Raw genomic sequence first — 144179 nt, 5'->3', positions numbered from 1 at the left:
ATTTTTGTCATGCCTTGTACTAGATCACAACATGTCACAGTAGATTTGGTTACACATTTACTGTGCACATTCTGAGTGGATAGTGCACTGATATAAATTATATTATACATTACCTCTCTGACATGCTGGAAATAATGTTTCTTTCATTTCTGTCCTCCAAAGAGCATCAGTTTGGCTTGAATAGGCACATTTGTAAAGGTTAATGGTTTAATGTTAAACTGGTGTGTCTGTATTTGTCAAGTCCTATGATGGCTTTGTGTGACAAAAGTTGTTGCAGTCGAAGTGTAACATCATTCTAAGTTCATTTTCTTGCTGTGCCAACTGAGAGTTCTACAAACCTCAAGTATTATGTGCAAATTCCAGTCTTATCACTCCAGCATAATTTTTCTCACTGCTTGACAGGCTCTCCCAACAGAAATTATGACCAATGTAAACAGTCTGCACTGTGGGTCAAACAAAAATGTGCTTACATTTGCCCTTACTGCAGACACAGGCATGCAGACAGACAGCATAGTTCATGTCACAAGCCTTTCATCTGTGCCCTCTCTCGCTCTGTGGAGGGAACCATGGACTTCTGACAAAAATCTTAAAGTCATCATGAAATCAAAATTGACCCTATTTACTTTGTTAGTGCATATTACTAGTCTTGCATTGAACAATTAATCCGTGCAAGTTTATACACAGAAAAAAATAGTTTGACGTGGTAATCTTTCATCAAAATCTGAAAAGTTACTTCCAGTCTGGAATGGCGTTCCTTCTCTGATGACGTCAGTTTGACAGCTTGGGTTGAAAATGCATAAACCACTCCCCTGCAACCGTTAGTCTGCTATGAGCGAGAGATGGAGAGGAGGAGCGCTAAAGTAAAACCCTGCACTCTATTCAATATTCTGTTTCAATTGGAAATAAGTCGTTTGCAACTTCACGGGGACTTTAAAGAGTGTGTATGTGTGTGTGCAGGTCCGTAGGTGGGGTATCCAGGGCCCCTGTGCAGGTTGTTGCTGTGGGCCCCCTTGGATGAAATCGGGGTCCTCCTCGGTTGAAATCACGTTCATCCCCCTCAGTTGAAATCGTGGGGCCTAAGGCAGAAGAATCGCCCCTAGAATCGTCACCACATATCACCCCGCTATAGCGACGGCCCTGTGTGTGTACAATATAATGAACATGTGGAATCATCTGTGAAGATTTTATACAGTTATTTATACTGGTATTCCAAAGATACAGTCAAGCAAGTCTGTTTATTAACATGTCTGTGTTTGCTGTGATACGTGTACTGTGTTCTTCCTCAGGTCAGTGAGCACTGAAGATTTTTCTTCCCAGTTCTGCTGAGGAAGACAAAGACAAATGACTTGCCTCAGTAGTCAGTACATTGCTTAATTTTTCATTTTCTTCATGCTAATGCTAAAAAAATTATGGTGTTTTGAAATAGTGTATAAATAGTCCATTTTTGTAAGATTTCAATTAGAGTCCATGATCGAATGTTGCATTCTGAGTCATTTTCTTACTGCCTAAATAGGTAAATTGGTAATTACAAAATAAGGCCAATCCTCCTTTCCAGTAATTTCTCTTCTCACATTTCCATCACACATCTACCATCTAGTGGACAAACAATTGATAAGCCAGAGATATCCAGAGATTGTAGCCCACCATATCTGAGTTGTGTTCAAAATTAGTAGCAATGAGCAATGTTTGTATGATACCCTAATTAAACCTGACATTAATGATTATCATATGTATATATGTAAAAGACAAATTTTCGATTTGATACCATGCCACTCTCCTCCATGAAGGTGTTACATTGTTTAAGTTTTTTGGGTCTTGGAGACCCCAGCTATACAATGTAATCAAATGCAATGAAGTTTAACAACCAGTCTCTGTACAAAGATACACTGTTTAATTGAACGTATTTTTGCTGGGGTCAATTTGAAAGGCTGGGTTTTGATAAACACTATGTACCTACTATGAACGGCAGGTGACGCTATATACCAACAATAACATTAGCCACAATGTAACTTCAGTTTTACTGAAATTAGGCTATGAGATAATGCTCGTTCGAAAAAAGATTTTGGCCAGATGAAATACCAATAAAAGCTAATCACTCTGAAGAGTTAGAAGGCTGAGATATAATGACTCAAATTTGATGTGGAAATATTAGTATTTTATTTAAATGATTTCAGGGGAATGTTGAAATACGTGTCTAAAATGTAAATTTGTTTCCTAACGTGTTTTTGGACAAATCAGTACTTTGTTGACGCACATTGTTTTCTTTACGAATGCCACACATCTTCCATGAAAACTAGAAATAACCTGTGCACAGACTGCTGAGGAAGGTTGTGTGGAAAACCATTTTAACATTTATTCCTTTAACTAACTAGAAGTTAACTATTTTTGTTACTATAACTTACTTAAATTTTATTACTATAATGGCCAGTTTACTCACTTCAAAATAAAGGTTCTTTATTGGCATCAATGGTTCCATGAAGAACCTTTAACATAAACGGAACCTATCGCAAAAAATGTTCTTTATAATGGAAAAAAGGTTCTTTAGATTATTAAAATGTTTTTCACAATAAGAAGAATATGGTTCTTTTAAGAACTTTTTACTAAAAGGTTTTTTGGGGAACCCAAAATTGTTCTGCCATGGCATTGCTGTGGGAAATTTTACTTTTACTTTTAAAGCTGCAGTCCCTAACTTTTGCCTCTTTGTTGCCATCTCTGTTTGAAACCTGAAATTGCAGTTATCTTCTTTACGGGGTTGTGCGTCGGCACGGCTCCTCAGCGCACATGAAACTAATGTTTTGTGCCGAATGTGTGGGTTGTCATATCAACGCACCAGTGTGGATCTTCAGGACGACAGGAATAAATTCACTTTACCGATCTTATTCAGCTCCAATACTTGACAATAGAGGTGGAGGCGGATATGCTTTTCTTGGAATAGAGGTGAATTGCTCTCTCATAGGTAGCACAAAATAACTGAAATTTACCATAATGACCAATAGCAAAGCGAGAGAAGAAGCACAACAAAGGAAACGCCATATGGATTAAGTGAACAAGTGTGCTACTGTTACCTAATTACTCACTAAATAATTGAAATATCTTACCTGTCCAATAATAAAAAAAAAAAGCCATCTCTGCGTTTGTTTTAAACCCGTTCAAAACATGAAGGTCACGCCACCCTTCAAAAGCCCTGCCTAAATTTATTCTTGTTTTCGCACGGGCCCGGTTGTTTTTCCTTTTTTGCTGTAGTCTCTCCACAGTCCGAAGTCTTTTACTTTTTACTAGTGGTGATTCCCCAGTTGTCAACGATGATTGTTGTTTTGAACTTTCTTTATTACAAGCCGCCATCAAAATTACAATTTTAATTACATTCCAGCTGAAAAATCCGCCACCTAGAGCATCCACACACGTGAGCCTACTAGCCGGGACTCCTTCTTTATTGTATACAGACGTGACATAATGATGCAAAGATGAACTCGTATTTCCCACAGAAACAGACACGAACCACTCAAATTAGAAAACATTATTATAAGCTTGAATTGGGCTAAGGTAAGGAAATAGTTTTGAATACTGATTGGTTATGTACTTGCTCAATAATTGATTTTGGATAATTTTTAACCAAAATAAAGTTACGGACAGCAGCCGTAGGCCTATTTTCGAAAACACTAACTATTATTCATTCAATATAGCCTACTTAATTAATAATTAATAAGGGGCCGTTGAATTATTGAAAAATAATGTACACTCTGGGTGTGCATTATTTTTCAATAATTCAATGACCCCTTTCTCAGTTATTCGTAGTTATTTAAGCACAAATGTTTTTTAAGCACAACATGACAAAATACATTTGCAGATAGGTAACATTACACATTTTAATATAATAGCTAATAATAATAATAATAATAAAGCAAAAATTAGGCTTACTTTATGTAGACTCAAATTGTCCATATAATGTGTTTTACTGTTAAAAAAAAAAAAAAAAAAAAACGAAATTATTATATAATCATTAAATACGAATACTATGTAATAGTGAAAAAGATAGTCATTCTTGGACTACTTACAAGTGTTTAAAAAAGTGCCCGTAACATAAAAACGTATACTAGCTAGTTTTAAGGAATAAATGGCTTGCCATAAGAGGGGTTTGTTTTTCAGTTTTCACATGAAATGCGGGCGGAGTTTCTCCAGCGTGAGGAGCAGCTGCTGCAGGGCCACTGCTGGCTTCCATTCATTATCATACATTCGCTTGTGTCCATCACCGTGTGAGTAGACGTGTTCGTGTTACGTCCAAAACAGATTTCTGATCACATTCATTCATCGCTAATGTGGACGACTGCCGGGAGAGACTGACCACCGAGCCATCAGGAGGAATTTTAAGCAGTTTGTGGTGGGAATGTTGATGTGAGCTGTTATTGCGGAGGCTCTCCGCACATAGAGGAGTGTTTACCGAGCACGAGCTGATCTCACGCGCACTGCAATGATCACTCCATCACATCCAGTCTGAATTTGGTCTAATCGCTGGTGCCGAGGGGTCTGCTTTGGTTTTTACCCCTGCTAACGAGGAGATCAAAATGGGGAACAGTTTCTCCAATATATCCGCGTTTCAGTCCCTCCATATAGTGATGCTTGGCTTGGATTCAGCAGGGAAAACCACGGTCCTTTACAGACTGAAATTCAACGAGTTTGTCAATACTGTGCCCACAATAGGATTCAACACGGAAAAGATCAAGCTTAGTAATGGCACTGCCAAAGGCATAAGCTGTCATTTTTGGGACGTGGGTGGGCAGGAGAAACTCCGGCCCTTGTGGAAATCTTACAGTAGGTGCACGGATGGCATTATTTATGTGGTGGACTCTGTAGACGTGGATCGACTGGAGGAGGCCAAGACGGAGCTCCATAAAGTGACCAAATTTGCTGAAAACCAAGGAACACCACTTTTAGTCATAGCTAATAAACAGGACCTGCCGAAATCTCTGTCTGTGGCTGACATAGAGAAGCAGCTCGCGCTCCAAGAACTCACGCCTGCCACTACATACCACATTCAACCGGCCTGTGCTATCATTGGTGAGGGGCTTCACGAAGGCATGGACAAACTGTATGAAATGATAGTCAAGCGACGAAAAAGCCTCAAACAGAAAAAGAAGCGATAACTCTCTAAGCCTGAACCTGCCTTTTTTTCCATTGCTGATGGCCTGAGTCATTGGGTTTGCCATTTCAACATTGCACTGTTGACCATTATCTGAATGGTTGTTTGTTCTCGAGCTGGATTTATGTTGCATGTAATCGTGATGGCGCAGGTGAACCAAAAAAATTGGAAATGATTTGTTTAATATAAAAGGGCTGGTCCCAATTAAGCTGCCATTTATTTGCATAGCCTGGTCATCAGTTTGAAGGAGCCTCTACTGAAGCACTGTGAAAAACGCTGTAACATTTCATGGAATGCTTGATATCTTATTTTGACTATTATGGAACAGAGTGAACTTCTAAGAACATTATCAAGAACTGTAGCTTCAAAATCCCAGAAAGAATTTGGGGTTTGAGGACCTTGTTATTCACAAATTTACAGTAACTTCACAGGGCCTGAGTGAGTATGAGGCCTCGTGAAGATACAGGAACTCTGAAGAACACAAGTGATGGACAGGGCATTGCCTGCAACACGGTCCACCTACAAGCACTTTTTTCTTACCAAGATAGTAGTGTACAACACTGTAGATCAGATATTAGACTGTCAGTGTATTACAGAGTCAAAAATGAAACCTGAAGTATTTTTCAATTAAAATGTGTGTTAAAGCAAACATCTTCTCTCATGTTTTTTATCATGGTGATCTGAGGGTAAAAGGTGAGGTCAGCTTCATGGATGAATCTCTCACCTCAGATTTTATGTTTTTCAAAGAAATAGTGATAACATTGTCTTCTGATATACGTTCTTTGAAAGTTTCACAAGTAAGAAACAATCATTTGGGCTTTTTTTTTCAGTCTTTTAAAGTAAAGGTATATGAGCTAAGCTTTAGAAATATTGAAAGAAGCCACACTGATAACTTTGAGACTAACTCAATAACTCACGACTCTCAGCTTTGAAAATCTTTACCTTCAGCACACTTCAATTGAACAAATGGGCATGAATTGAGTTGATTTTGTTATTGAAATGATAGGTGAATTGTTATCCTGCAATATCAACACATATTTTACAGTTGTCTACAAACACACACACATTTAATTTAATGTTTTTCACAAATAGTGTGTATTTGGATACCCATGCTCTTTGTTATATTAGCTCAAGAGAATAAGCCCCCTTTCCAGCCATTCCATGCTGACAATAGTGTCTTTCTATCCCATATAACTCTAAGGTTTCATCCCAAGAGGGAAGAGTTGGTCAGTCTATACAGAAACCCCCATTTAAGAAAACTGGCTGGTCACGTACAGCCACAATTATACCTAACCAAAATTTCACGGTCTTACCTGAAACTCAGAATTTGACTAAATTTGAAATATTCTTCAGCAAGTAATTATAAAATAATGTGTTTTTGTTTTTTGAGTGTGGTCTTCACTCATCAAATTTCCCATAAAGTTACACTGAATAAACATAAAAGTATAATAATGCATTTCTGTGGTTATAAACTGTAGCTGGTAAGAGTCATTTGTCTTGATTTGATAGGCGGGCTGATAAGAGACTCACTATACATGAAACTTTGAAGAAGATCAGGTTTCACATGAGGCTTTTATGGAGACAGAAGGCAATTCCCTGTGTACCTCCAAATGGACGGCAGAAGATGATGCCATAATGAGGTCATGAAGGCAATCTTTACATTTTGTCACCTTGGAATTATAAGGTTCTATCTGACATTTTTGTCAAAATTGAGTTATTCACACATTTATATTCTGTGACAACTTATTTACATTATGTGATGGGTTTTTTTTTTTTTTTAAGTTGTGTACATTTTGGGACTTTTTTTTAGAAAACTAAAAGGTTCTATCTTCGAAGAAGTATAGAATGCAAAAACTTTGAAGCTCAATATCTCAAAACTGCTCAGAATGCAGATAGAAGCTTATAATTCCAAGGTGACGATGTCTTGTCTTATGTTTTCAGGTTAAGTTTAGGTTATATAGTTGTTTTAGTTGAGGAATATTGCCTCGAAAATGTAAAATATAACATTTTGAATTTATAATTGTTTGCATTAAAGTCAATTATTCAACAAGCCTTCATAAAGATGGACAAAGGTCAGCACCTTTGAGGTCAGCAAAAACTGGAAATTTCAATCTTCTGTCGGAAACTGTTTCGGACAAGATTTATATTTAACAGATTCTTTCTTGGTCTTGCATGATTAAACTGTAGAGGAATTTCCTCTAACAAAGGTAGAAATGGTGACAAAATAAGCAACTGCTGAGTCAGGAAAACCTTTTTAAAAATTGCAACAGAGCATTTTAATGTTTCCACACTGCAGTCCTCGCATTCTTGCATTGCTATATTCTGCATGTGTTGGAACTAAAACTGTTGACAGAAAAGTCAATTGTTCTGGTTATGATTTGAAGCAAAATATATATATATATATATATATATATATATATATGAATTTCAAACTCTGTCCAAATCAGAAGAGACCTAAATTTTTGTTCACCTGTGGAACATGCTGATGATCTGTTTTCTCAGCTGCGTTTTGGGCTTCTGTTGGCTTTTATTGTTTAAAGTTGGACTTTATACATAGGTTAGTATGTGTACATAAATTCATGAAGCTATTAGGCGGGCCCATCTTAGCTCTGTGTGAAAACCAAATGTTGCCCTCCTGTCAATCAAATGCAAAACCTCTGGCCTTGTATGTGTAAATTGTGCAAGAGACTGAAGGTGCCTGAAAGAAAGAAAAGTGTGAGATGTGAGTGAGAAATCTACGGAGGAGGGGAAAGCTGTTTACATTTCCCTCGAGAGGGGGATGGGGACAGAGACACATAATGGGTGAGTGTCTGTGTCGGGGGCAAGGGTGGGTGGATATCTCCAGGTTCCTTGAGGGAATAGCACAACAGAAAGAAGAAACCTTCAGTAAATGGCTGCAAATCAATGCCTGTGTCCTCCCTCTCACAGGAGAGAGAAGTACAGCATGAGACCCACAACCCCCTTCCATGACCATCAGGCCAGTTCTACCACAAAACAAGTATCAAGAAGCACTTAGTGTTTACATTCCCAATGTGTTAATAAACTTGCATTTATGTTCAAATACACTTCATTTGGTCTCATAATGGCATGTTTTACCAATGGTTTTTACCTAATGTCAGTGCCAATGTCATATATCAAAAAGTCTGAACAAGCAACAACAATCCAAGTAAAACAACAACAGATTTCAAACCTCTTATTTTGCCCATTACCTTATCCAGCCCTGTGGATTGGACTCTCCTATTAGATCTAGGGTCAGGTCAACCTCCTTTCCCAGCATGCTTGGCTGCACATGCAGACTTTGCTTGAGGCAGTTGTGCTTATTTATGATCAGACCGCTTGATAGAGACATTTATCAGAATATCTGAAGTAAACTCTGCTTTGACTAGTCTCAACTGATTAGTGTTCCAAATGGCAGCAGAGAAAAAATAATGGATACTATTTTAAAAGAATACAAGACGGCGCCTTTAAAATGTCTTTAAATCACATATGTCATTTGACATATAAGTAAACTATTACTACCGTTCAAAAGTTTAGGTCCAGTAAGATTCATTTTTTAAAGAAATTATAATACTTTTATTCAGCAAGAATGCATTAAATTGGTCAAAAGTGAGAGTAAAGACATTTATAATGTTACAAAAGATTTCTGTTTCAACTAAATGCTGTTCTTTTTCATCCAAGAAACCTGAAAAAATGTATTGTTTTCTACAAAAATATTAAGTGGGACAACTGTTTTCAGCATTGATAATAAGAAATGTTTCTTGATCAGCAAATCAGCATATTAGATGAGACTTCTATCAATCTTGTAAATTGCTTACTGTAGGCTTCAGAGAAAGAGCACCCCTCCCCCACACCACAAAATACAGTATAATTAATCTATGAGAAACAACGTGTGAAAACAATGTAAATCGCATTGCACAAGCAGTCATGTAGAGACAAATTAATTAGGTCTTTAATCTAATGACAAAGGGCATCTGTCAGACTCAGAATAAACAAACAGGCATTTGAAATCACTAGACCACTGGAACTCATGAGCAAGAACTGAACTGCTGAAGATCCACACGGCCTTCAGGAAAATAGAGCAATGAAGAAAAGATCCATGATACATGACTTTATTCTTTATTCAGAAAGCTGGATATGAAATATTAGCTTACGTACATCCTTCAGGCATAAAAGGCTTTTGAAAGGCTTCCCTCTCTTATGCCTTGACTTTGTATCATTATAACAGAAACCACAAATGGATGTTTGATAAGTGTGAAACAGCAGCTACACCCAACAGACTTTTTGTTCTGGGGAGAAAACTGGGTCACATCCTACACCCACCTCTTCTACTGTTTTATGTTTTTAGGTCATTATATAATAATTTAATTGTTTGTGCTTAGTAGTATGAGCCTGAACTATAACTTTGGGACATTAGAGAATCAGATTAAGCTGAAATTATATGTTCATTAGATAACATTGCATGTAATACTCTAAGCACTCTAAAAAAATGCTGGGTTAAAAACTACCCAAGTTGGGTTAAAAATGGACAAACCCAGCAATTGGGTTGTTTTAACCCAGCGGTACCCAATGTACCCAATGTGCTGGGCAGTTTTATTTAATCCAACTATTGTTTAAAAATGACTATATGGCTGGCTTAAAATGAACCCAAAATAGGTTGGAAATTAAAAATCAGACACATAGAGGCAACAATAATATTCAAAAGGTGAACATTTATTAATAAGCAATTTAATAAATGTTTATTATTTAATTATTATTTATTAAACTTATTAATAAATGTTCATTTCCAACCTATTTGGGTTCATTTTAAGCAAGCAGTACAGTCATTTTTAAACAATAGTTGAGTTAAATAAAACTACCCAGTAGGTTGGGCAAACATTTAACCCAACCGCTGGGTTTGTCCATTTTGAACCTAATTCGGGTTGTTTTTAACCCAGCATTTTTTAGAGTGTGATAACATTGGAAATTGTTAAAGCTTCAAGCTAAATCAGCATTACTTTTGGCATAATGTTGATTACAGCAAAAATTATTTTTGATATGTTTCCCCTTTTCTTTAAAAGAAAAATAGCAAAAATCTAGGTTACAGTAAGGTACTTACAATAGAAGTCAATGGGGCCAATCAGCAAACATTAAAACAATCTCTGTTTCAGTATAGCCACAAGATACAGACAATATACTGTACTTGTTAATATGATAGAGTGTGAAAAATACACTTACTAACCGTTTCTATGTACAGCTTTACCCAATTATACAATTTTGATGCTATGATTTTGCCATGACGTAATATACGGAGCCATTAAAGTGACATGGTGGTGGGGGAAAAAAATATGAGATGGGAGGAAAAATAATAAGCGAGCGAACGCAAAAGTTTTTGCGAGGGAACGCAAATTTCTCACGGGAATGCAAACATTTCGCGAGAGAATGCAAAGTTTCTCAGGAGAACGCAAAAGCATTGACTTATTATTTTTCCTCCCATCTCATATTTTTTTCCCCCACCACCATGTCACTTTAATGGCTCCGTATATTACCTCATGGCAAAATCATAGCATCGAAATTGTATAATTGGGTAAAGCTGTACATAGAAACAGTTAGTAAGTGTATTTTTTACACTCATATCATATTAACAAGTACACTATATCTTGTTTCTTGGGGGAATGCAAAACTATTGCAAGAGAATGCAAAAGCATTGCCAAATAATTTTTCCTCTCATTTCATTTTTTTTCTTGTTCACCATGTCCCTTTAGGGGCTCCATACAAATAATACACAAGTCTTAATAGAAGCATTAATGTAAGCGCTTTTATAAAATTATAAGTGTCACATTTCTGTTTTTAGATCCTCAGAAAATTGGTCCCATTTACTTCCATTGTAAGCGCCTCACTGTAACCTCGATTTTTTGCTTTGAGGGACTAGTCGAAATTATTGTTTGTGGTAATCAAAATTTTGCAATAAATTCTGTTGATTGAATTTATTTATTTAAGGTGAAGCTGAATCTCAATCTTATCTAAATCTCATCTCAATCTTAACTGATCACCAGTAGATTTACATTGCAGATATGCAACAGACACATTTATGATTTATATGTTCTGTACTGCTTATACAGACATTTCAATTCCACCTCTACTTTCCTTGAGAACGTGAGACGGCCGCTGAAGTGAAAATGATTTCCGCCTTCAATTCTCAGCGGCCCAAGCTGGGGAACTCCTTTCAAATGGAAATGGAGCGACTTTCTGTTGCCCTGCTCTCTATTGTTCCCTCTCTCTCTCTTTCTCTGTCCCACCCTATCTGATTCTTGTTCCTCATGTGCCCCTGTTTTACTGAATCAACCTCAGCAACACAGTATTTTGCATTGCTTTGCAGAGTAGTGTGGGTTCATATTTTGAAGCACACTTGCTGAATATTTCCTACATTGAGACTAAAATAGATGTCTGTATTTCTCAGTATTTCTGAACTCATAGGCTATACAAATGTGTATATAATGTCCTTAAAAGTTCCTGAATTGAATTTTCATTGTGTAACAAGAACTTCCTGATTTTTACCTCTCTTTCATTCAATGATATGAACTTGGAAAGCCACAGACACATAGGACTCCAGCTAGAGGTTTTGATGGTCTTGCTTTTCATTAGATGTTTACCCTGTTGTATGGTCCAATATTGACTGTTTAAGTGATCAAATACCTTGTATATAAATAAAATGTCCTTAATCACTAACTTTCACTTATGTGATATATTGTGTATTTCAAGATCTTTAACAGCATAATAAGGTACACTACCATTCAAAGGTTTGGTGTCAAAAATGTTGTAATGTTTTTTTTTTAAAAGAAGCCTTTTATGCTCACAAAAAATGCATTTATTTGATAAAAATACAGTAAAAACAGTAATATTGTGAAATATTATTACAATTTAAACAACTGTTTTCTATTCGAATATATTTTAAATTGTAATCTATTCCTGTGATGGCAAAGCTGAATTTTTAGCATCATTACTCCAGTCTTCAGTGTCAGAAATCAGAAATCCTTCAGAAATCATTCTAAAATGCTGATTTGCTGCTCAAGAAACATTTTCTATAATTATCAATGTTGAAAACAGTTGTGCTGCTTGTTATTTTTTCAGGATTCTTTGATGAATGGAAAGTTAAAATAAAAGCATTTATTAGAACTTGATTTTCTTAACAATGTAAAAATCTTTACTGTCACTTTTGATCAATTTAATGCGTTCTTGCAGAATAAAAGTATTTGTTTCTTAAAAAAAAAAAAAAACCTTACCCCAAACTTCTGAACTGTAGTGTATATTTGAATTGCTTGCTTAAAATATGCTAAATGTTATATAGTCACAAATCATTCAAAATCTCAGGTATAGTGTTGCTAATTCATTCATTCTGTCCGAGAAATTATGTTTCTTTACAGTTTTTGAAGTGCAAAGGATTGCAAAATTGGGAAACTTCTCAATGATGACACGGATGCAATGTTGCAACCAAATTCTCTGTACATAATTGTGTTTGAAATAAGGAAACTGACTTGACCTAACATACACCATCTGACAGACTTGATGCGAGAACATTATAAAGTTATTTTAGAGGTTATGTCTCAAGAAGTGTGGCTATTGTAACATCTCTCTAATACGTCAGCACTTTTTGCATTGGAAAATCTCTCAAATGAAGGTATATTCTAGAAGTTCAACTAAGCCAATGTATTCTGGCTCACCTCCAGTATGACAGGCAGTCAAAGGCCCTACTGTGAGGTCCATGTAGCTTTGCAAACACCACTGTGTTACATTTTTCACTTAAACCCTTGTTTAGGTGGGGTGATGCACACCTGTTTGCCTGCCTGTTAAATCTCTTTGACGTGTACAGGATTCTTTCAGATATTTGAAAAAGAGGGGAAAAAAACACAGAAAACCTGTCTTTCTTCTCTGGTTTATAGCTGAGACTGTATATGGTATTGTATTTTGAGTAGACCAGTATAACATGTTATGTTATGTAACATAATGAATATAATGAATAGCATAACTTCCTATCATTAACAGGCTCTCTGGTTGTCTTGCCCTGAGCTCACTGCAGTCATTCAGAGCAACATGCCTAATGTTGTACAAAATGTTCAGTGCCCTTTTTCAGCATCTTGTAGGAACTATAAAATCTGGATTTGGGTTGGGAAGGGGGATGGTCAGAGATCTGCACAAAAATGCCACTTACTTGGGGGTTGTAGGCCAAGCAGCACTGTTTGACTTTTTGTGAGAAGTGTCACAGGTCAAAGGTTAAAGTTCTACGACTCCATGCATGGTTGAGTAAACAAACTGGTTTTGGGTGCAGCAGTCACACTAATGCATGAGAGAAAGACAGAGCCATGCCAGAGGCATTCTGGAAAAAAATAATGATTTGTTAAGCTTAACGAGCCTCTGCTTTAAAGAAATACAAAAACGAAAGACAATTTAGAAACATCAGGGAAAATATACATTTAATAAGGTTTGAAATTAAAGGGGTAGTTCACCCAAAAATTACATTTCTGTCATTAATTACTCAGCAGTAAGACCTTCATTCATCTTCGGAACACAAATTAAGGTATTTTGATTAAATCCGAGAGGGTTTTTTTTATCCTCCATTGAAAGCAACGAAATTACCACATTCAATGTCCAGAAAAGTAGTAAAAACTTCGTTAAAATAGTCAACGTGACTGCAGTGGTTCAACCTTAATGTTATGAAGCAACGAGAATACTTTTTGTGCACAAAAAATAACAATAAAATAACGACTTTATTCAACAAATTCATGTCTCCACAGTTGATAATTACAGACAGGTGTGTTGGATCAGGTTTGGATCTGAACTCTGGGTGCGTCTCAATCAGCTCCCTAGCTTCCGAGGTCGTGAATCAGTATATCATGTACATGAATTCAGGCACTGGTAAGGACAATAATGACCCTTGGGACACTGACGACTCTATTTCCGGTGACATTACAACGTCCTCATTGTACAACATCACTACTGGTACTTAGTGATGTATTTACATCAGAACTGATATCTTTCTGACGTTATTTTTTTAAATAATTTTATTATTTAAAGTACATTATGATAAATACTTTGCTTGTTACATATACATGCAAAATTTCAGCCTTAAACAAATGATAAATGTTTGTTAGATTGTTAGATGCTAGATTGTTCATTACTGTCTAGCGATGTATGTTTATGCTGAAATATAATTAAATAATGGTTTGTATTTTTAAAAACATCGCGTGGCGTTATGTGTAGTGAGTTGGCTCACGTGATTTATGTTTGGTGCTTCAGAACTTCCGTTAATGGAACATAGTGAGCATCGATGCTTCCTGGTTTTCATGGTGCATTGTGAGACTTTTTAGGGAGGGAACGTTTCAGTGCATTGGAAGTTTTTTGCGATTGAGACAGCCCTTAAAATGGCCGACTCCCTGAACAGTGCCCTGACTACTGAACTAGGGAGCTGATTAAGACACACCCTCTGTAGTTAGGTAGATCTCCAAAAACAGGATTGGGCACCCCGGCCTATACAGTACTTCACAGAAGACTGCTGTACGACTTTGCTCTTTATCGCCATCTGTGGCTGAAACATAAAATTGCAGGTTACTGCAACAGGCTACTGATTTTTTTTTTTGACTAGCTAAACTAAGATCACTGATAGTATGATGAAAAAAATACAAGACATATACAAAAAATGTATTCTGAAAAAAGTAAGTATAACTGGGGAGTTCATTTCTTCATTTACGGACATGATGTGAACACACAATAATGAATGACAGAAGCTGAAATTTGAGCTGAAATTTTCCTGCAAAAACAAACTCAACAACTATGAATATAAATAATTGCTGCAGCTTTACCATAGTGACTCAGGGTAAGGCAAGAACATGGTTTTAAACACAACTGGCTCAATGTTTCATTTCTAAAAATTATCGGCCCTTACTAAGCAGAAATCACTATAGATGGGATCAGAGAGGGACTATTTATTAGAAAACAATACTGCGATGTCATAAATGACTATAAGCATTATAGTCATTGCTTTTTCTCCTGCAAAAGTGCTGACTCCATGTTATGCTTGCATGCTTGATAGTAATAGTGTGTGGGCTGAACAGCTGAGCAGTGTTCTTCTGAGAAGAGCTTGTGGTAGACTAACACTATCTGCTCACAGTTCTGTCTCCCTTTTCTTAACAGACATGATGCAAAAGATTGTAAAACCTGTTCACTATCACGCCTAATAAATATATAAATCCCAGCTAACAGGGAATGTTCTCAGAACTTTGACTAATGTTCTGGCAAGGTTGTCTCAAAGTTATAAACCAACATTCTTCCAGTAACTTTAACAGAACATTTGTTCAAAGTTATCTGTTCTTTAATAATGTTGGCATAAAAACTTTGGCTTAAATTTTATTTATACATATTTCATGGAAGATTTTTATTTTATTTTATTTTTTGCTGAAACGTTTTAGGATGTTCAATTAACATTTTTTAAAATGTTTTTAATGTTTGCAAAATTATAAAATTGAATGTTTCTCTAATGCAAGAAAAAACATTTTTAAAACATTTAAAAAAAAAAACTGGATGTTTTGAATGTTCAGTGTACATTCAGAAATAACATTTTCATAACTTAATATGAACATTAGCAAAATGTTCTCTGAACATATTTTTGTTAGCTGGGATAGCAGTACAGGACCGTAAAACGTCAGGAGGTTTTCAAATTTTGCATTAGCAGACTGATGATTGTTATACTATGATCCACAATATACCATAAATGGTGGAACATGACTCTGTGAACTAAATGTTGGGTGACCAGTCCTAGACTGGCACTGAGCCATAAAGCATCACATCTCCATGAACTGCATGATTAATGACTGCGCTGGATCAGTCTGTCTCATTATCTCCGTCTAAACTCTTCCACATGACCCCACAGCATGTTGCAAATTGAGTGAAAAGCAGTGCAAGTCTGCAAGACAAGGCACTTTGATACTGAAGCCTTTGATTGTTTTAAAGGGGGTGAGAGATGTTCTAAGTAATAAAGATGATCTGATGATTTCTTCATCCACTGCATAAAATATTTAAAATTGCTCAGGCTAAGAACCCTATGTGTGGAGATTGGATCTTCCACATAACTCTCACCTCTTTCTTTTAAACACCACCTAAAAATAACTGATCAGCTTATTGCAGCTACAGGACGTGCTAACATTTCTCAATATGAGCGTCTCTGTGTGAAGGTGTAAAGTCAGCTCTCACACTTTTAAAAGCTGCTCCTGGCTAAGAATTTACTAAGAATCTATAAGCTGAAACATTCTCGGTTTACATTCACAAGTTCAAATAAAATTAGCATATAAAATTTATTTTTATATGCTCACCTTTTATCTACATTTATCTCATTGAAATACAGTAATATCATGAATTATTACAATTTAAAATAACCTTTTTTATTTTAATATATTTTTAAAATAATTTATTCCTGTGATTTTCGGCATCATTACTCCAGTCTTCAGTGTCACATGATCTTTCAGAAATCATTCTAATATGCTGATTTGCTGCTTAAGAAACATTTATTATTATTATCAATGTTACAAACAGTTGTGTTGGTCAACATTTTGTGGAAGCTGTGTGATCAATTTTTTTCAGGATTCTTTGATGAACAAAAAGTTTAAAAGAACTGCATTGATTTGAAATGGAAAACTTTTGTAATATAAATGTCTTTACTGTCAGTTTTGATCAATTTAATGCATCCTTGCTAAATAAAAGTATTAATTTCAGTCTTACTGACCCCAAACTTTTGAACGGTGTAGTGTATATAAATGATTATTAAAAAATCAGTTTTCAAATATATGGCCCATGCAGGTGATTGATCCATGAGTGGCATTCATTCATAATGACTAGCATGATTCCCGTCAGCTGAAATGTGAGAGAGATGCAGAAGGATCTCGTAATGACATACAGCTTTGTTTATGATCAGCCCACTTTCACAAGAGTGAGAGGGAATCAAGAGGTTGACATGGCAACCGGTCCATCTGGTCACACTCCAGCTGTCTTGAGAGAATCGTAGGGTTTCAGTGGGGGAAACTATTCACAAGAACGCTTTGAATGCGAAACTCTGTACTTCCTCTGAAGCCACAGATAACACTTTGTCCATGTACAACACAAATAATTTAAACAAGACAAGCATCTTGTAAGAAAATAATCTATCTTGTTCCGAAAATGACTTTGTACTATAAAATAAATAAATTGGGTTGGACAGGCTTTAAACAAAAATTACATTTCCATTGTCTTTCATGTGACTGAATGGCTTCTTTGGACATCTTTGTGTGATGTCAACATTGAATTCCTATTTGAATCTTTCAGGCTTGATGAAGCCCCTTAATACAGAACTTTTTTGTATAATATGACACCATATGTTTACAGTGAATAAACTCCTTTCCACTTTTCTACTCCAAAAAACATTGCTACAGTAGTCTGCCATGCTTCTAGTGAATGTCCTGCCAGGAAAGGTCTTCTGTGGTCAACATCTGTCATGCCATCTTGCTTCCATGAGCACAGACATATCTTTACAGGGATCTATTGGCTCTCTTGTGGTTTTCCCTGTTTTTGCTGGTCACGGTCTGCAGTTGGTCCTTCTGCTCCAAGCTGGACAGATTGCTTTTTTTTCTCTGTAAAGATTAACAATGTATCGTTATGCATCAAAGATTATGTTTCAAACCAATAAAGACACACTGTTTATACTACATCACATCCATATGGCAGAGTGACATCTTACAGTGCGTTAAGATATAAACATACAAACAATTTTTTTATATTTTGTGCCTTGACATTGAAAGAACAATTTTGTTGTTGGTGACATTTCATTTAAATAATTGGCTCAAAAATAATGATTTCTAAAAGGTTTTCCAACATTTTTTTTCATTGGCTTTTGCGCTGAGCATCATTGGTTATATTTAGCTGTGACAGAATTGTGAGTGGGAATGTGATTCATTTGCCATCTTAGTCAAATGCTGACCATTTATCCACACTTTTTGATGACTCTGAAATTTATTTAGCAAATTCTGTGGAAAATAGTGAGAGCGCTAGGCTGCTAGCATTGCTAAATCAATAGCATGAATCACTGGTTCATCACTGGTGCAAGTATTGTGACTTTAAATATTTGGAAATTATGCCATTTAATTGTTTAACAGTGATTTTACACATATTCAGACAGATAATATACACACATTCCAATCAAACCACAAATATTGTTTGATGAATAGGCCTATTACAGAAAACCATTTCATTTTTGATTTTTCTTAAACATGGCGATGTCACTTTGCGTCACTTTTCGTGTGTGTGGTTTCACTTTCGGTAACTTAGAGCAAGGGAGAGATAAGCTGTGTGTCATCTGAATGTTTTAGATCCAGTCACTGTTCTCCACCCGAGCCGCTCCCATCAGTTTTGTATTGCACGCGCGACTACAAAGGATGTGAGACGCGAGTGCAACGGTTATAGGTGTCCGGCTAGCGCATGTTTTGAAGCTGCTGTCGGTTAATGAAGATTTGATGGATGAACTCGCGGCTCAGCTGGACTCTGTCCTGTCAAAAGTGATAAAACTTTTAAGTTTTATGGACGTCGCCATCTTTGAAATGACTTTGGTCGTTGTTGCTATGGTTACTAGTAAGAGAATAGGGGCTTGACTCTCGTTGCACGTTCATACAGACAGTATTCGAGGCACTACTGTATGTTGCTGTTTGAACGAGACATTTCAAGACTCACACCTGTACGTAAATGCGGTTGTCAATCCCAAAAACTGACAGTGTGAACGTGGCCAAAAGAAAGACCAAGCATCTGTGCACATACACACTCAAACGCGCATACCTATAAGCTAAATACGTAAATGAATGACAAGAACACATTAAAAGTCTTCTGTTTTCAGTTAAAAAGGTGTCATTTAAGCGGCCCAAGGTTAATAATGAATGACTTTTACAACGGAAGTAATTCAAGTAAATCAAAAACTTTCTTTAGCTCGATAACTTTTTCCTAGAGCTGCTGTAAAGCCAAAAAAAAACTCTGTCCATTAATTTTCCTATTATTACCATGAAGCTGCTTTGAAACAATCTGTGTTGTAAAAAGTGATATACAAAATGAAGATGACTTGATTTGACATGCTCACATTTACTGAAAAATTAATATTCCCATTCCTACACAGTTGGATATATTAGTGAGTCAAGCAGAACATTTAAATTCAATGCATGATCAAACGCTGAAAAACATTTCTCCAGCATCATACAAATAAAAATCTAAAGCTGCTAGACTAAGCACTGGAGCCCTAAATTCAAGTTACCTTTACTGGCCTTGCGGGTAAACATTCCTCATGGAGGAAGGGACCAAATAATTCATTGTTCCTTCTAAAGCAGGTAGAATAGCTTTTCTTTGCACTACAAAAACAACAAGAGTGAAAAGTAGACAGAGAGAGAGAGGCTCCTTGTACAAAGGCTGATTCATGGCTGAGACACTATTAGTCAGTAATAGAAGAACAACTTCACACTGATGAAAGCTGGGAGGTGGTGGGGGTGGAAGCGATGAGGTAGGTGGGACATTCTGCCAGGTAATGCCACAGGAACTCAAACTCAAACTTTTTTAAAGTCTCACAAATGTATTATAGTAGAAAGCTTGCATGAACAGTTCTTGAAGACTGAAGAGTTATGCAATATTTCTGTCCTTATTATAATGATAGGGTACACTTGTAATAATGACTAAGCTTGGAAAAGTCAGGAAACACTCATCCTAAACTAAAATCTACACCATTATTCCTAAAAGAAAAAAAAACCCCAAAAAAACACACATTAGACATTGGAGAAACATCATCTTGCTACATTAGATTAAATGATGGGTGGTTTAGGGAATTGCAACAAAGAGTTCTTTGTTCTTCTCTTTGTTCTTCTTTTTTCAACCACTCCCTCTAAGGAAGCAATTCCCACACATGGACAGCCTCACTGAGACTACAGCCCCGGTCTTTGTGGGACAGGAGGGTCAGAGGTGGTCGTAAGGGGTCCCCAGCTGGAGAACGTAAATCCAGACAAGCTTTGACTGCCTGTCTTCTGGTCTGCTCGGTTAATTAGCTTTTCTCTGTTTTGGTTTGCACTGGGCTACATTTTCTCAATCAAACAGCACTAAATATGCCTTAAATTTCAGGCTATATAGAGCACATACTTTGACCATGTAAAATATTATTTGTGGAGAATCATGGCCTCAGTATACAGAGGGAGAGCAGTCAGACATGTCTTTGCTTGCTCATGAAGTGTTTGTGTTCTGAGTCAAACATTATCCTGTCTGAACAAGCGGGTGTTTCTCAATAACAGGGTGTAGCAATAATAAGAGCTTGACTTTCACGAACACATGTGTTGTTTACATTTGACAAACAAACCAGCAAGGCAAACACACCTGCAGTTGGCATTTCATTTAAGGCAGAAAACAGTAACTAAGTGCATTATCTGTATTTATGATGTCCAGTATTGTGCCGGTATGATCTCTGAAAAGATTTGCCAAATCAGATAACAGCTTATTCTAACAAGAATGTTTGGTTTACAGTTATTTTTAATGTAATTTTAAGTTACTGAGTTGAGGTTTGCAAGCTAACAAGTAAAAGAGACAATATAAATATCTGATTGTTACACAGAAGATGGACAGAAAAATTAAGATTTTTGTTTGTAGAGAACATGTTACAAAGGATTCACAGATTGAGGGTAAAACTGAACAATTAACAGGAAAGTGTCACAAACCATACATTTGAACTGTTGAACATTTGAACTTAGCTCTTTCAACTGTAATATGCAATGTGAAGTTAAAATACTACTGATACAGTGAAATCCGATGACTCAGTGAGGCCTGCATTGACAGCAAGATAATTAACACTTTCAATGCCCAGAAAGGTATCTAAAGACGTATTTAAAACAGTTCATGTGACTACAGTGGTTCAACCTTAATGTTATGAAGCAAGAAGAATACTTTTTGTGCGCCAAAAAACAAAATAACGACTTCATTCAACGATATCTAGTGATGGACGATTTCAAAAAAAAATTTCAAAAAGCTTTACAAATCTTTTGTTTCGAATCAGTGGTTCGGAGCGTGTATCAAACTGCCAAAGTCATGCCCCCCAGTGGTGAACCTTTGAAATTTCGAAACACTTATGACGTAACAAAGCCTCATTTACTGCAATCACAAGACTTTCACGCTACGAATTACTGAATCGAAACAAAAGATTCATAAAGCTTTGAAGCTTCATGAAGCAGTGTTTTGAAGTAGCCCATCACTAGATATTGTTGAATAAAGTTGTTATTTTGTTTTTTTTGGCACACAAAAAGTATTCTTGTTGCTTCATAACATTAAGGGTTGAACCACTGTAGTCACATGAATTGTTTTAAATATATCTTTAGTCCCTTTCTAGGCATTTGAAAGTGTTAATTATCTTGCTGTCAATGCAGTCCTCACTGAGCCATCGGATTTTATTAAAATTATCAAAATTAGAAAAATAATTATTTAGAGACTCGAAATTTTATCAATAATTAGCAATTCCATCAGCTTTATCAGTAAACATTTGATGCACTTATTTTTTAGCAAAAAAAAAATCCTTGGAAACTTGGATATTGTAGTATTGCACTGCTTCCGCGTGTCTTTAGAAATATTTGTGTATATTTACTATAAATCACAATGCCTTTTGTTAAAAAATATGTATTCCGTATATGGCTTTATGATTTACATGAAAGATAAGTATAGGGATTTGTTAATCACGTGTTTAGGAGAATGTGGTTTATGAGATCATGTTGCAGCAGGAGATCCCACCACAATCACATCAAACCCCGCAGCTCCTCTTTTACTGCAAACCGCTCTAAAGCAAAGGCTGAATGACAATGTCTGATTTTCCACAACCTGCTGACTATCCAAAAATAGCAGGTATATTTACAGATCAGCATATCTGATAAACCCGAAAAGCCCAGAATGGCATGTTAAAGTCAACAATGATTTGAAGGAGATGGAAAAGACTACAGACAAACTTTCAAGTTAATCTAAGTCATACTAACTGATATATCCACAAGCTGTTCTACAAATCCCCAACAGAGCAGGTAAACTATTTTTTGACCTCTTTGTATTTCTCCATTCCAAATATGTTCTTGCTAGCTTGAACTCACAGTTACATAAATTCTCATGAGTGAACTGAACAGAAAACATGATGTTTCTATGGTAGGATGGTGCCAATGGTTGGTCTTATATAAATATGAATAAGTTTGCACACCTAATCCTTAGTCAATTATTTTTTCACCCTTGACGCAGTAATTTCAATGGCATGTCGTAACACACAGAAGTATGTTGCATATCCTATTTATTACGTATAATCTATCTAGGCACAAATCCAGACCTACCACGCCTGTTCTCTGTTCATTCATTATGTTCAAGGAATTATATCTGTTGAGGTCAGACTGGAATCTTTAGGTGTTTGACACAGATTTAAAGGCTCGGATCTCAACGTCCTCACTCCATTTTCTTTTGTTTGTAAACAGTGCTTTGGAAACCAATACACTCTAAGGTCCGTTCACACGGAATGCGTTTTTGTATTCCACAGCACTGCTTTCCCATTGTTTTTTTATGTAAACATGCTAGAATGCCTTGTGTTTGACCATCGCCCTCGAGGGCATCTTCTGTTCTTTTCTTTTCTTTTATGGAATAAGAAAGAAATAGGCTATTAACATCCCCAGAGGTGATATATGTATGTACGGCGAGGTCTGTAGACCTATGATCTTGCCCACACCACCTCTCGTGCCTTTATTCCCGCGACAAATGGAACATTTTATGGCACTGGTGCATTTGCTAATTCGGTCAATTCAATTAGTTATTTAATTTAATGATGTTGGAAATTTAATATAAAACATGGAAACATAGAACAACTTATATTTCAGAAGTAGTAGCCTACAATTAACCATATACACGACAAGGGCAATATCAGCCGTGCTGATAATCAGAACGATTACGAGTTTGATAGCCTATTGCTTTTATACAGCAGTTCAATAAACAAGAAGTTAATAGTGAGCAACTTACATTTAGACACAATGTTGCCAGTTACTTAATCTATTTTTGTTCCGTTCCAAAGGAAGCCACGCGGCGTCTCCACACGACAACACACAAACAGTAGTGGTGTTTCGTTCAGGAATGAAACAGTGTTCTTGAACGAATCGGTTGAGTGAATGATTCAATGAATCATTCCTTGTTGCCACCTACTGGCGGAACGATATAACTTGCAGAATGAGTCATTGAAAAATCCCTACCATTGGAACTAACTGTTGAATAATAGAATATCAACCTTATTTTGAAAAGCAAAAATAAGCTATTTTCTGTGAATGTGCAAGACTTACGATTCATTAGCCGCTATAGGTAAATAACTAGAAGAATAACAAAGTGCAGTAAAGGTAAAACTATTTGCGCTACAAACCAGTGTGTTTATAATAATGACAATATATTAAGATAATATGGTAAGAAATTCCAGTTTGCAATATCAAGCAGCAAAACAAGCTGTTTTGTACAGGTAAAAATAACCAGAAGCAGATGACAGGTAGCAGGAACATTGATGAAAAGGGCTCTGAGTAGGTACTTCTATTGAAAAAGTAATTGCTTCACAAAAACTATGTTTTACATATCATGAATGTGTTTGTGACAGTATCTTTTGCATCATTTCACTGCCATTCACAACTCCTCTCCCGTGGCTCATCCTCTCTCATGGGATAGTAAAGTGTCTGTTAGATGCACACTCCAGAATCTTCTCAGATGTACTAGGTCATCCTTTTTGGCAACTGTTTAATAAATACTGTGACTTAAGACATACTCTTTTTACATACTGTATAGAAAGTATGCATATTTGGATGTTTTGACATCATCTGTGGTTTCCCTTGCTTTCAGGTTAATTTATTTGACTGTAAAGTTCAACAGAAATCTCCAAAAACAATTCTGATAATTCCCAAAAAAGCTTTTAATATCTAACAGTTAAATAATTTCACAAGTTTATATATGTGAATGTTCCCTATGGTAAACTGAGTCCATCTGCCAACATGTTGCAGACGTCTCCATCCACCACTCATTGGCATTTATAGATGCCTGTTTTCCCCCTCCCCCTCCATATGTCAAGCTTATGGCTATTGTCATGGCAACAACTGCTCCCCCCCCCCCCCCCTCTCCTGCTCCCATTGGCTGATACAGACATTGCATAAGCAGCAAATCCCGATGTCTCAATCAGTCAGTGTCAGTGTGTGTGCTGATGGGTATGTTAGTAGCATTTGTGTATTTGTTCATGTGTTTGAACCACTGCGTATTAATATGTATCTAGTACAGTGCAACACCACTTTCCATTAGTGCTGATCCTCTGGGCCTTTGAATCAATACAGTGCTGTCTTTTGTCTGGGGTCTAGCCCCATGATACCTGACTTTCATCAAGGAAACTGCATCGTTTGATTGTTTTGTGGAAGATGGATGACTTGACCTAATTCTGACAAAGTACACAACACCTCATAACAGAGCACGTGGCTGCAAAGACTCTAAGCATGTCACTATGGTAAAACAGAAACAAGAATATTAACAAGAAGCTGTGAAGACCTGCAAAATGTATTGTACAATTATACTGACAAGTTAAATATTATTTATTAACTCTATATTAATTATAATCACTGTTACATCAACTGACAAGCTTCAGAAATGTGCACACAGTAATGTTTTGTCTATGTTGCTGGCAGTCTTGGACTTTATACTGACACCTAGTGGTGTGGATGCAGCACCACATGAACATTGTGAGGTTCAGTTTGCAGAAATACCCTTATCACACTCAGCCATGATTAAAGACCCTGATATGCTTCAAGTGAAATCGAAGAACAAATTGGTGTGGTCATTTCAAACTAAATCAGACCAAAACAAAGTTTAAAGTTTAAAAAGCCAACAAAAATCCTTAGAAAAGTCTACCCCCTGAAAGTCATTTGAATAATTCACTACACCATATCAATGTAAAACATTAAGAATAAATACATTTGAGAATTAAACAGAGTTGTAATTCATAAAAGACCCTGTATTTCGAAGTTAACAGATCTCTGGCCATGGAGGCCAAACCGAGGTCAGAGAAGATGAAGATCTGCAGCTGTGAGCTGTAGCTCACATGATCGTGTGTTGTGGTATGCTCACATCACCTCTGGAATGCTGTTCCATTCAGTGAACAAAGCTTCACCCCTGCTTTCAGGTTCATCCACCTCAGAGGGGAGGAGAGTATCGAACATGTTCTAAGTTACTGGAGCAGCCTGACCAGCCTGGGAACATGTTGGAATGAGAAATGTGAACTGCCTTCACATTAGTCAGATCCTAAGGCATGTACTGTAAAAATGATTTCACGCACCCACCCTAGACTTACGTAGGTCATCTTACATTTTATACAGTTGATTGGTGACAAACATGATGCAGGGCAACAACTCTGCATGATGTAACCTATAGAAATGTCCCCTGTGTGAGATTTTGTCTCATATTTATATTATAGGATATAGTTAAAGGATTAGTTCACCCAAAAATTTAATTTCTGTCATTAATTACTCACCCTCATGTCATACAATTACTCACACAAATTAAGATATTTCTGATGAAATCCAATGGCTCAGTGAGACCTCTATTGCCAGCAATGTCACTGAACCTCTCAAGATCATGAAAGGTAAGACATATTTAAAAAAGTTCATGTGAGTACAGTGGTTCTATCTTAATATTATAAAACGACGAGAATACTTTTTGTGCGCCAAAAAAACAAAATAACGACTTTTCACCAATATCTAGTGATGGGCGATTTCAAAACACTGCTTCATGAAGCTTCAAAGCTTTAAGAATCTTTTGTTTCGAATCAGTGGTTCGGATCGCGTAAACGAAACCTCGTTTACTGATATCACGTGACTTTGGCGCTCCAAACCACTGATTCGAAACAAAAGATTCGTAAAGCTTCGAAGCATTATTTTGGGGTTTTGGCACACAAAAAGTATTCTCGTCGCTTTATAATATTAAGGTAGAACCACTGTACTCACATGAACTGTTTTCAATATGCTTTTAGTACCTTTCTGAATCTTGAGGTTCAGTGACTGCTGGCAATAGAGGCCTCTATTGGATTTAATCAAAAATATCTTAATTTGTGTTCCAAAGATGAACGAAGGTCTTATGGGTGTGGAATGACATGAGGATGAGTAATAAATGACGTTATTTTCATTTTTGGGTGAACTGACCCTTTAATAGCTAAACATAATAATAATTTCGTATTTTGGGGATGAAAAAAATCTAATATATATATATATATAATGTATGATGTAAGAATAAGTAAGTGTCTTTGACATGTGAGAGTAATGGAATCTGGATAAGTCAAACTCCATTTTGCATATAGACCCAGAGTCCAAAAACAACACTGAACAGCTGTAACTGTCATTTCAAACATGTCAGTCTAGGATTTACACTTGAGGTGGGTCTTGCGGGGGTGGAATGGATCAGGAGATTCCAACCATTCCCTCTGGCTTTGGGGCAACATTTGAAAGCTCGACTCCTCTCTGAACACCACTTCCAACTGCCCAAGAGAATTCGTCTGTTGTGGTCTGTCTGTCACCATGGCTCCAAGCTTGAGTTTGACTCTATGCCTGCATCCAGTGTGAAATCTGTTCATTCAGCACAGCCAGACTTCAGTGTCTCACAGTCAGAGTTTCTCGCGGAAGTACTCTGAAATCCAAGTGCTGTCAGCTGAAAAGGCATATGGTAGTTTCCACAAGTGCTGACTATTAGATAAAGCTGAAATTACACAGATTCTCTAATAAAAAGAATGACTAAGAACTGCTTATGGGCTTACATGTGACTGACATAACAACAGAACTATCTGTTAAGCATCTGTTAAGCATACCATGGTATTACCATTGTTTTCCTGCAGAGGTCACATGTGAGAAACAAATCTGTCATATTCTTTTCTGCCTCCTACTGGTTGTATAAAGTATTACACACATTCACTTCACCAACACGTATGGTAAAACTTGTGTTTTATCAAATGTTATATGAAATGTTATGTTGTAGAAGATGTATGTATACTAAACATCAAATCGCCACAAACAAGTCCTTAATTACAAAACCGACAATGTGTAGGTACTTGTATTACTTCATACAATGAACAGAGTAGGCTAGCCTACAATAACCAATTGGTAACTAAATATGGCTACATGTAAACTGTATAGCTTTTGTTTAAGCGAAAGAACAAAGTTTTTTTTTTTTTTTTTTTAAGATACGCTTGTTTGTCTAAAATTCGGTCAGAAAAACGGACACAAACAAGAGTTGTGTTGTGTCCTGTTGAATTGTCATGTGTGTAACTACGTGTTTACATCTCCCCATCTAGTGGTCATAAATGAAAAGTACAGAACACTCACTGAAATAAAACAAGACTGCAAGAAAGAGAAACAATCATTTTAGCGTTGCTTGCGTTGTTGTAATAGGGAAGGCAGGGGCTAGTTGTCACACTTTTTTTTACTCCAGTGAATGTTTCTTAGGGTAGATTTATTATTATTATTTTATCAGTTTTTGTACACTAACGGTCAAAAGTTTGGAATAATTAATATTTTTAATGTTTTTGAAAGGAGCATCTTATAAGCTGCATTTTATGTGATAAAAAAATACAGTAAAACAGTAATATTGTGAAATATTATTACAAATTAAATGAACCGTTTTCTATTTAAATATATTTTAAAATGTAATTATTCTTGTGATGTCAAAGCTGAATTTTCAGCAGTCACATAATTCTTCAGAAATCATTCTAATATGTTGATTTCAAAAGTTTGGGCTAAGTAAGAATACTTCACATGAAAGCCATCACAGCCATACAATATGTTAAAACAGAAAAGAGTTCTTTTAAATTGTAATAACATTTCACAACATTAGGCCTACTATAAACAAATCTGGTCAACAAACGCAGCTTGGTGAACATAAGAGACTTTCAAAAACATTAAAAAAAATCTTTTGACTGGTATATATTTTATGCACATACTGTAACTAAGCATGACTTTGCTCCATCATGCATGTCTAACAGATTGAATTCATGAAGATTTCCCAGACATTCATGTTTTACTGAAATTTATACTTTTTTTCCTTTTTTAGTTAATTTGTCATATACAGTATATCTGTTGTGACATCAGTCAAAATTAATTACACACAATCAGGTAGGTTTTCTTAAGAGTTTTTATTTTTGTACAACCTTTAGGTCAAGCTATTTCACATGTTCTACAGAAATATAGATCAGTATTACTATTGAAATAAATGTACATTCAGAACCTCTCGTCTATGTGCCCAGACTGTGTTGTGTGTGCATTGTGCATGCGTGTGCTTGTGTGTCAGTGTGTGTTTGTGCAGAATTTTGTGGGTACATTGTGTGTTTTCATGCAAAGCGTAGCAGTATTAACTGAGCAGTGAGTATTGCTTAAGACTAAACTACAGCATTAGTACAAACAAGGCCTGAGCCAACTAAAACAGGGTCTAGCTGTCGGTTTGTCTTTGGAATATAGACTGATTTATGACAACCATCACGACCTATACTAAGCAAATGTAATAATTTATCCCATTGTGTGACCCTGATGATCTTTATAGTTGGCCTAATGCACAAGCGACTACAGCCACTGAAGTATATGAACAGACAGCACTGTTCTCCTACCTACGTGTCAGCTGATGGTACGTTTCAGCCTAACACATGCTTAGATTTACAAACTAGCACAATATGCCTGATGAGAATGAATAATAAAGCAAATGACTCATAATAATCAACCTGCCTATATTCTGGCAGTTGTGACCTGACATCTGATTATTATAAGTACTCAATACCAAATTTTGTAAACATAATACAGCATTATTCGGCACATTGAAATATCAGTTACCATGGGCAGTCTATACACATAGCTATACAGTCTAGTCAGTACAGTTTATATAGGATTGGAACACTGAATTTGAAGGAAAAAAAATTCAAGTTATAACACAAGGACGTCTATTGATACATATATGGAATGAGCATGACGCTATTCCATTACGGCACAAACACGCCACTTGAGTAAAAATCAATAATAAATAAAAACAACAACTTTGCCATGATGATAAAAAGAACAAAAAATATGAAATGTTTCCCTCTTCAGATGAGATCACATAGAGCAGTACACAAAAGGCTTTGGGAGTCTGTGCTGCAGTTATTGGTCGACTCGTGATTGTCTGGTAATATTGGTAAGATACATCAGTAGGTGTGCTGTAGCTGAGCTGTGAACCGAACTGATCACAGTCATTTACATTCAGTTACATTTATGTCCCAATTATATGAGACAAAAAACACAAAAGCAACAATAAGGTATGTATAAAAAAGTTAGAAAATATGATTTCTGATCAATAATAATTACGTAAAAGATGAACCAGGAACCCTGCGTGTGAAAAACAAAACAAAAAACAGTAAAAACATCTCCCACAGAAGCTTATTTGCTTAAAAACATCAAATACCTTGGTTGTCTGCAACTGAAATGCGAGTTAATGTACTAAGCTTTAGATTTAAAAAACATTTCTGTGCTTACGAAGTAGGTCATGTCAAATGTGTGAATGAAAAATTGATGTTAATTCAAATCAATGGGCATTTTTATATTTGCTGATATGTTTTTATTCAAATGAAAAGATTTTAAAATACACTAACATTCAAATATTTGGGGGTTTGGTAATTTTTTTTATGTTTTTGAAAGTCTCTTATGCTCACCAAGGCTGCATTTGTTTGATCAAAAATACAATAAAAACAGTAATATTGTGAAATGTTATTGCAATTTAAAATAATTATTCCTGTGATGGCAAAACTGAATTTTCAGCATCATTACTCCAGTCTTCAGTGTCACATGATATTTCAGAAATTATTCTCATATGCTGATTTGCTGCTCCAGAAACATTTCTAATCAATGTTGTATTGTTTTTTTTTTTTTGTTTTTTTTTTTGAGAATTGATGAATAGAATGTTCAAAACGATAGCATTTATTTGAAACAGAAATCTTTTGTAATATTATAGAAGTCTTTACTGTCACTTCTGACCAATTTAATGCATTCTTGCTGAATAAAAATCTTACAGAGCCCAAACTTTTGAATGGTAGTGTAGATTTGTAGGTCACAAATGACAAACATTTGTATTTATGCTTCTCTGTGGAGAAAAAAAAAAAAAAAAAAAGGTGAAAACCCATTATATTATACATTAGTATTGTCAAACAGTGTAGTAAAAAACATAAATGTGCTTTGTTTTTCCAATGATTTGCTCTCCATTGTAGAATAAGCTGCCCTCTCTTCACAAACAACAATCATTCATTCTGTCTGCCAGAGTTCAAATCAATCATTTCCACATCAGACGATACTTCAGGCCATTCTAATCTCATTCTGTCTTGGCACGAAAGGAATATCTGATGAATTCAATTGTAAGTGGCAAAAAGACACAGCAGTGCAAGCCAAGAAAATCACTGGTTAAACTTAGTGAATAATCACACAGCACTCAGATTAATTGATTTAAAATAAGACAAATAGTGCTGCTAAACACATGAACGAAGATATTTTGCATTGAATTGCACAGCACGAAATACAAGCGAAATAATTACAGTAAGACGAGTAGATAGATTTAGGAATATTTTTGTAATTTAGTTGTTGTCTTTTTTATTGTTTGTAGTGCTATAAATGGTACAACGGTCAGGATGTTCAAGCTGCTACACTCTTTTAAAAAACTTTACAGGTCTTTTTTGAGGGGGTTTGTGCTGGTTAGTCAATTTGACTATTGACTCATAAGGATTCAATGTGTGTGACAGATCACTGATGTATTGTGGACTTTTCCTGTTAACATTAAAGCTATTTTCCAATATCAATATTTCATATTATTTTCTTGCTGACCCTGAACTTTGTTTCTGAGAGGTTTTAGCCTACAGTATATTTGTGCCTACCTCTGGAAATTCCTGTGTGCTTTCTTCACTGAAATGTGTATTACCTCTACACTGGAAATGTGGCTGATCTGTAGCCAGAGAGGTTATTTACAATATTGTACAGTAAAATATAAACACACCTTACATAGTGATAGCTATAATTACCTCTAAAACTGAGCTAAAATGCATTATTAGAGTTGTGTGGTTATAAATACACATTCACATGATTTTTCATTAAACAAAGAATATAATATAGTATAAATTAATGTTTTTCTTCCATAATTTAAAAGCTAAATAGTGATACAAAGAAACAAAGAACATAGAATATAACAGAAATGAATTTCATGGATGTGACCAAAGCATGATGATAAATGTTTGAGTGCCTGGAGTGACACCGATCCGTTGAGCAGCTCATTCCCCTTCCTCCTTCCTTCTTAAATGTTGTGCTGAGTGAAAGAGGACATCAGGACCTGGTCGGAGTGATGATTCTACAAGTACGTGATGCTGAATTGGCTGCCAGCAGATTTTATTCCTGGATGTATTTGGGTATTGTGTGTGTTGAGAGAGCAGCAGGAGCAGAAAGGAGTGGATGGATCCAGACAATGCCTTTTTCTCTCTAAACCAGCATTACTCAAAGCGCTCATAGTTTCGAGTTTGTCTTACTCGTGGTACCATGTCAATTAATAGCCTGCAGGAGAAAGGAACAATGGAAATATCCACATTAGAGACATTATAGTGCGGATGACTAATGTCTTGAAGTTATGGAGAAAACAGAAACTATCGGTATGTTTTGTATATAAATAGTAGGGTTGAGACAATACATCGATGCATCGTAAATCGAGAAATGATTCTGGATTGATTCTGATATTTTTCGTATGTATCGCAATTCTCTCTCCAATCGATTCTGAGCTTAGTTTTCAACAGCAGATGGCACTGCGTGCTGTAGATACAGACATACTCTGCTTCCTTTCTTTACAAACACCACTTGAACCTTCTATAAATAATTCATTCATAAAGTTTGAAAAGGTTGAAGTGAATTACAAGGGTGTTTGCAGTGGGCTGCTACGTTAATCTCGCATCATAAAAGCATTCTGAGGTGCAAATACATTGTCAGACTCAGCCGAACGCACGAGCTCTCTTCTTCATGAGAATTTGAGCATGCGGTTTAAAAATAGCCTAGAGCTCCATCTGCTGTTAAAAACTAATCGATTTGCGATAATATCAGAATCGATCGACGAATCACAATGCATCAATAGTATTGTCCCAGACCTAATAAATAGATAATCGCAATAAATACACTTACTTGACCCCATAAGCTAGAATGATGAGTCCAATCAGGACTCCAGTGGTTCCATCAAGGTACCAAATGGTGGGATAATGTCTAAACACCTCAGCACTAATAAGGATGGAAAAGCCCATGACGCCTCCAACCATAGAATTGAAGCCTTCAGAAAAAAATTGAAAGAAGAAACAATTTTATCTTTATGACAACTTCATATAAAATAAAAATATTAGATGAAAAACATTAACTTAGTCACCTTTATTTATATAGCGCTTTTTAAAACTAGAATGTAAATTAGAAATGTTACCTTGCCAACTAACCAAAATAAATAAGTTTAAAGGATTAGTTCACTTCAAAATCACCCCAAGCTTTACTCACCCTTCAAGTCATCCCAGGTGTATATGACTTTCTTCTTTCTGATGAGCACAATCGGAGGTATATTAATAAATATCCTGACGCATCCAAGCTTTACAATGGCAGTAAACGGGAAACAAGGAGTATGAAGCTCAAGAAAGTGCATCTGTCCACATCCATCCATCATAAACATACTCCGCACGGCTCCGGGGGGGTTAATAAAGGCCTTCTGAAGCGGAGCGATGCGTTTATGTAAGAAAAATATCCATACTTAACAAGTTATAAAGTAAAATATCTAGCTTCCGCCAGACTTCCGTATTCTACTTAATAAGAAAGTGTAAAACTCTCGCAGTTCAAAACACAAAACACTGACGCGACGTTACGCTTTCTTCCTAAGTTGAATACAGAAGGCAGTCTGGCGGAAGCTAGGTATTTCACTTTATAACTTGTTAAATATGGATATTTTTCTTACACAAATGCATCACTTTGCTTCAGAAGGCCACGGAGCCACGTGGAATACATTTTGCTTTGGATGGATGCATTTTCTTGAGCTTCATACTCATTTCCCACTGACTGCCATTATAAAGCTTGGATGCGTCAGGATATTTATTAATATATCTCCGATTGTGTTCATCAGAAAGAAGAAATACACCTAGGATGGCTTGAGGGTGAGTAAAGCTTGGGGTAATTTTCATTTTAAAGTGGACTAATCCTGTAAGTAATAAAATTAGTAATACTAAAATTGAAATAAAAATAAATGAAAGGTAAATAGAAACATAAAAAACTATAAATGACAAAAGGACATAACAAAATGACTTAAACCAAAATTAAAATAAGAACTGAAAATATAAAAATAAAAGCTAATCAATTCAAAATGGTATAACTGTATATCAATAACACTGATAAAAAGTCACTGGGCTTTTTAATATGTTCATAGACACAGAGACAAGAGGCACCATGAGCTAATAACCTAAACTGAAAGGCAAACATGATGTGTCTGTGTCTGTGTGTGTGTGTGTGTGTGTGTGTGTGTGTGTGTGTGTGTGTGTGTGTGTGTGTGTGTGTCATACCATCAGTGATTAGGGCTCTGCTGGTCAAAACCCTTCCCAGCATGAACTTGGCAACAGCAAGAATGACACACATGAGGCCACTGACGATGGAAACGCTGAACAGGAAGTCATCCTGGCAGAGAGACAGACAGTAACAGAGACAGAAAGAAAAAAAAATTCACAGTAGAAATGATGCAAGGTCCATATGGATGAATCATAAACTGGGAGTGAAGGCACAGGCAATACCAATATGGTGATGTTAAAACCAGAACTCTTAAAGGCCAAAGGAAGTAAAGGAGGGATAAAAGTATAACAATATAAATAGGTCTTTCAGTTGTGCATCTGTAACATGGGGCTCTTGAGGCGATGTAGAGATGAAGTGAAGTTCATTTTAAGCACAAGTGAAAAGTAGCCAACTTAATATTTAATAAGGAATCGACAAGGCATGACATGACAAGGATTAGACTGGACTATATACCAGGAAGGCTCACAAAAACTGACTTAAACATAAAGGCTATAAATACACAAAAACTAACAAGTTAAGAGAACTATTCCAATGGCTGTGAAAAATGAACATGTTTGTATCAGAATAAAGACTAAAACTGACATATGATATATAAATGATATATATGTAGATTGAAAACATTAGGTGAAGATCTCCAAACCCATTAAAGCATCAAGAAAAAGGAAAACAAAAGGTAAAAATAGCACAAATGTCTCTTATCAGTCCTTAGGATATTTTCAGGTGCATCAAATATGAACTAAAGCTGTTTTTGTTTCTCTTGTTTCTCTCTTTTCTCTCCAAACTGAGAGTGTCTGCTTTCCACCCACACAACATCCAGAAGCACTTCTACATTTCTAATAAGACAGTTTGTTCAGAGACCTTCATCTCTGAGTAACAGCTGGGAGACAATGAATGTGTTTAAATTCAGACTTTCATCTTTTAAGCTGTAGACCGGCTAGTTAAGACTGGCAATTTGGATGAACTGGACCACACAGCTTTCAAAAAGGCCACCTTAGAGATTCAGTGTGATGGCTATTTGCCAGTGAAGGGTGCTGACATGGAGAGGCCAGGTCTAATGAATGTGAGAAAGGAGCTGCAGGCTGACAGAATGAAAAAAAAAGGACAGCACATTAAAGAAGTTGGAAGCCCATTTCCGAATCATCCATCCTAATGCAACAAGAGAGGACCAAAAGAATAGATGGCTTACGGCCAGCACAAATCCATCACTAAAGCTGCAGCGGTGATGTTTCATTAGCACTTATGGGGCAAAACAAGGCTTGAATGAAAATGAGGTAATCAAACTGTGTCCGTGATGGCAGTTAATGTTTACATCAGCTCAGCTTTTCAGGGAAGAGGTGACATTTATACATTCAGTAGTGACTGATTTATAATATAACAGTTTTAGCATGTTATTGAAAATGGAAATGACTAGATCTGCTACACAGAGCGAGCATGGACTTGCTACTGCTAAGAAACACATGCTGTGAGCATGTAAGATATGCTGCTGCTGCATGAATAGACATACATAAATCCCGTAGCAGATTTAGGCAGGTGGAGCTGGTACATTTCAGAGGAACTCTGACAGCACGCTGCAGGACAAGCCTACAGCAAACACTGAATCAGACTATTTAAATGTTGAGTAAGCAATCTCATTGGGTCAGCAGAGGCCAATCAGCTTGTGCCATGCGGTAAAGATGTGATTGTTTGCAGATTGCATGTAAAAGACCTATCAGCCTGCGCCCTCTAGAGTTTAATGACTGAACTGTTGTGTTGAACACAACACTTCAATATAAATCATCTACCATTATTATACGTAACTACATTCTAAAAAATGCTGGGTTAAAAACAACCCAAGTTGGGTTGAAAATGGACAAACCCAGCGATTGGGTTAGGCAAACATTTAACCCAACCTCTGGGTTAAAACAACCCATTCCGCTGGGTTTGTTTTTTAGTGTACACATTCTTACATTACTAATGTCTACAGCTTAATCAAACTACTATAATATGACATTGATATAGCCATTTAAATTAATATTTTAATAATTAAATAATGGCAATGACAAATTATTTATTTTTTTTTTTTACTAGACATAATGCAAATAGTCTGTTAGTAAGTTATTTACATCCAGTGCAAGCACTGTTATTTCATTTATTTGTTAGCTTTCATTTATTTTATTTCAGTTTTATTTTTTGTAGTTTTAGAACCTACACTTATTTTAAACCTAAACATTTACTGCTGTAATTATGCTGTTCTTTTGAACTTTCTATTTATCAAAGAATCGAAACTGATTTAGCAAAAATGATTTAGTTAACAATAGCAACCCTGGGTGTAAGTCAGTCAGTAAGTCCACTCCAGATTTTAATAACTACCAATCAGGATCTTGGCAACATTTTTCCTCTAAAAACAGACATACTGTATTTAATATGATTTTTTTGCACATTACAGTTTCATCAAGTAAACAGCAGAGGACAGTGATATAAACTTAATTTTGACCCTCATGCTGTGCTGCTGGAGTGAAACATAACAGATCCCTGACACCTATTATTCCTGTTGTCTGACTCCAAATTACTGCCGTTTCCTCAAGCTCATTAGCATTTCATAGTCTGGGAAGATGAAAAGGGTGGGAGCTGCTATTTTCCAGCCAGAGAAACAAAACACTGAGTGAAAACACTCATTTGCATTTAGATTTTCTTTGATTAGAGAGGTGATGGACAACAATGGAAAAAAAATATAGTGTTTAGATTGTCATTGAAAATGAATAGCTTTTAGCTTCAAGCAGTATAGCCATTTTCTCATTCTCTTCATCTTTTCATCATTTTTCTCCCTCCCTTACATGTTTCCTCATTCAACATAAAAAGAGACAGTATTTTGTGATGCAGAGATAACTGGAAGTCTCTAGACCTGGACATTAATTAACATTTTGTTCGTAGAAGATCATGAAAATATTGTTCAGTAATGTCACATTAGGGTATGTATCAGTCCTCAGAGATTTATCAGTGGTGTAAAAGAGATGAAAATAGAGAGAGAGATTAACTCGCAATACCATTAATCACCACCTCTGAAATTATTATCCCGCAGCTCTTTGGAATGGTGCCAGTCTTTGATTAATTAACGGATAAAGACTGAACACATTGCTGTTAGCTGTGACTGCTGGGAAAATCCACATCTGACCTTTGAGATGAAATACTGCAGTTTACAAAGTGTTTGTCAGTTAACCTAAAATCGTCATAAGTCAAGGGTCAGAAGAGGTAGCAAGTGGCATTAAAGAGTGGTTCACCCAAAAATGAAAATTCTGTCATGATTTACTCACCTTCAAATTGTTCCAAACCTGAACGAATTTCTTTCTTCCTTTGAACACAAAAGAAGATATTTTGAAGAATGTCAGTAACCAAACAGTTGATGGGCCCCACTGACTTCCATGGTATTTCTTTTTTTTCCAAGTCAATGGGCCCCATCAACTGTTTGGTTACCCATATTCTTCAAAATATCTTCTGTTGAGCAGAAGAAAGAAATTCATACAGGTTTGGAACAACATGAGGGTGAGTTGAGGAAGTGTGTGAAGAGGACTGTATTCCATCTATTTGTCTCAGCTATTATATTCACTGTAGGAAAGCTAACCATAAAATTATAAATATGACACACTGGCACTGAACTCACCACTTCAGGAAGAAGTTTGGTGGCCAGATCATGGATGGCCTTCCCCAAAATACACAAAGACGACAAGATGAAAATCACTCCCAGGATCACACATGCTCTGTGGATGGAGAAAAGCAGAAAATTTATATTGATAAAATGATTCAATTAATCAAATCCCAGACAGATTTATTATTTTATATGTTTTGAGTATCTGATAAGATGCATAAAATGTCTAAATTTAGAATTATATGTAGAATCTCACCGTGCACCAGCCAGTAAGATTTTTTTAAGAGAAATTATTACTTTAATTCAGCAAAGATGCAACTGATCAAAAGTGACAGTATAGAAACAAGGTTACAAAATAATCTGTTTCAAATAAATGCTGTTCTTTTGAACTTTCTATTTATCAAAGAATCCTGCAAAAAAATTGCATCACAGTTTCCACAATAATATTAAGCAGCACATCTATTTCACATTGATAATAATAAGAAATGTTAATTGAGTGCCAAATCAGCATATTAGAATGATTTCTGAAGGGTCATGTGACACTGAAGACTGGAGTAATGATGCTGAAAATTCAGCTTTGCCATCATAGATAACAGTTAGATATTAATATATAACAGTTCTTTTAAATTGTAATCATATTTCACAATGCGGCCTTGCTGAGCATAAGAGACTTCTTTTAGAAACATTATGATATCTTAATGACCCCAAATGTTTGAACGGTAGTATATATTAAACCTATTCTTTTATATATGTGTAGCTGATGTTGGTTCAAGGTTGAAGCAAAAACACTGACAATGCTTTGATTTTTATAGCACACCTACAGAGACCTGATCCATTCTGAAATATATGAAAACTGTCCACAATACATGTTCATATTCCCTGCATGACAAGCGGCCACTGGTACACCTACAGAGACCTGCAATTCTTCTCTAGTATTGCGATATAAATCTCCCACTCTGACACATCGACCGGAAAAATGAGATTCACAAGCTCCCACAGACCTAGGATGAAACCAGCAGCACAGACCTTTATCAACGTAATACGTCTCGAATTGAGACAGTCAAGGTGAAAGCCAGAAACAAGGCAGATCACTCAACAGACTTGATAAAGCAACCATGTTCAGACTTGAAAAATGTTGCACTGAATGTTAGTAGAATTTAGTCGAAAGAGACAGGACTTTGTGTTCTAAGATGTTCTACCACAATCCCAAATGTACTAGCTTTACAAAGAACAGCCCTGCCAGTAAATTGTTGACTTATATTGTAATATGTTTGGAATGTATTATATGAATGTTGGTCACAGAGGAAGCATTATTCATTCCTTTTAGTGATTTGCTGCAGGTTTTCTGTACCATGCAGTGCCCTACATACCACAGACAGCTCATCTTTTGTTTACTTACATGTATTCTCTATGGGCAGAGTGCACTGCTGCAGCGTTGCTATAGCGCCACAGCACTATAATGGAGGAAAGAACATCTAACGTCGCATCAAACTGAAAAACAACAGTGATTCTTCAGTGCTACAGAAATGATGCTCAAAGCATCTCACTATGTCACAAACTGAAATCCAGTGATATATTTACTCTAATAAAACATTCCCAGAAGCTGCCTTTAGCACAAGCATGGTAACACCATTTAATAATATGTACACATAGAATGGTAACTGAAGATTATATACAGCAGCACAATAACACACAGTTCCAGACATCTTTGCCTAAAGAATAAAATGTAATTCATTCCTGCATTGACATTAATGTAACTCTAATATGATCCCTGAGATGTAGCGAAAATTATTTTTCATGACAAATATATGCATATATGCAATAAAACTGAAAATTATACTTACAGCAAATCCAAAAGCTGATGCACTGTGTCTCATGAAGGATACGGCTATGGGAAAAGCAAAAGAACAGAGAAGAAGAAGAGAGTAAGATACATCTGTAAGTCAAAGTATAAAGATTACACAGAACATTTTAACTATTGTTAAGCAGCTTCTGAACTTTAGCTTATATGTTTATTATTCTGAACTAATTTTTAGTAACGCCACATTAAAATACTTTTTGTAGCATGGTTTTTTTGGAGATGTTACCATGGAAATAACATGTGTTTTTCCAGAGTAGCATATTTTCATGTAAATTTCATCTATATTACATCATATGTTTTATATTATATTTAATTCTATTCAGTTCAGTTCTATTCTGTACCATGGTGCCGCCACAGTACTTTTTTGTATGAGTCACACAAAAAGCATATCACTCAAATAAATAAATAAATTAATAATAGTAACACTTTATTTTACAGTGTCCTTGTTACACGTAACATGTATTTAATATAGTAATAACTATAAATTATGCAGAAACAACATGAAAATAACCCTAAACCAAATCCGGTAGCACTTTATTTTACAGTCCTGTTCCCCATGTACATACTATGTACTTATTATCGTAATTGCAATAACTGGGTAATAACTAGGTACTAACCCTGATCCTACCCCTAAACTAGAGGTCTGCGTGGGACGGTTTTTTTCGTCCCGCTCCCGCAATGGTTCTATTCCGCACGCACCCGCTCCCGCCTAAAATTCACTCTGTGTTCACCCGCTATCCGCATATAGTGATTTTCTTCCCGACCCGACGGGTCCCGCTAAAGATCGTTTCCAGAATCTCGCCTTTAAACTTCCCCTAAAGAAAGAGAGTGATTGGGGATAACAAATATAAAATGTTGCATATACAAGATTTGTATTTGTTATTTGTCTATGATGCTGTCAACAACCTAAAAAATGTCAGAGAAAAAATGTCACATAGAATAATAGGCTAAATATCACAGAGAAAAATAGGCTAAATTACATAGCCTACAACATGTCCCTCAAAATTATAGGCTATGCCAAAATTACATAAACGAAAACTGTTGGCTTACCAGCTAGCCTAAACTGCAAAATTAAATCTTTTTTAACATCCATGACGCTGACTGACGACCGTTTCAGAACATCTCTCCTCCAAAATCTGATCACAAAGGTTGAATGTTCTCTGAAGGTGTACTCGCACAGACCTCTAATGCAAATAACATATCTTGCCAGGTTTCTCAGGACAGGGAACTGGAAACTGTGTGAACGCCACCAATGCAGTAAGTTTTGTTAACTTCAAGTTCAAGCACAGATGCGCTGATGTCAAAGCATCTCGGGAGCGACCGGGTTATTGTCAGACCGCCCGCTCCCGCCTAAAGTACACCAAAGTTACCGACCGCAATCCGCCTTTCATTCAAAAGTTAATCCCGCGCAGCAAGAAATCTTATTGGGTCCCGTGGTTCCCGCGGGAGAGCCGCGGGAATGCAGACCTCTACCCTAAACCTAACCTTAACCCATGTAGTTACCTTATAATACCCAGTACTTTCTTAGGTAAGTACACGGTAAGTACATGTAAGTGCACGTACTGTAAAATAAAGTGCAACCCCAAATCCTAACCCTATAGTAAGTACAAGTAGTTAATTAATATTACTACGTATTTAAATTTATAACTACACTGTAACAAGGACACCTTAAAATAAAATGTTACCTAAATAATAAAAAAATTAGTAATATAACATAACATGATTGCTTTAGGAAAGGCTGTTGAGGGGATTGTTACTTTTGTGAAACATCAGAGAGTTTCACAAAGAGAGAAGATGCCTTCTGTACATGTTCAGCTCTGAGCCCAAACTGACGGGTCATTCACAGTACAGGTCCATTTATAATGTTTTCACAGTACGGGAACATTCACAGCACAGTGTCTGTATGCTGTTGTTATCAGTTGAAAGTGTAACTGTCACATCCCTTGTTACATGTATCAGTATCAGAATGCAGAGCCAACTCGCCCCTCTCTTTGCATCTATTAAAATGTGAATTGAAAAAGGCTGCCCACTGTGTTTTGACTTTTTTGACAAAGCACTCTGACTGCAGAGATGTGAGGCTCTCCATTTTATCAGCCGTGAGCTTGCATTTGAGAGGCTCTATTTGCTGCCCCCCTCTTGAGTGGAGAACTCTCACTGTTCTATTGATCTCTAACTTTAAAGACAGACTCGACCACCACGTGTCATAGCAACAGAGGGGCTGCACACCGCATGATATCTTACACTGCCCTTGAAACAAAACAACAATTCTGCTCCGGATCTGTTGCTATGTATGGAAAACATGTAGAGATTTTTGGTTCATTAAAACAACTGATAAAAACAACAGAGCCCATTACGGATGTTTTAGTCAATGTATTATAATATATAATATCCAACAGCAACAACATCAGAGTGGTGGCATTGTGGTCAGTACCAGACCCGGCAGGGTTTTACCACTCAATATTATTTGGCCCAGATATGCTTCCATCCCATTCTTTCTCTTCCTTCCTAACTCTTGATCAATAAAAATGTGAAAAAAACAAAACAAAAAAAAAAACAAGAAAAAAAAAACACTACTACACTCTTAAAAATAAAGGTTCTCTATTGGCATCTACTATATGGTTCCATGAAGAACCTTAAAGGTCCCATGGCATGAAAATTTCACTTTATGAGGTTTTTTAACATTAATATGAGTTCCCCTAGCCTGCCTATGGTCCCCCAGTGGCTAGAAAAGGCGATAGGTGTAAACCGAGCCCTGGGTATCCTGCTTCGCCTTTGAGAAAATGAAAGCTCAGATGGCCCAATCCGGAATCTTCCCTATATGTCGTCATACGGGGAAAGGTTACCTCCTCTTTCTCTGCTTTGCCCGCCCATGAGAAAATGAGCTACTACCGTGCGAGGCGAACGCAATATTTTTTTTTCCTCGAGAGACATCATGGCTTGCAAACGAGCGAAGCATGGCAGTTGCTCAGTGTTTGGATGTACAAATGAACACCGAAGTATTTTTTTAGTTCCTTCATCCGAGCCTATGAAGAAACAGTGGGTTAATTTTATTTTCTCTGGTAATGCGCCGACACAACTTCCCAAAGTTTTGTATGTCTGCACCAAACATTTCACCGACGACTGTTTCCTCAACTTGGGCCAATACAGTGCTGGCCTTGCTGAACGTCTGAAAATAAAGTCTGGATCAGTACCAACTCTCCTTGGCGCTGGTTAGTGTCTATAGCTGATAATTTATATATATACATATATATATATATATATATATATATATATACACGATAGCAAATCAGAGCAACATGAAAAGCCAACAACGTAGGCTAGCATTAGCTACATGATAATAACTGTAACAGCATACATAAACAAACCAACTAAAGTAACGTATCCAGACACAATATTTTAAACTAACCATTCGGAGACGTCCTGCTGTAGCCGCTGAGTTGCAACTTCTTCATCCGGTGCTTCTCCATCCGGATCAGATTCTGGGTCAAACTGAAAAGCTTGAACAACTGCGTGTCTACGAGCCATTGCGATACATCCACTGTCAACATTAGCGCATGGTACCGTGGCCGCAAGCTGGTTAAGGCCACACACCCACCATCCACCTTGCCCCACCTCTCTCCTCCTCATTAACCCCCTTTCCCCCGTCCCCTCGTAAAAACTACATTTTTATGAATGTAGTTGCACAGCAAAAGTAGTAGCTCTAGATTCCTTGAATTTTTGCATTTAGCAGATCAACAAAGGGCCCAAAACTATGGCTGAAGGCTCATAATACTAGAAAGAACAACAAGCTTACAAGCTTAATTCTAAACATGTGTTTGCTGTTGACATCTGTGAAATTGCTAATATGAGCAGACAAAAAAGTGCAGGGTCTGGAAAAGATAACATTCACATTCTTACTGGCCTATATGCATATGAAATATTCCCCCAAAACTGAGCACATAGACAGGAATGTGATGATCAAAGAACCCAGTGAGTGTAGTTGCAGCAGAAGAAACATGCTTGAGGAAGTAGGTCAAAATAAGTGTGAATGTCTTGACTCTCAGGTCCTGCATTATACCCATAATAATATTAAAAAGAAAAAAATAATAAGAAAAAAATCACAGCATTATTGTCTTTTTTTGCTGATGAAAAATGATTTTGAAATTACAAGTTCAACAAGCACATATGGCTGTGGTGTTCAGGTGTTATTAAGTCCAAAATATACTTCGTTTTTTACGCATATGCTAGCATATGCATACAGTCGAACACCTAGTCTTTTAAAGTGTACTCCATTTGATAGCGTGCACAAACGCAGGCGGTCGACACATGCACTCAAGAAAGTTTCAACTTGGTCCAATGTCTGCACTATTTCTCTCCAGAAGTTAATATCTTTGTATTCTTTTAAATTAAAGTTGTGTCTATCTCATAACCCCCTCACACAAGCACTTGTCAATGCGGTTGTCTGTTGTTTTTGCATTCTTCGGTATTTTGTTGTTGTTTTTGTTCAGTCTCTTCAGTTTCGATTTCTTCTGTGAAACAACCGCCTGGCCCAGTGTTGTCACTGTGGGGAACTGATTAGTGCAAAACAATTTCAATGCGCATATGCGTTACAAAAATTATGCGACGCGTACTATTCTGGTGATGCAATTACGCATAAAAACCGAAGTATACTTTGGCCTTTATACTTCAGGTGTCAATAATTTGTTTAGCGTATCTTATAAAGGCTCTGATTGAAAATAGAGGTGGGAAGTGTAGGTTTGTCCACATCTTTGACAAACGCAGGTTTGACTTGGGAAAATTTCTGCATACTTAAGATTCTAAGTCAGAACACCTAAAAAAAACCTCCCTTTTAGGGGGTTTGCTAACAAGATACAAGACATCTATTAGCAGGAGAAAAGCTGTAGAGGCTGACAGAGGAGAGAGAGGGAGATGGCTGGCACATCTCTGATTTGCACTTAGTCACTTTTTCACTTTCAATCTCTACCAGTCTCAGGTGTATATGCTCCAAAGTCCCTTTCAAGGAAACTCAGTTCACTCAGTGGTCACATTTACAATGCCTCCGGGCAGCTATTTCAGCCATGCAAGACCAGATCCAATTTACTTGAATGGAGAATAGAGAAATCTCCAAAAATGCTTGCCAAACTCACATTTAAACAACATCCATCCATTCAAATCAGCAAAGACTTCCCCATAGATTTCACAACAAAGTTGGTCACACAGATTTGCTGTGTTGGCCATCATAAAGATGCTTGGTTTGAAAGTGACTTCTGTGTGAGTTGTGCTTCATACATCAATACACTATTGACAATATACGATGAACTTTTTTGACTGAGAAAATGTCACCGAAATTGTAGCCAACTTGCACTAGAGCTGGCACATTACGTGTTGCCATTTCTCCAATTTATAGCAATACAACTGCACTGTCTTCATATATATACAGTCTTTGATATTGTCTGTCTGCTTTAGTTAGTGAGCATGAATAAGCTTAAAGGGATAGTTCAGCTAAAAATTAAAATTCTCTCATCACATATTCGCCTTCATGTAATAAAAAACCTGTATGACTTCTTTCTACTATGTAACGCAAACGGTGAATTTTTGTAAAATATCCTGGCCACTCTTTTCAAAAGTGGTCCAAACTACTTAATGTTATGTCTTCTGTGGTCATATGATAGCTTTGTGTGAAAAAAAGTCATCATTCATTCAGTCAGTCACATCATTCTTTTGAATGAATCATTCTTTTGATTCTTTTCAATGAAAAGGTTGATCCAAGTCTGAATTATTTGTTCAGAATTGGATCGATTTGGTTTTTGACTTTTCTTCAAAATTTGTTCTTTTGTGTTCCACAGAAGAATGGTCAAACGAAGGCATGATGATGAGTAAACCATCACGGCAGGCTCGGGCTCTGAGTCTGCGGTGGGCTCAGGCTTTTTTCGTCTGTGCAGGGTGTGGGAAGCGCCTGGCTGGGCTATGGTTGTGGAGTGGGGCTGGCAGGGTTTTCTTTTGCTGGGCAGACAGTGAAGGGCGACCCACAATTCACCAGCACCCACTCCACTGGCAAAATTTCCCCGAGAACTGTCCACAGGCAGGCGTGCCTTGGACCACTCATTAAGGCTGTAATATGTGTCTATCTGGAGCAGTCCACTTTAATGAATAAAAAATAAATAAATAAAAAAATAAAAAATAAAACATAACACACAGGAGATCACTTGAAAAACAGAACAGCACAACCACTTCAACATAGACGAGACTGAACCATGAACAGAGGAAACTAAGAGCTTGAATACACATAAAGTAATTAACAGAACTAAGAACAGGTGTGGAACTAATGATTAACCATGGAAACGAACTAGCATCATTAACATACACACGTTTAACTATCAAATCTGATGTTTACGAAGCGTTTGTGAATACGGAGGAACTCTGGGAGGTCCGTTTTATGCACAAATTACTCCAAATTTACTCATATATTTACAAAAGTTTCATGAATGAGGCCCATTAAACATACTCCTGACAACAGAATGACACTGAGATTTTAAATTTCCTTCTGTAATGAATGAGGAATGGTGGGAGAACCCCTCTCTCAGTGCTTTAGACTGATAATGGCCACCTCTCCTGCTTTTCATTACACTAATCCCCATCTCAGAGGACCGGAGCTCACTGAGGATGTTGTTCCTCTTGTTAGACTGTGTGTGCTATGAATTTCAAAAGAAGGAAAGACGTCAATGAAATAGAAAGCAGAATTTGCTGCTTTTCTGATCAGATTTCCAAAGGCAGAACTGTTTAAAAGCTTCGAACTGTCACAGGTAATCCTGTGATTCCCTTTTTTAATGACTTATTTGTGGTGCAGTGCAGCTAATTTGTTATGATAGGAATTTTCTGAGTGGAAATCCAGTATTTTACTAACAGACTGGGTAAATCAATAGTCAGTGTCTCACTAATTCTACTGTAATCTATTTGAAATCAATTTTAGGAGTGCCTGAGAAAGCGACACTTTGAAAGAATCAATGGACTTAAAGGAATCTCAATATATAACATGCTCTTAATATATTTCAGTCAGGATAGTGACTGAGCCCTTCCACACAGGCCTACGTGAATAATCAACATTTACCTCATAAGAGAGTCTGTGTATATCTGCAAAGGACATAATTAACAATTTCAATGCAAATTAATGCAAAATCCTCGACCTCATATAACAGCCACGTTAGGGGACACTGGCTATCACAACAATGCTCTTCCTCAGCTCTGCTGCAATATGTTGTCTTTAATAATTCACAGCCTACAGTGCTGGGCCATTTGCCACATGCAGAGTGGAGTTTACTGCACTCCCACCCCTCAGTGCGACTCACCAGCGCTGCCATCAAATTAAGGGAATTTGATTTGAGAAACGGTGGAGTTTAGGCTTCATATGAAATATGATCATCATATGGTGCAGGCCTTAAAAGGGAGTTAAAGTCATGTGCTCTGTGGGTGAGGCTAGCATTAAATAAAGAAGCTTAAATGTGTACCTGGAGAGTTTAACAACTTGCTGTTATTTGAAATGTATTTCATATAACCTGATTTCTTGAAACTCACTCACCACAAACAAAAATATCCAAACAACCACAGGTCTTATTAGAAAGAAAAAAAGTACTAATTGAATCAGAGGGGGAAAACAGCATTTGCAAACACATCTGCAGTATTAGCAATATTATTCCAGAAGGATTAAGACACTTTGCACATTCATAAAGTAAGCTGTAATTCACAGAATCATTGTACTTCAATGGAATAGTTGTACTGCTAAGACCTTAAGTCAAAGGACAAATAAACACACCAAACATAGTGAAGCAGTATATCAGTGACTTATTGCCCCAGTGACTTGACTGTGTATATTTATATTAGTGTTCAGCTGGGAGCTGGAGGAAAAGTATGACTTTAAAATTGATGTGTTTATCCACAACAAGAATTTACACACTGCATTACACACATTCATTTAGCCTAGGCTTAGCAAACATGAAAAAAGTTGCAAGTGTATCTGTCTGCATTTCACAAACCACTACACTTTAGCTTGCTTATAATGCCAAATTTGAATTTTACATAACACTTCAGATTTATTTTAAGTCATTAAACTATGCAAATAATTATGAACTGATATATATTAATCTCAATATAATATAATCTCAATTAATAATAATTAATAATAATGTTATTAAATTAAAAAAGCCTATTTAGCTACCTTTTTAGTCACTGCATGTACTGAATAAAACTCTTGACAATTATTATTATTATTATTGTAATTATCATTATTATGAATTGAGATTATATTATACTGAGATTTATATCAGTTCAAAATATAATGCATTTAAATAATTTTATGTAATAGTATAAAACGTGACATTTCAATCAAAATGCAACTTTTTTCTGCGATTACTGATAATTAGTTTTTTGAACAAGCTTGATAAATCCCTTTTATACCCTATATCAAGAAAGAATTCCACTTATTCCCAGCATTATTCACAGATTCCAGGTATTCCCTCTTGTGGGACCCGCCACACGTCCGACACGCCTCCTCTGTGGTACGGCATCCAGGTTCCAGAGCCCTAATCTAGGTTGATTTATTGAGGTCACACTCGCAGCACATGCAGCTCACGTCTGAGCTCGGCTTCCAGGAGCCCCTTGAGACCAGAGACTCTCAGCCAATATGGCCGGTCGAGCAGATTTGCTTGGCTGCCGTTTGTTAACAGGAAGAGCGTCGCACCTGCTTTCTGCTGCAGAAGGCTAAGAAATTTATATTGATGTAGGCTTCAGGACATGCCGGACGGAGAGTGTTTTTAAGGCAATTTTATGGTTTGTATGTGTTTCAAGGCCTTTAGATTTAATGCCATGCGTGTGAAGCATGTGACAGGATTGGCATGCCCACAGACATATCTGATCCCCAGTCAGTGCTCACGCTCACGTAAAAACCCCAATGGTGTTCGGCTGACTGCACAACTGAATGAATTCTGCAGGACTGAAAAGAATAATCAATGTCACTTAGATGTAAAATATTTTTTTGGGGAAAAAATGAAAATATTATTGTGTTTAATTGCTAAATACTTGTGATTTTTATCGCATGTCTAAAATAAGAATGAACAAATTAATTTAATGGTCACTACTAACTGAGAGATAGTGGACAAAACATCTACAAAAACAAGTTTAGTTTACCAACCCTGTTTAAATAGATAGGACCTGCTTGTTGGTATAATGTTTCATATTACTCAAAAGCCTCTATGGTGTATTTTAGAGTGGCCTATTAGACTGTGGCACTGTGGAAACTATAATTACATCTCTAGATAAATATTTAATCACTTTAAAATACATTTTAAAATTAATATTTTTTATTATTTAAAATAGTGAAACATTTTGACATGTAATTCTTTATGGTGAATTTGAAGGGCTTTAGGACTCTAGTAATTTCTGAACTAAATAACATCATCAAACAGGTCAACCAAGCACATAGTTCTGCCCAAAACTCATGTCATTGGTTGAGTCAAGCTGGAAGGAATGCTAAAACAAGTAGGTAATGCTGACAACACCACAGAGTTACAGTACAGTTTTCTAGGGAATCATATAATTAGCTTATCTATAGCTGGCTATATATTAAAGACAGAAGAAAATATTGTTTAACATTGAAAATCTAACTTCCTCTCAGGTTGAAAGCTGACCTGATGAGCTGACATGCTTTAGGAACACCTGCTCAGTGCGTGTTTGTGTGCTGTAGGCTTCGTGAACACATGTCTGAGGCCATGACAACAAGCTTTCAGAGGAGCAGCTGTTCCTGTCCATATTTTAACATCAGCAGTACAGGAGTTCAGGTGAAACAGACTGTAATGTCCTTGTGTTAAATATTGTGTCCTTTCATGCATTCCTAAATCATATATTTAGTTGTATTTAACCAGCATTTGTTAAGGGTAACAGTACTAATGCTTTTTTTTTTTTTTCATGGGCAACTATAATTTAAAACGTATAGCAGTGCAGCTACTTAATGTGCAGCATTACTTGAAACAAAATTATTCCACCTCAGTCTAGGCTTACTAAACTGCACTAGCCAGGGGGAATTCAGGACCATGGACAGCAGAAGTCCACTAGGTGATATTTACTACCTTTGAGCTAGACAATGTACACATAGACCAGAAGAAGATACAGGAGGAATATATGCACCGACTGATGACACTGAATTCTGACAATATCAGTAATACTCAGTGGGTAAAGAGCTATTCTCTCAACTGCAGGGCAATGATTTACCATTCTGTTCAGATGATTAAATAAATAAATAAAAATAATAAAAAAAACACAAATACATAAATAAATTAACAATCAAACAAACACATATGTATAGCAATTAGTGTTGTCTAAAGTACTGGTACTTCGGTATCAATTCTGTACTGAAATTTTGAAAATGTGACGATACCAGCATTTCTGTCGTACCGGAAGTACCGAGTACCGGGTATATTCGGTACCCACTGATAGGGCTGTGCCAGTATTTACATGAATATGACATGAGTGAAGCACAAAGCTTTGTTTACAAAAGGAATAATAGGTTAGCAATTAAATGTGACATCGCAGCCATGGAAACATTTGGATTCATGCCGAATGAGGTACGTGAGTCCATAAATTTAAGCTTTGTCAGCTTTGTATTCTGTTTTGCGAATCGCGATCTGGTCACCCGATTATCAGCAAATTTAACAATATTCTATTAGTTATTCCACTGGACATGGAATCTCTTGTTTCTTTTCCCAAATCTTCACTCACGTCTCACCCATTTTCGCAGAGGATTATAAATGTTTCTTCCTTTGGTTCGCTTTTAATTAGGCCTATAATATTTGCATTCTTTACTGTGGTAAAGTAGGACAGAAACCTTTTTGCTTGCACATCAAATTCTATTTAACACAGTTTGTGCTTGTTATTAGACTTGATAAGGCGCGTCAAGTTTATCTGTACAGCGCGTTTCACGCACGCCGGTAATTTTAAAGGGTGTGTTCACGCTTGCACACTTGTAGTTCGGTTCGTTTGGTTTGGTTTGGTTAAACATTTAGTCCTGGTCTGATTAGCGTTCAGATTGGCAATTTTATCACTGAACCAAAAGATACCAAACCTAAAGGCATAGGGATACGTTCACAACCTGATCGGTCAGATTTTATAACGTATTGCCTATTTTGAGACGGAACTTACCGAACATCCAAAACAATGCTGCATATCATGGTATTTTGGCCAGCTGGGAACTCGTGAAGAGCTTATAAAATGTGTAAAAGAGTCAAAACAGCAGCGGGAATCCCTCCGTCACAATTGCTAAAATAAACATGCATGTCTGTTTCAAAATGGATGTTTGAGCATTTGTTTATTTATTTATTTTTTTATATTTCAAAATGTATTACTTGATTAAAATCATGAATAATAAACTCATTAAATTTAATATATTTTTTAAAATATTTAAATAAAATAATAAAATAGTTCCAACAGATTTTCCTGTGGTACTGAAATTGGTACCGAGAACCGTAAAATTTTAATGGTATTGGTACCAACTACTGGAATTTTGGTACCGTGATAACACTAATAGCAATTTTTGTAAATAAATTCAGTAGACATTATATTTGTGAGAAAGAAAGAAAGAAAGCGCTTCCCGAGTCATTCAGGTATAGTTTCACAGTGACTGATGATGTGTCCCATAAACCCTAGCAGCAGGACACTAGTTCCATTATCAGAAAACAATTTTGTGATGCCGGTAAATGGACTCTAAGGATAACTCAACACCGAGACTTAATGTGTTTAGACAGGTTCCTAATGGGGCAGAACGGCAGACGTCTGCAGTGCCCTGCTCAGGTTACAGGGCCAGTACAATACATGCAACTCATTTAGCCAACCCTTTCTTGATGCTTTAAGCAGGTCTTGCAAAGGGACAATAGTTTTATATACTCAGTTTACAACAGCGTGGATGACAAAACTAGGACAAAACAATAAATGATCATCATCATCTTATAACAACATGGTAAAAACAGTCTCATGCCTGTTTCACACTGGATGCGCAAGCAGTGCGAAGGCAGCGCAGAAGATGTGCGTATGAGAGCGGGAGCAGCACTCGCCCATTGTGCTTTCACACTGGCAGCATTTGTCGCACGCAGCAGAACCGCAGCTTGTGTACTGCAAATACATACAAGTATCGTCCATTCTGCAACATTTTCCGTTGTTCTCCTCCAACCACTGTCTGCCATGTGCTTTGATTTATGGGCAGCACACTCTGCTGCGATGTGACCGTGTTTCCTTCTGTCCCACACACATATGCATCTGACATGCTGTAGATGTAGGTAGTTTACATGATAAAAGTAATCTTAAAATTAAGATATGCCTCTAGTTTTAATAATTTATACAGGCCTTTTGTGTATTTTATTTATTTTTTCACTTTCTCTGAATGTCATATGTTGACTGTGAAACACAAAACACCTCACTTACATGATTTTATGGTGAAATTTGTTATTTTTCATGTTAGTCAGGTAAATTTTGATCAAGAACATTGCACTGTGGCTTTAATTCAGCGTAAGCGGCTAATCTGTTCACATGGGTACCAAAAAAAAATATGCACTGCTTACGCTCTGTTTACGCTCCTCAGGCAGCACAACGTGTTGATAAGGTGAGAAGAACATTCAGTACGTGCAGAAAATGGGGTGTGACTTTAGGTGAAATATGTTGCTGCACTGAAAATGTCACCAACCACGGTCCTTTAAAAGGTGATGTCGTGATGTCACATCTCAGTGATGATTCACAAGTGAAAGAGAGTGCCTAATGATTTACGAAGAGCTGGGCTTATATGTGAGGAACTAAAGAGAGCAACATGGACAGCATTAGTTAAAGGGTCATGACCCCCCCCCCCCTGTTTTAGCCTGGTCGTTCACACCTCAAAGCTCAAAAACTCTGTGAAAATGGGCGTGTAAAGCTCTGGAAAAGTGGGAGTGTAGAGGGGGGGAAGAAGGGAGAGAACAAACAATGAAACACAGACCTACAACTCACTCATTATACAGAATAATGAATATTAATATATGAGCACAGAGAAAAATGACAACAAACTCCCAAGCACTAGGGAGAAATGCAAAAGAACATTTAAAAGGGCTAATAATACTTTCATTACGTTTACGAGCACTGCAGTCTCATGATAAACGACGCATAGTTTAACACAGAAAGAATAAAGACATAGTTTATTTTTTTCCATTTTTCTTTGAATTTTCTATCTAAATCAGTCTTTTGTCTATTAGAATAATCGTGTCATCACGTTCACACCACTGTATTGGTGTCCAGTTTGCACATATATTTCATTTGTAGAAGGCTTGATGAAATATGTGTGCATACACCGTACTGGTTCATGTTTGGTGCAGGAGAATGTGTGAAATATGTTTATAAAAACTTTAAACACTGAAACAGCTGAAACTGATCATATGCACGCTCCGTGTGTAACAATTGTATTTTTCATGTGTTCGTATTCAAACTCCAGTTCTGACCGCATCGCGGGCAAAAAACAAACAACACTCATTTGCTGCTGTGCTGAGGGAAACATACACACGGGCTCACGTGTCCGAATGCATAGGTGAATGAACAGCACTTTTGTGACATTTGAATTCTCCGCTGTAATGTGATTTCATGCGAAAATATTTTCCATTTGTGCTGGTAGATTACAGCAAAACAAACCACATGCACCCAAACTTCTGCTCTGGTCACGTTGCAGGAAAACACATTTTTGTGTTGTAGCACTGAGGAAACAAGCACCTACGACCCATGTCTCTGAATGACAGAGACAGAGACCGAAGCAAGAGAACTGATACTTCCTCATGCATAATACCGCAATTATAATCTTATGCATACTACAGCACAGTGATTGGATTGAATGAGCTTTATGTCATGAATAAATGCAGAAACTGTTGACATCAGCATGTTTGACCAGCCCATACTGGAGCCAATCAGCACTCCTGATCTTGCCGGTAGTACACGATGATGTCAGATTTTGTGACGTTGCTCCGAATTTCAACTTTTAAATAAATTAATGAGTACCTTTAGTGTTTTCAATGATGTGCAGCCTATACATATCTGTTCACAGCTCAAAAAATGTGTTCTGGGGTTTCATGACCCTTTAAAGTATTCGCAATGCATCTGAAGTGAGAATGTTCTCCTGAATGCTTGGTTGAACTTGATATAAGATGCCTGTCAGCAGGACAGGAATAAAGACAGACAGCTGGGAATAAAGTTCACCTGCAGTGAATAAATCTTCTCTGTCTTTTGGCACTGCGTGCATGGATATAATCCATTACACTGTGAAACTAATAGCTGTAGTGCATGTCAGCACAAGGCTGATGAAGACAGTCCCAGTGTAAAGATACAGCACTCAAACAAGACCCAACAACCTCTCATTGAAGCTGCTCTAATGAGGGAATTATATTTCACACACACTATTTTCATAACCCCTAATTAACTCTGACCAGCGCTGTATGTATCTGGAGAACTTGGCCTCAGTTGGCTAAATGACAGTTCAATTAAACAATGTTAAATATGGATCTGATGTTGCCTACAATCCCATTAGAAATGTGAAGTCATCATAAGATATTTGATATTTGTAAGTAACAAAATTGAAATGGAATAAGACACTAATGAGGTTGAAAGTACGGTGACTGCTGCAGCGATACAGCACAACACGTTAGTTCACTAAAAAGGCTGAAATGACAAGCTAATGACTCACCATTATCTTTTCTCACATTCAGTATTATTTTGGTAACAAGCAACATGGGTCCACATTGGAAGGGCTTAATTAAAATGAAAACTCAGGGATCTAGTTATTATTCCACATATTATGACTTACACTAGAATACTGAATTTCCATGAGTGCCACATTCCTCCTGTGACACCAATGTTGTATCATTTTTTTTTTTTTACTATAAACCCAGTTCTTCATGTAAAATCATTCAAAACTCATTTGCACACCTAACTACACATTGAAGACCACTGACTCATTTTCTATTTTAATTCAGATATGATATTATGGTGCATTTATGGTGTTTTTTTTTTTTTTAAACTTTTTATAGTATCTTCCCTTGTGGAATGATGCTTTAAAAATGTTTACTTCTTTAGAAACAAAATACTAGTTTGTAACAACTTAGATTTTGAGTGATCTATTCCTTTTTACAGCTAAAGTAATGTGCGAATGTAGTGAATGTAGCTACTGCAATATGAGAAAGGTGACACTGAAGGAACAAGAGAGATGATAATTTGCATAAATGGCAAATATTCTCTGAGCTCATTTGGCATTTAGCCAGTGCAAAAAATTCAGATTTAAATTGGGCAGTGTTGCTGCGCTTCTTCTGAAACCAAATGCAAGATACTACTAGCCTTTATTTGTTGCTATGCCCTTAACTACATGCTACAAGTTGGTTAAAAAAGTAAGTAATAATTGATGACGGGCCGTTGAATTATTAGAAAAATAATGCACACCCGAGGTGGTAATTATTTTTCAATAATTCAACGGCCCGGAGTCAGTTATTCCGCTTATACAATGGTTAGCACACCTCACAACATTGTTCAGATTATGTATTTCAAGACATTTGTCGGTTTTTTGACCTTAAAACGCTCGTGTGTAGGACTGATTTCTTATGCATCTAATCCCAAGCCTCTGTTGCTAAACTACAGTGGTTCAATCTTAAAGGGATAGTTCACCCAAAAATTAAAATAATGTAATTTATTACTCACCCTCATGTCGTTCCACACCCGTAAGACCTTCGTTCATCTTCGGAACACAAATTAAGATATTTTTGATGAAATCCTATGGCTCAGTGAGGCCTCTATTGAGAGCAATGCCACCGAACTTCTCAAGATTCAGAAAGGTAGTCAAAACTTATTTAAAACAGTTCATGTGAGTACAGTGGTTCTACCTTAAGGTCAGTTCATTGACCCAATGATCCACAACGATCAATACAGCTCACTAGACTAGAAGATTATTAGTGAATAACAACTTCGAAATTTCAGTCTGTTTGTCACACCAGTGTTCATTTCGTTGACGAATAATTTTCGTCATAATTTTCGAAAACGAGATGATGACTAAATAAAAATGCATTTTGAATGACTAAAACTATGACTAAAATCTACTCTAATTTTCGTCAATGAATAAAAACGAGACGAAAATGAAAGACAGGGACGATTTGGGAAGATATCCAGTCAGGACTGCTGTCCTGTGTGGAAGATGCGCACATTTGAAGTGTAACGTGCTGATCGCAATTAATGAATATCGCACATTTATGCCAAGCGATTGCTTATAAGCTAATGTTGAATTATGACAATGTTTACTACACGATGTTTATATGGTAGTATGTTTTAAACGGTTGTAAGAATGCATATTTTATCACCCTCATGAGCAGCCTACTACAGTGCAGACTGCAGACGTTTCAGAATAAGAGTCACGGTGTATTTCATTATTATTTTTTCCTGGTCATTATTGTTATTTTGTTTACACAATAAACTGTATTTAATTTAATTTCTATTTAATTCATAGTAAACTACTGTATCTTCTGTCACAGGAAGGAAAGACTAAGAACATTATTTGACACATTATTCAATATATTTTACAAGTATAAGGGTTATTATAGTTAACTAAACCTAAAACCAAAGAAATCTTCTTTACTTGAAATAAACCTTAACTGAAATAAAAAATATATAAAAAAATGTAAACTTATTTTATTTCATCTAGTTTCTAAGCTTTAGCTTAACCAGTACAGTTGGGTGAACATAAACAGTTTGGGGAATATCAGATGTACCTATATCAGTGTATAGGATCTGTGTATTGTTAGAGAAATGCTTAATGCATTACAATTTAACTAAATTAGATTTTAGTCTAAAATAGACTAAAATCCTATGATATTTAGTCGACTAAAACTAGACTAAAACTAAAACAATTTCCAATGACTAAAATATGACTAAAACTAAATGGTATTTTAGTCAAAAAACTATGACAAAAACTAAATCAAAATTTGCTGTCGAAATTAACACTGTGTCACACAAAGCTGTTGTTGTAACATGTATGATCTGTTCTGGTTGAGTTTCATGGTGTTTTGGTTCTGTTTTCCCTGTTCCTGTTTGCCAGCGTGACCTAGGCTGTGTCTGAAATTGCCCCCTATACCCTTAAATAGGGCACTATTTGAGTGGACAGCCATTTGTAGTGGTGTCTGAAACCATAGTGGACATTATCAAGTGCAATCATTCAATCCCACAATGCACCGCAATAACGAGTGTACAACTGATATATATGCTCAACGACTAAAGAATAGCCACAATGCACTGTGACAGACGCGCTGAATGAATTTCCGTGTCTCGCCAGAAGATGGCACCCACAGCTGAACCATCCATCTATCCATCCATTTTCCAAACCACTGGTCCAATGTGGGTATCATACAGGTATAAATTCTTTTTAATTGATTATTGTTTAATTAAGGTTTATACATGCTAGCTTCCATGACAGAGTTCAAGATAAATTTTTTCATTACTACTAGAGCTGCCAGTTTGCTAAGTTTCAAATTATTATTAATCAGCAAGCACAAACTATGCAAAAGCGGCTGCCCTTCCGGTGCACTCAGTGTCCAAATTCACTCACTTGTTTTCATTCACTCCTTCAAGTGTACTTTATTAGTGGAGTAGTGTAGGGAATAGTAAATGAGTGTATAGGGCGCGATTTCAAACACAGCCCTAGTTTCCTATTGTGTGCCAGTGTGTTTTGAAATAGCCCATGTTGAATAAAGATGTTATTTTTTGGTGCACAAAAAGTATTCTCATTGCTTCATAACATTAAGGTTGAACCACTGTAGTCACATGAACTGTTTTAAATATATCTTTAGTCCTTTCCTGGCATTTGAAAGTGTAAATTAACTTGCTGTCAATCCAGGACTCACTAAGCCATCGGATTTTATAAAAAAAAAATCTTAATTTGTGTTCCAAAGATGAACGAAGGTCTTACGGGTGTGGAACGACATGAGGGTGAGTAATTAATGACAGAATTTTCATTTTTGGGTGAACTAACCCTTTAACATTTGCTAAAATGTTCCACTAGAGCAGGGATCTCCAAACTCTGTCCTGGAGGGCCACTGTCCTGCAGAGTTTAGCTCTAACTTGCCTCAACACACCTGTCTGGAAGTTTCTAATATGCCTAATTAGACTTTAATTAGCTGGTTCAGGCGTGTTTAATTGGGGTTGGAGCTAAACTTTGCAGGACAGTGGCCCTCCAGGACCGAGTTTGGAGACCGCTGCACTAGAGAATATCTTGACTAGCAATGAATGTAAAGTTAGTAGAGTGAGCAAACAGTTCCTGCTGTAAGCCTCAATAAATCTCTGAACTTTCAAATAAGATGCATTGCCTGAACATAGTTTTTATTTTATATTTCCCCCTGAGTTACTGTAAGGATGTTTTCATATTCAGCAGCGTATCATATGATTTCCCAATTCACTTGCATGAAATATCTGGAAAAATTGAAGTATTCAGGCCAAACCACAAAACAAAGCTGGGTGTTCTTCTTCTATGAATCCAAAGACGGTCACAAGCCTCACACCACTGGCATCACAAGAGTCATGATGTCTGTTCAGTGAAGAAGGATTATTTACAGTGAGAGTGTGACTGTGCGATAAGAGTGACAGTGTAGTGACTGCTGCCACATGCCACATTATTATGTCTTACAAAACACAGAAAAGTTAAACAAGCTCTTTCAGCAGGAGACAATCAGAATTTCAGACTGCTCATGGACAGATGAGCCATGGGTTTTACACAAATGTAGGCTACGGAGGCAGAGAAAATTGACTGATATAAACTGAAGACACAGTCGATATTGAAATTAAAACAGGTTTTGTAGCTTTTGGAAAGTTCACGGTCTCCAACAACACAGTTACTATTGTCATGTTAAATGTCCAACAACCATAGGCTTTATTGCTGAGGACAACTCGTGATAAACAGACTGTCTGCTTCGTATGGGCCAAATGCCAACTTCTTCTTCTCCATTAAACATCATATTACGAAATAAAGATTATAAATAGACAGGGATGACATAATGATGTGCATGTGTAAGTAGGGTGTCGTGTGTCTGTTTGTAAGGTGTAGGTGAATGATGACAGCATTATAAAGCGTAAAAGCTATGGGGATGAGAAATTGCTCTTCTCCTTCATTTCAGGGCCATACCATAAATCTTCATTTCTCTGAACTCACGTCTTTAGCTCACAATTCTTCCTTTTAAAATTTTTTTGCCTGCGCATATTGACATATTGTTCCAAAGCAGCTTTACATAGAAAAATACCTTACAACCTTTAGCAATTGAGACAACGGCAAAAATTGCAAGAAAGAATTAACAAAGATGGTTAGAATGAGGAAGAGACCTTGGCAGAAATCAAGACTGGCAAACAAATCCTGAAACATCCTGTCAACCTTTTACATTTCACTTCTCCTTCGCTTCCTCTTTGTGAATGTGCAAAAATAGGGCCCTATTAAATCTGTTTTATTTTTTCCCAAATTCTGTTTTATTTTTTTCCAAATTCTGTTTGTTTCGTTTTAATTTTTCTGGATTTCTTTTTAATTTTTTTGGACTCTATTTTAATGGTTAAATTACATTTTAGTAATCAAAAAGCATGTCTAATTAATTAAAATAATGAAACTTATCCAATATACCAACAATTTATTAGAAGTTTAACAAAAAAATTACATTTTTTAGGGCCCTATAATAAATGTTTTATTTTTTCCCTCAAATTCTGTTTTATTTGTAGCAAATTCTGTTTTCTGGATTCCATTCTAATGGTTTAATTACATTTTAATAATCAAAGAGAATGTCTAATTAATTGAATTCTTAAAAACAAAATGTATTAATTAAAAAATGTATTTTTATGAAATGTTTTGTTTTTTTCAGAAATTCTGTATTTTAATTTATCTTTTAATCATGAAATTAAACTTTGTCAAACAAAGTGCTGCACAACAGAGCTTTACTGTTAAAATTTAAACATGGAAGAAAAACTGAGATTGTTCCTTAAAAATATAGTTTTAATAATTTATTATTATTATTAGGTCTATTAGTGTTAGTATTATTATTACATTGAAACGTATCTAAATTCTACTGTACAACAGTAATATGTTTCTGTCAAGTTGAATCAAACTTTTATTTTGACTGGTTGCCATGAGCTTTGAGTTTCTGTGTGTTTATGGTGTATGATGATAGATTTTCAAAGTGGTAAAATGCTGATAAAGTGACTCAGAGTGACTCTAAAGATGGAATTTGGTCGTTCATGTCCACATATAGTGAAAACACCGCAAGCGTCACATGTGCTTCAATGTGTGTGTGTGTGTGTGTGTGTGTGTGTGTGTGTGTGCTTTTTATTCATTCATCAAAAATTTGACAATTCCGTGACATTCCGAGTTATGCAGTAAATTCCCTTTTTATGACTGGATTCCGCGATTCCGTCCGCGTTTTCTGCATCGCGGAAATCATAGGGCCCTACAAGGCTTTATCTACATACACTCTATATTGTGTTTCTAAAAGCACTGCATAAATATGATATATAAAGCACATTCATTCTAATGATAAAATGCATTGAAAAGACCTCTCCATCCTAATGCTCTCTAAATCAACGGTGTGAAGACAGAAAAAGCATCGAAGAAACAAAATCTTTAGATCAACTGTAGGTGTCAAAGAGCTTCAACATTTTGAATGAGTATCTGCAGCACACGTTACACCTTTAAAATGAGCAACATTCCTGGACTGCATGTTGCCTCCATCTTATGACCAGTTAAGAGGCTAATGTCAAGAAATGCCAAGGAGCCCCAAATATGTTGAACCCACTGAGAGGGACCCACCTACTAAATTACAAAGGCAGCTAATGTGTGTGAAAATAGTTAACAGCATGTTTTTTCTGCCTAATATCAGAATACGAGAAACCTTCTCAATATCACAAATTTATATATATTTTTAATTTTTCATAATAATTAGTTTCATAGCAGCTTTACAGAGTATATAGAGTCATACAAACTAAAGGCAATCTATCTAAAAGCAACAGAGGCAAGAAAAAACATTAGAAAGAAACTATTATTACAAAAAAAGGAGAGATGAATACTAAGGGCCCTATTTTAACAATCTAAGCACATAGTCTAAAGTGCACGGTGCAAGTGCACTTAGGACATGTCCGAATCCACTTTTGCTAGTTTAACGACAGGAAAAATGGACGCCGCACCGGCGCATGGTCTAAAAGGGTTGTCCCTATTCTCTTAATGAGTAATGGGTGTGTTTTGGGCATAACATGCAATAAACCAATCAGAGTCTCATCTCCCATTCCCTTTAAAAGCCTGTTACACTCGCGCCATGGCGGAATTTGCAAGTGGAAAAACTGAACATTTCTCTAGCGAGGAAACGGATGCGCGAGGTTAAAGCGTGCGAGCAGACCATCTACAGGACAAGCCGGATTCCACCAAAGCATTTTTATCTTTATGCACACAATAATAATATCCTATGTTGTACTCCTTTTATTTGTAATATTTGGCATGTTTGTGTGCTGCTGCATGTCCCTGTGTGTGTAATAAGCAGAGTGTACGCACGTTGTGCACCCGCATATAGGCACATATTACTAACGCGCTCTTTAAATAACAAAAAAAACACTGCGCCATTGACTTTAGACCAGGTTACAGTTGATCAATGACAAAGTCGTTTTCAGTTGCCTCAAAACAGCAACACGCCAACAATGCACCTGAACACACCTCGTTTTCAGACCAGCACGCCCATGGATGCACAAATGGGCACAAATGCATTTGCTATTTAAACAATGTGGAGTGTAAAAATGATAACTGCGTCGGACTGAAACTAGCAAAAAACACTTGCGTCTCGCCTTGCGTCGCATTGTGCCAGGTGTATGATAGGGTCCTAAGAAATAAAGAGTGAAAAAATTACAAAACTATGTGCATATTGGGTTTTTATATATTATTTTTACAACACAAAGTGTAATTTCTTAATGAGAAAGCCAAGCAATGTTGTGCCACAGCACGGGAAATTGAATCTATGAATGGTTTACTAGATGTCTCTATGAGACATCGGATCAATTACACACATCAGCTTTAAATAGCAGCAGAGGTGCTGCTGTCTTCATTTAAAGTTTTCACCTGACAAAACTGTCTTCTGCAACACTGCTAAACATAAGCATGCAAAACAGATAGATATATATATACTGGCAAAATAAAATTTGTTCATAAATTTGATACAGTTCTGAATAATTTATGGTAAATCTAGTTTTTGAATGTTTGCCCACTATGAGGTAGGTTTAACAGAAACTTTGTATGTTATATCATTACAATTTACTTTATTGTTTTTTTTTTTTTTTTACTATTTTATTTTATTTGTTTGTTTGTTTGTATACTTAAATAACTGTGGCTGTTTTCTACCTGACCAAAAAAATACAAAAATGTGTTTAGCTCTACTATGGCAGCAAACACCTACACTACACTAAATCTTTATCATGAAAACATTTATCTTCAGTGTCTCAAGAGGAGAGTTTTCATTCATTGCTTGTTACAACAATGACCTACACAGATCATAAACTACTTCACATGCGACCACTAAAATTATCATTATAATGGAATACAAGTTTCCTGTAATTATCAAAACATATCCCAACCACTAGGAAAACCTAAAACATTTAAGAACTATTCCTCAGCTGTGCCAACAATTCTTAATGCCTATTCTGGCCACAGTGGTCAGTTCTATACTATACTTGAATTTAATGAAGACTGGCTCTGCCAGTTCTAGTCTCAACTAGCTGCCCATCCTGATGGATATCTCACATAGCCAGGGCTTTGACTCAACAGCATAAGGTCCGGTCCACATTGCAGCTTATTTTGGCCAAAAACGGCCCACTTAGACAGGAAGAGATTCATGTACAGTGTCGTTTAGGGACAGGTTTATCTGAAATTTATTACACCACAATTGAGTGGCATGGATTTTTTTTAAAAAATAGTAATTTTGGAACATCACTGCGAACAGTTGTACAGAAAATGTATAATAAGAGTGATCATAATTTAGTCAATCAGACTGGAGCTTGCCAGACTGAGAAAGTAGTATTTTCCAGTCTTGTGTGCAATATGCATCAGACAGTTGGTGAACAGACTGTGGGCGGTCTGTAGGTGATTGATACTAGTTCTAACTGAAACTAGCTGAATATCCTGAAGGCTGCCTGCCACAGACAGGAAAAGCATCACCATGAACTTACTGAAAGCTGCCACAGCCAGGATGAGCGTCACCACAATGGAGATCCAGGACACCCACAGAGCTTTCTTCCTGTAACTCTGAGCCTCATGAGGCTTCAGGCGCATACTGCTCTCCAAGAGACCTGTCAAAAAAGTAAATAATGCACTGGTTAAAGGCCATTATACAATTAAATTAAGTGCACTATAGGGGAACAAACAACAGGGGCTGATTATTTACTCACTGGACCATGACAGGCATTGAGCCTGGAGAGAGAGATATTAAAGAGCAGAAATGAATCTGCACTGTCACAGGGGCAATGACTCTGTGTTTAATTAGCAGAGCAAAATGGTTTCAACAAGATTTAGATGGCACTAATAAATTCAGTTTATTGTGTATCAAGTCACAAATGATATGACTTTAAATGCTGTTTGCTAAGAGCCCTGTGAGATCTTTAGCTGCTGGAGGATGAGACAGTAATGAAAGCCTGTTTCCAACTCAGAGTAAAATAACCATATTAAAAGGTATTTATGACTTCATATTATACAATGTACACTAGTGTTCAAAAGTATTTTATTTGATCAAAAATACAGTAAAAACAGTAATATTATGAAATATATTACCATTTAAAAAGAGAGTTTTCTATTTTAATATATTTTAAAATGTAATTTATTGCTGTGATAGCAAAGCTGAATTTTCAGCATCATTACTCCAGTCTTCAGTCACATGATCCTTCAGAAATCATTGCTGATTTGCTGCTCAAGAAACATTTCTTCTTTTAATGATGAAAACAGTTGTGCTGCTTAAAAATTTTGTGAATATAGGAAGTTCAAAAGAACAACAGATATTTTAAATAGAAATCTTTTGTTATATAATGTTTTTACTCTCACTTTTGATCAATTTAATGCATCTTGGCTGAATTAAAGTATTAATATATATATATATTTTTTTTAAATCTTACTAAACCAAAACTTCTGAACGGTAATATAATTTTATATCTCTCACTTTGACTTTATGAGATAAAGTCACACTCTGACATATAAAGTTGCAATTAAGAGAAAGATTTTTTTGCTCTGAGGCAGAAACAGACTTCTACAAACACCAGCATAACTTACAAGCTGATAGTTAAATGTTTAGTTGAGGTCTCCATCTCATCCAGGACATGCAGATTCCAAATGACGGTATGTGCAAACAATACATCTGTGTCCCTCAGCAGTCTTTATCAGGGCATTATTAGTGAATAATACTACACCACAGGTCACAAATTTAATCCGTGAGTGTAATTATGAATAAGAATAAGAGAAGCCACAGAACCTGTTGACTGTCTATTGTTAAGCGTCCAAGTAATGTTTATATTGTGCTGTGTTTGCCAAAGAGGTAAAACTCAAATATGCCTTTGTCATCTGTTCAAAATGAATGGCAGCTATGTCATCGTGACAGTGGGAGGCTGTGTATATCTTCCCCCATGTTCACCAAACTGATCTGTCAGCCCATGGAAGTCACATGCTGAGGGTTATGAGCGCAGAGTCAATAGGTGGTCAGTCAGTGTGATTGTAAGAGCTGAAAAACAGAGCTGGGGAATGTGGCCACTCACATGATTTATTTCATCAGTAAGGATCGGGAGCATGTGTTGCACTCGCACAAATGTAACCCATAAGTTCAAAACTATTTCATTTCCAAACCAAAAACACACTCCAGTCAAGCTGAACTTTGTTTGTCCAGATCTATTACCAAACAAACCTTTACACACAGTAAATCTGCTCAGTTTGTACTTTCCCATCATGAAAACTCTAGACTATAGGCACATAAAAATGAGGCGAAACTCAATGTAAAGGGCCTGCCCCCACTCCATCCGTCTGCTAATCATGTGGAAGCAGGACATCCACATGACCTAACATTTCTTCCATGCTTAATAGGGTTTGCATGAAAGAGATAGAAACATTCCTCTTAATGGCTTAAAGGACATCGGCTAAAAGATTTGCTTTTTATTCAACTTGTAAGAAAAGCTGTAAGTGGAATTAAGCCATTTCAGAATTAATTATGTTACTTAGAAAAACAGGATATGCTTCCCTTTAAGAACATATGCATCATTTCTGACAACAGGGCTGTGTTCAAATTCAATAAACAAATATGAAGAAACATGTATTATTTTAGTTTAATAAGCAACTGTGACCCCCTTTTATATAACTGCAGTTAAGTAGCAAAAAAAACTGAACATTTTCATAAAAAGTAGGCCTATAAGACAGTAGTGCCAACAATTCTGACTGCCAACTGGCCATGGTGGCTTAAATTCTATACTTGCTTTATGTGTGCGAAGAATTTACTTAAGGCTGCCAATGCGAGCTCTAAACTAGCTGTCCATCCTGATGGCTGCCACTGCCAGTTCAAGTTACTCCAAGTCTTGAGCAAACAGATCTCTGACTAAATGATAAAGTTTGGTCAGCATTGCAGCTTAGACAGGAAGAGACTGTTTGAGTGACATGTAAAGTGAACAACCACAGGTTGTATTATTATCTGAAATAGATTTTATCACAGTAGTAGACCAGATATATATATAGAGAGAGAGAGAAAGAGAAAGATAGAGAAAGAGAAAGAGCTGAACAACAACAGACTGCTACTTTTAACTAAAATTCCTGTTTCTGCTCTTTCGTTAATTTGTCTCTTTCTTAGACTTCTTAGTCACATTCTAATGCCCTCACAATTTCACCGGTGGAGAATTGAAGGGTCTTATGAATAATTCAGCGGCTCAAACTCATTGCACAGGGGGGTGCTACAGCATACAGCAACACTCAGATCCTGCAGGTGCAGAGACTAATGCTTTTTCTAAGAGTGGAAGTGCTGATATGAGATATGATGCACCTCTGAAGAGCTCCACTTGAGGTGAGTATAGCAGAAACAAAGTCTATAGCAGAACCGTAACAAACATAGATGGCCAGATCCTAAAATATAACGTTAGTTCCTCCCAAATCTTGAAAAAGTGCTTTGAGTCTGTTGCAATAACATGCAGGTTAGCAAAAGCACTTCATAATTCGACTGAAATAAAACTTTTTGTACAAAATTAGAAGTCATGGAGATTTAATAAAAAATACAAATAGCCTACAATTAATTCATTAATTTGAATCACCTTTTGATTTTTATTCTTTGTCACAAACAACCATTAAAATTATATAACCACTTCACTGTCAAAACACACAATAAAAAAGGGTATGAAGCAGGTGTGAGGACATCAAATATAAAATTAAGTGATAATGCTTTGCTGTAGCTACTGTTCTTCATTCAGCCCATTTGCTTGTGTATATGTATTATATATACAGTCAAACCAAAATTTATTCAGACACCTTGAACATTTCATTCATTAAGACAGTTTATTCACTATAGTTTAAAAAATGGTAATAAAATATGACAAGATCTCAGAGTTAAACTGTGTCAGAAAAAAATAATCTTAATTATGTCAGATAACACTTAAGCAAAACATAGTCAGGTTAAAGTGTCTGAATAATTTTTGGTTCCAAATTTTTATCAATTTTACTGGTAGCCCACTGTATGAAGAATTTTTGGGTATAATATGTCACAGTTTACTATATTTTGCTATCCTCACTTACATAAATGAACTATAGTGTCTTGCACCCACTAGTAAAAAAATATCAAAAACGTCTGAGTAATTTTTGGTTTGACTGCATATATATATATATATATATATATATATATATATAACACACATATACATATATAATACATATATACACATACACACACACACACACACACACACACATATATATATATATATATTTATATATATAAAATACATAATACACAAGCAAATGGGCTGAATGAAGAACAGTAGCTACAACAAAGCATTATCACTTTATTTTTATTTGATGTCCTCACACCTGCTTCGTAACCCTTCTTTACTGTATGTTTTGACAGTGAAGTGGTTATATACACATATATACACACACGCGCGTATATATATATATATATATATATATATATATAGAAATTAATAAATTGCATATTCTGTTGGATCTTTCGAACTGCAAGAACTGAGAAAATCGCATCGTGACGTAATATGCATGCCGAGCCACGTCACTGCTGACAATCCTGACAACAACGTTGAGTTAAGAAAGTTTATGATAATAACAAAATGAACGAAATAGATGCGATACCTGCAAATGTTCAAACATTACATTTAGGCAGCCGCTTTGTGCAGTATCACACAGACTCAATGCGACATACAGAGCGCGACATGACAAAATGAATTGAAGGAAAAAAAAGAAGTTTATCCATTGAAATAGACAGAACATGTCCATCTATTCACTTAAAAGCTATTTAGTTTAAATATATTTTGTTAAACAATAGTCTACTCTTGATCGCGCAAACCCAGAAAGGATGTTTAATCTCGGGTCTGTTTCTTAACTTAAACTGTGATTGTTTGTGCTCACCTGAATTATTAATAGGTTCAAGAGCGCCTGCGTGCCTCTTTGGACCGCAACCTTTGCGAGCCTCCTTAGTCTTATTCACATCACATCCCAAATAAATTCTACTTTAAAGAATGTCATTGTCTTATAAATGCATTTCTGAAACAACTCTAGAAAAGTACAGCTTGTTCTACTGTATGTTAAAGAGATGATATGCGTTTACCTTGGCCCTCAACGCTATCTGTGATTTTCATCTCCTGGTCCCGGTCCATATTGAAAGGATCGCCCTGGCTCCCTCTTTTGGGTAGGTTCGGATCCTGGGCAGCGGCGCATTGTCCGTTTCGCACAGCCGACGGGTCCACAATAGTCGGATTGGGAACAGAGCATGGATCAGAAGTCGTACTGTCTGTCATGTTTGTTTGCTTTTTCTCTTTTTTTGAAATCAGATGAAGCCCTCAATAAATAATCTCACGTCGAACACAGACGCGCAGCCATCCAGTGGCAGCATTAAGGGTAACGGAGCAGAGATGCGGAGATAAACGCAATCTGCCCAGCATCAGCAACGGACCCCCACCCCACCCTCCCACCGAGAACAACTCCAATCCGAGCGCAAGAACTGAAGCCACCCAACTGTAATTTGACATGGAGATAGTTTGGATAAGATGCTGCCTCGCTCTCTAGTTTCAACATATCTTGTCTTTGTTTTGCACATCATCTGATCTTAGAGGCGATGCAGCTCAGTTGTAGTTCCTCCTTCAGATTTGAGAAACGGTTTTATTAGTTTCATAGCCTATGACAAAGTCAGTAGCTGTCACCATTTCCACCTTAATTTAGATAATGTTTGTATTAGTAATAGTTGTGTTTGTAAGCAATCACACCAGAACTTGTTAGTCTATTTAGTAGCCTAATGTGATAGGCTATCGCTATATGTCTACATAAGTGACCATTTTAATCTTAATAACTTAAGTTTCGGACAAAAAATGGCAGGTTACAGTGCGTCACATCACATTTACCGTTGTTCGTCACATTTTTGCGGACAATGGAGTGTGGATGAACAATTTTCCACATGTCGATTTTGCAACGGGTTCGAGTTGGTCAGGCACTTGCCGCGGTGACCAACAGAAATCTGGTTTGAAAGTGACTTCTGTGTGAGCTGTGCTTCATACATCTCTACACTGTTTACAATGGACTTTTTAGTGTTGCCAAGTTCGCGGTTTTCCCGCGGAATTGGGCTACTTTTACACCATTGCCGCGGGTCGTTTTTTTCATGTCCGCGGGTTGAAGCGACCCCACATAACATATTTAGCCTTCTTTGGAATGCGAATTTTACTAGGGGAACCGCGCCAAAAACGTGGATTATTCCTCCCGGGACGCGATTTTTATCGGGGGAGCCCCGAAACCTAATTGGGCGGGTAAATTTCGCTCCAAAAGAAAACCAAAAAGAATCTCAAGCGCCGGGCTGTGCACGTAACCAAGCAGGAAGTGGAGCTGAGCGACAGTAACTTTCCCTCCCTGTCGTTTTTTTTTTTTTTTTTTTTTACAGTCTATGGCCCAAACCTTTCAGCAGGACGTCCTCGACGCAGCAGCTTGTAGACCGATGACATACTGGATTAAATCCAATAAGTAGTGAATGCGTGATTGTCCTAAAACCGGTAAAGGTAGGGTAAGAGCCGTTAAATGTTTTTCAACGGCTCTGGGTAGGGTAGGGTAGGTAGGATTTCAAGATTTCTCAATAGCATTGTGAGCAGGTAGGCTAATCAGCATGATTACTCATGTTATGATTAACATGAGTAATGAAATCTTTAGAATCGGTTGCGGCACATAGCTTACGATGCAGTCCGGGGTTTCCATTCCCTCACTAGTAAGAAACCCGCTCTGGAGTCTGGACTGGTTCGAGCGGAAAACAGACGTTAGCTCTCGAGCTCCCTCTATGGTGAGATAAACCAAAGCAAAGTCCCTTTAAGACGAGTCATTTCACTCGGCGGCCATCTTTGAAACGCCTCTCGGGCATTCAAGTGCAGCTCCTATATCTCTTTGAATGGGGAAACATCAAATTCTCCAAAGCTGTTTGCCAAGCTTTCGATTAAATTTCATATTTGTAATCACCAATGAAATCTGACAACACTGTCTCATACATTTTTTTTTCTAAACGCTCGAATCATGACAAAAAACGGTATTTTTAGGCTGGATCAAGCTAATGCGCATGCGCAGACCTGGAGGCGCGCGTCTGACTGTTTCTATAGAAACCGGAGCTTCTAACGGCCGCTGCAGTGATGCGATGACTTTACCAGTCGGCGATTGGCTCTTATTTAGAAGGCGGGACTTATTCCGCCATATTGCGCGTTGCACTTTCTTTCATTCAAAACACAATAATACGAGTGACACGTCTTGTGTTATTCTATAGTGTTTGGATAAACACGCTCCAAACTGCAGGAAAAAATAGCAACTTCGCTTCCATTCACGATATAAAACCTACTCCTACTTCAATAACGCGCTGTTTGCTCCCAATTCACTTTCAATTAACAATACAAAAAAATAAACAACGAACGCCGTAGACATTGCGAATTCAAAATGCCGTTTGAACAAAGCAGGAAGGAGACGCTACTCGATAGTTCAAAAGGAAAGTTAGCAACCGTTTTTATGAGGCCGTTAGTGATGTGAAGCGTAGCTACTTGTAATGGTCACTTCATCACGGTTCATTTTGGGAAATGAAATGTCCCTTATGTTTTTTACAAACGAAAATACATGGATTTAAATAATGTTGCTTTTTATACAAATCGATTTCTTAAAAGGTTTTCTGATTCAAACTCAGTTATTTGCAATATTTTTTAAACTCAGTAAACATTACTCATTAGTATTTTCATCTGTGGCAATAAATGGATGACATTGGCAGTTCAACTATTATTTCATTTTATTTTTTTTAACAGCAAGAACACTAGATAAAATGCCAGTGGCGTTTGACGTACTACCTCCAGTAACCGCTAGAGGACACTGTTGTGCAGGATGGAAAGTTATTAGTTAATAAATGAGGCAGGGCAACTATTTCCTTAATTCAACGAAACAAACATGAAAATAGTTCTTGCAGACAGCAGCCTCTCTTTATAATTTTTTAAACCTTATTTTTATGTTTGTTATTTTTTTAACCATTTGTATTTTATGTAAAAGTTTGCCATAGCATGTATTGCATACGTTTCAAACACATGAATTTGTTCAGATAATTCATAAAATACAGGTATGTATTCAAGTTATAAAAAGCTAATGCTGGTTGGTGTCTCTCTTCCAGGGGGTTTTCATTGGGCCATTTTAAAAGACAGGACTCAGGGGTGGGAATGTTTGTTTTCTCCTTCACGCACTGCTGAACATTCACAACTGCACAAGGAGTGAACATTCAGTTTACAAGGCTGTCAAACCTTCTGACTTAAGAATTGAGCTCTTAATGTCAGCAGAATGAAGATCGATATTCATAATCATATTTTACCAAAGGAATGGCCCGACCTGAAACAGGTAGGTTGCATAAGGTTGGAAAGTTATATTTAGTTATGGGTCATCGTGGTCTAACCAAAATTTAAGTGGCTTATATAACATATTTGTCCATTTTTCAATGATTTTACTTGCCAGTTGACTTGCTTCTTTCAACAAGCCTCTAAATTGCCCCTGCTGGATTTTGATGTTTTGGTCAGGTGTAGATTAAAGTTAATTTAATATCTAAATATAAAGAAAATCTGCTTGTCTAATTTTAGATTATCGTGATAATGTTAAAAAAAGTGTTAAGCAAGACAAGACCACAGCTTTACTCTTAAAATGTATGCATCTGTTAAACATTAATGAAAGGGATTTATCACTAACCCTGACCTTTATTGCTTGTTTATCTGAGCGAGCTGAGGAAGATACTATTAATCATTTCTCATGTCTTAAAAAGCAAACTAAATCCAAGTTTATTTATTTATTTATTCCTTCATTCATTGCCATAGCAAAAGTGTAATATTTTTGTAGTGTAAAATTACATTATACAACTTACCTCAATATTGACATTTCGTGTTTCACAGAGGTATGGATATGACGGATTCATTCAACTCCACCATCACTGCAAAGTAAGTTTAAAAATGCAAATATCTGCACTGGAACGTGAAAGATGTTTTCCTAATACGCTCTTTCATAAATGATCATTGCTCACAGAGAAAATCAGCTCAATCTGCAGTTTAGTCTAATGATAGTGGAAGAACACCAGCTGGATGGAAAAGGTTCTGCATGCTTGGCCATAGATCCAGCTGGCATGAGCTCTTCCTGAGAGAAAGTGTGAGTGTGCAAGAGTATGTTACGACCCCCATGAGGAATGAGTGGGCAGCAGAGACAGATCTGATCCTCCACTCGGAGCAGGAGGATGTTAAAGCATCTGCCAGCCTCTTTATGTACCTGCAGGCCTGTAGAGTAATTGGATTGTTCTGTACTGGGTTTCTGCTGGTGTCTCTGGTGGTTTCTGGTCTACTCAGACTTATTCCGTTTTTTGTTGCAATAAGAAGAACCTTTTTAAAACTGAAAGACTGAATAAACGGACATAATGGAAAGAACTGCTCATTAGGCAGTGCATTTTTTGTTTTTGCCTTAAAGGGTTAGTTCACCCAAAAAAAGAAATTTCTGTCATTAAATGCTCACCCTCATGTCGTTCCAAACCCGTAAGACCTTCGTTCATCTTCGGAATACAAATTAAGATATTTTTTAAGAAATCCGAGAGTTTGTTTTTTTATCCCCCATAGAAAGCAACATAATTACTGTCATTCAAGGTCCAGATAAGTAGCAAGAGAAGAGATTGTTGAATAAAGTCGTTATTTTTGTTTTGTTTTGTGCACAAAAAGTATTCTTTTTGCTTCATAACATTAAGGTTGAACCAATGCGGTCACATCAACGGTTTTAACAATGTCTTTAGTACCTTTCTGGACCTTGAATGACGGTAATTACTTTGCTTTCTATGGGGGATGAAAACTTCTTGGATTTCATCAAAAATCCAAATCCATCTTAATTTGTGTTCTGAAGATGAACGAAGGTCTTACGCATGTGGAACGACATGAGGGTGAGTAATTAATGACAGAATTTTCATTTTTGGGTGAACTAACCCTTTAATTCCTCTTCAGGCAATACTGCTTTTCTTTTTAAACCAAATGAGCAAGCCTTCCTAAAAAAAAACACTCATTCTTGAGAATATCAGTCAGGAGTGTTTGTGTGTGTGGAAAAAGAGGACAGCAGGCCTTCCCTGGGCCCCCTGTCTGAGCAGCTGTAGAGCTCCACATGGGGTTTAGCTTCAGTAAGGTAGCAGAATAAAACCGGATCACCTTGAGCACAACTATGCGGTTGCTGCATATAAATGCACACATAGACCTTGATAAATCCTACCATTTCAAATGTGCCTTATAAACACAGTTTACCTTGTAATAAACAAACATCAATATAGAGTTAATGACTGCAATAATGATAATTGTAAAAAAAACTTTTAAATAAACTATATTTGGTTGAATGAATGACACTCCATATATTTAAAAAATCCATATTCTCTAACTGCAAATGAACATTGATTCCTGGTGTAAAATGTGCTTGTCATGCCAAAAACTTTGCACCTCCTCTCATTCTAAAGTCCATTGGATTGTATTTTACCTTGCTCTCCACTGCCACCAAGTGGCTAAAAATACTAACTGTCATGTGACAATGTGAATACATGACTCACAGAAATGTCAGATGCAGCTAATTTCTGTTAAAAAACACCATGGGTTTGTGTGTACTAGGGAGAAGCTAAAATGATGAAGGATGGAAAATTGTTCAGAGTGGTCCAGGAGAACTGCTGGGATGCAGAGGCTCGGATTGGGGATATGGACAAGCATGGTAAATACAGTAAAGCAGTGTTTAAATTCTGTACTATCTATTTTCTATCTATCCATCCATCCATCTATACAACAAATGTAATATAGATAATGTAATGTAGAAATAAATGTGAAAATGAATTTTAAAGGGGACATATCATGAAAATCTGACTTTTTCCGTGTTTAAGTGCTATTTATAATCAGGTGCCCGGTGCATCTACCAACCCAGAAAATGTGAAAAAGGACAACTCTTTGTTTTGGTAAGCCTTTCATGTGAAAAAACAAGCCGCTCAGAGTTCGAGATTTCGTTCCCCTTGTGACGCAGGAAGGGGATTTTATTATAATATTACCGCCCCTTAATCTGCACGTTTCCACCCACGGCGCCAACATTTTGTTTTCGCAAGGGACAATGCTGTAACAGTTCTAATGCCATGGCAAAAGTTAGAGCAAAGCATGCTAACTGTTCTGTCGTTGGCTGCACAGAACACTATTTAGGCCAAGTTGGGCTGCTTTAGAGAAGAGGAAGAGTTGTTGAGTGTTGTTGCCATGCCATCATTTTACGCCAGACTGCTTCACAAACGAGGGTCAATTCACCATTGGATTTGCACAAAAGATTAACATGACGGCACATGCTAGTCAATGAGTTGAATCAACTCCACAGCAAAGTGCATATATTTATCCACTAACCATTCAGAAACGTCCAGTTGCATTGTAAAAGTTGTAACTTCTTCCTGACTCTCTCCATCAGTGTTCGACTCCGGTTTGAACAATATAAGGCTGAACACCGTTACTGACAATCCTCATTTTGGCTGCGTGAGATTCTCCAGCTTTGTTGTTGTTGAGCAACCGAAGCGCAAGCTGTTAAAGCTCCGCCCTCTTTTTTATGCATATTCACGTTTATTTCTACTTTATCTACAGAACAGCTTAACTTAAGTTCATTGTTTTATTTATTTATTACAGAGATTTGTTTTATGTTTTTCAGGAGTGACAGTACAGGCCCTTTCCACTGTGCCTGTGATGTTCAGCTACTGGGTAAGAATCCGTGTAAAAATTAACCAAACGCTTGGTTTCAATGACACTTTTCTCTTATATTACCTAAAACCCATTATTTACCTCTTTTACACTCCTCACTACTATAATTTCTTTTTGATGCTTGTCTGTTATTTCAGTCCAATGTTCCTCTGCATTTCTAAAGGCCAAGCCCCATGACACACTGGACCTGTGTGGGATTCTGAATGATGATCTGGCTGCTACAGTGAAGCGATACCCTAAGCGTTTCGTTGGGCTGGGCACTCTGCCCATGCAGGCCCCTGATCTAGCAGTACAAGAGATGAGGCGGTGTGTGAATCAGCTAGGCTTCCCTGGAGTGCAAATTGGCTCTCATATAAACACATGGGACCTCAATGCCCCAGAGCTATATCCTGTCTACGCTGTAAGTCCATTTGTCTTTAGTAGAACGTACCACAGTCACACTAAAGTATTTGGTCTCTTTGTAATAATTTTGTCAAGTAGTCATTCAGTTTTGTCTCAGTGTGTAGGGCATTTTAAAATCAGAAATTTTGTCATCAATATTTTACAACAGGCTGCTGAGGAACTCAACTGTTCGATATTTGTGCATCCGTGGGACATGCAGACAGATGGTAGAATGGCAAAATACTGGCTGCCTTGGTTAGTTGGTGGGTTTGATTGGGTGTCTTGACATGGGACATCCTACAGTTTTTTATATTTAATAGCAGATTGTGATCATTTTTACTGATTTAGTTTTATTGAAGACTAGTATATCCCAGTCATTGTTTGACCCCGCTTTAATTCTTTCTGACAGGTATGCCAGCAGAAACTACAATGGCAATTTGTTCCATGATTTTTGGAGGTGTTTTTGAAAGATTTCCCAAACTTAAGGTCTGCTTTGCTCATGGAGGTAAAAAATATTTATTTTATGTTTAGATAATCAATTTATGATTTCATGCACAGCAAAACAGCTGGAGTGATAACCTTGAACTATAAAGACAGATGTTTTTTTGTTTGTTTGTTTGTTTTTTGGTTTTTGCTGTTACTTGATGTCTTGATGGATGTGGTGTTATAGTTCATACTTTGTGTTCCAGGTGGTGCTTTTCCATTCACCATTGGCCGAATTGAGCATGGCTTTAAAGTGCGTCCTGATCTTTGTGCAACCGACAACAAAATCAACCCACGCAAATACATGGGATCTTTCTACACTGACTCTCTAGTGCATGACCCACTTTCACTGAAGTTACTCATGGAAGTCATAGGAAAGGTAGTTATTTTAATTCTTATATCAGCAGCAATGCTAAATCCCCCTGCAACAGAAGAGATACCATACTGTTGAGCTACAACAATGAGCTAAGTGAACTCTAACTGATGAAATGGCAAAGCTAGATGTTTCATGTGCAGAAAACAAAATATGTGCTATTTTAGATTTAATAAAGGATTCTGCTTCTTGCAGGATAAAGTGATGTTAGGAACAGATTACCCGTTTCCACTTGGGGAACTGGAGCCAGGCGCTTTGATTGAATCTATGGATGAGTTTGATAGTTTGCTAAAGGTAAGAAACATCTATCTATCTATCTATCTGAACACACTTGCAAAAATTGAACTTATAGTGTTGCTACTAAACTGTTCATTTTTGTTAATAATACTGTGATTAAGTTAATAAATATTAAGTGCATGTAGAGCACTAATATGCAATACTTTTCATTTTGCATCTTATCTTCATTTTACTGTTTTGTTTAGGATAAACTGCTTGCTGGGAATGCTCTGGAATTTTTAGGACTGTCAAGAAAACAGTTTGAGTGACTGATCAGTTGTATTGATTGTGTGTCAGAAGTGATTATGTTTCCAGAGAGCTGGATAATGAGAATTAAACCTTACTTGAACAAAAACTGTGTAATATTTTAATACTATATACCTGTACACCTACATGTGAATGTTTACTACAAAATGCAAAAGGATGATCCACTGTTTAAAAGGTGAGTCTGGTGTTTGCTTTAAATAATTCACTAAAAAAGCTTTCGATAATACATCTTTGTCTTTCAAAGTATTTCTCAAACCACCCAGTTGGTGTCTACCTATGACATCCTCACTCATACTATAAATGCCGTTGCAATGCCTAATAAACTACAGTTCCCAGAAGTAATGCATTGTGAGACGTACGTGAAGGACGTGACGCCGCGTGTGCGTGACGTATGTGAAAATACGTGACGCTCGCTCTCTGTTCGTTTGCTGGACGGTAATGGCGGCGTGCCGGGGATCATCGTCTAAATGGTTTTTCACCCGGGAACAGCTCGAAACCACCCCGTCCCGTCGCTGCGGAATGGAGCCAGACAGAGAGCTGTCCTATCGACAGCAAGCCGCGAATCTTATTCAGGACATGGGCCAGAGACTAAATGTGTATCCTTCAGACGTGCTGATCAACAGCAGGCCCATTTCGGTTTCTCGCTGTGTCTGTTTGTTTTACCTTCACACTTGTAATATCTGTCATTTCTGTTTATCCTGAATATCTGTAATAGCTGTGAACTCGGTTGAAATTACTCGAGATTGTCAGTTTAACCCTTATGCTAGCAGTTTGCGTTTGTCTTGCGCAGACGCTTGCTGATTAATGTTAATGTTCTACAAATGACTGACGTACAATTTGTATATATAACGTTACATGTTAGCTATCTTGCTATAACTTCGTATGTCCGGTAACATTATAATGAGCTAGTTGTTGTAACTCGATTTATGTTTATGTTTATGTTCATGTTCAAGTTGGTCATGCGCGTGACAGCACGCGGCTCACGCACATGTAATGTCAGCGGCACGCGGGCAGGCCGGTTACCGTAAATATTAATTCCGCTCTGCACTACTAAACCTGTCAAAATATGAATTATATGATTGTTTTGATGTTTGTTAAATATGAATATTGGATTTGCGACCAAGTATCGCTACGAAACATGAATACGTAATTGTAAGTAAATGGCTGGAGTTACGTAACCATACGTTTTCCTTAACTCACAATTCAGTTCTCAACTCACAATAAATACTGCCATTGTTTACATGCACAGATTTTATATGTACCACTCTTTCACCAAATTCCACAGAAATGTAAGTGTTTTTCCCTCCACACTGCCTGCATCAATTACATATACCCTTTTCAACCATATAAATATTCATGAGCTTCTGTGTTTCATCAGTGCTATCAGTGCAACTGTTAATGCAGTTTTCAAAATTAAACTGTAATGGTTACATTATAGAATGCCGTGTAAACTGCAATGAACATGTGAGAGACACTAGTAAGATCTGGTCTACACAGCTGTGATTACATTTTTCACTGTTTTTGAAATCACACTGGTGGTGCTGATGTCTTAAAGGATTAGTGCACCCTAAAATGAAAATTCTCATGTCGATCCAAATCTGTAAGACTTTCATTCATCTTCAAAACATAAATAAAGATCATTTTAATGAAACCTGTTGAGGTTTCTTTCCCTCCATTGAAAGTCCATTCATCTAAAACATGAAGAACAAACCTCATTGGTTCTCGCAAGTCAAGCAAGCATCTTTGAGCTTCCGTTTACCATATTTGATGTGCTTTATGAATGTGCGTTGATCAGTGTTTATATGACTAATAGCCAAATTAAATCCATTCACATAAATCAAACTACATAAATAAAACTTTTTAAAGCATCAAAGTTTTGGGTGAATGGACTTTTAATGGAAGGACAGCAATCTCTCAGGTTTCATTAAAAATGTCTTCATTTGGGTTTTGAAATTAAAAGTTTTATAGGCTTGTAATAAAATGAAGCGTGAGTAATTGATATCATTTTCAATTTAGGGTGAAAAAACCCTTTAAAGTAGGCTTGCATCTTTCAACATGACCATGTATTCTTTTCTTCCCTCCTCAGACCATCTCCCCAACAACATTATTTCTGGCTGCAAAAGTTGAAGAGCAACCACGAAAACTCGAACATGTCATTAAAGTAGCGCATGCGTGTTTAAACCCACTGGAGCCTCCACTGGATACAAAGAGTAATGTAAGTCCTGTTATTATTATTGTTTTTTTGTTTTTTTTTCACCAACATTTCATCACACTGAATTCTGCTACACTTGCCTCCATAAGAGTATTTAGATTCTGTTGCTACAGAATCAGGCGTCTCACTAGTCAACTCTAAACAACTCGACTTTGATCAGAAGTTTCTCACTTGCCAGATGTTTTTTTTTTTTTTTTTTTAAATCTTGTCCTGTTTATCAGATGTCTGTCACATCCACTAATTAACATTTAGGGTTAGTTCACCCAAAAATAAAAAGTCTGCCATCATTTACCTCATGTTGTTCTAAACCCATAAGACTTTTGTTCATCTTCGAAACATGATTGATTTCATGTTTTATAAAATCAATATTTTTAAAATGTCATTTGCAATGATATTTTTAATAAAGCCTTTTTCTCCCTCCATTTAAAGTATTCACCCAAAATGTTGATATATAAATAGAGTACATCAGATATGGTCGAAGCGCAAACGCGCTTGCTTGACGCATGAGAGCCAATGAGGTTTGATCTTGCATGTCATGCAAGCACTTTTGAGCTTCCTTTGACCATATTTGTTAGTTTGAAGTGAAATAGGGTAAATGATGACAGAATTTTCATTTTTGGGTGAACTATCCCTTTAACTACTATAACTAGCCATTTAAGAAGGGCAGATTAAACAAATGCCTCTGTTATTTCTCTGCATTCTCATTCATTTGAAACTCGCAGACTACCTTTGATTCTCAAGCAATGATGTAAATGAGGCTTTCAACTGAAAATGGACTAGTGAGACACTGACATTAAACATCCAGTGTGTCAGTGCTGGGACATAAATCTCCCTTGAATGAGGAAAATATTGTGTTGAGCACCTCAATTTATAAAAAGTGTTAATTGTATGGCAAACAATTAGTGTTGCCTGTTAATGGAAGTGTGCAGAGAATTCTGTTTATTGGTTGAAGATACAGAGAGACACATTACAAGCCTCATGTAATGATTGTCTATTGAACTTCAGGCATACCTCCAGCAAGCTCAAGAGCTGGTGATACTTGAAACCATAGTGCTGCAGACTTTAGGTAAGTCTATGGAAGGAGGTTCCTTTGAACTGAATATTAGAGTGAACATAGAGGCTTGCTGACAGTGGTTCAACTTTGAAAAAAAAAAAATTGAATTCTTACCGCTCAGAGTTTTGATGGAAAAGTTGTATCATCATGACTAAATTTGCCAGAATTGTGATCTTAAGCTTTTTTACAAAGAAGACAAATTGATTTTCAGTTATTCTTGGATGTTGTTTTGCAACAGGACACATGGATATCAGTGATTCTGCATTGTTTTAAAGGTTTTGTTCTAACTAATGCATGATTGTCTTTCATGATCCACAGGTGTTGAAAGTGGTGTGCTTCAGTTAGAAATAAAATTTATGTGCTTTATATTGCAGGCTTTGAAATAACAATTGAACATCCACACACTGATGTGGTGAAATGTTCCCAGCTAGTGCGAGGTATAGACTTTCCTTCATATGCTCTCTGCAATCACCATTAGAAATAAAAACAGTGCTGACTTAATCTTTGAACTATTGGCTTTTGAACTATGGCTAAGCATGCAGTTCATGGAGAGGTAAACCTCACTGTGTCGAGTATAATTAGGTCTCATTCTTACTCGCATGTAGAGTTTGATTCACTCTCAATCTTTTGCTTTTCTCTTTCTCTCTGTTTATTTTCACAGCAAGCAAGGATCTGGCACAGACTTCCTATTTCATGGCTACCAACAGGTTGTTATCCAGAACCTCATTTGTTGCACTGTGACTGCACACTATAGCTTCCTTTACTGCAGGTTACCCTACCAGTGTCCAACACCCTCCTTGCACTGGTGGCTACTGGGACGCCCCCCCTCTCAAACATGCCCTCAGATCGGGGTGGGGAGGGGGTTCGGCGGCACCGGCCCCGGTTGCAGTGCGGTGTATTGTACGGGGGATCATTGTTGGCACAGAGGGGTTGAATGCACAATGTGAAGTGTAGTGGTGCTCTTGAACCTCACGTTTGCTCGGTTACAGAAGTGCATTTGTCTAAAAAAGACACTTTGGTAGCCTGAATAGCAGCTAAAGATTACACAGATGTAAACATTACATAGAAGTTCTCACGGTAAGTACCCAGACCCCTTTGTTTTTTCCTATGATTTTGTTATTCTCAAAGTGATAATTAAACTTTTGTTTTGGTCTTTCGTATTCAAACTCAAAAGTACTTTTTTTTTTTTTTTTTTTTTTTTTCTCATTTGTTTTTGTCATTCAGTGCCTGACTTGATTTTTGAGATAGACATCTGTTGTGCTTCCATTGTGATATACCTATGTTTTAATGCAAACAAACCCATTAAGGACCTGTTTGAATTTGTAAATTGAAATGGTTGTTTCATTGGCTGTGTATTTTTATACTCTTTATAATCTGTAAAAATTGTTTATATCAGGTGTGTAATACAAGGTCCTTAAAGGGTGTAGTCTTCATTGTAATTTAATCAAATAGAGTAATTTGTTTGTGTGTGTGTTCCCCTCATTGTTTATTTATTGTCTTCATTAAATTAGGTTAGCTGTCATTAGTATTTGCCCCCTTTTTTTGCATAGGGATACTGCAGCACTGTGTGCGATGTCTGAACATGGGACTAGAGTAGCATATGCTTAACACATGGTCTGCATATAATATGGACGCTGAGGTTTTTTTTTTTTTTTTTTTTGCCTTTTGTTATTCTCTCAAACAAGAGCATGTTACCCATAGGACGAGGACTTTGAAACTGAACTAACTGAATTGAACTGAATTGAGTCAACCCCAGTTTCATATGGTCAATGACAGTTGATGGATGATCTGATCATTTTTATTCCCTTGTGTGTTTTTCCTTGCAAATATTTTATTCTTTTGAATAAAAGTATAGGCTGCATTTTTTTTTATCACCTATAGCTAATGCATTTTATGAGTGTTGCAGTCATAATTTGTTTGTCTTTGTTGCATTAGGATTTAAAAGCTCCTCTTACCCCATGTCCAAACATTGATTCTGTTCTGTAGCAAAGGGTTACCATCCAACTTTGGCTGAGGCTTCAGTTTATTATTTATTTTCAAAAGTCAGTAAAATACAATTTTGTTCACTGTATACCCCTAAAACATTGTTAGCATTTTGGTTGAGAAATCTTTGATTCCTCGTGAATCTTCAGGGCCTATTGATGCAGTTCTGGCATCAGTATAGAAGAGCAAGTAGTGACTGTAGGCAAATTCACAGAGATTAAAGAATAAGCACTTAATGAGGCCAAACAGCTTTATGCCTTTCATTACATGGGTTTGCAATTCTTATGTAGAAAATATGGATGGTAACCATATGCTTGTTTGCTTCACTGTTCCCTGTGATTCTGTTGACTGCAGGCCTTTACGCCTGTTATTGAATGTACAGTTTTATGTCAGCAGTATCAAGTTTACCCTTGATTATGAGTAACAAACCTGTTATTTTTTTGCTAGCACAGTTTTAATTCCAAATAGTAGAATTTCATTTAATAAAATCTTTAGACTTTCTACTGCTATTCTAAACTTCAAATGTAGGTATGCTACAATCGATCAGCTGCTGATCAGAATTGGCTGACTGCACTCTGACAGTAGACCATTTCCTCATAAGCCTATCTGTGTATCCTTATATGGATATGTTGAGTAAGCCTTCTTGTTTTTATTATTATTTTTAATTTATCAGTATTGGATGGAAAGCAAATCTTGATCGGAGCATCCCTACTCTTGTCTTTTGCCATTCAGATTGTACCCTTTGTAAACTACTGTCTACCTTTTTGTAGAACACAAAATATGATTTTAAAATAGCTTTTTAAATTGTACAATATGACTAAATTGCATGCCACTATATCAAGTAGATTCCGAACTGTGCGAGCAAATTTTGGAAGTATGTTGCTCAGAATTGGGGAGCATCTTAGTGGCTGTAATGCTTTCTTAACCTTAATAATACTTTCTAGATGTTCAACATTGCATTTCATCTTTTCTGCAATTGATCGTTTTGTGCTCTTTCTTTGTTGTCTTTTTTCTTCCTCCATGGCATGCCGCTCTTGCAGTCTGCACCTCACCACCTTCTGCTTGCAGTACAAGCCCACGGTCATCGCCTGTGTCTGCATTCACCTGGCTTGCAAGTGGTCCAACTGGGAGATCCCCGTTTCCACTGATGGAAAGCACTGGTGGGAGTATGTGGACAGCTCAGTTACACTTGAACTTCTTGATGGTAAATGGACATTCCCCTAAATTAGCACGTGAGGCTCATTTTGTCCTATTTATATTCATTTGATTTATATTCATTTGAATTTTGTTGTAGAACTTACCCACGAGTTTCTGCAGATACTGGAGAAGACACCTAGCAGGTTAAAAAGGATTCGTAACTGGAGGGTGAGCAGTTATAATAAACCATGCATTTGGTGTCTTTACATTTGTCAAATTTAGTTAAATTACACAGAGTTGCTATATTTATTTCTAGGCTACACAAGCTGCTAAGAAGCCCAAATCAGATGGTCAGGCCTCAGATAGCAGCTCTTTAGCGGGACCCTCGTTAACCCAGGACCTGTCCTTAATGGATGCCCTTCCTGGGGTTTCTACAAATACAGCATTCTCCAAAGCCTCCACGTCTTTCCCAGTGACCCTGCCAGGCAACTCAAGCAGTAGTCTTTCTCTTGATTCTATTGCCAGCATGCAGGGAACCTCTTACACTTACACCGCCCCCAGTGACTGGCCTCAGGACCAAGTACGCTCAGAACCGTATTCTGTCAAACAACTTCCCCCACACACGTCTATGCATCCACATCGGCCTGACAAAAGTACAGAGATCACCCCTGCCAAACATGAACACAAGGCCAGTGGTGGGGCCAAGCACCAGGCAACGACTTATCCTCCACCTGCAGCACCCACACAGAAAATGTCTCTGGACAAGTACAGGGAGAAACACGCTGCTGAACTGGCGGTGCAGAAACGCAGGCAAGATCAGCAGAATGTGGAGACTGAGGTCTATGGTGCTCCAACACAGACAGATCACCGCAAACACCTACCCCAACTGTCTCACGGGCAGCAGGGAGCAGGAGCCACCACTGCCTCGCCCCTGAAGATGAAACTGACAGTCCCTGGGCAGGACAAGCTCCAGGACAAACGTGAGAAAGGCAGCTCTTTAAAACTGCGTCTTCCAGTCCCCTCCCAGAGCGAGAAAGGGGGATCAAGTAAGGAGGAGCTAAAAATGAAAATAAAGGTGTCCTCTGAGCGGCACAGCTCCTCAGACGAGGGTGCTGCAAAGAGCAAACATTCCAGCCCGCTTGTGAGCAAAGAGAAACACAGAGACCACTCAGGCCATCGTCACCATCACAAACACGGCCACTCGCACACACACACGCATAGCGGCAACGGCAGGAGCGGCCTCGAGGCACCCACAGCTAGTTCAGCCCTTAGGAGCCCGGTAGGTTCCGTTGGCGATGGTGCAAGCTCAGCATCCAGTTCCTCACGCAAGAGGGTGAACCCCGACGCCAGCCACAATCATCACTCCAAAAAGAACAAAAGCTCCAAAGGCGGCGCAGGTAGTTCCTCTCATTGTTCATCTGTTCAGCAGTGTGTGTCATCTCACAACTCTGTTCTTAACCTTCCCTTCCCCCCTCCCCCTGTCACATACCAGGTGGGCTACGGACATCTCAGCACCCTAGTGAAACTGGACAGGAAACCAGCGGAGAGCCATGGCCCTGAGGGCGCCGGCCTAGATAATGGCCAACACACAGACTACAAAGATACTTTTGACATGCTTGATTCGCTGTTAAGTGCCCAAGGAATGGACTCTTGAACTGATAGGAAAAGAGGATAAAATATAAAAGAAAAATCAAGCATAGATTTCATTATTAAGAAGAGAAAAAACAGGAATGTGAAGAGTAAGAGAAAGAAAATAAAAATGCTTCCTGATCTTCTGGCAGTTCAGTTCTCGCCATCTCTGTATAACTGCTGCTTTTTTCCTCAGTATTCCCTCATGAACAGTCAGTATGAGTGCGTGAGCCAGTATGTGAATTTCAGGGCCATTATAGTAAAAAAAAAAAAAAAAAAATCTTTACATGATAAAAATGAGTGATGAAAGTTTAAGACTGAAAGCACCCTCTAAAACAACTGACGCTCCTCTCATTTGTTAGTTAGAAGGAATGCAGAATCAAGATTTAAGTTCCATAGTTCCTTGAATGTTTTTTTGTTTTCTATCCCCTCAGCTGATACCCTCTATATGAGCTGCATGTTTATAATGAAAGGGACGAGTTGTTTACAGAGTGTGGAGAAAAATTTGCATACATTCTTGTATGTTAAAAGCTGTACCATAACTTCTCAGGTTTGGAGCTGCTTGTAAAATATATATATAAATATATATATAAATATATGGGGGTGGGGGGGATTTTGTGACTCAGTGTTAGAATCTATCATTGGCATTTCTAGCGCAGCCTTCCAGTGATGTGCTCTAGAACTGGTATTCCATGTTCCAGAAGAAGGTGAAATAGCAGGCAATCCAAACCCTGCCAATTACCTGGCATGTTGTCAGAGGCCATGCAATTTGTACCTTTTTTTTTGATCTTCAAGATGACCTTAAGCTGGATGCCAAAGGTTGTGCCTCAAAACGTATAGTTCTATGAAGTTTACATAACCTTCGCTGTGAAGTGCATTTTATATATTTCTTGGCTTGAAGCAGTAGCCTAATTGTGCAACTCTGTAAGTCAATAACAAATGACCAGAAACATAGGTGGGTAAAAGGAGATTGATTTCATTATCACAGTGCTGACCCAAAGAGATCTGGGCTTTCACACGCCCTCAACATTTATTTCTGAATACAGGATGAATGGTTTTGATCTTTTGATTTTGATTCTTTTAGTGAGAGGCTATTGGTAAATGAGGCCAGCATTGTACAAACCGTCATTTTACTTTTGATCACTGAATTGCAGTTGGATAAGGCAAGTGCAAACCCTGGCACTTTTTTTTTTGTTGTTTTTGTTTTGTCTTTTCCCAGTTTTATTTAGATTTAATAAATTACATGGTTTCCACTACCTTAACCTCAGTCTTTGTGTATTTGATCTTTTGTGTTAAAAACATATTGGCACATTTGTCAAATGACTATTTACAGGTCTTCAATGTGTTTTTATAAATTATATTTTCTCCATGTCAAATTATGTTGAGTCACAATGTCAATTTTTTTTGTATCATTGTTTTAAAAAGTCACTTTTTGATTTGGTGAATAAGTTTTCAGTTCACTGGTCCATTGCAGGCTTGGCTGTCATGAGAGATGAATGGATGTCTTAACAGTTCCTCTGCTGACGGTCGTTGCCTTGGATCTCTGCAAACAAAAAAATTGTCCCACTGTTACAAAACACACAAGAAATGTGTGGAAAACAGATTACATATACAGTGGATTAAAAAAAAACTTCACAAAAGAAATAGAGCAAATATTTCTTTATTTTTAAGTAAAAGAGCAATGTACCTGGTTAGGCAAGCCTGGACAAAGTGCTTTGCGTGTGTAGAGAAGTCATCAGACAGAGAAGGCATTAAGCCCTTTCGAGCTCCAATGTAAAAAAGGGCTGCCATCTTGTTCATGTGTGCAAGGGGTGGTTTCCCTGTGGCCATTTCAAATACAGTGCAGCCAATGCTCCAAATGTCTGATTTTCGTCCATGACCTGTCTCACTTATCACCTCTGGTGCCATCCAGTATGGGGTACCATGCACAGACTTCAAAAGGTCACTCTTACTTCCATTTGAAGTCTGAAGACAGCTAAGTCGACGAGCACAACCAAAGTCGATTAGCTTGATCACTCCGGTGGGCATAAGCATGATGTTGTTCCCCTTCAGATCTCTATGGATGACCCTGTTGCCGTGAAGATAGGCAACACCTTCCAGAATCTGTTGAGTGTATAGAACAAAGACCTTCTCTGGCAAGGGTCCAAACCGGCTCAGGATATTTGAGATGGAGCCACCTGGAACATACTCCATGAATATGCTTACAGTATTCTCAGAGAGAGCTGTTCCCAAGAAACCAACAATGTTAGTGTGATGAAGGTTCTTAAGAAGATCCACCTCTCTCTCCAAGCGATCATACTCTTTTTCTGCCATCTCTGAAGTTGAAGCGTCCAGTGCCACCTGTTTTACTGCAATCAGCTGACCTTGACTGGTTAGCCCACAATACACCTATAAATGAAGATGTAGAACAAAATAAGAAACATAAAACCTTTGTATTTGATTGTGCTTGGAGAACATTTTGAAAATCATTTTCATTTTAAAGCTAAAAAGGGTGCTTTGAAATGTTTATTATTAAAACACTTACTGTCCCATAAGCTCCTTTACCTAGAACCTCTCCTTTTGTCCATGTGATAGCATCATGTGAGCAAGATCTGATAGTGTTAGGCAGTTCACCTGAGGAAACACCCTGATGGATGAAAGAAACTCAATGTGATGAGCCACAGAATATCAGCTTAAGGAATGGAGTAGTCATCCCTGCTTTTGGAGGGCTACTGTCCTGCAAAGTTCAGCTCGAACCCCAATAAAACGTACCCAAACCAGCTAATCAATGTGTTTGGGGTTACTCGAAAATTGCAGGCAGGTGTATTGAAGCGGGGGCTGGAGCTGATGTTAGCAAGAAAGTAGCTCTCCAGGAGAAGGGCTGGCTACCCTGACACTATGTACAAGTGAAATATGTTAGAATGTTACCTCATTTAAAAATGTCTTAAATTTTGAAGGCAAGTTATGTTTAAACTCTATGCCAACTTCCTTTTCAGTCTTGAGTGTTTCAACGTCTCTTCTCTCGAGTGAGATCAACTCCTCTGCCAAAGACCGCAGCAGGTCATCTGTGAGAGGTCCATCACTGGCCTCATCTAAAAACCTCTGGTACACGGGTGATACCTTTCCGTCACTTGTCCAGGTATTGATCAGGGGCTGCTGTGTTGGCAATCTGCTCACACATGATATTTCAGGTTCACTTTTCACACCTGCATCCACTGGAGTCTGTTCTAGATGTATTATGTCCTTAATGAGATTTGTTTTGGGCACAGTGCTGGAAAGTACTTCTTCAATCACTGATAGTATGGAGGTACATTGTCTTTCTATGCTAGAAATTTCCCTCCCATCACCCTTAATGATGGGCATTTCAGATTTCTTCTGCTGGACAGTTCCACAAGCAGAAGTTACAATGACATGGCATTTATTCTCTGAAGAAGGTGGGTGTTTCTTCATCCCTTTGGTAACATTATCCTTCCGCTTGAGATGCCTGCACTTAGCTCGACTGGATCTCTCAGACTGAGCTTGCTTCCTTCGGTTAACCTCCACTGTTTTTTGGCCCCTCAGTTTTCCATTTATCTGTCTTTTAACTTGAAGCGCTGTATGAACCTGTCTGGATCTCTCTGCAGAACTGTCTACTCTAAGATTTTCATAAATTGGAGTTGCAAACATTTCATAGATTGCTGGACCTTCATCTCCCTGACTGATCTTCAGAAACATGTCATTGTAAGTGACATAATCGACAGCAGACCTTGCTCGCTGTGCTGCTCCTGATGCAGGCTTTTTAGATGCTCTTGCACTTCTCGGATCTCTGTGAATTTGCTTTTGACTGTAATTGCTTACTTTCTTGTCGTCACTTGACCTCATGTGCTGAAAAGGTTCAGAGACTCTTCTTGTTGTTGAGGCTTCATCTGCAGTTTTTTTGCAAGCCATTGTAGGTGCTCTTGGCAGATATTTGTTAGTAGTCTCTCCTCCAATTGCTAGGCTTGTGGGTTTACTTTCTCTAAGCTGCAGCTTTGATTGAATTGGTGAATTTATCCTGTTCCTTGTAGTTTTAACAGTACTTTGATTTCTGTGTGCCAGAACATTGAATGACTGATTTGTCTGAATAGATGTTTTACCTTTCCTGTCATTTCCTTTGGTTATCTTAACTGGTTTGTTCTTTTCATGTGTAGTTGGTTCTACTACACTAATATCCACAGTGGTGAGGTGCTTCTCACCTGCGATAAAACACGATTCTCTGACAATAGGTTGTATTTCTCTGACTATGCTGTTGTGTCCTTCAGCAACAGAGCAGCAGTCCATAGTTGGACACTTTTCTTGAAGATCCTTTGTTGTTTTGAAAGACTTGCATCTCGTTTTAGCCTCAACCTCCCTAACAGTCAATGATTCGATAGCTGCACAGCCTTTACTGTTGTATGAAATTACATTGTTTTTATCTTTTGTGGTATTGTTAATTACAGAACTGACTAAATCCTGAAAATCCAAATAGGTCCCTAATTCCAAATTCAGTGACTTCTCTAATCCCACATGTATCTTGTGTGCATCTTGAGGCACAGTCTCGTCCTCTTCTTGGCTACTACTGCTGCAGGAGTTGCTTTCTTCACTGCCTGCTCTGGTGCCTCTGGATCTTCTGAAAGACTGGCTGGAGATCCTTTCCAATCTTCGTCTGGATTGTGATGAGATGGGCAAAATGCTGCTTTGTTTTAAGAGCAGTGGGTGCTCAAGACTTGAACGTGCAGAACCATCCGTGTATTTATTGTCTAACGGAGCAAGATGCTTGGGTGTCCTTGAACAGAGAGTAGGTGGTGTCTGGTAATCACAGCACAATAATCAAAAAGGTGTTAAAGGTTATATTTTTTGCATTTATTATTTGTATTTATTTTTATAAGATTTTCCTCACCTTTTGCCTGTCATTGTCGTCCCCTGTGCCAACACCTCTAAGCCCTGTAGTTAATTGAGAAGTTTTATTATATGCTTTCCCTTCATGTGACAACCTTCTCAACAATATTTTTTCATTCATGGTAATCAAATTTTCCCACAGAAACAACTTAAAAGTAGAGTTACCCTTAGCCCCATTAACTAAGCAAGGGTGTGTCCTTGTTATTGGTCACACGCCAACCACAAGGTAGGCAACATACTTTTTGTTTAAAAACTACCACTTGAACATCCTGTAAGCCTTCTAGATGGTACAAAGTATTAGTGCAGATAAGTAGTATTAGAGCAGGCCAGTAGTAATGTCCATAACATTACCCCACCACTGGCATGCTATAATACTACTACTCATCTGCACTAATCCTGTCGCCTGATGACAAATAGTTCCCACATTCATTCCTCTCAGGCTATCTTTGTATCTGATTAGGTAAGGAGACATCAAGATTCTGGGGTCTGCTGAAATCAGGCATTGAGTGTTGAAGATGCACAGCAGCTGGATCAACCTGTCACAAAATCTAAAGGATGTTTTGCAAAAGATTGGCTGCCCCAGAACCACAAATGACTACAGACCAGTTGCTCTCACTTATGGCGGAAATTTTGGAGAAGCTGTTCTTCATGTTTTACCTACTCCTATCTAAAGGTACTTCTGTCAGGATTATGTTCTCTGAGATTGTGACTTCTCCAGTTTCTTTTAATCCATTCTGTAGGACAACCTCCTGGCAATATGAGTAAATGTCTCCTGGATCACAAACAACACAGACTAACACTGGTACTACTTCCCTTCTTGCTCATCATATATGCAGTGCATTTCTAGTTTGTGCTACCTGCAGATGTTCTTTGGAAACTCCTCCAGTCTTATCAGAAATATAGAATTTCTTGAGCACTAGGAAACCAGTGAAACTAGGTAACATTTGAGGTAATCTGGTCAGTTTGGGGAGCAACACCTCTAGTGATTCTGGCTATGAACACATCCTTTCCATAGTGCTCCATGATCTGTAGCTACATTCTGGATTGAAAGCAGTTTTTACTGTGCTTGTTTTTCTCAATGTCAGATTTTTTCAATCTGACAAAATGTACATACAGTATGTGTCTTTCTGTATGTATCTTATCAGGGGCATTTCCTCCGAAGAGGCAAGGGAGGCAGTGCCTCCTCAAAAAAACTGGATAAGAAAATCGATATTACAAAATAAAACAACGCAAATGTTACCAAATTTGATGATGCCGTTAATGGGAAGACTAATTAAAAAGTAAGTAAACAACTGTAACTTAGATATTACCACTTTATTTCATGTCAAAATCAAACTTGAAATGGCCTGAAAACATGATGACTGCGGGGGGTTTTAGTGAGCAATCTTACTAAAATTAAAGGTACATCTTTGTGTCTGTGACCAGTGAGTGACCAGTGTGTACAAACTTGATGACTGCTGAAAATAAATTGACTATTAAAAAGAAAAGCTGAATATTAGTTTATAAATAATATATACTGTTTAAATTGTTACTGCCTTTAGTTATCATTTTGGAATAAATGTAAAAATGCGTAAAAACACTAACTTGATGAAATTTATACTTGGTTTTAATAAACAGAACATTACATAGTGTAAAAATACAAAATAGAATTGTATTTGGTCTCTCTTTTTATGTAATGTTAACCAGGAAAATTGTGTAACAGGGACATAAATGAGGACTTTGCCTCCTCATTTTGAAACACCACCACACACCACTGGTATCTATTAATCAGCTTCTGTAATTTTTTTCCCCACAATTAACAACTATCTATACTTACTGTTATGAATGTTAGCCCGTGCTTGCAGCAGCACACTAGCATCAAGAAGAGGGTCCATCAGCATTGGTGCAGACTTGCTGAGCTGAGTGACATGGGCAGCAGGAAGAACAGGTATTGAGGAGGAAGTCAAACTGAGTGATGGATGCAAAGGCCTTATTTTGCCCCAGTCTTTTCTGCTGTTCCATAGGCTGGGTAGGGATGAAGTCCGACTGAGTGAAAAATAATTTACATTAGCATGTTCATATTTTTCAAACCATTAAAAAAATGACCTATATTTCTTCTTCTTTTGAAATGTGCTGAATAATTCTGAATAGTAAGGACAGATCTAAATCTCCTCTCTGTGTGTGTGTGTGTGTGTGTGTGGACAATGGCACACCCTGAAACCATAGTTTTATGTTGACGACGGCTTGATTCTGTAACCGTACTCCTCTGTACGGTCTTTGTGTAGAAATGAGAGCGAGCCACTGAACAGACATGGGGTTTCATGCAGGCAGATTGTTTGTGAGGGCAGTTTGTTTGTGCAGTTTATGTTTACACAGCTGCTGCTGTTTTTGGTGTTTAAGTGTGATTTGTTGACTTGTGATTGGCTCTCTTGTTAATCTGAAAGCTAATTTAGTTTGAGGAAGTGATGAATGGGTGTGTATGCAGTTGGCTAACCTGCTTTGTTTCCTCTCATCTCTGCCATCTTGTCTGATGTCTATCTTTGGCTCCATACAGCCCTCAAAGCAAATCCTGTTATCTGCAGACACATCCATAAACTATGGGTGAAAAGGGTCATGTGAAACGTTTCCCATGGTTATACTGTGGAGATATTATAAAAACTCACAAAAATGCAATATTACTCAGGGATCCACTATCCACAGGTGGCACTAAAACCAATACACATTTTTTTCAAATTATCAAATTAAATACACCAACATATTAAGATCTATGTATCATTGTATATGAATATTATTAAATGAAATAAATTTGTCATAATGTCCCTAGTAGCATTGATCTTTTTATCATATACAAGTAAACATCACTTTTCATGTAGTTAAGAGAAAACAATTGTATAAACACTAAGAAATGTTTGGAATAATGGCTACAGAAAATTCAGCTTTGACAATCTACAAAAATTACCTTTTACAAAGTCAGTTCTCTCTGAATTAGCCCAAGCCTCACAGAAACCAAACGTTTTAAAGTTCCTTTAAGTCTTATATAATCCTTATCTGCGAGTGTCAGAGGTTCTCTGCTGAGGACTCTGTGTAGTCTGAGTCATTTGAAACAGAGGAGCCCAAAAAGCAGAGTCAGACACACCCCTCCCATTGTCATGGGTCCTCTAAGGGATGGGCTGAGACTCTGAGGCTGCAGTGTGAGTGTGTGTTTCAGGCTGGTGGTTGCTGCCAAAGGGGGTGTTTGAAAGCCCGGTGGACACAGAGATTCACTGTCCTTCTGGAATGGTTCTGCAGGTGTACCTCAGACATTCTGTCTTCTACGATGAGCATAATTAACGTTTTTTTAAGTCTAGTTGTTGACTCACCTTGGTGGATGTCTGCATGGTTCTTCTGTGCAATGATAATCTCAGCTGATTCTTTCTGCAAAAAAATTAAAGTCGGCATGAAACAGAAGTTGCGATAGTATTTTCTTCCCTATTCTGACGTATATCCGAGTAAAATGGCTTCTCGAACAAGAAAAAATATAGGGTGGGACTTGACTTCCCCGCCTTTTTTTCACTGTTATATGGTCTTCTGAAAGACTATAGAATCTCTGGATCAAAACACAGGCAAAAAGAAAGAAAAAAAAGAGACAAGTGATTAAAGCATTGCTTATGCATGTTAGTCTTTGACAAAAATGTGATTTTCTCAGCTTTTTGTTCAAAATGTTGCTTTTTTTATGAAACAACCACATTCAAGTGCTGATAAAAAAAGAATGCATGAAGCATTAATGCATTTTTTTTTTTTTTTTTTTTTTAAAGCAGAAGCTCTTTTGATATACTGCATGTTTAGATATTCATACAAGAAAATATTCTGGGGCCGTGAAAGTTTTGTCAAAATGATCAAAAAATGCTGGCAAAAAAAAAAACGCTGGTGGGGAAAGAGTTCAAGATTATGAGGGCACATGAATTTTTTTTTTTTTTTTTAAATATGATGTGCATGGATATATCACTTATAATAAATAGGCAATATTCTATAAAAAATGAAAATTGTCATTTTTGATTTCATGGTGACTTTAAAGTTCAGTAAGGGAAAGGTTTTCAATGACACAGCTGGTATGCAGCAAGAAACAAAACTGCATAAAAGCTGTGAGGTTGACTGTCCCATACAATAACCTCTAACAGAATCACACATGACTAATACACCTGTTGACTACTGACCATCTGGAGGTGGTCCATTCAATCAACTAACACCATCATTAGCCAGCTGTGATGCCTGTGACCAAGGCTCAGCCAAATGGAACACCATGAAGGGCTTAATTAAAACATTTCAGAGCAAATAAACTACATTAAATTGGTTTTGCCTTTACAGTCCCACTGAGACTTACTTATTATTTTATACCGTTTATGCTGTCATTATATGTGTCTGCTTTTGTTCACACAGTTCAAATGGATTTTTGTGGGAGACACTGCCAAGATTCAATGCATTAATGAGTAAGTCGTGTTAAAGCACCTGACCTTCATCCCATCTGAAACTGGTGTGCAACAGCCACATGTAGGAGAGCAGCTGGAGGGTACAGCAGGACTCGCTGGCCAAGTGCTGTCCAGACAAGTGATTACTGTTTCTCCAAAATATAATACAAACACTAAAATGAATCAGCACATTGAGAACATGAACAGGTTTCTAATTAATTGCACTACAAATAAATAAAAATAACACTGTATAAGCAAAATTCTCATGAATAAAACAGTGATTTGAGAACTGAATTAACATTAGAGCATGTTTTGCATTAGTTATAGGTGGTATTGGACTTATATTCACATGTTTGATAAAGAACTTCAGTAAAACATTGATTGGACTGAATATAGAAAATATTAAACGATAATTGACCATGTAAATCTCTTCCACACTTAAAGAAAAGAAAAGTGTTAAAGTATGCAGTGTTTTACCGGTTTGCATTGAAGACTCCATTATTCTAAAGAGATCTTCCTTCTTGGTGCTCTTGATCTGAGAGACGTACCACAGAGCAGTGTAACCTCTCCGATCAAGGATCTTCGTGTCACTGAAAATCAGAAGATGTGGATCAGTGATGATTTCCCTGTTGAAAAAAACAGCATATGCTGGTTAGGTATGTTTTGAAGCATGGCAGCTGGTTTAAGTTGGTCCTTAGCTGGTCCTAAGCAACTAGCTCCAGCTCAGGACCAGCTTAAACCAGCTGCCATGCCTCAAAACACACCTAATCAGCATATCCTGTTTTTTTCAACAGGGTTTTCATGAGAGAGGCCTACGAAATCACATGCACTGCCATTTTACAATTTTTCATTTTTCAAATACCTTAAAGGGTTAGTTCACCCAATGAAAATGTCATTTATTACTCACCCTCATGGCATTCCACACCCGTAAGACCTTCATTAATCTTCGGAACACAAATTAAGATATTTTTGTTGAAATCCGATGGCTTAGTGAGGCCTGCATAGCTAGCAATGACATTTCCTCACTCAAGATCCATTAATGTACTAAAAACATATTTAAATCAGTTCATGTGAGTACAGTGGTTCAATATTAATATTATAAAGCAACGAGAATATTTTTGGTGCGCCAAAAAAAAAAAAAAAAAAACGACTTATATAGTGATGACCGATTTCAAAACACTGCTTCAGGAAGCTTCGGAGCATCTTGAATCAACGTGTCGAATCAGCGGTTCAGAGCACCAAAGTCACGTAATTTCAGCAATTTGGCGGTCTGACACGCGTTCCGAATCATGATTCGATACGCTGATTCATAACGCTCCGAAGCTTCATGAAGCAGTGTTTTGAAATCGGCCATCACTATATAAGTTGTTATTTTGTTTTTTTGACGCACCAAAAATATTCTCATCGCTTTAAAATATTAATACTGAACCACTGTACTCACATGAACTGATTTAAATATGGTTTTAGTACCTTTATGGATCTTGAGAGAGGAAATGTCATTGCTGGCTATGGAGGCCTCACTGAGCCATCGGATTTCAACAAAAATATCTTAATTTGTGTTCTGAAGATGAACAAAGGTCTTACGGGTGTGGAACGGCATGAGGGTGAGTAATAAATGACATTATTTTCATTTTTGGGTGAAAAACTAACCCTTTACATTTGTATTTAGTGTTTATATTTTACATTTCTATTACAGATCCAAGAAGTAAAATTCACCAAACTGAAATTGGATTCCTTACACCGGAACTGACATAAGTTCCTTCACCACTTCCACAGGTTGATAGTCCCATGGCATCTCCAGCCCTTCAAACAGATCCACATCCCTTACAGCCAGCATCAGTGGGGTCAGTCCATCTCTGTTCTGTTTATTTAAGTCCATCAAGTCTGTCCGGGCCTGCAACACACACACAATATAAGACTCGTTTGTTGTAATTCATTCCAACCATTGCTTGAGGTGAGTGCAAAAATATCTTGCTCTCATGACAGATGGCCAATACTGATCCATCAGAGAACTCCCTGTGGAGTCTGGCCTGCTTTGTCTGAACCTTGGGTTGATATCACATTTCAAACAGTCAAATGGCAAGTGTAAGTTGAAGTCTGAGCTGCTCACCATCAGGTCCTGTAGACAGCAGAGATCTCCCCACCAGGCTGCTAGTGAGAGCTGCCTCTGATGCGGTACGTCTCTGATCATAGCCATCAACAGCTCCCCCTGGAGTGCTGGTTGACTAACATGAAGAGCTGTCTGGTTGCTATGGTTACACAGTGTAGCATCGGCTCCTCTTTCCAGAAGGAAATGCATCACCTGTGTTCAAAATGTATGTATGTAGTTTGAGCAATGCACAAACAAGTTACATGGTGATATTATGACCAACATTACAATCGTAATGTTGGTCATAATATCACCATGTAACTTGTAGTTAAGTGTGACATTAAAACAGTTCAATAAACAATAAGTTAATATTGAGTAACCTACATTTTAGACACAACATTAACAGTTCTGTCATGACAACTCTCAGGAAATTGGTCTGGTAATAGAGACTGCTGCACATGTAACATACATGAATTAACCCCGTAGCAGATCTATACAGGTGGAGCTAGGGAAGGTGGAGGGTTTCTGAAAGCGTGCTGCAGACTGCTAACAGCAAACACGACCGGTATTTGTTTGAATGTTGAGCCGACAACAACCAACGATCGCTACCAAATGAGTTAGACCTATCAGGCTGTGCCATCTAGAGTTTCATGCCAGAACTATGTAATTATTTTGTATATTTTTGCTCCACCAGTAAAAATCGTTCCAAACAAGGAAACATCAAAATTATATGTCGCCGTTGCACTGTGAATGAGTCAGGGATTTTGAACTAATTGGTGGAGTAAATGATTCAGTGACACACTCATAAACATTTGGGTTTCCAAAATTGCCCCCATTTCACTATTCCCTACATTACTTCAAATATAGTCCACTAAATGAGTGAATGAAAATGAGTGAGCGAATTTGGACATTGAGGGGCTGTTTACACAACACCATTTTCAACTAAAAACGGAAAACTTTTTATGCGTTTTGGCCGTTCATTCACACAACAACAGCGTTTTGGGGGCCAAATTTTTAAAAAGGGTTTCAAAGTGCAAGTTTTTGAAAACGATACCATTATCGTCTCTGTGTAAACTACAAAAATATGAGTTTGTGAAAATAGTGACGTCATACACATGCGAATTACATGTTCAGTCTATAAGTAAGTAGTGTTTCTTTACAAAGTGACATTGCCAGCTTCTGGCCTGGCATGCATAATACAGCATTTTTAGTCATTTTCACAGATCCACATAAACGGGATCATTTTGAAAACATTGTCATCTGTACGCGAAAAACGCAAAGGAGAAACTTCCATTTTTCCACTAGCACAGGTTAAAATCTCACACTTTAATAGTATTATAGCACCTAACTTAATAAAACAGGCTGTGTGACAACGAGGAATCAATACCTCAAAATGTACATCCGTATGCAAGTTCAAAGGGGCTTTATTTAAATGAAATACTACTGTCACGTGCCAGTGATTATCCCTCCGCGTGCCAATGTTGGCACACTTGTCATAGGTTGGTGACCCTCTGGTTGTACACTCGTTATTGAGGTACATTACGAGAGTGCACTCGATAACGTCCAGCATTGTTTGGGACGCCGCTACATAAATGACTGTCCCCTCAAATAGTGCACTATATAAATGTAAAAAGGGTGATTTCAGACACCGTCTTTTTCATTCCTGGATGAATCAATGTTTAGAATGAATCAATGTTCAGAATGAATCGGACGAGTGAATGACTCACTCACTCATGTCACCTATCACCACTTAGTGGTGTAACGATGTAACCTGCAGAAAGAGTTACTGCAAAATCCTCATAACCAATGCACAGAGTGACACAAAAAAAAGGAACGATACAAACAATTCAATGCCCCAATGATGTTGGACTGTATATTAGTATCCTTAAAACTAACTGTTGTGAAATCTATAATACAGCTATTAAATAAAGAAAACAGGAAGTAGTAGAAAGGCTACTAAGTGAAATATAATGCCCATTATATTACAATCAATACATTACACCCCATTACACTACAGTAGATTTACTGCACAGAAGTCAGCTATAGTTTCTGCCTTGTTTTGATCATATCACCCTAATGTCTCATACCCTAGTAAGACCCCTCCTGCAGGCACTGATAAGGGGTGTGCAGCCTTGTGAATCATGAGGCAGGTCAATTTCTTCCCAGGAGTAGATTCCCTGCTCCAGCCCCAGAGTCACAGCCTCAAGCTCTTCCTTCAACAGCTGCTCCACAAATCTGCTTCTTTCATGTTTACTCATGCTCCAGTGTTCTGGCAGATGCACAAACATAGAAATCAGCTGCATTTCTGGTGAACTAACTGTAATGAATACCTTCCTCAGTATTCACAACATGTACACTAAAAGAACGGTTCTGCTCTGTTGCCCCCATGTTTATGATGACAGTCGTGCAGTACTGTACAATTTTAAGTATTTTTTTGAACCTATGATAAATTCCAAATAGGTTTTTTTCTTGTTTACGTATTGATTAACAAAATTTCCCCCTAAATCAACTCATAATTGACTAATAAACAAAAATGAATAAATGGCCATTCACTTATGCATAAGAGAAGCTCTTATGAGCCAAACATAACAATTCATAATGCAAAAAGAAAAAAAATGCATTTGATGTTAAAGTAATAGTTACTAAATAAGAAACCATAAAAAGTTTCTATTGTTGCTTACATACATTAAAAGCAGCAAGACTCACCTGTCTCAGTACTTCTCTGGATTGAAATGTTTGAGTTAAATGAAGTTAAATTAGTTCCTGTGTTTACGTCCTTGTCTTTTAAGGGTCAACCCTTTGTCTTCATTGCGTCTTTGCCTGAAGCAGATTTGAGTTTACAGCCTGTTGCCAGGGAGACTCTGCCAAGGAGAGCTTTGGCATGAAAACAATGAACTCACCCTGAGACCTTTGTTTTGGTTTCAAAGGGGAATTTGTATTTCATAATTCGTAAAGTCGATAAATTAATAAATGGAATTTTAGAACTATCCTACAAATACATTTTGTATTATTCCAATATTTTACACCTACCACAAACCTCATATCCCAGTCAGCATGTAAACTGTCTCTTGTAGCCTCTTTGCATTTGTGTTGAGCAGATCCTGTCCTGGGAGTCATTCTGTGGAGATACAGTTGCATCGATTGACCTTCACTAGGACCAACGGCCTTTATAGGCAGAATTACGCAGTTGAATTCTACTGCATTAAAGGATCATATACAACGATCCACTTCACCGATCATGATCTGACTGAATCTTTGCTATAACTTTTACAGTAGCTAGTTACTAGAACACCATAACATTTTAGATTTATTGGGAACATCTTTAGGTTTAACGTTTTATAACTATCATACATCACATAATACACAAGTCTTGAACAGCCACACAGAACACTACGACCTCTAGTGGTCACTGCGGAAATTCCCTATGCAGTTACCGCGAGATATATGCTACTGAGGGGTTACCGCTGCTGTTGTAGTGAACATGAAAGTAAGCTTGCTTTACAGCTTTGATTAAAAAAAAAAAAAAAAAAAAAAAAAAAAAAATCTTTGGCAAAATTGAAGCTTTTATTAAAAAAAATAATAATAAAAAAAAAATCAATAAACCAAAAACTAAGTCAATGTTTAATTACTAAACTGGTGGTGTTTTTATTATCTATTCATACACGTTTCGACATGATGATTTCTTAATTTCGAGTTGATTTCTCAGTATACTATTACTGAATGTTTGTTTTATCACTACAGCAGGAAATACTTAATTTATTTGTCAAGTCATAGCATTATTTGATTTTGGTCGATAGGCCTATTGTTTTTTTTTTTTTACTGTTTCATTGTTTGGCTTGTTTTGTTTACATGTAAACTTTTGTTTACATGTAAACCCCCCTTTTTCTTCTTCTTCTTCTTCTTCCATTTTTGGTACTTTTTAAGTAGCAAAAAAGTACTGGGGCACCTTTAATGAATTCTTCCAGTCCCTGTTGCAGTCATGGGCAGCTCTGCTGAGAGGCGCTGTTGTACAGCAGATCGAAGCGCGTGTGGAAGGAGCGGCCAGTCACACGGTCCGCCGTCAGTCAGAGCGCGTGGAGCCGCAGAAGGTGGAACTGTCCAGTGCTGATGCTCTTCGAACGCTCAAGGTGCTCTCGGCTTTAGCTCCTAACAGCCACCACTAACGACAATAACATTGTTGTTAAGTGATTATATGATATGTTACGCTATATTTAAAACGGTGTCCAGGAGTTGTATATTTTATCTGAGATTGTTTTCAGTTTCAAAGCTTGTTTCTCCCAGCCAATGGGAATGGACCGTACGGGCTGAACGGCTGCCAAGCATCGAGACATTTTGATTGTTTGATTGATGCATTCCTCTGCAGACTGCTGGGTGGACGACCAGATCTGCTGACCGGAGAGAAAGTTTCGTTTGATAAAATCGGTATCATACACGATGGTGGATGCAGCTGAATGTTGTGTGAAGGTGATGTGCCGATTCAGGCCACTTAACGAGTCGGAAATCACCAGAGGTGACAAATACATACCGAAATTCAAAGGAGAAGACACCGTGGTGATAGCGGTAAGATGGCTTTAGACTCTACAGATGTTATTAAGACGGACAGAAAGTCCCTAAATCTTTTTCTGACGATCTCATTTTCTTTATTTGTGCAATAGGTAGTTATATATGATGTAACTTTAGATAAATATAGCCTATCACTCTATTGTGACTCATTAATGTGATCATTTCATATCTGTCTGGGTGAATCATACTCCGATGGCTGGAAGTCAGGACTTGCTCGTACAACGTTTTTTTTTTTCTTTTCTTTTCTTTTCTTTTCTTTAGACAGTCAAAAATATAATTTGCCAAGCAAAATCTTTTTTATTTGAATAATTATTATTTATATTGCAGTAAGCATTATAGCATCGAACATGCTTTCTTTTGTTTTACTTAAGCGAATTTGTTTTTAATTTTATAGTTTTAATCATAAACATTATAGGATTGGCTACATAGATCTATTGAACATTCATTTAATTGCCCAAAAATATACAGGACAGTATGGGGTATGTTGTCACAACTGAACCGGATATTAAATAACCTTCTAGATGCTTTTCAGCAAAATTTAAAAGGTAATAAAGTTACATTATGAAACACAAAACAAACCATTTTAAAGGTAATGTACAAAAATGTCAAACATTATTAACAAATATAACAAATATTATATTTAATAAATTGCACATTATATAAAATACATGTGGCAATTTGCCAAGAACCTGGCATTAATGATAAAAAAACATTGTCCAGAAATCACAATTCAACATTTCAATTTCAATTTATCTTAATTATATAGTTATATATATATAGAGAGAGAGAGAGCAGTAATATTGAAATTTTATTTTGGCGGACATAATTCAAAAAAATATTCTCACACTCATTGTTTTCATGTCTCACCACAATAACTTTGTTTAGTACTTTAATATCATCATTTTCTTAATGGCCACCAGTTGTGCCAGGTTTTTGTAATAATAATTTAGAATGGCAAGTCATTTCTCACATTTCATGTAATTTCATTTGTCTAATTCAATTTCACACTTGAAAAAATTCTTGCTGAATGAATTTATGAATGCAGATGTAGAGTGCTTGTCGGCCATGTGCAAGGCTTTTACTTTTAGGGTTGGAAGTGTTTGTGGTTACTTCGGAAGATACATCCTTATTATGGGTCAGAGCCTTCATTTATCTTTTAATAACACATTTTGGTAGTGGGATTAAATTAAAGAGCATTTGATACCTGGAATGCAGAGTCTGAAGGACTGTGTTTGTGTGGGTGTGTGACATGCTATAAATAAGCTGGAGTGTCAACACAGTAAGATACTGATGGTTTTTATGTTTTACAGTAAACCTCCAGAAATCCCTTGTGCAAACACAATAGCCCATATTATCCGACCCATTGAAATGGTAATCAGCATTACCATGCCTAATCTGCCCACAAAATCGAGCGTAGCAGGTATTAGACTTCTGCTTCTAATGTAAATTCTCTTTAATGGTGCCCTGCAGGCTCTGCGCAGCCGGATGGTCCTAATGCCAGACATTCAGCTTTAGGATACAAGTGTGATTTTGAATAGAGATCTGGTTAATATATGTACATTTATTACTGTCAACGTTAAACTACCTGCATCTCATTAGTGACTGTTGTTTAGTAGTGAATCTGTTTGTGTGGTGTCACAGAAAGACTAATCTTAGCTTTAACGCAACAGATTGGAAACGGTCAATAAAATCAAATTCATCTGTGGGGGAAGGGCGAATTTCACACCTCCTCCCCCAATAGCTCTGATGAGCTAGAAATAAAATGAAATGAATATCTATCTATCTATCTATCTATCTGTCTGTATTTAATTTATGAAACTTATTTTGCAAGAAAACTTTATATTATGCAAAAGAATATTTGGTCATTTAAGAATCTTGAATATATCAACTTATGCACCTTGAAATTCAATTTTAATTAAATTTTAATATTATTGATTAAAATGTATTCATATAATATGGACTTAAAATGTGAAAAATAATTGAGTATTTATAATAATTAGTAAAATTATTATAGTTTTATAATCAGTGGCATAATATTATTATTTGTTATTAATATATATTGTTTTTTACTCACTAATTCAACAATAAATTCAGCAACTTAGCAAAAATTTTAAAGATAGCCTTACATCAATATTCCATAAAAAGTTAAATATGTTAATTAAGAAAATAATTTATCTTATAATATAATTATTTCTTTAAATATTTATTAGTTATTTAAAAAATAAACAAAAGTGAGTAAAGAGATTAAATGGTTTGTGTATAAACTCCTTAAATGACTGCAGGGAGATTTATAGGACAGTTTGTGACAGTGAGAAATCGCTAATCATTTGCAACATGTCAATAACAGGCTGGATTTGATGTTTTTGCTTTATGAGGGTTGTCTGGTCAGCAGTGTTTAATAAGGGTGGAAACGTCTTATTATATGTGCAAGGCCACAAAGAGGCCCAGGGCTCCTGCAACTAATTTACGTTGCCGTAGTGACAGAGGTGCCATTTGAGGGGCCAGGGCTGGCAGGGAGCGCTTAGGCTGATTTAGTGGAATATTTAAGCAAGTCCACAGAGGATTGGGACAATCTTGTTTGACACGCGCATAGTCACATTCATGTTGCTTGTATAAACCATTTTAGTTGCCTGTATTTCTTATTGACATCACCTTATGCACCACCTGGAAACACATTTACTGCATTATTAGATGTATTTGTGATGCGCATAGTTGATTTGAATACTGCATGTAGTCAGCTAATTCTATTCTACGAACTCATCTGAAATGGACAGGAAAAGATGCATTATCCTTTCAAGCATTTCTTCAGGAAGTAGACAATATAGGTTTTTGATTGAAGCTGGTAAAATACTGAGCGCTCTTGGAAAAGCCTTGATGGTCCCCAGATAGTGCATAAATTATTGACTTAAAGAATGCATTGTCCTAAACACGTGCTTTTATATACAGCCTGTGTTTGTGTTTCTAAAGGATATTGTTCAGACTGCGGCACATGGATGAAAATCATATGCAAGATTTAGTGTACATGTCTTTGTCTACTTTTACAAAGTTTCATCTGAGATATTTGCTATTAACTAAATATATGATACTTTTAAAAGCATATCTGCATTTTGACCACAGTTTTCCATTAATAATTATTTTTATTATAATTATTTTTAATATTACAGAAACTAATTACATTTGCATAAGAGTATTTGTCACAGAAAAGATTGCTAAAAGAAAGGAGAGAGATGGAAGGAAGAGATTATTGTCATCACTCCTTCCTAGCAATCATGTTATTCTCCTCCACTATTGGCCAGGAGACAGGTGCTGACTGTCAGCCAATCAGTGCATTTCTTTCCGGGTGAGATGTAGTTTCCGTGGTGACGGTCTGGGTTTGAGCAACAGCTCTCATTTGTGTCTCAGTGGGGTTGCTTGACCCCTACCTGCTTAATCAAACAGGCAGACAGAGAAATCATGTGTCTGTGTGAACGCTGCAGTACTGGTGTCTGCATGTGATGTCTTACACAGATAATCAACAGGGCAAATGCATGCCAGGGATATTTCGGATATTTAATTTAATCTGTTTTAGGTCACCTGGTCCGTATTTTAGACTTATTGATGTGAAAGTAAGGCATAGAATAGATCTGGAACTGTGTGGGTCTCAGGTCTCTCCCTCCCTCCCTTTCTTTTGTGATCATGTTTTATTGCTGCTATTGAGGTGGGATACGGGCGAGGTTAGGACAGGTTTGGTGGTATGATTAGGTTTAAGGGTAGGTTAAGGTGTAAGGGAAGAGTCAACAGTTAATTATAGATGTAATTACAGAAGTTAATAATTACAGCTGTAATTACATGCAGGCATGTTTGTATAATGTAATGTGTACATACACAATGAATGCATTGTATCAAATGAATTATTTAAATGTTGGTAGTTAAAGGCACTTAAAATAAAGTGGGACCCAGAATGCTAATGGTAAATATTGTATCTTGGTTAGCTGATTTTGTACTATATGTACAGTAAAAGACAGAAACATCCTAAAATAACTATCCAGCTAACTATTACTTATTTAAATGTTTTTGTCTAAACAAAAGTTCAACCATAGTGTTTAAACAAAAATGATAGATTATCTTTAAAAACTAAAAAGCAGAAATATAATACAAAATTGTAACAATTTTAGAGGTAAATTAAAGATATGATACATGTAAATACACAAAAATATGTATGAAAAAAAAGAATGGCAGAGTAACAATCAAAAACTGTATAGGAGAAAGTATTTCTGTGCTACAATTCGAACAGAATTGCAAAAGCTTTTGTAGTAATGACTGTTTGCAAACAAATTTCCAACACTTTTCCTAGCTTAGCATTAGTAACTTATAGGCCCGGTTTCACAGACAAGGCTTAGATTAAGCCAGGATTAGGCCTTAGTTTAATTAGGACATTTAAGTAGCTTTTATAAACAGTTCTTGAAAAAAAACATTACTGATGTGCATCTTGAGACAAAACAATGGCACTGACATATTTAAAGATATGTCAGTGCAAGTTGCTTTCAGTTAAAACAGCTAAAACATGCATTTTAGTCTGGGATTAGGTTTAAGCCTTGCCTGTGAAACCGGGCAATAGTTTTCATAATTGTTAAAAATATTCCACTGCACATAGTTATTATTTCTCATTGCACAGCAGTTTCAAAGTCTCCAGATCTTAGCAGCAGGTTCAGGCTTCAGCTCAGAGAATCAAAACAAAAGCGAGGGATTTGTTGGGGCTCAATAAGATTGACTGGCAGTTGGGGGATGGGCTGTATTCATCACAAGGTCCCTCTTATTTTTCTCTTTAACAATGTATACCACTGAAATCCTCTGGGGATCTTCATAAATAGCCGTTAGTAGAATCTGTGCAGCGTCAGCAAAGGAAAGAAGCGCTTGGTCCATTTATGAGACTGACCTCTTGTTGCAATAATAGAATAATTCACAAATGAATATGATATATAATGAAATCAAACTTATTTATCTGTATTTGGCTAAAATAATAGAAATATAAGAGACTTTTCCAATTTAAATCTCACTGATAAACATCCAGCTTTTATCATTTAGCATTTAGTTGTTTAATAGAGTTAGTATTCGTAAACACTGAATGTGTGAATGTAGCCCTAGTATCTATTCTTCGTTCCTCCATGTGTGTTGTTATGAAACATTTGGAGCAATTGTCAATTTCAGCAAAATAAGGAGGTCTGATTTACTCATTCACATTCACAAACACTTACAATACATTTCATCTACAAGTTTGGCATCTTTTATTGTTAGGTAAAGTTTAAAACTAAATATTAATGATATTTTCTATCAGAGATACCTTTTGAACCATTTTACTTATTAAGAGCTGTTCATTACTCGTATCTTGAGTCTAATCTGTTTGTCTTTTTAGGGCAAGCCTTATATCTTTGACCGAGTCCTTCCTCCGAACACGACACAAGAACAAGTATATGATGCCTGTGCCAAACAGATTGTTAAAGGTTGTATATATGTATAGTTACATGAACAAGTAAAGGTTAAATTATACAAACCTGGAAAGAAATGAAAATGTTTGAAAGTTGAAACATGAATCTTGTATTTTAGATGTGCTGGGTGGCTATAATGGGACCATCTTTGCTTATGGCCAAACCTCATCTGGAAAGACTCACACTATGGAGGTAAGGCAGAAAACTATTATATCATATAACAATTTGTATCAAGTTCACACATTTTTATAGTTCAATAATTAAATAACCTTTCAGCACATGTACGGTGAGAAAGTCACTGTGCTCAATCACAAAATTCTCTAGATGAATATCTCTCAGCATCTTTCATGAAATGACTGAAATGCCAAACTGCTGCAACAGCTGAAAAATGCCACTTGACTGCAGGCGTTGCCCTGGAAACAGCCTGCGCTTTCAGCAAGCGTTTTGAATATAAAGTCAATAAATTCTGTTATTTGAAAAATGTTTCTGAAAATGAATCACTTTTTAACCACTGAAAGGTGCAAATTAGCATGCCAAACAGGATGTCCTCATACATCCCTCAGAGGGAATACTGATATCCTTAAAAATCACATTACACACATATAGTACAGAAGATGGAGACAGAAATACTACAATGCAGATTAGTTATTACAGTACATAAGTTACACCAGCTGGCAGAAATAAAGTGCCAATATTTGCTTTAATTGTCCTCTACAACATGCACACAGGGCCAGCTTCATAACCCCCAGCTGATGGGCATCATCCCTCGCATCGCCCAGGACATCTTTGACCACATCTACTCTATGGATGAGAACCTGGAGTTCCATATCAAGGTATGGACCCTTTTCACACGCTGTGATGACGCATTTCCACGGTTAACATTTTTTATTATATTTTCACTTTATATTTCACAAAATTGAATGTACAGTTAAAAGACTATACTTTGTTATATTACTTTGGCATTACATTTCAGAAAAGTAGTTAACGCTGCTGTGTGAGCGTTTCTAACACAACGGCTGAGAGAGTGATGGCAAATGAGTGACGGTCTCTATATTTTTTTTTTCCTCTTTTAAAAAGTCATAGAAATGCTATCATAATTATTTTTCATTTGCTAGCAATTGGATCAAATGGGAGTGCATAAATTATATTTGTTGTAATTTCCATTCACCACTATAGAAGTTTACCCAACTATGACAACTTTCACTTCTGAGAACCCTGGAAATGTGAAAAAAGGTCCATTAGGAGCGGAAATTAAATCTGCTTGTGTATGTTCACATGTGAAACCATCAACTGTTATATTGTTTTTAATAATACACACATATTAATAAATAGAAAAAAATAAATTAAGCTTAAATGTCTAGAAAAATGATATATTAGAATGTATCTCTGATATTAATTGATATACAGTATATTCAGTTATAGTATGTTAATAAAGTATTGGACTGTTTGATATCATGACCATTAATATAGAACTAAATCAATTAGTTTCAAAGTACAAAGTCACTTTTTAAATGTATTAATATTTTGTTGCATAATTCTTTATTTTTTCAAAACAATTAACGGCCACCCATTTATCACAGGTCTCTTATTTTGAAATCTACCTGGACAAAATCAGAGACTTGCTTGATGGTGAGATAAAAACAATCACTCTCTTGATGCTTTTAAAAAATAATATTAATTTTTTTTTCTTTCTTTCATGGTATAAATTTAATTTTTGTTGTCTAATCCTAAAGTTTCCAAAACCAACCTGGCTGTACATGAGGATAAGAACCGGGTGCCCTTTGTCAAGGTAGGACAGATGCACAATACAGTGTTTTTCAGTCACAGGTATGAAGCAAGCACTTCTTTGATGTGTCTTTTGATGCTGTTCCATTGCCAGGGTTGCACAGAGCGTTTTGTGTCCAGTCCAGAGGATGTCATGGATGTGATCGACGAGGGTAAATCCAATCGTCATGTGGCTGTCACAAGTGAGTCACTATTTAACCTCATTTCCCTGATATAATACATCACATTCTGAATCAAACATAACTAATATACAGTGCTGTTATCTTGTGTTACACTGTTTTTACCCTAACACACGGTCCTCTGATGTTACATTGTGTTACAGACATGAATGAGCACAGCTCCCGCAGTCACAGCATTTTCCTCATTAATATTAAGCAGGAGAATGTGGAGACAGAGAAGAAATTGAGTGGAAAACTGTACCTGGTGGATCTTGCAGGAAGTGAAAAGGCATGTTTTTATTGATTTATTGGTTCTTTCGGTTTTTGTCTTTGTTTTTGTTTCGCAAAATCTAGTATCTTTATCTACAAGTATATATATATATATATATATATAATATTATTGTTTTGTTTTTTTTTAAATCCTGAAAGTCTTTTGTATTCCACTATATATTATCAGTAATTATGGTTTGTGGAATTATAGTTCAGAAACCCTGACAGAGTCATAATAAATCTACAAAATAGATTTGAGAATGATATAATATCTCCACACTCTCTCTTCACCTCTCTGTGTCTCTCTCTGTCTCTCACAGGTCAGTAAAACTGGAGCAGAAGGATCTGTGTTGGACGAGGCTAAAAATATCAATAAGTCTCTCTCTGCTCTGGGGAACGTCATCTCAGCCCTGGCTGAAGGAACCGTAAGTGCTCAACCGGTCTCATCTACCCAGATGTTTTTTTCTTCCACTTCCTCTCTTTTCTCTGAAATGCTAATCATCTTCTGTATATAATCTAGGCCATGTGTTCACTTCACACAGTACAAAGCAATAAGTTTGCTTTATATATTATTTATTGTCTTGCCCTATCTTTCTCATTACAGAAAACCCATGTGCCCTACAGAGATAGTAAAATGACCAGGATCCTTCAGGACTCTTTGGGTGGGAACTGCAGAACCACCATCGTCATCTGCTGCTCTCCCTCTGTATTTAATGAGGCTGAGACCAAATCCACTCTCATGTTCGGTCAGAGGTGAAGCCATTTTAGAATATTTCTCCTAAAATTAATAAAGTCTGAAATTCAGCGCTGCGGTAAATTTGCAACAAATATGTGCATATGCAAATAATTTCAACCGTACTCTTTCACACAGAGCCAAAACCATCAAAAACACAGTTTCTGTGAACATGGAGCTCACAGCTGAGGAATGGAAGAAGAAATATGAGAAAGAGAAAGAGAAGACCAGAGGTCTGAAAATCATCATCCAGCGGCTAGAAAATGAGCTCAAACGATGGCGAAAAGGTAAAGAGAGAAGACAGAGAACACACACAGCCGCTGCAAATGATAAAACACCAATTTGCTGTTACAGACTGAAAAATATTTAACTGATTAGAAAGTTCAATGTTTATATGAGTTCAACGTTTAATAGTTTTATTATTATATATTATTGTTTATCAGGACACTGAGAAACATTTCACTGGAATGATGCTTGACATTTGAAGTGGTTGCTTTGAAAATACTGTAATGGTTGAGAAGATGCATATTATTTGGTTTTCTGCAGAGGCCAGTTGATTTTTGATGTAATTGTCCTAACAAAAGCTTTGTTTTCCCGATTTGAGTTCTGAAATTGACCCCTACGATGAGAGGAGCCAGTTATTTCTTCCTCCTCTGTTTGTTTAAGACTTATTAAGGTTAAAGCCAGTTTTTGTTTTTGAGTAGAATAATGATGTTTCCAAAGAGAAAATGAAGTTATTCAATAGTATATGTAAATATATTGTTATATTGATGGAAACTTGACACAGATTGGCCTTCATGTTAACCATGTGTGTACTGATGACAAGAACCCACAATAATTGACCATGATAAATACCAATTAGCACTAATTATTCAGACTGTGGAGGGGAAACACATAATGACTCTAAACAGAAGGCCTGTCATAAAGTGAATGCATGTTTGCTACAAAGCACTAATGTATATAGCTGAATATATTCATTTTCAGTTGCATATTCAGCTTCAGACCTCAGTCTTTACTTTATTTCTCCTTCTATGAATCCTGAGATGTTTTTATCATTCTCTCAGTTTCACTTTCTCTCTCATGCATCCACATGAATAGGTTTTTATTTCTTTGTCAGTGTTATCAGCTCCCTCCACCTCTACTCCACAATAAAACACAGAGCTGAGTTGAAGATTTCTCTCTCATCTCAGATTTATAAAGCCTAGAGAATAACTGTCGCTCTCTGACTCTTTGAGCAGCTGTTCTTTCATTTATATCCAGTCAGTGTTTCTTATCATCAGGTTTGCAGGGCTGTTTCCTGAATGCCTTGTTCTTTTTATTAGTTAAGGAACCAGTGCTATTTTATTTAAAATTTTATTTTATTTTATTTTATTTTATTATTTATTTATTTATTTATTTTATTTTATTTTTTTATTTTATTCCAGTCAGTGTTTATGTCAAGTCAGTGTTTCTTATCATCAGGTTTCCAGGACTGTTTCCTGAATGCCTTTTTCTTTTTATTAGTTAAAGGGATAGTTCACCCAAAAATGAAAATTCTGTCATCATTTACTCCCCCTCAGGTTGTTCCAAACCTGTATAAATTTCTTTGTTCTGCTGAACACGAAGGAAAATATTTTGAAGAAAGTTTGTAACCAGGCCACTTTGTGGCACCATTGACTTCCATAGTAGGAAAAAAATCTACTATGGAAGTCAATGGTGCCCCAGAACTGTTCAGTTCCCCACATTCTTCAAAATATCTTCCTTTGTGCTCAGCAGAACAAAGAAATTTATACAGGTTTGAAACAACTTGAGGGTGAATAAATGATGACAGAATTTTCATTTTTGGGTGAACTATCCCTTTAAGGAACCAGTGCTATTTTATTTTATTTTATTTTATTTTATTTTATTTTATTTTAATTAATTAATTTATTTATTTATTTATTTTTTTTATTATTATTTTATTTTATGCCAGTCAGTGTTTATGTCAAGTCAGTGTTTCTTATCATCAGGTTTCCAGGACTGTTTCCTGAATGCCTTTTTCTTTTTATTAGTTAAGGAACCAGTCCTATTTTATTTTATTATATTTAATTTTTTTATCCAAAGCCTTATGAAAATTAATAAAAGGGTACTTTTTTACTGCTGCATTTGTGTCGGACTGACATATTCACTTCTTTGTCTTCAGGTGAGACTGTACCTGTTGATGAGCAGCACAGCAATAAAGAATCAAAGAATTCAGAAGTCGCTCCCATAATTGACACTTCAGCTCCGCCCCCTGAGCCTCTTTCTGATTCAGAGAAAACCCAGTATGAGGAGCTGATCAATGACCTATATCAGCAGCTAGACGACAAGGTGATAAATACCTCTCACACGCTGTTAGAAATGTGCATCAGGAAGTGCAAGCCTCACAATTCAGTCCTTCCTCTCTCTTTCCCTCTTTCACCACAGGATGATGAGATCAACCAGCACAGTCAGCTGGCAGAGAACCTGAAGCAGCAGATGGTGGATCAGGATGAGGTGAGCTCAGCTCAATAGTGGCAATATAAAGCTGAACACTCATGCCCTCTACAATTTATGATGTCACATATGTCTTCCCATGATGCTTTGCCTAAAATGGATCTGAAATTGAAACTAGAAAGAGCCATGGAACAGCTTTACCTTATTAAACATGCATAGGCGATGGAATATGTTTATCCAAACAAGTGCTTGAGGTAATTATTAGTTTAAAATAATTTATGTTTCCTGTTGAGCTCTATCATCTCACTGCCTATACCATCAGGTGCAAAGAGTATCTCTCATGCGGCAGCAAAGCAAAATTGCTACTAATTATACAGGTGGAAATGAAAAACATTTAAATATAAATGTTCCCATGGAAACAGTTCTGCAGTATCTCTCTTCTCCTCTTTTGAAACACTTGGACATACCTTTGTATTACCATATTTCTGCATCTGTATCAGTTTTGCTGTTTATTTTAATGAAATCTTACTGAACAGCATTACAGTGACCACATATGTTCTTCTTATGAACTGTTAACTGATACCTTTTACTTCCATGTGAGGAAATAATGCAGAGCTGAATTTTCAGCATCATTACTCCAGTCTTCAGTGTCACATGATCCTTCAGAAATCATTCTAATAAGCTGATTTGTGATGTTTCTGAAGAAACAATTCTTATTATTCTAAATGTTGAAAACGGTTGTGCTGCTTAATATTTTTGTGGAAACCATGACACATTTTTTCTGGATTCTACGATGAATAGAAAGTTCAATAGAATAGCGTTTATTTAAAATAGAAACTTTTGTAACAATGTAAAATCATTACTTTCACTTTTGACCAGTTTAATGTATCCTTGCTGAATAAAAGTTTTAAAGGGTTAGTTCACCCAAAAATGAAAATTATGTCATTAATTACTCACCCTCATGTCGTTCCACACCTGAAAGACTTTTGTTCATCTTCGGAACACAAATTAAGATATTTTTGATAAAATCCGAGAGGTATATGACTCGTCCATGGACAGCAATATAATCACCACTTCCAAGGTCCAGAAAGGTACTAAAGACATCGTTAAAACCGTCAGCATGACTGCAGTGGTTCAACCTTAATTTTATGAAGCGACGAGAATACTTTTTGTGCGCAAAAACAAAAAAATAATGACTTTATTCAACAATCTCTTCTCCCTGTCATTATCCTTACGAAGGTGACACAGAAAGCACAGTGAAGACTTCCGTTTTTATGTCCGAATGCCGGCTCAGTATTGGCCAAAGCTGATCACATGAGCAGCACGACGCATACGTGTGATGCTGACGCAGGAGCCAACCAATAATGAGTCAGCATTCTAACGTAGAACCTAGAAGTGCTGAACGTAAACAACATATGAGAACAACACAGAAGAGAAGATATTGTTAAATAAAGTACTTACTTTTGTTTTGTTTTTGCGCAGAAAAAGTATTCTCATCAGTTAATTAAGGTTGAACCACTGCAGTCATGTTGACTTTTTTAACAATGTCTTTAGTACCTTTCTGGACCTTGAAAGTGGTTGTTAAATTGCTGTCTATGGATGAGTCATATACCTCTCGGATTTCATCAAAAATATCTTAATTTGTGTTCTGAAGATGAACGAAGGTCTTACGGGTGTGGAACGACATGAGGGCAAGTAATTAATGACAGAATTTTCATTTTTGGGTGAACTAACTCTTTAATTAAAAAAAATATATTTCTGACTCCAAACATTTTAATGGAAGTGTATATACTAATGACATCCACAAAGAAGCAGGAATTCAACAGTCCTCCAACTAACATAAGTGTGTGACTTCCCCATTCTGCACCCACACAGTTACTGGCATCCACACGGCGTGACTATGAGAAGATCCAGGATGATCTGAGCCGTTTGCAGCATGAGAACGAGGCAGCAAAAGAGGAGGTGAAGGAGGTGCTCCAGGCCTTAGAGGAGCTAGCGGTGAACTATGACCAGAAAAGCCATGAGGTGGAGGAGAGAGGCAAAACAAACCAACAGCTCTCAGAGGAGCTTGTACAAAAGAGTGTAAGTACAATGAAGAGAATAGAAAGAGATATCAGGAAAAGCTCATATGACTAAAGAATGCATTGATTTTTTCCTGTTATTGTCCTCTAGGCCGCTCTGGCTGGTGTGGAGAGGGATCTGTCTGCCCTGCAGGAACTCAGTGGACATCACAAAAAGAGATCAGCAGAGATCCTCGGTTTATTGCTCCGGGACCTCAGTGAGATTGGCAGTGTTATTGCCTTGAATGACCACAAGGTAAGAATACACACCTTCATAAAGAAAGTTTAACTGCACAACACAAAAGCCCAAGAATAATGGGCTTATTTACTTACAAAAATATGTATTTTTAGTATTCTGAGTGCATTATACTTCCTTTTTTATATATTTTTTTGTAAATTGCTCCTCAATTTTCATCATTGTCAAGAATACACACCTTACAAACACATACAATACACCAAACATATGTGTATATATGTGGATATTTACATAAAGCGTTTAAAATATACGCTGTATATATACACTATTGTTCAAAAGTTTTTTTTTGTTTTTTTTTAAAGAAGTCTCTTATGCTCACCAAAGCTGCCTTTATTTGAACAATATTTAATTCAATTAATTTAATAAATACCATGATATTTTTAGGATTATTTGATGCATAGAAAGTTCAAAAGAACAATGTAACAATGTAAAAGTCTTACTGTCTCTTTTCATGACAAAGCTAATTCAAATACTAAATGAATGGAAATAGACTGAGATCTACGCTGTTTGTTTGGTTTCTCTCTTTTTATTCAGATGACAGAGATGAACGGAGGAATGGAGGAGGAATTCACCATGGCACGGCTCTTCATCAGTAAAATGAAGTCAGAAGTGAAGTCTCTGGTCAACCGCAGTAAACAGCTTGAGAGCACACAGACAGACACAGTGCGCAAAATGCAGGCCAACGAGAAGGAGCTAGCTTCCTGCCAGCTCCTGATCTCTCAGGTATACATGGCTCCCTCTAGTGGTGATTCTAGAGCCCTGTATGGGTGATTCTTCCCTTTCATAATGTCCCTTTGGATGGTTTTAAAGGTTTAGAAGGTTTTAAAGGATGCATTATTATTGCTTTAAACATTTATTCTGAAAACAAATGTAACCGTCAGGAGTCTTTATGGTTTATCAGGAGGACCAGATGTTGGTATGTTTGTCATTTCTGAGTGTGTGCTTGCTTTTAATGCACCTAGCATCAGGCAAAGATCAAATCCCTCACAGACTACATGCAGAACATGGAACAGAAGAAGAGACAGCTAGAGGAAAGCCACGACTCACTAATGGAGGAGCTCGCTAAACTACACGCACAAGGTGTACACGAACTACATTGCATTGTTTTACAAAATAATATTTTCTCATTTTGATCTAGAACAAGCACAACATGTTTCTTTGACAGTGATTTCATTGTATGTTTGAAAGAATCTAACTGTTTTTATTTGTTTTTATTTCATACAGAAAAGATGCATGAGGTGTCAGTCATGGATAAGGAAAAGGAACACATGAGCAGGATGCAGGACGCTGAGGAGATGAAGGTGATGAACACAAACACATTTGTCAGATAGACTTAAAGGGATAGTTCACCCAAAAATGAAAATTCTGTCATCATTTACTCCCCCTCAAGTTGTTCCAAACCTTTATACATTTCTTTGTTCTGCTGAACACAAAGGAAGATATTTTGAAGAAAGTTTGTAACCAGGCCACTTTGGGGCACCATTGACTTCCATAGTAGGAAAAAAAATACTATGGAAGTCAATGGTGCCCCAGAATTGTTCAGTTTCCCACATTCTTCAAAATATCTTCTTTTGTGTTCAACAGAACAAAGAAATTCATACAGGTTTGGAACAACTTGAGGGTGAGTAAATGATGACAGAATTTTCATTTTTGGGTGAACTATCCCTTTAAATTCATGCCATAGGTTGACTTAAAGTTGTCAGGTGGAAACAAGCAGAGCAATGTCATTGAGGAACCAACCAATGAATGGCTTACTTACAGTTCTTTCTGCATATTAAACTAGGATAGAAGAAAGTATTTAAGGATATTTTAAGCTATATAGATACTATAAAAGGCCAATTTTGCTGCATAAAATAAGAAAATTTTCTATTATTGAAATCTATTGTTAAATGTATAACACTCTACACAAAATTACCCTTGAAGATCCACACAGACACTGCCATATAAGTGCCATTTATATTCATATGAGCTGAAATATGTATATTCTCTGTGTATCTGCGTGTAGAAAGCCCTGGAACAGCAGATGGAAAGCCACAGAGAGGCTCATCAGAAACAGCTCTCGCGTCTGCGAGATGAGATTGAAGAGAAACAGAGGATCTTGGATGAGCTTAAGGAGTAAGAGCTTAATCTCACTAATCATGGTCACTTCAATAGTTAAATATTATTAATATGATAGTATTAATTTGGATTTTTTGTGAAAGGCTTTTTTTTTTCAATTCATCTGATTGTGACTGGCATTAGTCAAAATTAATACTCATCAATTTATTCAATAAAATCCTGTTATCTGATGTCAGTGTGAACCAGGCTCTTCAGCTTGAAAAGAAGCAGCTCCTGTCTGGCTATGAAAAGCTCAAACAGGAGGATCAGAAGAAGGACGAAAGATTGCAGAAGCTTGTGTGAGTCGACTGCTTATATTGTTTAGGGGAGATTAAAGGTGCAGTAAGGGATTTCTGAGGAACACTGTTGATATTTGAAATTAACTCAAACAACACATCCCTCCCTTCGTTGCTCCTCCCCCAAAATGCACAAATACACAACGTTTTGGATTAATAAACCTAAAAATATATATAAATAACTGCAGAAAGGCCACACTGCAGATAGATATGCATTTCACCCGTCTGCAAATCAAATTAAATCGGCTAAATTGCCTGTGCGAGCAAGCTTTAACATCGATGCACCAAAAAAACAATCAAAAATTAATTTACAGAATTGAATTGGAACAGAATATACTGTTCTAATAAATAAAAATAATAATAATAATAAAAAAAGAAATAGTCATAATCAAGTCACAAGTGCAAAATGCCTAAAGTGCACAGGGAACATATATTCAAAACGCAAGCCACAAATAGTTAAATTAGATAACCCAGAGTGATCAATAAATAAATTAAAATTAAAGAAATGATTAAAATAACAAAAGTATATCCAGAATTGTCACCTTTGTCTTTTTAACTGCAGAGATAATAAACGCTAAACTGGAGTGGTAGTCTTTTTAGCTAAACATTCACAGCATCCAAAAATCAAATTAGAAACGGCTGAAATGTTTTGAAATCACTTACCTATCTGATCTGAAAAAAATCCAGTCTTTCACACGATCTGCCTGTGTCCGTTTGAGTCTTTTCAAATAGTGCGCTAGTCAGCTCGTTAATGCTGGCCGGCAGAAGCACGCCGCAGTGTTAGGCAAGCATTTGTAGCTCTGTGCTATTTAATAAATATACATTTTGATCAAATTTGTTATCACTTTTGTTTTAATTAGTTTGCTGAATGAAAAGAGGGAGCAAGCCAAAGAAGATCTCAAAGGTCTGGAAGAGACTGTGGTAAGATTTCAATACCCAGCATTCCCTGAGTTTGTCTTTGAGTCTCTCTCTGAGTAGTTCACCTTGAACATGTATAGCTGTTGTTTTTATATGTAGTAGTTTTTTTAGATCACTGTTCATGCTTTTCTCTCTTCCACAAGGCCAAAGAGCTCCAGACTCTCCAAAACCTGCGTAAGCTGTTCATCCAGGACATCAATAGTCGCATTGGGCGAGTGAGTATCCAAAACAAATAATTTCCCTTCATTTATGAGTTTACTTTTTTCATCTTGACTTTGTGATATAGTATTCTCTCACCGACAGCTGCCTGCTACTGTTTTTAATGATGCAAAACTAGACAATGTTAAGGAAAGACCTTAAGGCAATCATTGTTGTTGTTTTTTTTTGTTGTTTTTTTATGCACTGGCCAATTTTGACATTTTGGGCTATTTTGCTTCCAAAACATGTGTTCTTTCAGACTTGTGGATAGAAAATATCCAAATACACATTCCAGTTTTTATTTTTTACATGTTATCTATAGATTTTCTATATCTAGAGATTACTAGCATCTGTAGATTTCAATTATAATACATAACTTTAAAGGCTTTTTGTCATGCACTGAGCCAGAAATCTCCATTCAATTACACCAAACTTTCCACTTTTATTCCTATCTATAGTCAAAAGGCTTTTGCAAAGGGGTTTGTTCATATATAATTTGCCTGATTTGTACATTTTATTTTTAAAACATGATGGAAATCTGTTGTTTTTGACAATACATTGACAAAATGATGACAGTATTTTTTTTTATTTATGGAGTAATGAAAAGAGATATCCAAAATCACCTCTGTAAAAACCTTTAGCTCTAGTATGTCAATAAAAATAAAACAAGAATTCTAAACTCTGCTTGGCTTTGTCCAATTTTCAGATTTCTGTTCTGGAGATGTATGCAAATGAGTGCAAATTTTATTTGAGAATGTATTATTTGCATATTTAAACATAACCTTTCAGAAAAATTGCAATAAAAAAACATTTTCTTAATTTACTGTGATTAAATCAACTGGGGGAAGTATGGTGATATCAGTATTAGTTAAAATTTGTATTCACCTGTGGTTCAAATACATTTCTGTTTTGTAGAGTATGGAGTTGGACACTGATGAATCTGGGGGAAGTCTGGCACAAAAACAGAAAATAATTTTCCTGGAGAACAACCTGGAACAGCTCACTAAAGTCCACAAGCAGGTTTTTGCAATAATATAATATATAAGTAAGCAATAAGGTACTCGAGGCTGTGCTGTATCGTGAAGAAGTCATAGCTGAAGAGCGTTGTTAGGCACAACGCGTGACTTATTCACGATACAGCACTAGCCTCGAGTACCTTATTGCTTTTATCAAACGGTTACCACACAATACAAATATTAAAGCCAAAAATATGTATCAATGCAACTTTCATGAAGTAAAATCACTAAAAGCCTTCCTTCCGCTGGAAAAAATAGTCCCTGACCGTGAACAGCAACAGAAGTTACATTATTACGCCATTAGATGGCGGCAAAGACTGTCTTTATGAGTGTGTCAGTCAGTAGCGAAGACTTTTACATTGAAAAGACTGAATTGTTGTGAACACGGAACAAGACGCAACTGACAAATGCTTTGACTAGCAACTGTCAGTCACGGGAAAACCCCTTAAATGTTAAAAGGACAAGATAATACATCGGACATTTAAATAGATTTTTTTTATTATGAACATAGGACTGACCTGAAGGAAATGCTAAATCTGAATGCAGGTAATAAACTCACTCACTCAATCTCTTTCTCACAATACTCTTCTAGTTTTACATAATACAGTAAGCTTCATTGAACAATATCAATAAGAACAAACATTGTTTACGTTGCTAAGAGTGGTTGCTAAGGGTGTTGTGTAGTGATACACAGAACCGTTGGGTGAAGCGGTCATAGCTGTGTTTTATCGTGAATAAAACACAGCTATTGACCAATCAGAATCAAGGACAGGAACTAACTGTTTTATAATATAATATAATAGTAATTCTGACTGTAGTTATCTATTTTCTGCAATTTCTTTATATATCTGTAGCTGGTACGTGATAATGCAGACTTAAGATGTGAGCTGCCCAAACTGGAGAAGCGCCTGCGTGCAACTGCTGAGCGTGTGAAGATCCTGGAGTCTGCTCTGAGAGAGGCCAAAGAAAGTGCCATGAGAGACCGTAAGAAGTACCAGCAGGAGGTGGACCGTATCAAGGAGGTCATCCAAGCCAAGAATCAGGCGAGGAGGAACCACATTGCACAGATCGGTCAGAGCTGCTTCTTCTTCAGTTTTCAATGTTGCATTATATCCAGTAGAGGACGCCACATACTCAATAGTACCACATTGTCTCCTGTTACCTGATGACCAAATACTCTCATGCATTGCTGCATATGTCTCCTATATATTATGCATACTAATTTATTTTAGATTCTATCTGTAAGTTAAAAGTATTTTAATTACATTTCATTTTGAACCATGCTGTTTCTTGTAGCTAAGCCTATTCGTGCTGGACATCATCACCCAGTGGCTTCTGCCTCACCGGGCCACGGTGTCAGAGGGGGTGTCCCAAGCCCACGACGACACCACCAGCACCAACCACAGCACCACCAACAGCAGCAGCAGCAGCAGCAGTACCATCACAGGAACAAGTGAAAAACATACCACGTAAGTTTGTTTTAAACAGCCTTTTGTTGCTTTTTCTGCTACAATGATATGTATTGCTTCATTTTTTTTTTAAGTTATGGAGTCATGTTCCTTCAGATGCATGTTTTTTCTTCTTAATTTGACTTAATAAGCTGTTGTGATTCTGTTTGGCTTAATGTCGAAATTAATGGGTCAGTGCTGATTAGGTTTCAGCAGCATGTGATGCATTTGAGAAAGTGCAAGTGACTAGTTGGAAAGTTGCGGTGTAACATTAGTTACTGTGCCAACTGTTTGACAAAGATGGAGCGACATGGTTATAATAGATACAAAAGATCTGTGCCCGAATGCTTGGGAAAGTCAGTGAACAGTGTCTTGTGCCATCTGGCATTCATTGAAATGTTGTCAGAGTTTATGGATCTATTTCAGGGTGGGTCACTTTTGTTTACCTAGTCATGAACTTTCTTCATGTTTTGGGCGGCAAGAATGTTGGCAATATAATGTTTAGGGTGCTGAAATGTTTACTAATTTTTCCTGACAGGATTCCTTGCAACATGGTGTGTCTAATTTTTTACACTTCCAACAGGGTACAAAAAATGACAAGTTCGATACCTGTCAGCGCATCTTTCCATTACAGCTGTGTGGCAACAAGAAGACGTCTTTTTCCAATGCAGTGTTTTCCATTTGCTGAGGGGAAAGAAAGAGCTACTGTCATCTTTTACGAAGACTTTTCAAGTTTACTTCCTGTCCTTACCATGACCTCCATGCATTCATCCTGTTTAAGTCAACTCCCTTCTTCCCTCCGTTTATTCATCAGCCCTGAATAGAGATGTGAGATCTGTGGACTCATCAATGAATAAACAAACCCAGACCCACACACTAAGACTAAAGGATATTGTCTTTTGAACAGATAGAAGAGCTATTTCATTGCGACTTTTTCTCTTTTCTTCTTCCTCTCTTTGGCTATTTTCTGCCCTGATTCGCTTTGTATTTGAAAAAGTCTTCGGTGTTGGAATTACATTCTGATTACAGTAATTCAGCTCGTCTTTCATCACATATGCCAGGTTAGTTTCCATAGTAGGAAGTTTTGAAAGATGAAAAGTTGTCACAAAAATCAGCATTGGTAGTTTTTACAACCTCAGGAGTAACAGAGCCTTTCTGTGGTTCTTTTAATTGGCACTAATTCTTTCAGTATTAATGGCCATTGAGAACATGCAGTGACATGACTGGAATGTAGTTTAGGAACACACACGTTGCTTCAAGCTTAATTTGTCATGATTTATAATAACTGATATTACTGGATGTTAATTTTTATATTAATTTATTTTTGTATACATTAAGTATTGGAATTGCATTTACTTGCATATTGTCTTTTTTAGATTATTTTAAGTTCCTCACATTAGAACCAGGTCATCATGTGTACATGTTTTTATACAGATATCGGTGCTTCGAAAATATTCTTTACTGTAATTTATACCGTAAGGTGCTCTGGAGCAAACTACAACGGTAAAACATCAGTAGTAATACCACATCAGTGGTAAAAACCTGGAATCATTTCTTTGTCGTTTATTCTTGTTACTTAAACTGACCTGTTTTAAAGGGCATGAAATGCAATCATTTAAAGAAAGCCAAAGGCAGACATTAGAGCTTCACATATGAATAGATCAGATACGTTTAAGAAAGCAAATGTGGAGAGATTTTACAGCTGATTGTTTATTTGCTATTTATGTGCTCAATTAATTTCATTTTGTTTATTTTTATATCATTTTATCATTATTTATTATTCTTGATGTCATTAAAATATGAAAGATGAAGGATGCATGCTATCATGCAATAGCTATTTACAATCCTTTGCTAATATAAAAAATGTTGCCTATTAACTGTCTGGTGTTAATTGTCTTTAGTAAGCTTTTGAGTCTATGTGCTCAGCTTTGTTTCTTATCACTTGTTACTACATCAGTACATGAAAATGTTAATATGATGAAAACAAAATCTTGTTCAGTTTACTGTAAAGACTGACCAACTCCATGATAAGTGTTGCGAGCACTTTCTTGCGCTCTCTTGTGGGATGTTGTGAACTGACAAAGAAAAACATACAATTACTGAAATTCATCTTCGGTTCCATTTGAGGATCTCCCCTGGCAAATGAACTTTGTTCATCACTGAAATAATTAGTTTTTCCTCTTTAGAAGATCGTCTAATGTAAAGTACACAAAGCACATAACTTAACAAGGTCTAGTGTTTTTGTATGTCCTTGGACTGTTTTTCCATGTAGCTCTATGGTGGTGAGTTACTGTACTGCACACAGAGACCTCTTAAAAATGTGTTTGTCTTCAGGTTCTTGTTCACAAGTGTTTCAAAAGTTTCTGAAATGTGCTATGAACTTTACCTCAGCAGTGTATGGAGCATCTGAAAATGAGATCAGAGAACATGGAATGAACTTCAGTTGCTTTGTAGGAGAAGGAAGTGCCACAACATGGATATGAAATGGTTGCTAATGTTTGTTCCAAGATATCACGCAAGCAAACGTGTTATGGATAACAGGGTTTCAGCTACAGAGTGTGACACTTATTTATCAGATATTGGTGTGGAATAAATAAAAGTTTACTAAATGTATCTTTCATCAGGTTTGTCTTTTTCTCTGGCAAAACAATTTTACTTTTATAACCTTTCTGTAATGTGTGTGAAACATACTGGAAATCGCTATAAAAACACCCCCTTTTATTTTTATTTTTACAAACGTGTCTCAAAAACCACTTGGACCATTTAAAGAATCATTAGATTGTGAACCGCTGCAACTGATTCATTAAAAGATTCGACTCAAAAAAAGAAGAGGAATCCTGACGTCAGACTCAGTCGACCAATCAGAGACTTTGTTTTAGAGAGCATGCCGTGCAAATGAGCAAGCCTTGTAGAAAAACACGGCTGCTCATTTGCAATTGACTATTGGCGTTCTGCGTCTCAGTGGGGTTGCTGGTGAATGAAATCACTCAACGGTAAGTATGTTTTGAGCTCTGCTTTGAAGTTGGACAGTTAACTCTGGGACAAACGCTCGAGATTCCACTGAATATACTCTCAGCATAGTGTTATTATTTAGACACCATTAAAAATTGTGTACAAAATGTCATTGAACATTTCCATCGTAAATGCAGTTAACTGAAGCACGTCGTGATGTTTATGTTGCCACTGTATGGGGTAAGTTGTCACAATAGAAACCTGCCGTTTATTCACAGTGATTTAAATTACTCTTAACGTCATCTTCCACAACATGTCTGCATTTAAAAAGTATTTAGACTTCTTTCGAAATCTGAACATATCAATTATGAAACAAATTATTAAAACAGGGTATATTTTAAGGTTAGGATTCAAAAGGAATATTAAACAACTGTTCTGGCCAATGGTAATTTATGAATTTGTATTAGATTACAACACGTGACATACCCCAACCTGAGATTTATAAAAAATATTCTTGTCCTTTTAATTATGTAGCTATTACAGCAATGTCAAAAATGAATTTTAGTTCGAAATAGTTTAGTGGGAATTTTACCACCATTCATAAGCTTTGCTTGAAAACCACCATTTGTGACTTGTGACTAACAAGTTTGATAACTAGCCAAGCTGCAAGTCTGTTAGTCTGACCAACTAGCAATTAGTTGGGGCTAAGCAGTCTTAGTTTTCTGATTCAAATGAGACCAATCTACCTTTTTGTGAAAAGAAAAGAATTATGACTAATTTAAGCAGTTTATAACCGGCTGATCTCTCCTTATTTAATTGTGACAAGATTTAATGAAAGCAAGATGTATTTTCCTGTTAAGGTGTCTGCATATTTAGAAAAATGTATTCTTGTGCCTGACTTTTCAAGATGGCGAGGCACCTGTTTTGCAAGCAATTGGTATATAGCTGTGTAGTGGTTACACAGCTGTTGTGTGGCTATTCACAGAACAGGACCAATAAAATATATCTTTAATGTACCTCAAGACAAATCTCTTGATGTGATTCCCATCATGGCCTCAAAAATAACAGCTGACTGAGAATATCATGAGGCTATGCCTCATTTTGATGGTAGAAGGTCCAACTTGTTAAATATAATATTGTGATCAGAACCTCTGGTGGCCCTCTGTGTTGTCCTCTGCATATCTTCCTCCATGTGTAATTTCTCATGGGGTTGAGGAGTGATCGAGAGCCCCTCCTCTCTTCTTACCTCGGTTGTCACTCATCTCTGCTCTCATGTAGAACTGGAGGACACTAGCAGATCACAGACAGGATTGTTCTCTTTGATGTGGCCCTCAGCTCCTCTAGATATCATTGAGGCTCCGTCTCTGGCTACGAGAGAGCATCCATTAGTCTGTCAGTGAAAGCTCAGTCGTACCCGGGGATCAGATTCTGCTGTCGGCTGTCATGTATCAGTGCAATCGAGAGTCAGACTGTCATTAACAGTGTGTTGAGGAGCCCACAAGATAGAGATGAGCCGGTCACGTCCTGTCATTCAAACCCTGTTGTGCAGTACGCCTCACTAAACCCAAAGACTGAAGGGTTCTCCCTCACTCATTTTAACTTCGTAAAAACTCTGTCATTTAGCTGTGTTTGTAATAAATTTTGGTGTTACTTTGTGTAGACTGGAAAAAGCAGTAATATAGTTTCCTTATGTATTGAATTAGCTTTTATTTTTATATTTTCAGTTTTAATTTTAATTGAAAAAATCCAAATTTTCACCACTTCCCAATGTTTTATGTGTTATGTAATTTTTGTTTGTTCGTTTCTGCATGTTGGTCACGTCGATCTCATGACTTTGGCAGAAGTTTTTTTATTTATTTATTTATTTTTTTTTATTTATAAACCAGGAAGCAATTTTGTTATTTTTTTCTGGTGAATAATAATTAAAAAAAAAAAATACAGAACTACGTAAGGCCCCAATATATTCCCCAAGAAATGTATTCTTTTTAATGAGGCCTTTTTTCTTAATGGAGTGTCTATTTACACTAAGTGCAAATAGCGTCCCTTGTCGGAAAATGCTAGCTTTGCCTTCAGTGACGCAGCAGTAGCGAGTAAGGCTCGCAGACCTGGCTTTTAATGCGACTGACGTGGGTTCGAATCCGCCTTCTGCCGAGCTCACATTTATTTTCAACAAAAATGAAAATAGTGTTCTGAAAGTGGAAATAAACTGCGAATGAGTGATTAATAATATTAAAAGTGTTTATTGGGTAGGGTTAAGGGAAGGTGAAGGGAGGGGTTTTATTCTCCCAATAAGGTAGCATCCATTTAATAATTTTAGTAAATATAATTATTCACACTCTATGATAATGTACAAAAATACTGAGGTGCAAATAGTATCTGCCAGTATAAAGTATAGATGGCATCTAATTTCTATTTACTCTTATTGCAAAGAGATGATACTTTTACATGGTGTAAATAGAATCTATTGCTATTTTCACCTAGTGTAAATATCATATCACTAAGAAAATGCTGCTATTGTCACTTAGTGTAAATAGAATATATTGCTATTTTCTCTTAGTGTAAATAGCCGCTGCCTTTTCTTAATTTTGTTATCAGGACTGTTGTAATATCCCAACATTTTGGATAATTAACCCAAAAATGACAATTCTGTCATCATTTACTCACCCTCAAGTTGTTCCAAACCTTTCTTTCTTCTGCTGAACACAAAAGATATTTTGAAGAATGTCGGTAACCAAACAGTTGATGGGCCCCATTGACTTCCATAGTATTTTTTTCCCATACTATGGAAATCAATTGGGCCCATCAATTGTTTGGTATGAAACTAGGCAGTCTTCTTGCAGCAATAATACAATGTGATCATTGTCTCTAATTATTAGTCAATATTTAGCATAGGAAGTTCTGCATAAAACTGTTTAGATCAAAGCCACATGACTGTTTTGGTCCTGATTCAAACCTTTGCAATTACTGTGGAATTTTAAGAGTGGCCGCATAGCACACCAATTACGTTTTTATCACTTGCATAGAGAGTAAGAGCCTTGTTTGCTTGCCCTCTTTGATTCAGAAGGACCGTTGTTGCTGTGGACAGATGAAGGGAGACACATGGCACGAGGGCTTAATAGGCTTGGAGGTCGCAGCTGCTGTTGACTGACCTAAACAGCATTGTGCTCGACGTCGAAGCTACTTTTGTTCTTTTCATGTTTGCATAGCAACGATACTGTAATTTCAACTTCCAAATCCTTCATGTTTATAATCAGGAGGAAGATTTATCCCTCTTTGTTTTGGATGCTCATGTTTTTCCTCATTGTTGAGCGGCTTTGTTTCTTTATGGATGACGTGTGGAGAGCTTTTTGCTTAATAGGTGTTTGGATGTACTTTAAACACAGGGTTGTTTTACTCGCTGAAGTGGTGCTTACGATAGCTAAGAGCTCAGCTATTTCCCTGCACTCTATCATTAGAGCGAGTCATGAGTATCAGCTCTTACAGATGACTTGAGAGGGAGCTCAGAGCTCACAAGTGGGTCTTCATCAAACCTTAACGTACATGCTCTTGACTGGTATCACATGACTCTAGTTATGTCATGTTCAACTCAAGGAATGATGTAAAGATGTCGTTTCAGTTCATAGAAAGGTTCTGACTTGTATTTTTCGCCCCAGTTTTTAATTACCCTGACAGGCCCTGCCTCACTGTGGGCATGTTTAGACCAATACATTCAGGTTTAAAGAGGCAGTTTTTAGTAGTTGCTATTTTGCTCTGTGATTACATCCTGAAGATACCAATTCTGTTTGTGCTCCAGTCAAAAAAAAAAAAAAAAAAAAAAAAAGTGGAAATGTGAATGTCTCAATAGAGTGGCACAGGTGAGTTTCCCCCTCTAGAATGACTGGGGATGGTCAAACGTGGAGATAAGCCTGACCTGAGGCCTATCACAATGTCACCAAGTAGAATGACAGGGGAGGGTCACCTGTTCTTGCCCTCAAGGTCATGGAAACAATAGAGGTCCCCAGGGTCATCGATTAGAGACACATACTCTTTTATCTCCAAAACGTGAGAGGAAGCATTACTAGAGTATCTAGAATCCACTCTTTATATAGTTGAAGAATAGGTCCTCCCTTATGAGGAGTGTTTGTTCACTACAATTTTCCCAAAACATCTTTGCGTCTAGGTGGTTGGCGTCATAATGAAAAGGATCAGGTATCCTCAGGAAAATCAGACATATTTTGAATGCAGCTTCCAAGAAATACAATTACTTGTATATTTCCCAAAAAAACTGTCCGTCTGCAACATTGTGGCTGCAATTACCATTTTCAAATGTGTGAATCTGGTCCATCCATTGTATATATAATTGGTAATTTGGGGTCTGTAAGATTTATGAAATTAATACGTTTATTTAGCAAGGAAGAAACAGTTTTTAAAACTGTTGTTAAAAATGTGTATATATAAACCGATATATAAATCTATATATAAACTAACTAATGCACTAATTGAGAAATATTTTATTTTGTAGTTTGAGCACAAATTCTCATTTATAACAGGATCTGGCTAAGCAAACAGTCACAATCTGCAGCTATAATCTGCGCACTTATGCAGCTGTATTTCCACCTTTTTCTCATTCTTCAGGTAAATGGCGCATGACCTCAGCAGTATTATGGCACAGGCTGCATTCCATCTCAATGCTCTCTTCAATAAGAGCACTGTAATCCTCATCAGATCCTGAGAATGCAGGGAGACTCTCTCACACAGAATAAATGTCCAGGCATCTCTATTCAGTTACCTTGGCCACAGTCCCAGGTGAGACAGCTAAAGGGTCTATTTAATCTTAACTTGACGAGAGCACTTTGGAAAAGAACCCAATCTCTCATCATCTCAGGAGATTAGATCCGCACACCCACAAATCAGATGCGTCGAAAGCAGTGGCCAGAGTAATAGGCACTTAGGTCTGGGCTTCTGATCCCACTGTGTCTTTAGATGAAGCACTCTGACCAGTTAATTAAACGTGAATAGAAACGTTCTGGAAGAGTAATAAGAAGCTTTTGACCAAATGAAATGATTCAGATCTATGAATTACTCATTTACATCCAGTTAATAGTTCTTCTGTTGAATTTAACTTCTCAGATTATAAATAAATTTCACAATGTTTGCGGAAAAGGTTGTGTAGGTTTATGATTAACAAATGCAAAAAGAAGTACTTTTGTAAGACGCCGTTGTCGGCCGCTTCAGAGTTCCTTTTGCCGGTGCGAATGCAACCAGGAACATGGCCCGGGGGAGAAATGAGTTCTTGGGGAACTATCCTAGTGGCTAGTTCCTATAACTAAGTTTCTAGAACTGTTCGGTGCAAAAGTCCCTAATTTCTTAGTGATTACAATTTAGGAAAGTGAAGTGTTACATATCCGTCTTGTACTCTTTTGCTTGCAGGTGTTGTTTACAGTCTGTTTTGTGAGTTTAAAATGTACTATTGTGCGGAGGCTTGGCCCACTGCTTTCCTTGCTGAGTGTATCAGTTCTTGTGTTGTAATGTGAATAGATAAGGGACCCATCCCATTGTGCAGCACATAGCCTCATCTACCTTTGGTCACTTTAGGAGTTTAGGCTGCATAGGCTGTCAGTAGATGCTGTATGGTCAACTTGAGTTGGGACTATTTCAACAGCTTCACTTTTCTTTTGTTTAAGTCTTTGGCATCACTTCTGCTCCTGTTTCGCCTTTTAATTGAGTCGCTGTAAATAGACCTTATATAAAGCACAATCACCAAATACAGAAACTTCTTTTAACATCCAGACCTCTATGGTAGAACCTGAACTTATATTACTGGGCTGTTTGAAATCCTCATTCATTTGTTATACAGTTTGTTTATGTGCCATTTTAAACCCCAGAGCAGGGGTTTAAAACCTTTGCAGACCCAGGGACCCCAAGACTCTCAGCCACCCCAGAGACCCCTGATTTAAAGAGCTAGGTTTTCTCAGCAACACTTTATAATAACTTATATTAAAACATTGATAATTTATATATCATAATATATATTTATGTACTTTGTTTTAATTGTCTATCCCTGTTTGAAAATCCTGGCCTTAGACTAATTGCATAAAGGCCTGGTTTCACAGACAGGGCTAAGATTAAGCCAGGATTAGGTCTTAGTTCAATTAGGATATTTAAGTATCTTTTATAAACGTACACTAGAAAAAAACATTACTGGTGTGCATCTTGAGACAAAACAATGGCACTGACATACACTATATAGAGGGTATGCAGTGACGTCATTTTCCCCCCCGGAACATGCTCCGTCAGCCGGACTGAGTGGCAAAAGAACCTGCTGCATTACTGGAATAGGGGAAACTGCGAAAACGCAAGTAAAACAAATGATTACACTAAAGGTTGGGCTCGAAAGTGTTCTTTATAACATGTCAAAGAAACCTAATCCATGGATATTGACATGCAGCCTGGAATCGTGTTTCCTGACATTTATATGTGCCTGATTTCGATGCCGAGGAAATACATAAAGCAAATCTGCCTGTGAACGCTTTATATAACTACAATATAGGTAGGTCCAAATTGGAGTGATCACTTATATCAATGTTATATATATCGTCATATCGTCCAGCCCTAAAACTTGTATAGTTTTTGTCAGTGTTTATTTAAAAACACCCAATTGTGCAGAATAGAAGTATTAAATTAAAGTAAATATTTAATTGATGAGTTGTCAACACAATATATAACAATACAATATATAGGGTATGACTTTACCCCAAAATCCAACATTTTGACACAAAATCCATGTTTCTCTGCCTGGAGTCCAGTTGTTTCTGTGAATTGCAGCGATCCATTTGCTTCTTTTTTTCTGTAGCTTTTAGGCTCAGTCTTTTTGCCACTCAGTGGGCGTAACCACAGTTATAACGGTTGACGGTGACGTCACGTGCATACCCTCTATTGCCAAAAGTATTGGGACACCCCTCCAAATCATTGAATTGAATTCAGGTGTTCCAATCACTTCCATGGCCACAGGTGTATAAAATCAAGCACCTAGGCATGGAGACTGCTTCTACAAACATTTGTGAAAGAATGGGTCGCTCTCAGGAGCTCTGTGAATTCAAGTGTGGTACCGTGATAGGTTGCCACCTGTGCAATAAGTCCATTCATGAATTTTCCTCACTACTAAATATTCCACGGTCAACTGTTAGTGGTATCATAACAAAGTGGAAGCAATTGGGAACAACAGCAACTCAGCCACGAAGTGGTAGGCCACGTAAAATCACAGATGGGGTCAGCGCATGCTGAGGTGCACAGTGCGCAGAAGTCGCCAACTTTCTGCAGAGTCAATAGCTACAGACCTCCAAACTTCGCGTGGCCTTCAGATTAGCTCAAGAACAGTGCGTAGAGAGCTTCATGGAATGGGTTTCCATGGCCGAGCAGCTGCATCAAAGCCTTACATCACCAAGTGCAATGCAAAGCGTCGGAGGCAGTGGTGTAAAGCACGCCGCCACTGGACTCTAGAGCAGTGGAGACGTGTTCTCTGGAGTGATGAATCACGCTTCTCTGTCTGGCAATCCGATGGACGAGTCTGGGTTTGGCGGTTACCAGGAGAACGGTACTTGCCTGACTGCATTGTGCCAAGTGTAAAGTTTGGTGGAGGAGGGATTATGGTGTGGGGTTGTTTTTCAGGGGTTGGGCTTGGCCCCTTAGTTCCAGTGAAAGGAACTCTTAATGCATCAGCATACCAAGACATTTTGGACAATTTCATGCTCTCAACTTTTTGGGGATGTTAGGGGATGGCCCCTTCCTGTTCCAACATAACTGCGCACCAGTGCACAAAGCAAGGTCCATAAAGGTCCAAGGTTTCATAAAGTGAAAACATGCTTGTCTCATGCACAAGAACAAATGAAGTTTGCTGTCATGCATCAAGCAAGCACACTGATCATAATTGATTGATTGGTCAATATATGTTCATTTTATAAATTTCCTTAATGTTAAAATCTCACAGAATACATAATTGCAAGAATTTTTTTTAAATGACTGCTGATCTTTAAAGCTCTTATTTTAGGGTCCGTCAATATCCTAAGAGCTAAGTCCTAATATCAGAGAGTGCAGTTTGGATTGTCTTTGAAACATCTCTTCTTTTTATCGAGGTTAATCATGAGCAAAATCTAAATCATCTAGTTTGTGTGAGTAAAGTTGTCATCAACCTTAAGAATGTTCTTGGTTCCAGAACGCCAAATCATTTGCAGAACATCACAGCACTCCGGTCATGGTACAAATGCTGAATTTTTCCAGATCTCGTTGAGTTAGATATCAGTTCAGAGTCATATGCTTCACCTGCTGTTAGTGATACCTGAGCCCACATTTCTCCCAGGGCCCCCTCGCTGTGGCCTCAGAGGCAAATGGACAAACTCATCTCCATTTCCCAGCCCAGTGAAGCACACAAAGGAAGCCCTTGTTGCGGGGCTCTGATCTCTCTGAACCTGCAGGCCAGAGAACAGGAAGGCTTCTGAGAGTCTGCAGGAGGACGAGGGGAGCAAAAGAACGTATGTGCTGTAATCAGTTGGCCAATTAAACAGACCCTGGTCTCTCACCCCCATGTAATGAGAGAGGCTGACACTCGAGGGTCCTTTCTCAACATATGAACCCTGGGAAGGAATAATTCTGCTTTGGTACACATGCACAGATTAGCTATACATACTTGTTAAGCACTGGTTACCATGAAGTTGATCTTAAAGTGAGGATTAAAAAAGCATGCTAAATATGGAAGAAGATGGCGCTTGTATAATCTTGAACATAATGGTTGAAAAGCTTTTGGGACAAAAGTAATTTGAGCTATTTGGGTGGACTAATGAAGGACTAGGTCTTATAGAACTATTTGAGACACCATATGCACGTTCTTGGAATTTCTTAAAGGCTTTCTAAGCTGCTTTTAAGTGTCATGTACCAAAAAGTAATCAATACATGGGAAAGGGCCCACAAAGAAATTTCAAGTGAAATATGAGATACGTGTAATTTTACCAGGGTGGCTGTTGAGCCCTTAAAATCACCCTGAAAGGAGACGTTCAGGTTCCCTCTCTGAAACCCTTTTCTCGGTTCAGTGCAGGTGCCAAACGGTGTGGCTCACTCCAGTGATTGTTTACAGCAAAGGTGTTTTCTGCATTGCCGTTCCAATATGCATTAACATTTTTATAGAAATTAATACATTTATTCAGCAAGGACACATCATTTTAAGTTAAAAATCATATGTGAAATTAAAGACAATATCATATCATTTTTACTGCATTTTCGATCAATGAGCTTTTCAAAAACATTTAAGTAATCATACTGACCCCAAACTTTTAAATTGTAGTTTAAATAAATTGTCAGATGCCATTAGATTTGAATTTATTTAAAAAAAAAAAAAAAAAGGGAATTTGCCACCTTGTACAAATTAAAACAATGGATTGGTATTCCTTTTTTTTTTTTCTTTTTTTTTTTCATGGATTCATTAATTGTTTTACTGTTTATATTTTGCTGTAAAGCCTGTAATAGGTTGTTTAATGGCAAATTATTGACTGAACAGTATCTCTTTTTTTTTTTTTTTTTTTTTTTTTTTTCTCCCCCCAGAGCAGCAACGGTGGAAATGTTTAATGGCTTTTTGTTGTCAAGATATTAAAGGGTTAGTTCACCCAAAAATGAAAATAATGTAATTAATTACTCACCCTCATGTCATTCTACACCTGTAAGACCTTCGTTCATCTCTCAAGATCCATAAAGGTACTAAAAACATATTTAAAACAGTTCATGTGAGTACAGTTGTTCTACCTTAATATTATAAAGCGACGATAATACTTTTTGTGCAGCAAAATAACAACTTTCCAAAAATATCTTGTGATGGCCAATTTCAAAACACTGCTTCAGAGCTTTATGAATCTTTTGTTTCGAATTAGTGATTTGGATCTCCTATCAAACGGCTAAACTGCTGAAATCACGTGACTTTGGCGCTCCGAAGAACGAAGGTCTTACGTGGGTGTAGAACGACATGAGGGTGAGTAATTAATTACATTATTTTCATATTTGGGTGAATTAACCTTTTAAGGTATGTGCCTAAACAGAATTTGACTTTAAAAATTAAACCTTGAAATCTTGAGAAATACTCACTAAGGCCCGGTTTCACAGACACGGCTTAGAATAAGCCAGGATTGGGCCTTAGGTTAATTAGGATATTATAAGCGTGCCTTAAAAAAAAACACATTACTGGTGTGCATCTTGAGACAAAACAATGACACTGACATGTTTTAAGATATGTCAGTGCAAATTGTTTTCAGTTAAAATGGCTCAATAATGAATTTTAATCTGGGACTAGGTTTAAGCCTGATCTGTGAAACCAGGGGTATATGTTTGATAACTAGTCCCGGTCTTCCCTATTGTTCTCAGTTCAGATGAAATGCCATGACACAAGTGAAAATGATCCACTGCAAGCTGCTTTTTTTTATCCTAACTCACCGTGACCCTCGTCTTCACATACACATAAATACACACCTCAGGGATTTTCCACCCAAATCTCACTTAGGCACGACTAGACCTGATCGGGTAACAGAAAGGCATTATACTGAATTTATTACTGTACGTCACCTCCGTTATCCACATGACATAGCCTGAAGGATATAATGGAATCTTTATATGGCAGTTTTATATAATACTGAACAATTGCCAGTTTGATGTTTATCCATGAATGGAAAAGATTATGCAAGTCAGTAATAGATTTACAGAATGAATGATTTAAGCTTTTTATAGCCTACATCCTTCCCTGATAACTCATTCGATAAGTAAACAATCACTGGAATAACTAAATTATCATGATCTTCTTATTTGCTTCCTTTTCTTTTTTTAGAAAAAAATCACACAATACAATATACAGTAATTTACATTGAAATATAAATTAAATTCCATGAAGCACATATAGTTTGTAAGCTTGTAATTCCATCTGAGTACTAAAAGCCCCTCTTTCGGTTATGTATTGTCCTCAGGGCCTTTGTGTTTTACTGCCTACATGTCTGTGTGCTGACTTGGTCAGCACTAATAAATGAGCGGGAAAGACACCCATCTCAAATGAGCAATAAAAGGAGTCACACAAAGCCCCCCTGAGTTTATATCGTTGACCTGGTGTGTTTATGACGGCCTGTCTTCCTGTGAAGGTGGGCTCACATACCTAACCAGTCAGTGACAAATGTAAGACAAAAGAGATATAAATGTGGTGAGATTGTGTAGGAAAATGCCTGGATGCCTTCAGTTCAGTGAGGAAATGAAGATGCTTGTCCAGTAAGCAGCCTGGACGGGTTTTATTTGTGTGGTTACTCCGCATTTTTTTTTCTTTTTTTATCAGCTGTTTCTTAAGAAGGAAAGTGGTTTAAGAGAGGAATTTTTTTTTTTTTTTTTTTTTTTTTTTTTTTTATACCCTTTTAAGGATCTCAACAGGAAATCTAAGGTAACTGGAACATTTGAATGTTTGTATTGTTTGATCAGTGTTGCTATGCTGTGGTGATTCATGACTTGGTAAATACACACACACACTTGAGTGTGGCGTACTTGAAATTCTGCCAGTGTTACTGTGTACTGTGCAACATGGAGGTCTGATAAATATGGCTTTGATGTCACTTTCTACCCATATGCCAACAGAAATTTGATTCCTCAAATCTTTCATTTGATGAAAGTGTCCTGGAACCAGGGCAATTAGGTCTTTAAAGCTTATTTTTCTAATTCATGCTAAGCTTTCAGTGCTGACATATTTCAAGAGACATGACATGAGGGTTTAAGTGTTTTTCACTTGAATGGTCAGGATCTGGGTCGTACCTATGCAGGTGCTTCTCAAGGTAACTGTGGGAATGTTTTCTTCTGTTTCTCTTCGTGTTCAGACAAATTGTTTTTAAATTGCTATACTTAGGATCACATTCACGAGAAGGTTGTTGAGGAGCATTAAATCATGCCATTTGATGAACAAAAAGCTACGAAATGATTTCTGAGATGGTACATCTGACGATTGGCCTTTTAGATTAGATTTCAACTTGACATGAAGTGTACTTTTGGCCTTTTTTTTTTTTTTTTTTTTTTTTTTTTTTTCCTCCCCAGAGCGCATTTTTTTCCACATTCCTCTTTTTTTCAACTGTAAGCTCAAAGAAGCAGAAATGGAGCTCTGTATAATATAATGAAATGTATCCACTGGCCCTCAGGCCATCAGAAAAGCCCTCCGGCCCTTCTTGAGAAGGGCGGGACCTTCACCTATAGTCAAATCATGTGTTCTGATTTTCTGTGTCAAAAGATGATCTGCCAGTTTCAAAACAAAGTAGTAAATCTGTCAACAATGTCTTCCAGTAAAAGTGCTGACAGAGCAATACAGTATTCCTGGACATATCTTGTTTTGGTATTAATGTTAGTGAAGATCATGCAGTAATTCAAATGATATTTTAAAAAGATTTAAGCTCCTTTGATTATGAACTCCGTCTGACTTTAACTTGACCTAACGAACAAAGGATAAAACATAAATTAATCATGTGACTGTAAGCGAGACTTAAGAGCTATGGAGCCTGTTTCTCTGAAAGACTTTGAGCACAGTCTCTGAAAATGATTTATCATCACCAGCCACTGGTAGTTTTACTATTATTGGGCCTGTTTTACACCCGGTATTAAGAATCATTTTCGTCAATCCGATAACAAGTGGACGATGCTAAATACAGGTGTAAACGTGTTCTGAAATGTCTTGAGCTACTTTTGATCATTTCAAGAGGTAGTCTTGCTCATATGGTTGAATGAGTTTGAACAGACTACAAATGCAAAAGGCCGCCTACTCTCCACCTACTGACCTAATGCATAAACATTAAGCAAAGCACACTGACCAGACGGGATTTAAACTTTGTTGGCTAAAGACCCAAGTTTGGTTTGAAGACGAAAAACATACCAAGCACAAAGTTCTCTCACCTTTCCTGTTTTCTAACACTTCACCACGTTTGGCGTGATATACATGTATATTGATCTGAAAAAGCCCAAACATTTGCCTGCCCATAGACCCTTCCCTCGAAGATATCAGGACAGAAGTGATTGAAAGTGGAATAAAGAGACGGATTAAAACACCAGGAGTAAACGGGAATGTGTCTTCCTCGTCTACTTGTGATCCGATTGAACAAAACGCATCTTAATACCAGGTGTAAACAGGGCCCATATCATGTAAGCTAAAGAAAAGTCTCATTCATCATATTAAGATAATAAACATCTCCATTCAAAGCAGATTATTTAATTTATAAATATTATTACATGTTTTCTGGCTCATGGAAAAATAATTTGACTAGTTCTAAGATTAACTAAATAAAGACCACAAAGTCACAACAATTTGTCCCTGATTCGTTCCTTTCAAATCCTGTTGAGCCTCTTTGTTTTGAAATCGTCACTGTGGAAGACAGTTTCCCTGGAGGCGAGACAGTGGGTAGATTGCGTTCTCCACCAAAATGTGTTTAAAGAACTTTTTTTTACATGCATGATAGAAAGAGTGCCATGAAATAAGGTGTAAAACCTTCACTGAGAGGCATAAAGCTTTTTATCGCCAAAAGGCAGTGAAATATTGAGGAATGCATTTGAGGCTATCACAAGTGTTTTATTTGGATATTCAAAGGATGATCCACCATTAATTTGAGGAATTTTTAAAAGCTCTGGTTAGTCTGGGAACATTCCTGTAATTCTAACCTTGTCAGCACATCAGGCTTGTATAAAGCTCAAAGGATGCACTAAAACTCACTGTGGTGTGATATTTACACAAGACTTGAAGATTTCACAGCTGTATATTTACTGTGACAGCCGTGAGGGACAGCTAGAACTCAAGATATCAAATGAGCAATGCTATATCATATTTCATTGATCTTCCACGTGCAGCTATTTTATGGGGACTGGCAGAGAGCCATAATATATTTTACAAAGTAAAGAAAAATGTGTATCTGAATTTACCGGTCATAGCACTTTCGTTTTATTCAGCATATTGCATGAGAGAGAGTTAGTGGTGACACATGAACCCTCAAAAACTGTGGTTTAGATGTGATTTGTACGCTCCCAGCTGTCTTTTCCTCACTGGCCGCTTAAATGCAGCTCTTCATAGAGGAATATCACATACTGCTAACTTTTGGTGCAACTATCAGTTATAGGTCAGATTGTAGATTCACTTATGTTACAAACATTAATTGGATGCATTTCAAATTAAATCAAATCTTTTTTTGCAACTTAAAACTGTATGTAATTGAATCAAAGTATTTTACAGTAGGTAAATCCCCCTTGAGGAACCAATTCCTAAACGACCTGTATAATGCCACAATGATTTAAAAAAAAAAAAAAAAAAAAAAAAAGGCCGATATAATTGTGATCACTGCTCATTTTCACGTCTTGGCACAGTTCCTAGATTAAATGCAACCATTTATCTTCCCCCACCTAACGCTGTGCATGAAAGAAGGTTTAAACATGGTAGTGCTTGTATAGGTTCTGAAGTAAACTGCTTTATTCATGATATGATAAATAACTGCCTGTCTAAGTAGGTGGCGTATAATACAAGTTCAAATGTTTGGGACACATGAAATCGATCAAAAGTGACATTAAAGTCATTTATAATGTTACAAAAGATTTCTATTTTAAATAAAAGCTGTTCTTTTTTTTGAAGTATCCATTCATCAAACAATCCTGGAAAAAGTTTCCACAAGAATATAAAGCAGCACAACTGTTTTCAACATTGATAATAAGTTGTTGTTTCTTAAGCACCAAATCAGAGTATTAGAATGATTTCTGAAGGATCATGTGACACTGAAGACTGGAGTAATGATGCTGAAAATTCAGCTTTGCCATCAAAGGAATAAATTACTTTTTAAAATATATTAAAATAAAATAAATTGTATTAATATTTTACAATATTGCTGTTTTACTGTATTTTTTTTTATCAAGTAAATGCAGCTTTGGTGAGTAGTCTATACTTTTAAAAACAGAAAAATCTTACTGAAAGCAAACTTTTGAATAGTAGTGTATTCATTTATTGTTTTGTTTTTTTTATTATTTTGAAGTTTAAAATATTTGTCGACCATGGAAGATACTGAGTGAGGAATTGTTATTATAGAGTGAATAAACTGAATCCCACCGCTGGATATTTTAAAAGTAATAAAGACATAGACTGTGCAGCCCCTCCGAAGACCATCAAGCACTTCATATCTTTAGTGATATGAGTATCGACCTGCTTTAGCAAAAATCAATGCACTCATTCACTCATGTATATTGAGGACAGTACAGTTAATCTAACAGAGTGTCGTATATTTGAGGCTCTTGGTCTTCCAGAGGTTATGAGGATCGGGTGTGTGCTAAGTGCGTTTGTGTGAATGCTAATTACATGGGCTAGACTGGCCTGACACTACACTGTTGACTTCACACAATGGCTAGAGGCCCCGCCCCCACAATGCACCTGCTGTCCAATCAGATGCAGGGGTTGTCAGGAGGTTGGTTGGGGTCGGTGGTTTCTTTTCTGTTGTTGTGAGAGAGAGCTGAAATGGAAAATGACTTCTAAGCTTTCTCTTTCCTTTTCCTTTTGAAAGTCTCAGTTAAGAAAGCAGTCTCTGCACATTGACTCAGGGAATCTGTCTGCCTGGCATGTAACATTGTGTATAAGCTTTCCACTTTACAGACAAAAGGTAAGCCTTTGTTTCTTGTATATTTTGAATTTCAAAGTCATGTATGTTTTGTTTAAATATTATTCTGTGTGAATTAAGTGTATTTTGTTTGAATTATATTTTATATTTGCAAATTTGGTCTAATTAACAAGTGAGTTTTTGAGTTAAGCATCAGTGACTGCAAATAAGTATTAATTAGCAGTTAGTATCTCACAATGTTTTTTTAGAAGAAAATAAAAGTCTCGGTTATTCAGGTGTCTTCACAGATCACTGAAGCAATCAACAGGCCTCTGAGGTTCTTGAACCAGTCAGACAGCTCTGGCCTCTAGAGCTCATTTACATCACATTCATTTCACTTCAAGACATTTACTTTCAAAGAATACATTTAAATATCAAAGTAGACTACAGTTTTGATCTAAAAGAGCAGCATGTTTCAGAACGCAATCTGTATTAGAATGAGTGCGTGTTTGTGTGGGTTTATATTCGGCATAAATATGCCAACATAAAGATGCATGCAAATGACCATTTTACGCTCTTCACTCTTTATGAACTGCTTTTAAGTCCCTACATGTCTGCTGGCTGGTCTGTGACCTAAGAGCACGTACGTTAGGAGCTGAAAGGCTTCAGACCTCAGGCCCCTGTGTGTGTTTTAACCTTTGGGTCAGTGGAGCTGATTGCTGTTGTGCTGTCAGTCATTATATATGTGTGATCTCTCTTTACTTTGCTAGAGACCCTCAGGAGTAGATTGTCACTGCCACAAGATTAATGACACTCATCTGTTTGCTTTAAAACCATATGCTGTCTAGAGATGAAATAGAGCCTGTGGATTTCTGTGTACTAAGTTGTGTGATTTAATGCTGAGAACTTAAGTCATGATAAATATGAAATTTAAACTTTCTTTTAAGCCTAGTCCCAGACTAAAATGCAAATTTGAGCTGTTTTAACTGAAAGACATCTTAAAATATGTCAGTACCATTGTTTTGTCTCAAGATGCACACCAGTAATTTATTTATTTTTTTTCTAAGGCACGTTTATAACAGCTACTTAAATGTGCTAATTTAACTAAGGCCTACACCTGGCTTAATCTAAGCCCAGGCCTTCATGTTCCCGCTTGTAATTCTATTTAAAGAACTTGTTCACCACATGTTTTACAGATTAAGTCTCATGTTAATTCAGACTGGAAATAAGTTACTTGTGAAAGCACTAGGCTAATGTCCATCACACACAGTGAAATTGTCAATGCTACGTAACTAAACACTGATGGAAACAAGCACTAGTGCATGTTAATGTCCTCAGAGAATGTGTTCAGCCTTAATGATTAACCTTTGAGGTCAATGTGTCTTACTGCTTCTTAAAATGCCAGGGGCAGGTGCTAGACATTTTAAAAATGTGGGCGGACATCAGGAAGATGTGGATGGGAGCTTTAGTCTGTAGTCATCAGTTATAAGGTCTTATGCTGGATTTTGGTTTGTAAAAAAAAAAAAAAAAAAAAATTGTAGGTACTTGCAACTGAAGTACCAGAGGGCTTTATGCAAATGGGCATATTAATGACTCTGGTGCATTCAGTAAACTGAATAATGTATGAAATTAATGCAGTTTGGATGATTAGAATTCATAGGTTGTGGTTCTTCAGAATATGAGCCTTTGCTGTAATTAATGGACTAATGTGTTAAACCATCCATCACTTATATCTGTCCTGTTGTTCAGGCATTTGTGCCTTGTCATTCTGTTAAAAGAAATTGATGAATGTGAATTATTAGGTCTTAAAGGGTTAGTACACCTAAAACTGAAAATAATGTCATTAAATACTCACTCTCATGTCGTTCCACACCCGTAAGACCTTCGTTCATCTTCGGAACACAAATTAAGATATTGTTGATGAAATCCGATGGCTCAGTGAGGCCACTATTGAGAGCAAAGACATTAAAACTCTCAAGGTCCATAAAGGTACTAAAAACATATTTGAAACAGTTCATGTGAGTTCAGTGGTTCTACCTTAATATTATAAAGCGATAAGAATACTTTTTGTGCGCCAAAAAAAACAAAATGACGACTTTTCAATAATATCTATATGGGCTGATTTCAAAACGCTGCTTTATGAAGCTTCTGAACTTAATGAATCTTTTGTTTCGAATTAGTGATTTGGATCTCCTATCAAATGGCTAAACTGCTGAAATCACTTGACTTTGGCGCTCCGAACAATTTGTAAAGCTCTGAAGCAGTGTTTTGAAATCGGCCCATATAGATATTGTTGAAAAGTCTTTTTGTTTTTTTGGCACACAAAAAGTATTCTTGTCGCTTTACAATATTAATATAGAACCACTGAACTCACATGAACCGTTTCAAATATGTTTTTAGTACCTTTATGGACCTTGAGAGTTTGCCTTACTGAGCCATCGGATTTCATCAACAATATCTTAATTTGTGTTCCGAAGATGAATGAAGGTCTTACGGCTGTAGAACGACATGAGGGTGAGTAATTAATGACATTATTTTCATTTTTGGATGAACTAACCCTTTAACAAAATGCGTAACAAAATATAAATGAGAACAATTACGGGAAGTCAAATGTTTAGAGACTTTAACACATCTTTTACGGTTTGTTTTAGGTGTCGCTATCAGTGTTTTAAACATGGCAGCAGATCTGGCTTTAGTCTCTGTTCTTATCCAGCTTCTTGTTGATTTGGTGGCAAGTGACAACATTGACTTCTACAATCTCATGCCTGCTGTAGAAGGTGAGCGTGTTTTTTTCCCAGTCGAACGTTTAATTTTTACACTACCATTTGGGATCAGTACGTGGTGTTGTTGTTTTTTTTTGTTTTTTTTAATGAAATTAATACTTTTATTCAGTAAGGACACAATATAACAAAAGTAACAGTAAAGACATTTATAATGTTACAAAAAGTTTCTATTTCAAATAAATGTTCCTGAAAAAACGTATCACGGTTTCCACAAAAATATGCAGCACAATTGTTTTCATTATATTGTTGTTCTTATTATATTGATAATAATAAGAAATGTTTCTTGAGCATCAAATCAGTATATTAGAATGATTTATGAAATATTATGTGACACTGAAGACTGGAGTGATGATGCTGAAAATTCAGCTTTACCATCACAGGAATAGATTACATATTAAAATAGAAAACAGTCTTAACTTGTGATAGTATTTCACAATATTACAGTTTTATCTGTATTTTTGATTAAATAAATGCAGCCTTAGTGAACATAAGAGACTTCTTTCAAAAACAAAAGAAAATTTTACAAACCCCTAAGCCTAACCAATGATCTGTTAAGCAGTAATGGTAATCATGTTTGTTGACATTATTAATGAATGTTATACACCTGAAATGACTTTATAGCTATAACACAGTGTTCGTGTCTGTACAGCCACCCCGTATCCCAAGAGTTTCAAGTGCTTCACCTGTGAACAGGCCTCAGACAACTACAGCTGTAACCGCTGGGCAGAAGATGTGTGGTGCCCTCAGAGTGAGTTTACAAAATACAAACCCACCGCTCTCACACCTTGTCATTAGATAGAGATCGAGAGCCAGAGTGTTCAATTGAATTGTTCAGGCACTTCATAAGGCAATATTCTATTACAAACCTTATATCCTGTTCCTTCATTTAAAGATACCCAGTACTGTATGACAATACATCACTTCAACCATCATGGGAAGACAAAGTTTGTTACAAAAAGATGTGCAGTGCATGAAGAATGCCAGTTAGCCGGCTGTAGACATCACAAAAATACACACCATGTGAGTATCAACATACACACTCTGTACTTAAAGGGATAGTTCACACAAAAATGAAAATTATGTCATCATTTACTCATCCTCAAGTTGTTCCAAATTTGTATGAATTTCTTTGTTCTGCTGAACAAAAAGGAAGATATTTTAAAGAATGTTTGAAATCAAACAGTTATGGGGCACCATTGACTTTCATAGTATTTCTTTTTTCCATACTATGGAAGTCAATGGGGCCTATCAACTGTTTACAAACATTCTTCAACATATCTTCCTTTGTGTACAGCAGAACAAAGAAATTCATACAAGTTTGGAACAACTTGAGGGTGAGTAAATGATGACAGAATTTTCATTTTTGGGTGAACTATCCCTTTAATATATGGCAACATATAGTACATAATCTCTTGTACAAAAATTGTATTCGCTTATAAAATGTGATTCTGTCTTGCAGGAGTGTGTATCTTGCTGTGAAGGGATGGTTTGTAATGTAGAGCTGCCCACCAATCACAGTAATGCAGTGTTTGCTCCGAGACAAACCCACAGCTCAGCAGCACCCACTTTTAGGACCTGGGATTCTGTGATCCTGCTGATCCCGGCTCTCACTGGACTGTTACCATTGTGATCTTCAGTCATAAGAACCTGTTTGGTGATGAACAGCACTACAAATGAATGAGACAAAGGAGACGTCATCTACGCTGGAATATTAATACAGTTAGATGGATGTTTTCATTAAAGTCACAGTAATATCATGCTGGGGAAAGCTATCTGTTAGCATTCCCATCCATCTCAGTGGCAGGATGTTGCAGGACTCCCAGGAAATCTGCTGTCTTTGCTCATGGGCTCACAGATGTTTTCATGATTGATCAGTGACTAATCAGCCTGGAGTGGCACAAGAAGCAGATGATCACTAGTGACTATTTGAAACTGTAATATAAGTCAATTTTAAAAGCTTTCAGACTTCCTTCAACAACAGATGGACTTTGGTAAATAATCTATTATAATATAATGAAATATTTGCTTGCAAACATTTTTACTCTGTCAGAAAACACAAAGAACATCCACTAAATGTCCATCAGTGGAGAAGGATGCATTTTGTAGCCATATGGTGTAGATATGGCATCCACCAGTAGGGGTTACTGGACTGTGCTAACCAGCAAAACCTCAAAACTCTTTGGTGGATTCAGTGTGGAGACGGCCAGGCATCCAGTATGGAGGAACTGTGCACAGGAAAGAGCTGGAAAATATGTCAGTGGAGTACTAGTAATGCTTGTGACGACTGCTAACTAATGACGTGCTAAATAGGACAGACGGGTAGCAAAATGGCATTTAGCAGCTAAAGCAGTGGATTTCATTTATGCTGCCTCACTGGATTTGTATTGAGCAAATTGAGGCTCACCCTGAGCATTGGATGTATCTATGTGGGATGGTCCTGTGGCTCTGGTCCCAGATTCTGTCACACAGGCCAAGAACGGCAATGACAGGACACAGGATGTGTTGTTCTAGTTTTATAAATGATGCAAATGTCTAAAAAGAGATCTTCATTGCTGCATAAATGTCAAAACTTTGAGAACATGGACCTGCATCACATAAAAGCACTAATTAAGTATATTTTGGGTTTCTCTGATTGAACTATTACAAACACTTTTCATATTTTTATTAGCATTTTTTGGTCCCAAAAGCCTTAAAGAAATAAAAATGTGACCTTATTTAACTAATCCTAATGTGTCCATGCACAAAAGAGTTAATTTGCAACTCCATTTTTTTTTTTTTTTTGTGCTTTCCGAATAATATCAATCAAACTGCAGTTGGGTTGTTTTGATTAAGTAATAATAACTCACAAAATTAAAGTTCATTGAAAGTATGGTTTTTTTTATATATATATTAAGAGTTTGTTTTTTGGCAAAAGCAGATAACTCCCACATTTCATTTTTCAGAGTTAAACAAAACCAAGTAATTGCTTTGTAATTGCATTTAAAACACACGTGTGCACACAAACGCGCGCGCGCGCGCACACACAGAAACGCAAAAGGACAACCAAGGGTTCAGCATGTAAGACGTGTATGGTGTACAAGGACTTGCAGGAGTCGAAATTATAAATCCTCGATCACTTTCAGTCAGCTTTGACGTAACTCCCATCAGCTAGAGCGTCTTTTTGAAGTGACTAGAAGCCTTGTCACCTGACCTGAATACTGCGCGCTGATTCGCTAAAACGGACTTTCTGTACACAAACAAGGGCGCTTGTCGGTTTATGCTGTAAAACGTGAACTCGCGATGCCTTGACATTGGACAAAACCGGCTTTTCTAACAAAACGCATTTAAGGTTCAGAACGTGCTATATGTGGAGAATAACGCACCGCAGTCAGTTCATTTTTTTTTTTTTTTTTTTTTTTTTTTTTTAAAGTGGCGTTTATCCACTCTTCAGATATTCCATGTTCATATGCTACTGACATTTCCCTTAAAGTTGCCATGAAATGAAAATTCATCCTATCTTTTTTCTATTCATATATGCATGTTATTTTTTAATCAAAATGTCATAGCTCGATTTTCTGGTGGAACGCCAGACTTCTTTCTGGTGACGTATGCTGGACTTCTCCAATCATTTATTCCACTTAAATCGACTGCAAGCTCGCTTTCAGCAGATCTGCCTCATTCCAATTGTTAATCGCCCTACGTTTCTTTTTTTTTTCAATAATCTGTTTCACTTGGATGTACGCCACAAAACAGAAGAAAAGATCTGTTGCTACTTCCGTTTGTTTCATCTTGACTAAAAACTAAATGAAATCTCCAATTATATATAATTGCTACAATTACTATTCCTGTTTATATTTAGGTTAATAAAATTTTCTTTTAACTAGAGTCAGTGCATATTAAAATAAATGTAATAAATAGGACATTATTAATATGAACAAAACTAGAGCTGGAGACGTAACCTTTTTTTTTCCTGTACAGACCTTACTGTAAGGCTGTGTTGCTTTCCATGATGGTTAAAGTCAGTTATGATTAATTTTCTTGTTTACTTTCATTGGGTTGATTGAGTGTGTAAACGGTTCCTCATCTATTTAATCTATAACATACCGCTGTGCTTTTTGTATGTGAGCAGCAGGGATACGTTTTTAAAATTCCTTCAACGCTGATCTGAGAACATTTAGGTCTTTTCACATGAAATGGCCCAGGTTTGAATTTGGAGTAGCGGGCTGA

At 36.9% G+C, this 144179-nt stretch overlaps 7 protein-coding genes across 15 annotated transcripts; 5 read left to right on the top strand and 2 right to left on the bottom strand.

Annotated features, from left to right (window-relative positions):
* The first annotated feature begins 4069 nt into the window (after positions 1-4069).
* arl4cb (ADP-ribosylation factor-like 4Cb) lies at positions 4070-5786 on the top strand. Its single transcript, XM_051906758.1, has one exon. The coding sequence runs from the start codon at positions 4563-4565 to the stop codon at positions 5139-5141; it is 579 nt and encodes a 192-aa protein (XP_051762718.1). The 5' UTR covers positions 4070-4562; the 3' UTR covers positions 5142-5786.
* A 22541-nt stretch (positions 5787-28327) lies between these two features.
* Positions 28328-67477, bottom strand: tmem163a (transmembrane protein 163a). Its single transcript, XM_051906822.1, has 8 exons — positions 67118-67477; positions 62499-62618; positions 39250-39293; positions 38805-38896; positions 37421-37517; positions 33780-33891; positions 32377-32518; positions 28328-31761 (listed from the first exon to the last, which is right to left on the bottom strand). Exons 1-8 carry the CDS (start codon positions 67305-67307, stop codon positions 31701-31703), a joined length of 858 nt encoding a protein of 285 aa, XP_051762782.1. The 5' UTR covers positions 67308-67477; the 3' UTR covers positions 28328-31700.
* A 2489-nt stretch (positions 67478-69966) lies between these two features.
* acmsd (aminocarboxymuconate semialdehyde decarboxylase) lies at positions 69967-75643 on the top strand. Its single transcript, XM_051905285.1, has 10 exons — positions 69967-70398; positions 70941-70985; positions 72669-72765; positions 73726-73775; positions 73939-74175; positions 74326-74419; positions 74566-74661; positions 74846-75018; positions 75208-75306; positions 75495-75643. Exons 1-10 carry the CDS (start codon positions 70342-70344, stop codon positions 75555-75557), a joined length of 1011 nt encoding a protein of 336 aa, XP_051761245.1. The 5' UTR covers positions 69967-70341; the 3' UTR covers positions 75558-75643.
* A 144-nt stretch (positions 75644-75787) lies between these two features.
* On the top strand, positions 75788-84832 carry ccnt2a (cyclin T2a). 3 transcript variants are annotated; one of them, XM_051905284.1, is made up of 10 exons: positions 75872-76151; positions 76763-76844; positions 77642-77770; positions 78773-78833; positions 79196-79258; positions 79483-79528; positions 81845-82008; positions 82099-82169; positions 82258-83338; positions 83434-84832. In XM_051905284.1, the coding sequence occupies exons 1-10, from the start codon at positions 75994-75996 to the stop codon at positions 83499-83501; spliced, it is 1923 nt and encodes a 640-aa protein (XP_051761244.1). In that variant the 5' UTR covers positions 75872-75993; the 3' UTR covers positions 83502-84832. The 3 variants fall into 3 exon arrangements, 2 of the variants coding, with proteins under 2 accessions (XP_051761243.1, XP_051761244.1); XM_051905283.1 differs by having other exon boundaries at positions 75856-76151; positions 82258-84832; XR_007931583.1 differs by lacking the exons at positions 82099-82169; positions 82258-83338; positions 83434-84832 and having other exon boundaries at positions 75788-76151; positions 79483-79898.
* Positions 84527-98842, bottom strand: map3k19 (mitogen-activated protein kinase kinase kinase 19). Of its 3 annotated transcripts, XM_051905281.1 has the most exons (14): positions 97665-98842; positions 97046-97227; positions 94980-95171; positions 94609-94763; positions 93347-93459; positions 92915-93021; positions 91784-91838; positions 90919-91000; positions 90262-90470; positions 88447-88490; positions 86478-88355; positions 86095-86196; positions 85258-85958; positions 84527-85113 (listed from the first exon to the last, which is right to left on the bottom strand). In XM_051905281.1, exons 2-14 carry the CDS (start codon positions 97214-97216, stop codon positions 85023-85025), a joined length of 3900 nt encoding a protein of 1299 aa, XP_051761241.1. In that variant the 5' UTR covers positions 97217-97227; positions 97665-98842; the 3' UTR covers positions 84527-85022. The 3 variants fall into 3 exon arrangements, with proteins under 3 accessions (XP_051761241.1, XP_051761239.1, XP_051761240.1); XM_051905279.1 differs by lacking the exon at positions 97665-98842 and having other exon boundaries at positions 97046-97354; XM_051905280.1 differs by lacking the exon at positions 97665-98842 and having other exon boundaries at positions 92915-93015; positions 97046-97354.
* Positions 98843-98986: 144 nt separating this feature from the next.
* Positions 98987-121267, top strand: kif5c (kinesin family member 5C). The gene is made up of 27 exons (XM_051905282.1): positions 98987-99085; positions 99322-99518; positions 104914-105001; positions 105105-105178; positions 105715-105819; positions 106567-106615; positions 106720-106775; positions 106866-106953; positions 107094-107218; positions 107520-107624; positions 107804-107952; positions 108071-108219; positions 110094-110260; positions 110357-110425; positions 112241-112447; positions 112538-112681; positions 113216-113404; positions 113644-113761; positions 113906-113982; positions 114687-114796; positions 114976-115077; positions 115935-115995; positions 116136-116207; positions 117106-117210; positions 118061-118277; positions 118503-118675; positions 119238-121267. Exons 2-26 carry the CDS (start codon positions 99393-99395, stop codon positions 118661-118663), a joined length of 2913 nt encoding a protein of 970 aa, XP_051761242.1. The 5' UTR covers positions 98987-99085; positions 99322-99392; the 3' UTR covers positions 118664-118675; positions 119238-121267.
* A 312-nt stretch (positions 121268-121579) lies between these two features.
* On the top strand, positions 121580-142696 carry lypd6b (LY6/PLAUR domain containing 6B). Of its 5 annotated transcripts, none has more exons than XM_051906529.1 (6): positions 121601-121647; positions 131500-131597; positions 139842-139967; positions 140623-140721; positions 140866-140993; positions 141433-142696. In XM_051906529.1, the coding sequence occupies exons 3-6, from the start codon at positions 139865-139867 to the stop codon at positions 141601-141603; spliced, it is 501 nt and encodes a 166-aa protein (XP_051762489.1). In that variant the 5' UTR covers positions 121601-121647; positions 131500-131597; positions 139842-139864; the 3' UTR covers positions 141604-142696. The 5 variants fall into 5 exon arrangements, with proteins under 5 accessions (XP_051762487.1, XP_051762489.1, XP_051762486.1 ...); XM_051906530.1 differs by lacking the exon at positions 121601-121647 and adding an exon at positions 129619-131326; XM_051906527.1 differs by lacking the exon at positions 131500-131597 and having other exon boundaries at positions 121580-121647.
* The last annotated feature ends 1483 nt before the right edge of the window (positions 142697-144179 follow it).

Source organism: Ctenopharyngodon idella, chromosome 9, assembly GCF_019924925.1.
Source record: "Ctenopharyngodon idella isolate HZGC_01 chromosome 9, HZGC01, whole genome shotgun sequence".
In the NCBI taxonomy this organism is placed as follows: Eukaryota; Metazoa; Chordata; class Actinopteri; order Cypriniformes; family Xenocyprididae; genus Ctenopharyngodon; species Ctenopharyngodon idella.
The sequence above is the reverse complement of the archived record's forward strand: the minus strand, read 5'-3'. Positions and strand labels throughout refer to the sequence as shown.

What these genes read in the sequence shown, in the direction of transcription:
- arl4cb (XM_051906758.1), top strand. Translation starts at nt 4,563, where the DNA reads ATGGGGAACAGTTTCTCCAATATATCCGCGTTTCAGTCCCTCCATATA.
- tmem163a (XM_051906822.1), bottom strand. Translation starts at nt 67,307, where the DNA reads ATGACAGACAGTACGACTTCTGATCCATGCTCTGTTCCCAATCCGACT. An exon ending in CCTGGCTGTGGCAGCTTTCA is followed by an intron (nt 39,294 to 62,498) that starts GTAAGTTCATGG and finishes CTTTTCCCATAG; the next exon opens with CCGTATCCTTCATGAGACAC. An exon ending in CAGAGCCCTAATCACTGATG is followed by an intron (nt 32,519 to 33,779) that starts GTATGACACACA and finishes TTTTTTCTGAAG; the next exon opens with GCTTCAATTCTATGGTTGGA.
- acmsd (XM_051905285.1), top strand. Translation starts at nt 70,342, where the DNA reads ATGAAGATCGATATTCATAATCATATTTTACCAAAGGAATGGCCCGAC. An exon ending in AATGGCCCGACCTGAAACAG is followed by an intron (nt 70,399 to 70,940) that starts GTAGGTTGCATA and finishes CGTGTTTCACAG; the next exon opens with AGGTATGGATATGACGGATT. An exon ending in AGTTTGATAGTTTGCTAAAG is followed by an intron (nt 75,307 to 75,494) that starts GTAAGAAACATC and finishes TGTTTTGTTTAG; the next exon opens with GATAAACTGCTTGCTGGGAA.
- ccnt2a (XM_051905283.1), top strand. Translation starts at nt 75,994, where the DNA reads ATGGCGGCGTGCCGGGGATCATCGTCTAAATGGTTTTTCACCCGGGAA. An exon ending in CATAGTGCTGCAGACTTTAG is followed by an intron (nt 78,834 to 79,195) that starts GTAAGTCTATGG and finishes TTTATATTGCAG; the next exon opens with GCTTTGAAATAACAATTGAA. An exon ending in TATTTCATGGCTACCAACAG is followed by an intron (nt 79,529 to 81,844) that starts GTTGTTATCCAG and finishes CCGCTCTTGCAG; the next exon opens with TCTGCACCTCACCACCTTCT.
- map3k19 (XM_051905279.1), bottom strand. Translation starts at nt 97,261, where the DNA reads ATGCAGCTGATTTCTATGTTTGTGCATCTGCCAGAACACTGGAGCATG. An exon ending in GCTGTCTACAGGACCTGATG is followed by an intron (nt 94,764 to 94,979) that starts GTGAGCAGCTCA and finishes TGTGTGTTGCAG; the next exon opens with GCCCGGACAGACTTGATGGA. An exon ending in ACGGGCTAACATTCATAACA is followed by an intron (nt 88,491 to 90,261) that starts GTAAGTATAGAT and finishes AATTAACTACAG; the next exon opens with GGCTTAGAGGTGTTGGCACA.
- kif5c (XM_051905282.1), top strand. Translation starts at nt 99,393, where the DNA reads ATGGTGGATGCAGCTGAATGTTGTGTGAAGGTGATGTGCCGATTCAGG. An exon ending in ACCTGGAGTTCCATATCAAG is followed by an intron (nt 105,820 to 106,566) that starts GTATGGACCCTT and finishes CATTTATCACAG; the next exon opens with GTCTCTTATTTTGAAATCTA. An exon ending in ATCAGCAGCTAGACGACAAG is followed by an intron (nt 110,261 to 110,356) that starts GTGATAAATACC and finishes CTTTCACCACAG; the next exon opens with GATGATGAGATCAACCAGCA.
- lypd6b (XM_051906526.1), top strand. Translation starts at nt 126,349, where the DNA reads ATGTCCAGGCATCTCTATTCAGTTACCTTGGCCACAGTCCCAG. An exon ending in TCTCATGCCTGCTGTAGAAG is followed by an intron (nt 139,968 to 140,622) that starts GTGAGCGTGTTT and finishes GTGTCTGTACAG; the next exon opens with CCACCCCGTATCCCAAGAGT. An exon ending in AGATGTGTGGTGCCCTCAGA is followed by an intron (nt 140,722 to 140,865) that starts GTGAGTTTACAA and finishes CTTCATTTAAAG; the next exon opens with ATACCCAGTACTGTATGACA.